This window comes from Castor canadensis, chromosome 13 (assembly GCF_047511655.1).
Source record: "Castor canadensis chromosome 13, mCasCan1.hap1v2, whole genome shotgun sequence".
Classification (NCBI taxonomy): domain Eukaryota; kingdom Metazoa; phylum Chordata; class Mammalia; order Rodentia; family Castoridae; genus Castor; species Castor canadensis.
In genome coordinates, this window is record NC_133398.1 from 39,690,636 (window position 1) to 39,834,283 (window position 143,648).

Consider the following 143,648-nt stretch of genomic DNA (forward strand, 5'->3'; position numbering starts at 1 on the left):
CTTTCAAACATCTGGTTTGCTGATCATCTCCTACTGAGCTCAGCAGGCTGTAGAGTACCCAGGGGACCTGAGCAAGAAGCACAGGGATAGAGGCAGGTGGCTGAGCCTGTACTCAGTTTCTGGGAGGAGATAGGATTAAGAATAGGGAAGGAACAACCTCGGCACTCAGCTGGACCGTCTGCCTTGTGACATAATTGTACAAAGCACAATGATGTGCACCCATTAGGATAACTATTAGTAACAGAAATGAAATTAACATTGGAAAAAAAAAGAAATTAATGTTGGTAAGTATTGCAGTAATTGGAGTCCTTGTGCATTGTTGGTGGCAATGAAAAATGTTGTAGTCACTATGGAATACGGTATGGCAGTTCCTTAGAAAATTAATCCTAGAATTGTTATGTGATCCAACAATTCCACTTCTACACACCTACCCCAAAGGAACAAAAGCAGGGACTTGAGCAGGTATTTGTTCACAGTGGCCTTATTCACAATAGTCAGAAAGAAACATCCTAAATGTCCATGGATGGGTGATTGGATAAAGTATCTATATATACAATGGGATATTATTCAGCCTGAAAAAGGAACTTGTGACACACATCACAACATGGATGAACAATGAGGATATTATGCTAAGTGAAGTATATCAGCCACAAAAGGACAAGTATAGACAGGCCTGGTGGTTCATGTCTATAATCTCAGCAGTTTAAGAGACTGACGCAGGAAGATTGAGAATTGGAAGCCTATCTGGGCTACATATCAAATGCCAGGCCAGCCTGGGCTGTGTGGTAAGACCTGTCACAAACAAAAAAAGCCAAAAGGGGCAAGTGCTATATGATTCCATTGATATGCATTACATAAGACAGTTAAATTCATAGAGACAGAGGGTAGAATGGTAGTTGCCAGAGACCCAAGGGAGAGGAGGATGGAGAATTAGTATTAAATGAATGCAGAGTTTTAGTTGGGGAAAGGATTCTGGAGATGGATGGTGATGATGGTAGCATGCAATAGGAATGTACTTATGCCACAGAATTACAGGTCCTAAACATGGCTAAATTTATGTAGAGTATATTTCACCACAGTTTTTTTTAAATCTAATAAATTTCCCTGTGGACAAGGTTTTACCTCATCTGCTGTTCTGTGGAGGTGGCTGAATATGATAGTTAGGCCCAGCATTCATCAGGATATTTGCAGGAGAGGTGAGCTGGCCACATGGGACATGCCACCTGAGGACTGACAAATCATGAGGACTCAGCTTGGTTGCTGAATCCAGCTTGGCAGAGGCCCCAGAGGACTGGCTTTTCAGTTGCTATGCTTTCCCCAAGGAAAACATCTTCCCTGGGGAGGTTAGGTTGTGTAAAGCTATGACATAGGTACAACCAGCCCACTTAACCAGGTGGCATTTGGGTGGAGAGGGTGGTCCTGGGACTCAGGCAGGACCTGACAGCAAGATGGCAGAGTATCCTCTTGGTTCCCATTTATTGTTGGCAAAAACTAAGGATTGGACTGGAGACAGGAAGAAGTGACAAGTAGGGGCCAGATTATACCTGGGGGTGAAAACAGGAAGGATCTAGACAGAGTCTGTTTAGATAAGAGGGGAACCATGATGTCAAAGGGAGAGCCTGAGTTCTGTGTCAGACTCTGAAGTTTGCAAGGTGGAAAAATGTCACTATAACTTGGTGTTGGCAAGAGGGCTGACACATGGGTACAACCTTTCTGGGAGTGGATGGACTGTTGAGACATAAATCTTAAAAGTGGGCCAGGTAGTCAGTGGTTCACACCTGATCAGGCAGAGATCAGTAGGATCACAGTTTGAAGCCAGCCAGGGCAAATAGTTTGCGAGACCCTATCTCAACCCATCACAATAAAAGGGCTGATGGAGTGGCTCAAGTGGTAGAGTGCCAAAAAAAAAAAGAAGAAGAAGAAATGGACCTATCCTCTGACCCCACAATTTGGCTGCTAGGAATTTTGTTTGAAAACAATCCATTCCCTGCCCCAAGATGTGTGTGTAGCAGGGATTACCCTAGAGGTACCCTAGGGGGCTGTGCTAAGTAAAATGAGGGACGTTCAAGTAATGCACAGCCATTGAGAATGAAGTAGATCTCTATTCATTGGGTGGAAATAGGTGTCAGGTAAAAAGCAATCTTCGGAATGGTGTTTCCATACACGGCAGAGAAGTGTGTGAATAATTTAGTGCAGAAATTACTCTGTAATTATTTGTGGGAGTAGATGCATGAGCCAAAATCTGGAAATGATTTTGCCTTCTCTTCAGGCTCTTGTTCTGGGTGCCTCATGAAGGGGTCACAACCTTCAATGTTTTAGGGGCTCCCTGTGGGCTAAGATCTTTATTAAGTGTTGGCCCCGTTGAGAGAACAAACTGAGGGCTAGGGGTGTAGCACAATGTCAGATGTGCTCAAGGCCTGGGTTCTGTCCTGTAGCACCACAAACAAAAAACAAATGAGTGAGAAAGAGAGAACAAGCTGTTGACCCCTGGGGAGCTGCAAGTCTCCCCAGATTTGGAAGGGAGAGGGAGGCTTTCTCCCATAGGGGACTGGTAGAGGCCTGACCCCTGTTCACAAGTGATGGAATGTGGCCCTGACACCTGGATTTTGAGCCTGGAGCTGTTGGAGGAGACTCATTTCCGGGCAAGCTGTGAATGCCAGACAATTGGCCTGTTCTTCTGGACTTGGTCCCTGCCTGGGAGATATGTGGCAGGCCATGATCAGCTAGAGCACATGCCTTTATCCTTAGGTCCTATCTGGTGGGGTGTGGGACTTTGTGGCCAGCCCTGCCCCACCCTGCTCAGTTCCACGGAGCCTGGAAGCTGGAGTTCCCTGAACTGAGATCCTTAGGGTAAGCCACTGTAGAGTATTCAGTCAGGGCCAGTGGGTCATTAGAAGGGCCTTCAAGATGTTCTCTGCCTCGCTTTGGTCTCCCCTCATGACTGCAGCGCAACTCCAAGATTCTAGTTCCCAACTTCACCAAAGGCAAGGGTAGATCAGAGAACTGCTGGGCAATTATATTTCACCTGCTCTGTGCTGCTTATTCCAATAAGCCTCTTCGCTGGAAATTTAGCCTCAGGAAGGTCCTATGACTTGCACAGGGTCACACAGAGTTAGTGTCTGATCCAGATCTCCTGAGTCCCAGCCCAGGGCTCTGGCCACTGGACCAGCTCCTCACCAGCCTCAGAAGCTCTCTCCATGGCCCAGTGAGAGTGCTGGAGCTGGAGGCTGAGCAGTACCTACCTTGTCTCAGGCATCACACAGAGCCTAGCCTCAGCAGCACTGTTGAGGGAAGTGCTAGCTCCAAGATCATCTCTCTGGTGAGAGTGCATTTTGTTTTGTTTTCCCTTTACAGTTTTAGAGGACTGGGAAACCCGGTAAGCTTGGCCAAGACAACTACCTATATTGGGGCCTTAGTGTTGCCTCTGCCTAAGAAGTATGTGGGAGTGGTTAACATTGAAACTGTGTATGAGGATGCAAGATCTGAGGCATGGGGATGAGGGAGGAAGGAAGTCCCCTGGGGACTGAGGACACATGTTGACCTAAACAAATGGACTTTCTGCTTCTGGAAGCATCACTGTGGGCAGCAACACTGGTCCCTGGTTCATGGACAACATAGCTCCTTCATCTTCCTGGACTGTCTCTGCCCTGGGCCAGCACCTGGTATCCAGGAGGACCCAGTACAGTATCTGCTCCAAGGCTTCAGGTGCCCAGAGGGACAGGTAGAGAGACAGGCAGCATTGCTGGGGTCTGGATCCCCGCTCAGCGCTCCTTTTCCTGCTGAGCAGCTCGTCTCTTCCAAAGGAGGGCAATTGCCACATTCTTCCCAAACCCCCACAAATACCCAGCCAAAGGCAGTTTCCTGAGTAAAGCCACATGCTATGGTTTATTTTGATGATTCTTGGTTTAGGCTGAACCAAGATCTCTAAAGAGCAGGTTGAGTGGGTTTAACCTCATCAACTCCAGACATTAATGATTTGTATTCCATGTAGTTTGCTCTGGCTAGATGTTTACTTAGCCACAATGAGACTGGAATGAGGAGAGAAGGGTTGCTTGCTGAGGACAGGAGGAATCTCCCTCATGACAAATTTCTCTATTGGACAGGGTATCTCAGATGCCAGTCTGGGCCATTCTTACTCTAATGTTAGCACAACGTCTACCTTGTCCTTGCATCTAGCAAGAGAAGAATTCAGGCAAAACATGAACGAGCAAAGTTTATTAGAAAAGAAATGCACTTTCAATAAGCTGAAGGCAGATCATCTCTAGAGTGACAATGACAGTGTCAGCATTTGGAGCTGGAATATTTATTGAGGAATTCTCAGCCCTAGGTCCATCTGATCCCTAGGATGCAGCCAGGGCTTGGGTCTTTGTTTTGCTAAATTAAAGAGATCACCTGTGTGAAATTCCCAGCCCCAGGTCCCTGATGCTTAGGATGCAGTTTACTCTTAAGTAAAGAAAGTATTAATCTTTAGGTGAGTGGTGGACTTAAAAACATCCTGTGATGCTTTGAAGTAGCCCTGTGGGTTACTTTAATCTTAAGAGACTGTTAAGAGTTGGAAGTTCCATCTAATTACAATGTTTTCCTCAGACTCTGAAAAATACTGCATTTTAGGTTGCCTTTGCATATCCCCATTACTCATGGCTAGCTGCTACCTAACATTGCCAGCTCTGAATGCTGTGCGATGTTGATGCGCTGTGTCTCCTGAAGGCCCTGAGTTTGGCCCTTGTGAGTTTGGTTGATGGAGGCTGGCTCTGTTGGCTCCCAGCATCTATGGACCCTCTGTCTTGTGTCTGCTGTATCGTGCAGGTTCACTGCCCACAGCCTCCAGGAGACTGTTCCAGGACTTTTCTTCAGAGAAACAAGGCCGGCCAAGCCCTCCCTTGGCCCCTCTCCACATCTGAGGCAATGACACATCCTAGCACACTGCCAGGGCTGCCTCATTTTGGGAGGGTACAGGCCATAGAGGAAGCAGAGAAAGCCCTAGATGAGGAGACCAGGGTTGACTCCTGAGTGACCAAGGCCAGAACATCTCTGTCTGATCCTCATCCAGAAATAGGGTTGAGGGCTAGAAGTGTGACTCAGTCATAGAACACTTCCATAGCATTTATGAAGGCCTAGGAATTCCTAGCACCAAGAAAAAAAAATCATTTACCTGGGCATGGTGGTGCATACCTGTAATCCCAGGACTCAGGAGACTGAGACAAGATCAAGAGTTCAAGATCAGTCTGCATTGCATGGTGGAACCCTGTAGAGAGAGAGAGAGAGACACTGGGTGGAGAGACTATGAATGACCTTCAGAGCTGCCAGCTATGGTTCTAAGAAAACTCTGGGGTGTTTTTTGGGTTTTCTTCCCTCTTTTTCTTTTCTTCTTCTTCTTCTTTTTTTTTTTTTTTTAATTTCTGGAGTGTTTTTGATCTTTATTCCTCTAGCCCTCCAGTCAGTTCAAGGTTGTTGCTGGAAGCCTGAAACAGGACTCCCAGCCTCTTCTAAGGTCTCAAGGCTCAAAACAAAGGTCCACTTTGTCACTCCAGGAAATAAGGGAGGGGAGGGAGGAAAGGGCAGCCCCTGGCGGTTCTGAGGAACTCCAAGGGCATGGCATAGAGTCCAAAGGGAACTAGGCCTTTGTGCAAGTTTCCCCGGAAGGGCCTGTTACTTTTCCTTCTTCAGTCTTCTACACCTCCTGGGCTGAAGCTGCAGAAACACAAAGTTCGGCTTACAAAGTAAGATACCAACCTTGTCCTGAAATGTTTGGTGACTAAGCTCCTGCTTTCTCCCAACACTGCCTGAAGCAGACCCCAAGGGGACCTCAGAGCATCAGCCCTTCACTGTACTGTGGGACTTTATCCCTGAGCACCTGGGTTGAACGATCAGCCTTCTGCTGTTGTCCTTTCCCCACTTTTCTGCAGTGCCATTATCATAAAACAAGTGTCCACACCAGTGAGGGGCTGTTTCTGGATTCTATTCTAGTTCTTTCTCTATGTATGTGTCCTTGAGCAACTACCAAACTCTTAATTAGTATAGTAGCTTCTTCTTTGACAGGATCTTACTATGTAGCCCAGGTTGGCTCCTGCCTCAGCCTTTTTATGTATGGCAAGATTTATTTGGTTAATCTATTATTTAGGACTTTTTTGTAGTGAAAGTGATAATAAAGTTTATTAGGAAAGGAATACACTTTCAACAGATGGAAAGCTGGCCATCTCTAGAGAAAGAATGAGAATTTTTTATATCGGTTTTCATGAGTGAGATTGGCAGATAATTTTCTTCCTCATGATATCCTCCCAGAATTTCAACTTTCTGAAGGAGTTCTTTTTCCTTTTTGTTCCACTCTCCTAAATCTGTTCAGAGATAAAGGTTTTAAGCAGGATGCTGGTGGCTCATGCCTGTAATCCTAGCTACTCAGGAGGCAGAGATCAGGAGGATAGCGGTTTGAAGCCAGCCCAGGCAAATAGTTCACAAGACTCTACCCCAAAAACAACCCTTCATAAAAAAGAGATGGTGGAGTGGTTCAAGGTGTAGGCTCAGAGTTCAAACCCCAGTACTGAAAAAAAGAAAAAGGGTGTCGTTTTGATTCTACTGTATTTCATTAATCTCTGATCTAATTCCCATGATTTCCTTCTTTCTACCTTATTTTGGTTTGGTTTTCTTCTTCCAATCCCTTGAGATGAAAGCTTAGCTCTTAATATATACTGAAATATGTTCATTTAAAGGTATAGCTTTTCCTCTAAGAACAACTTTAGCTATTTCACAATTTTGTTTTTGGTTTGAACATGGGGTTTTGCACTTGCAAAGCAGGTACTCTACTACTTGAGCCACACCTCCAGTCCACTTTGCTCTGGTTATTTTGGAGATGGGATCTCTCACACTATTTTCCCAGGCTGGCCTCAAACCATGACCATCAACATCCCAAGTAACTAGGATTACAGGCATAAACCATGGGTGGGGGTCTGGCTTTTTAGAATGGAAAGCTTCAAGCAGAAGTAAAGAGACTAGTATAATGAACATCTGTAACCATCATCTAACTCCCATAATTATCAGCACCTCTCCAACGTTTTTCATTCCACCCAGTCCACACCCAGTCCTACATTATTTTGAAGCAGATCACTGGCATCATATTTCATTTGAAAACATAAACATAGTACTCTTCTTAAACACACGTTAATTTAACTCAGGACCTCACGATTGGTAGGCAGGCACTCTACTACTTGAGCCACTGTACCAACCATTTAAACACACGTTAATTTAAAATAAGCAATGAAATTCCTTAATTCCAAATATTTAGTCACCATTCAAAATCTTCCAATTGTTCCTTATGTTTTATATTTTCTTTTATTATTTTGCAGTACTGGGGTTTGAACTCAAGGCCTTGTGCTCTTAGGTACTCTATCCCTTTTGCTTTCATTATTTGGAGATAGGGTCTCATGTTTACTCTTGAGCCTGCCTGGGCTGCCATCTTCCTACTTACACTTTCCAACATAGCTGGGATGACAGATGCACATCACCGTGCCCTACTTACTGGTTGAAATGGGGTCTCACTAACTTTTGCCTGGGTTGGCTTGGAACTTTGATCTCTGCCTCTGAGTAGCTAGAATTATGTGAGCCACCATGCTTGGCTTATTCATGGTTTTTAAAAACCAGAATCCTAGCCTCTTCTCAAAAAATATTTTCACTGGGTATAGAGCTTAAATTTTGCATTTTTTTCCAGTGCTGGGGATCAAACCCAGGGTCTCATACATGCCATGTAAGTACTCTTACACTGAGCTACAACCCCAGCCCAAATTTTGCAGTTATTTTTCTTTTCATACTTCAAAAATATAATTTCAATATCTATTGGCTTCTATTATTTCTGACGAGAAGTCATGTGTCACTTTAATTGCAACTTTTTTAAAAGGTAATGCATCTTTTTCTCTTCTGGTTGCTTTTTTGGAAAAAAAAATCTATAGTTTTATTAAGACAAACACAGACAGTGTGGTATGAAGCTAACAAATATACAAAATTTTCTCTGACATCTAACACATGCCTGAAGTAATCTTACAATGTAGCTCTAGATGTAGTGCTAGATGTTATCAAGAACTGATGGATCTCATGATTCAAGACACAGCATTGGGGTATCAGTTAATTCTTAAGATTTTGTTTGTTTTGTGTTTTCAAGTGAACCACTGCCCCAATATGAAAGTTAATCTCCTGAGACCAGGGCTTTTGAAATCATTCAGCCTTTGGATTGACTCCATGAGATTTGTACTGCCACTAATGGTTTCAGAGTTCAAAGTTCAAAAACAGAGGCTCCAAGAGTTTCCACTGTAAGAGCTTTCCTGTTTCCCTCCTCTTCAATCTCCTAAACCCTCCTTAGCTCATTTGGCAATAAATACTTCAGCCAGTGGGCTTGGATGAACAAACATATTTATAACTTTCACAAAAGGGTCTTTTGTCTATCAACTAGTACCTCTAATATAGAATAGTCTGCCTGTGTTTATTCTCCAATAGAAGACTTTCCCTCCTCAGTTTCCATCTCCAAAATGGCAACTTTGGTAACTTATGAGCTGGTTTAGTACTCAGTGAACAACATTAAGCTCAGATAGGGAATACCTTGGTTTATAGGTTTCAGAAATTCACAACTTTTAAGCAGTTTGTACAGTCCTCATTTATGGTGCCAGTGAAATTTGTTGAAAAGGTAGAATATTCTGGATGTAGAACCAAGTAATTAGTTAATTGCTCTTTCCATTGTTTCACCATTTCCCCAGACAGGCCCCAAATTGTAACCAAAATGATCCTACCCATCTCCCTTCCTCCAACCCCCCCAATAATGCACCAGAAATAACCAAAAACTATAAACCCGCTATGAGGTAAAAATGCAGAGTTAACACTATTGGGAAAGAGGGCTGTAAGTTGTGGACATGCTCTTTGAAGATCAATATCTTTTTGCTCTAGCACATACCCAATTCTGCAAGTTTTGTCCTTCATAGCAGGCCCTTTGCTTTTCTCAGCAAAGGGAAGAAGAATGGGTTCTTTTAAACACCTCTTTTCCCTCCACTGGGATGGGTTTGCAAAATAAACAGTTTGGAATGGCTTGAAAGCACCTACACTCCTGCAGGGCACAGAAACTATACTGGGTCTTTAAAGAACATCATCTCAAGCCACCTTCATGGTGTAAAGACAAGGAGAACTCCTTCTGTGAGACTGGTACTCAGGCGGAGTTAATTCTTATCTTTTTTTTGGTAAGTCTCATAGAAGGATATGACAGCCTGTGCACACTTGCCATTGTCTTCCTTGGCAGGGACCAGGTCAGCTTCATCAGGGTTATTCCATTTCATCAGAAACATGAACTCTTCACTGGAGTCTGTAGCCCCAATAATCTGCTCTGACTTCAAACTCCCAGCAAAGCCTCAGTTACTTTTCTGACTCTTCTTTCTTCTTGTTTGCTCTCCTTTCCCTTATCTTCAGATTGGAATCAGCTTTGCTGATCACGTGCTGTTCTGTGACAGCAATCTAGGTTCCTGCTTGGCTCCTATGTGTTGTCCTCACCTAAGAAACCCTTCCACTTTATTTATTTATTTATTTCCGGTCCTGGGTTTGAACTCAGGGCCTACACCTTGAGTCACTCCACCAGCCCTTTTTTGTGAAGGGTTTTTTCAAGATAGGGTCTCTCAGACTATTTGCCCCGGCTGGCTTCCAACAGAGATCCTCCTGATCTCTGCCTCCTGAGTAGCTAAGATTATAGGTGTAAGCCAACGGCACCCATCTGAAACTCTTCCACTTTAACAGGTAACTCCACTCTGCCCTTTCCTCTTACTCTTTTTCTACACCTCCTCAACTTCTTGTTTTGTTTTTCTCCCATAGTGCCTACCCGCCAGTGCCTATGATTAGGAGAGAAATCAGTGAAAGGTACTGGCCCACAGCTCAGGTGGGAGGGGTGGTGGGGAGGAGTGGCACTCAGGAAAGCCACTTTGCTGAAGCAGCTTTTGCAGGAGCCATCAATAATGGCCCTCCGCCCACTCACACAAAAGAGCCTCTGGCTGCTTTAAGACTTTGTCACTGGTTTTAAGCAGCTTTACTATGATATGGTCAGGTATAGACTTCTTCCTATTTATCCTAGTTGGATTTCTAGAATCTGTGGCTTGATGTCTTTTTTCTGTTTTGGAATGTTCTCAGCCATTAACCCTTCAAGTTTTGTTTCTATTCCATTCTCTCTCTCTCTCTTCTGTCTTATTGGAACTTGAATTATGCATGTGTTTGAACTTCTCATCACACCCCTTATACATCATTTCCTCTCTTCTGTATTTTCCATACTTTTGTCTCTGTGCACCTATTTCTGATTAATTTTCCAATTCATGAATTCTCTCTTTAGCTTGTCAAATGAACTGGTAAACCTAGATGTGATTTCTTATTAAAGATTATTAAATTTTTAGTTCTTGACTTTCCATTTAAATCTTTTTTATTGTTTCCAAACCTGTTGAAGCTTTTTTTTTTTTTTTTTTTTTGTGGGACTGGGGTTTGAACTCAGGGCTTCACACTTGCAAAGCAGGTGCTCTACCACTTTATACCTCCAGTCCATTTTGCTCTGGTTATTTTGGAGATGGGAGTCTCATGAACTATTTTCCCAAGCTGGCCTCGAGCCACAATTCTCCCAAACTCAGCCTCTCAAGTAGCTAGGATTATAGGTGTGAGCCACTGGTGCCAGTCCTCTTTTGAAATTCTTAATCTTGCTTTTGAACATGATAAACATAGCTCCTTTTTTTTTTTGGCAGTACTGGGGTTTCAACTCTGGGTCTTATGCTTGCTAGGCAAGCACTCTACCACTTGAGTCACACCACCAGCCCTGTTTAGTGCTGGGGTTTTCTTGAGATAGGGTCTCTTGAACTATTTGCCTGAACTGGTTTTAAATTGTGATCCTCCTGACCTCTGTCTCCTGACTAGCTAGGATTACAGGCATGAGCCACCTGCTCCCTGCTCAGCCTTTATTATCTAACCGCTACTCACTTCTGTTTATTTCTCTTTTCATTCCTAAATCATCCTTGACCCTAGACCAAGGCCCTATCTTCTTTTACCTTTTTTGATGCTCCTGAGTGAACTTCCTGCCACCAAGGCTACCAGCTTCCTGCCCCTTCTACATGAAGCTACCAGAGTCATTTCAGATTAATTATGTGCCAGGTACTATTCTAGGAGTGAGGGACCCTAAAATGGAAATTTAAAAATGTCACTCTCCCACTCAGTAACACCTCTCAGCTCCCTCATTTTTCTCTGGGCTTAGTTTCTAGTCTGAAACTCCACTGTCACTTCCCCCCTCGTTTCCCTTCCCAGGCAGGCTGAGATAAGGCTGTGGGGTAAGGGTGACTTGTTTGGGAAAGAGATGCTTGGGTTGGGAAAAGAGGAACCTCTGGGTGTCACACATTATCTACTCAGACCAGGCCAGCTGTCTTAGTGGCACTCTGGGCTGAGGGAAGGTTCTGTTTCCCTTGACTGAGGGCCCTTGGGGCAGCCAGACGCCAGTTCCAGGGAGACAAAGGTAGGAGCAGCCATCAGCATTGGGCTGTGCCAGGACCTTTGTTTCAAACTTGGGAGAGGCTTCAGATTTCATCCTTTTTTTCTGAGAACTGTGAATATGCCACGTGGGCACCACAGTGGCCAGAGTCAACAAGAAAAACAAAACCCGGCGGAGGAGGGGGCAACCTAACTACCTTAAGTCACGGGACTGTGGTGTGTGTGCGTCAAAGTTTCTGTCACATGATTGTATGTTTCTGTATATGTGTTTCTTATCTGCTCAGGTGAATGCCCCTATATCCCTGTGTGTGCACCTCTCCATATTGTGTGCTCTGAAGGAGAAGAGAGGACAGTCTGCACTGTGTCCAATATCCATGAATTTCTGTATGCCTGCCTGTGCTGTGTGTCTGTATATCTGCATCTCTGTTTGCCTTCTGTATCTAGATATATCTGATGTGTTTTTGTGTGTATGTGTGTCTATGCTTATATATTTATGTTATTTGCCTCTAAATTCCATGATTTCCTCCCTGTCATGTCTTGAATCATGTCATTAGTAATAAAGGCTCTATCTCAGAAGTCTCAAAGTCCAGTGTTTTGGGCTCTGAAATACACTTATCTTCAGTTCTTTCACACTCGGACTCACCAAACCTGTCTTCTACCTTACTGAGGTCTCCAGCCCTCACAGCCCAGCAGTTCTCTCCTTGGCACCCTTATCAATGTCCTAACCTCCTCCTATCACTGTGCTCTCCTCCTACTGCACCCACTTAAGATTTAGAGCCTGCAGCCACAGCTGGGTATTCCTCAACCTGATCAAACCGAGTTCCTTTTCCTATTTATACTATTCCTTTATCCAGCTGCACCATCTTTCCCCACCCCAAGTGCTATAGTCTGAACACAAAGACCTCACCTCATACCACCTCAGAGAAAAAACCCTGAGGTTTATGGGTGCGGACTTCCTCTGTTTCCTGTCCCCTCCTACCTACCACTATGACTATAGTGGCACCTATTCTCACCTCCTTTCCTGCATTGTGGTATTCTTCCTCACATTGAAGTCTATATACTCCAGAAAAACCCCATCTCAGCCTGGGAATGTGACTCAAAGGTAGAGTACTTGCCTAACATGTACAAGGCCCTGGGTTTGATCCCTGGCACTGAAAAAAAAAACCCATCTCAGATCTTTTTCATAAGTACCCCCTTGATTAAAAAAAAAAAGTTTGACAGAATAGCCAAGTGCAGTAGCACATACCTGTAATTCCAAGACTTGGGAGGCTGAGGCAGGAGAATTGAGTTAGAGGCCAGCCTGGGCTACAGAGTGAGACCTTGTCTCAAAAAAAAAAAAAAAAAAAAAAAAGAAAACCAAAAAAAAGACAGAATCCCAATCCTTTGTTTGAGACATGAAAGAATCCTTTACCACCCAACGTTGTACCCTTTTTAGAAACAGCTAGATTGAGTTAGATCATATGATGTGCTTGTCCTGTATCTCAGTTCTGTGTCTCTCTTTCCTCATCTGCAAACTCGTCCCTGCCATGTAGAATTTTTGTGAGGAAGAAAAGTAGTGAGAAGCCCAGAGAGCATCCTGGTGGCTTTTTTGCTTTTTACAGCTGTTTTCATTATTTTCTCTGCAGCTTGGCTTTCTCTACTTCCCAGTCATGTAACAGAAAGTGACAACTCACAACTCTTTAGCATTTCAAGCTGTTTAGAAATAGAATATTTTGGCTCCACTTTTTTTTTTTTTGTTGCAGTACTGGGTGGGGCTTGAACTCAAGGCCTACAACTTGAGTTATTCCACCCGACCCCCTCCTTTTTTTGTGATGGGTTTTTTCGAGATGGGGTCTTACAAACTATTTGCCTAGGCTGGCTTCGAACCGAGATCCTCCTGATCTCTGCCTGAGTATCTAGGATTACAGGTGAGAGCCACCAGTGCCCAGCTTGGCTCTACTTCTTAATATCCAGAAGAGAGAATCCAATCAGCTTACCTTAACTCAGTGTCCACCGACAGGCCATTCAGACAGCTGGCAAAACATGATTTTTGGTGACCCACTCCTGGGGTAGATAGAGCACCACAGGGAGAAAGGGGAATCGTGAGCTTACCAGACACCCCCAAAACTGTTCATTTTGATTGCCATTAGAGAAATGGAGCACTCCTTGCTGTTCTAAGTGAGGAATAATATGGGGAATAAGAGTGGAACCTTCACCTCAATTTAGTTAAAAGGAAGGCCAGGCACTCCAGATATATAAGTTTAGATCTTATTCTGTGCCCCAGAGTCCCTGGACATTCTAGGAAAATAATCTGTCAGGCAAAAAGACAATCATACTGGGAAATCCCTATAGGGAAAGTACAGGAAGCTGCTGGGGCAAATTGTGACCCAATCCTGCAGATTCTGTTTGCATAGGTCCCAGATCAAAGGTGTGCTAAGGGAAGCCTCTGGAAACCACAAGTGCTAACAAGACATAGTATGGGGAATTCACCTCCTGTCTGAGCCCCAGCCTTGTGGCAAGAACCCTTTGTGTGTAAATAAAGGAAGTGCTGGCCATATGCTCCATTGTGGCTTTGTGACACAGAGGCCAAATTGGGATTCCAGGGGTCAAGACAAAGTGGAAGACCACAGGAGGACCAGCCCTGGCAGCACTTGAGTAGGGAAAGAAAAGAGTACTCCCTCACTCCAAAACTGACTGACTAATAGTACTTATTTTCTCCTTGTGTTAAGAAATATAAATAACAAGCCAGGTGTTGGTGGCTCACGCCTGTAATCTTAGCTACTCAGGAGGCAGAGACCAGGAGGATCATGGTTCAAAGCCAACCCGGGGAAATAGTTCCTCAAGACCCTATCTCGAAAAACCCATCACACACACACAAAAAGGGCTGGTGGAGTGGTTTAAGGTGTAGGCCCTGAGTTCAAGCCCCAGTACTGCAAAAAAAAAAAAAAGGAAAGAAATATAAATAATAGAAGGGCTTTGATGTCTTAATAAATAATAATGATAGCAGACTTTTATTTAGTGCTTACTATACATTAGACACTGTTCTAAGTGTTTTATTAATTTATTTAATCTTTATAAATAAAATACTATCATAAGCCTTATTTTACAAACAAGGGGACCAAGGCACAGAGAAGTTAAGCAATTTGCCTAAAGTTACAGGGCCGGTAGGTGGTATAGATGTAATTCCAATCCAGGTAATTTGTGATCTTAACCACTCTCAATACTGCTGTTCTAACTTCACTGGTATTATTTAGGCTCTTTTGAGAGGAGAAAATAGAACCTCCTACAAGCTACTTCAAGAGAAGCAGGGTAGAAGTGGGGCTAAAGGTGGAAGCTATGTAAATCTAAAAACAGGCCCCACAGAGCAGCCTGGCATTAGGAGCCTGGAAATGAAAGTTCTCTGGGACTCAAAGGTCACTCCAGAATCCTCAGCAACAAGGTGGAGGCAAGGCTCCCCTTTCCAGTGTGCCTCTACTAACACCATTCACTTATTTCATGTTCCCCTTGTATACGTACTCACTGCTTTTCCTTCCCGCAGCTCAGTATCTTTTCTCTCTCAGCTAAAGCTGTCCTCTGCTTCTTTCCTACACATCTTTAGCCTCTGGGCTCCCCCCTCAGGACATTTTAGCACCTGTTCCTGAATGCTTGGTCTCCTCCCATTTTCAAGGTTATTCTGATGCAGAGAGAATAACTGAGTGGCTCAACTCATCTTTTTGAGCCAGTGCAGTCATAAGATGTCGGTCAGCCTATAGTTCATCTGCTCTTGGGTCTGGTATCTACCTCTAGTCTATCTGCTGGGACTAGTGGGGGGATTGAAGTCACACAGTATAAAACTTGGTGACCTACAGTAGCCCTCTGAGGCTGTGCTGTGGGTGAGGTGGTTTTCGTAGAAGGAGCATTAAACAGACATGTGTCATACAGCTCCTATCCCAGGCTAAAACTATTCTCTATGCCTGGTGACATCAGTTCCATGCCCTTGCCTTCCTAGGAGGGCTTCTCCCTTCTGCTTCCTTCTACTTCCATAGGCCTGGGAACCTTCTTGCTTGCCTAGTCCAGCGAGGACAGTATCTGTAGCCATTGGTATGGACATTGATTGAAGAAGGAAGGAAGACACAGGACTCAGCAGAACTGATATTTTTCAAGTTTAAGACTCCCTTACTGTGATTTGGTTGTGGCCTTTCAGTTCCTCTGCTCTACTTTCCAGTCTATGATAGTACTCTTCAGTGTCCCCTACCAGCCTCACAGAACAGACTATGAAGACAAACATTCCACCTTCTCCATCTCCTCTTTCTTGCCAGATGATCTGCTGTGTATGGATGCTTAGGAAAATGGTCCCTTCCACATCCTAGAGGGTGCAGGTACTGTCAGGCTAACTATGGTAATTCTGTGCTCATCAGTGATGGCTTCAACTTGACAAAGCCCATATGAGGCTGCCTTGGCTAATGTATCAGCAGAAGTGGAGGGACTTCTGGGAAAGGTTTTTGTCCCTGACAGAAATTATCCCATGACTCTGGGGTCAGGGACACATTGCAATCTCTAAAGGGAACAGGCTTGTTCTTTGGGAGTTAGAAGAAAACATATTGTTTCAGATTGGAACAGGTGGCTTTCTCCATGTAGGTATATAAAAAAGATGAGGGTCCTTTGTCATGTGGGAAGTGTCATGTCCTGCCATGGTAGACTTTTTTTTTTTTTTTGGTGGTACTAGGGTTTGAACTCAGGGCCTGGCACTTTGCTAGGCAGGTGCTCTACCACTTGAGCCACTCCACTAGCCCCATGGTAGACTTGTGTGATGATTTTTCTCTAGATTTTTGCCTTACCATATTAGGTGATAAGGAGGTAAAGCCAACCTTTCATCCCTACTTTGACACTCAACTATTGACTCTGCCTTCTACTTCCTTTGTCCATGGAATCAAGGATTTCTCTCCCCTTCTTAACCAGATAAGACCTCTGAAGACTTGGCTTAGGTAGTTTTTCTGTGGCTGTCCTGCCATCTGCTGGATTAAGGAGATGGAAGATGAACTTCTGATATGTGAACTTCTGGAAGAGGCAACTTTCTGGAAAGGGACTGTGATCAGGAAACCAAATTTCCTTCAGGGATCATTCTTAGGCATTTTTTCTGTAGAAATCATGTCTAGGAAGCTATAACCCAGCCTCTGAGTATGGTATGGGAAGATTTCTGGGAAATATAACTCTCTGGTTTAGAGGTTAGAAGTTGTGTGTATGTGTGTATGCTTGTTTGACTTTCTTTTCTTTTTTCCAAGACCGGGTCTCCCTTTGTAGCCCAGGCTGGCTTGGAATTCCCAATCCTCCTTTCTCAGCTTCCTAACTGCTGGGATAACAGATGTTCACCACCCAGTCAAGTCTGAGTTTCTTTATCCATATATGGATGCAAAGATGTAAAAGAGAGACCTCATTTATCTAGTGTTAAAATTTTCCTAGACAAATTGATCTTTAACAATTGACAGCTTATCAACTTGCTAACAAGGGATGAACAAAGAGACAAAAGCTTCTGCTTTTGGATACTGAAACGGCAAGGAAATTCATGAATTATATAGTTAGGTTACTTACATAAGCAACTAGTTGAGGGGGAAAAAATCCCTTCATATCCAGGTAAAGATTGGTTTTAGGACAGGGATATACCTCACCTGCTTAGTATATGTGAGGCCCTGGATTCAATCTCTAGTACCAGCCCTCCCCCACAATTTTTTTTTTGCAGTTTCATTACATATGGTAACAAATGTCATAATCCACTCTGTTATTATAGAGAAACAAGGATGAGGAAGGCAGGGGCACTGGCTGTCAATCAAGAGATTAAAAGTCCAATACATCTCTTAAACATATTACATTTCTTAGATTGTAAGCAAAGAATGAGGAGACAGCTGTGGCTGCCAATGATAGCAATAAAGTTTCATTTCTCAAGGTGGTGTCTGTGATCTGATTGACATAGATTAATAAACCACAGGCACAGAGGCAGATAACAAATTCTGACGACAGCAAGTGGTGCAGACAGAATAGTTCCTGTCCCCCTATTTCATATCCTCACTTTCTCTTTTCTTTTGTTAGAGGCAATTTTTTTCTCTGAAATTAGAAGAGTGGTTGGTGGGGATTGAATTTTTTTTAACTTTTTTTTTTTTTTTTTGCAATACAGGGGTTTGAACTCAAGGCCTCACATTTGCTAGACAGGCTGTCTTACTACTTGAGCCACTCCACTAGCACTTTTTTTGTGATGGGTTTTTTCAAGATAGAATCTCATAAACTACTTCAGAGCTGGCTGTGAACTTTGATCTTTCTGATCTCTGCCTTCTGAGTAGTTAGGTTTGGGGACTGAATTTTTGCACATAAAATTTTGCACCTTTAAGCTCTGTAACCTTACTTGTGGAAGGTTCTTTTTTTGATGATGGGGGTTGAACTTGGGGCTTGCACATGCTAAACCCTCACTGTGCTGCTGAGCTGTATCTCTAAGTCCTTCAAATTTTTTTTTAAAATTAATTTTTACATGCTTATGAAAAAAGTTTGGATGATGCAGAAAAATAAAGAGAATAAATATTAGCCCAAATCCTATTATCTAGATAGTATTTGGTGAACATTATTCCAAATAGCCCTTATGGATACATACAAGTAGGAGATTAGATGGATAGGTAGATAGATGGATCGGGTTCATAATACTTTTTCTGAAAATCTTGAGGTCAGGTATGTTTTAGAATTTGGAATATTTTATATTTTGGAGTGTTAATAAGTAGGTATATATATTATGTATCATATAATATCTCCCAGCAGTATCTAGGGCATACTCCGTAATCAAATATACTAACATTTTTGCATATGAACATTCACACTAAGAGTTATTTGAAAGCACACAGGGACTGGGATGTAAATCAGTGGTAGAGCACTTGCCTAGTACGTGCTGCAAGGCCTCAGGGTCTACCCTGAGTTCTGGAAAAAAACAAACCCAAAACCAAAAACCAGAAACAAAGCCCCCCAAACAAAAACAAAAGAGTAAAATGACTTCATTGTTTTTCCCTTTCTTATGTGCTGGGGATTTAACCCAGAGCCACATGTATGTTCTATCACTGAGCTATACCTCGAACCCCGAATAGCCTCACTTAAGTTCAGGGCAGATGTTGCTTTCAAATACTTTATAAAATGACTTTGATTTCACAGCTTTTTAGATTTCAGGATTACAGGCAAGGAATTGTGGACCTGCATTTTCATAAAATAGGATCATGTAATACATACTGTTTTAAAGAGAAAAAATAATTATTTTAATAATACCTATAATTGACTGAATAAAAGTAATTGATGTGAAACCACACAAATTGCTGAATTTTACATGACGTTTTTTAAAATTTATTTTTTTAATAGCATATATTCATTGTACAGGGGTGATTCACTGCAACAATTCCAAATAGCCTTACATTGTATAGTGATTAGATGGCCCCCACCATTTCTTCCCTTCAACCCCCTCTCCATCCCATTTAAAACAGCTGGAAAAGGCTTCATCGTTCTATTTCATATATATGCTAAGCCCATCAACCATATTCACTCACTTTCATCTCCTCCATTCACTCTCCCCACTCCATTTTTTTTTTTTTTTTGGTGGTTGTACTGAAGTTTGAACTCAGGGCCTCACACTTGCTCAGCAGGTACTCTACCACTTGGGTCACTCCACCAGCCCTTTTTTGTGCTAGCTATTTTTGAGATAGGGTCTCACAAACTATTTGCCTGGGTTGGCTTCAAACCAAGATCCTCCTGATCTCTGCCTCCTGAGTAGCTAGGATTATAAGCGTGAGCCATGGGCACCTGGCTATTTGTTTTTGTGGTTTTTATTTCATTTATTTATTTTTTGAGACAGGGTCTCACTATGCAGCCCAGGCTAGCCTCAAACTCTTAATCCTCCTGTCTCCTGAGTGCTGGGATTACAATACAAGCATGTACCACCATGCGTGGTATGTCTTTTTCTTTTTTTAAAACATGGAATGATTCACAAATTTGCGTATCATCCTTGTGCAGGGATCATGCTAGTCTCTGTATCGTTCCGATTTTAGTATATGTGCTGTCAAAGCGAGCACTGTATATTTCTTTATTACAAGAGATTTTATTTTAAAAAGATCTTTCCAAGGTTAAAAAAAGAGTAATAAACTTTATTCTTCATACTTTTCAATATTTTAATCAAAGTAATAAATATTATTTTCAGAAAGAGAAAAATAAGAGTGATAAAAATATTATAAGTTTGGAGTGTTGAAACCATTTCTTTTAGGGATCTACTCAATATTTTCTTAGTACTACTAGTCTCAAGGCCCTCCAAATATTTTCTACCATTCCTTTTAATATCCTGAAATTTTTAGGGACTATAATCTACTTATGCAGATAGTGGAAAAAAATCAATACAGTTAACATACAGGAAAAAATTTCAAAAATAATTTGTTATGACATACAGCAATACACATTTCAATATTGAAATCCTTATGCATTACTACTAGAGACATAATGAAGTAATGAGTTGTTTACATCTATATATAATAAACAAATTTGAACTTAGTATGAATCATAGAAGAGAAGCCATTCCATTCAGTGAAATCAATGGTGTGGCAGACAGTAGAATAAAACCTGGTGCTAAGTAATCATAGACAAGATTTATTTTTATAGGCGAAATTAAGAGCAACATGACAAGTATTTTTAAGTAGTGAAAATGAGGACATATGAACCAGGTCTTTTTTAAGGAAGTTGTTATTTCTTTTTCTCTCTCTCTTTTTTTTTTTTTTTTTTGTTGTTGTTGCTGGGGACCGAACACAGGGCCTTCTACAAGCTAAGCACAGGCTCTACCACTGAACTATACCCACAACTCCACATATTTTTTTTTCCTTGTGGTAGTGAGATTGAACCCAAGGTCTGCACATGCTGGGCAAGGGCTGTACCACTGAGCTACATCCTAGCCTGTTTTTTTCAGGCTGGTCTAACCCAGTTAGGTTTTCTATGTTGTGTCAAAGGATGGGATAGTGAAGGAATATCTTAGAAATCATATAACCCAGCTGGCTAGCTCACTATGTATCTAGGCAAACATTTAGACTCCAAAATCTTTGAAGCTTCGGAGACCATGTCCTTCAGAACCCAGGGTTCTGGGTTCTGTCCCCTGCACTGAAAAACAAAAAAAACAAAAAAACCAGGTTAAGTTATGTGGTAGACATTTGAGCCAGTATTAGATAAATGTGAAAGCCAGTATTATTTATCATTGCGTTGTAACTATTTAAAAATGTTGTAGCAAGAAAGGGGACGCCAGAAAAGAAATAGGCTGTGTTCTGACGAAGAGCCAGGGGGAAGGGATGGCAAAGCAGAGAGATAAAACTTAAAGAACTGATCCTATTATTGCTTATACACTCTCTTCAACAAAATTAGAGATAAAGGCAAAATAGTTTCTGCCGGGTATCCAGGGGGTGGCGGGGAGAGGGAGGGGGCGGAGTGGGTGGTAAGGGAGGGGGTGGGGGCAGGGGGGAGAAATGACCCAAGCCTTGTATGCACATATGAATAATAAAACAATAATAATAAAAAAACTTAAAGAACTCAAACATGAAGGTCACATAGCACTGTGGAAATGAAATAGCCAATGAAGTCACATGCAGCCATATGTGGGTTGAGCTTTGTTTTTTGCTTCTGCAATCTGCTTGCAAGGGTACATAAGGTGAGACCCCCTTGTTCTTGGGGCTCAGCCTTTGGACACGAGTCCGCCGGGTCTGTGCCGGCACAATAAAGCATTGCCTCCTGCTAAACTGCCTCAGAGACTCCCATCTCAGCTCATAATTTCCCGCAACAATGTACATGTCAATAACATTTAAAAAGTACTTATGAAATTCATTGACATCTCCACAGCTTATTCATCACTACTAAAGAATGATTTAAAGTCTATAAAAGGAGTCTCAAATCTCCTTTTACACATTTGCCTTTGGTTTCATTGCTTTCCCAGTAACCGCACCACTCCAATGAAACCCTTTTCAACTTAATACTTAGTTGGAAATGCTATTAGTAATTCTGCTCTTTCCAACAAGTGGGTGTGCAAATACTAATCGTGTCCCCAACAATTCATAGATAGGATGATGAAGCTGTGCCTTGACTTCAAGGTCTAATTTAAAAACAGAATTCAACTCTTCCTAGAAACGTTGGCTAGTGTTAAATTGGCTTATTAATCTCCTAACCAAGTATTCTAAATTCATTCCAATCTTTAAATCTAATCAGCTAACTTTATCAAATGAAGGCAAAATTCCCAAACCAGCATGTCAAAGCAGACGTCTTCTTCAGACTGCAGAATTTTTCTCCGGCGCTGGCGAATAGACGCCGACCTTCCACAACCCTCGAGGCCACGCCTCCACGCACTCCCCGCCGCTTCTTTGCCAACACGCTGCCTGCAGGGCGGGCCGCCTACGCCGAGCGGAAGTGACGGCAGACGGCCGCCGGAAGTGTCGTTAGTGTATTGCGCTACTGGCCTTGAGGGAAGAGTCGGCCGTCTGCCTGGAGAGATACTGCGATGTCGATCGAAATCGAGTCCTCCGAGTGAGTCCTGTGGTGGCGGATGTTTTCAGTGTGGTGTGGAGGGGTAGCGGAGAGGGTCCTCAAGAAAAGGCGTCCGAGGAGCTAGGGACTGGAAGGGTATTTTCTCACCCACGAAGAAGCTTCCGACTAATGGGCCCACAAGAAAGTAGCCACTGTGCAACGTGAAGCCCAGAACCCCTGGGTGCGGTGCGGAGTCGGGGAAAGACGCACTTTGCAGAGTCGACTTCTGGCTGTCCTTTCACACACACACACAGCCCCCCCCCTCGGTTACTGTTTAGGGACGGCCAGCTTTTTACCAGGTCCAATCTGGCGCTGACTCTTCGTTTTCTGGAGCTCGGAGACTGCGAGCTTCAAAATCTGGATATTGAGCCAAAAAATGATAGTTGGGGAGGGCCTGAAGAAGGTCCTTAGTGGACTTCTTTAGGACCCCACCCTCCACCTGTCCTTACCAACACTTCACAACTAAATCAGCAAACGTTTGCGTCCCGAGGGCGAGGATCTGATCTGAAGCCTTGCCAGGCAGAAGGGGAGGTCTATTCACTCAACAAATAGGGCGCCTACTCTGCTCTGTTCAAGACGCTGGTGATTGAGCAGACAAAAAGCCCTGCCCTGGTAGAGTTCATTGGGGGAGGGCAAACAATGGACGAGAATGATCACTAAAGTATGAGAGCTGTAACATATTGTGAAGAAAAATGAACCAAAGGAAGATAAGAAGTGCTGCAGGTTAAGATAATTAAAGTCAGGGCAACTGGAAAAGATTGCATGATCGATCTATTTTAACAGTAGCCTTGAGTATCCTACTGTCCTATTATCAATAATAGGTACTATTTATTAAGTACTTTCTGTGCTACACGTGCTGTAAGTTGTATAGTCAGTTCTTTTACCAACTCTCCGGAGTAGGTTTTTTTTTTTTTTCTTAAACTTTTTCTCAACATGAATGAATAAATGTACAAGTCTGGGTCCCTGAAGAACTAGATTTTGCTCATTACTTGACAAAACGTGTCAGATGAGACGTGAATTGAAGTACACAAAATGTGTAAGTTGATAGTATTTACTTTGTAGTTTTCTGTTTCACATCATCCTGTGTAGAGGGAAACTCATTTAGGTGTTTTGTTTTAAATATCCTTTTTTTTTTTTTTTTTCAGTACTGGTGTTTGAACTCAGGACCTCACACCTGGTAGGCGAGTGCTCTACCACTTGAGCCATGTCCCCAGCCCTAACTGTGTCCTTTTTTTTCTTTTTGGCAGAACTAGGGTTTGAACTCAGGGGTTCATGCTTGCAAAACAGGCACTATATCACTTAAGCCACGTCTCCAGTCTGTTTTGTTCTAGTTATTTTTGAAGAGGGGGGTCTCAGGAGCTATTTGCCCCAGGTTGGCCTCGAACACCAATCCTTCTGATCTCACCCTACCAAGTAGCTAAGATTACAGATGTGAGCCACCGGTGCCTGGCCTTACTTCTTGAATGTACCAAGAAATAAGGGGCTGGGAACATGGCTCAACTGATAAGTGCAAGGCCCCAAGTTCAAACCCCAGTACTGCCAAAAAAAAAAGGAAGGGAGAAAAAAAAGAAATGAAAGCAGGCATTGGGGGATAACTCAATGGTAAAGGGTACTTAGCATGTGTGAGGCCCTGGATCCAATCTCCAGCCCCCCTCCCACCCCCCAAAAAATAGAAGAAAAAGAAGATCAAGCAAGTCACTTGTATGGGTAGTAAATTTGGGTTTGCAGCCTGTAGCCACTGCTCTAGGAGATAATTGATAACCTACAAAATACAATTTTAATTCTGTATGTGAGGGAAAAAAAGAAAATAATGTATTATATAGCATTGTGTGTTTATAATATTATGTTTTGTGCTGTAGATGAAATAACAGTGATAGAGATGGAGCTTGAAGAGGGGCAAATGATATTTTTATTAAAGGCTATGTCAAACTTCACTAATAAGGTAACATTTAGCAGAAGTTTACAGATGATAAAACACTTGAGATAGAGCAGTCAAGCACAAAAAGTTGCCACTCCCCAAAAAACGTGGCATCCATGTGTGGAACAGAATTGGATATTGGGTATATCCCAATATCTGCACCAGGTGCAGATAGAGGAGTTTGGGTCATCTTTATAATTCAAGGCTGACACCAGGCTGCCTTCTGTGGTGGGCAGACAGGATACTTGAGCTGATAGAGAGACTCTTGGACTGTGGATCTGGTTGGCATTTTTCTTAGCAGATGAGAAACCAAGTACAGAGGTGTTAACTGACTTGACCTTGGTCACATTTAACCATGACAGAACTTTGATTCAAATTGCAACTTATCTCCAAAACTTTTAGCTCTTTATTACATTGTTTGAGGGTAGTGAATTTGATTTTGGCAATGGTAGATATGAAGTCTTTTGGGGAAGAGGTGTCTCATTTGAGGAATCCAAAGTGGAAGTCAGTGGAATCTATGGAAGTATGCTAAGGGAGATGGTCCCATACTAGAATTTTGGAGGCCTGGGCCTGCGTACCTTGGAAAAGGGTCATGAGACAAAAGGATTGCTGCAGGTAGTAGGACTTGGTTCCCTTTTGCAGGAGTTTTTAAGAGTGGGGTGTTTGTTTTCACATGACATGTAACATGCTGTAGAACCACACTGCCAGTTTGAATCCTCCTTTTACCATTTATTATCTTTCTTATTTTGTCAATCCTAACTGTAAGTTGGGGATAATAGTAATACCTACCTCCTAGGGTTGTTTTGAGGAGTAAGTGAATCAATATATCTGAATTTCTTAGAAAAGTACTTGCACAGGGTGCTGGTGGCTCACATCTGTAATCACAGCTACTCAGGAAGAAGACATCAAAAGGATGTCAGTTCGAAGCCAGCCCAGGGCAAATAGTTTGCTAGACCCTATCTCAAAAAACCCATCACAAAAAAGGGCTGGTAGAGTTCCTGCCTAGCAAGTGTGAGGCCCTGAGATCAAACCCTATTGTCTCCAAAAAATATATAAATATAAATAAATAAAAGAGTACTTGTTATATAGTAAATATATAATTTTGGTTATTGTTTTATTGGTTACTATTTCTTCTTGGAAAGGGAATTAGCTAAATTCCAGTCTGAAGTCCCTTACATTCAGGATATTCTTGCCTTCTATATACTAGTGCAATGTAATAGAAATACAGTGAGAGCTACATATACACTTTACTGAAAGTGAAGGAAAACAAAGTATCACAACAACACTATCCAGTGAATTCAGTCTGTTTAAACAGATTCTTTATCAGACTTGATATTAAACCCAAGATCAAGAAGTTTTAGCTATAAGTAACTATATTTAATGTACAAATAAATATAAAACAATTATAAGTGAGTTTCCTGTCATATGTTGACAGTTGTTGCTTATTCTCTTAATATGTGGAAATTTGGGTCCTCTTTTCCTTGGAAAATTGAGTCCACAGTGTTTTTATTTCAGTTGCCCTGAAAATTTGGTAATGTGGTGGATGCTATTTTGCAAGTGAGGTATAAAATTTGGTAATAAAAACAGGTGTTATTTTTGTAGGAGGTATAGTTTTGCTTGCTTTTACATGCAGGATAGCTCTACTTAAATTTGTGTTCAACAAATCCTCATTAAGATAATCTCAATTCATGTTTTCTGGTTGTAATTTTAAAAAAGGGACCAGATCCTACGATCATTTAGAGGGTTCTATTTCATTGACTAGCATAGGTTTAAAATGTTTCACTAAAGTGTGCAACAGTTCAATGATAAGAATAAGAAACTGGGCTGTGGCCTAGAAACAATTGGTACCAGCTACCTTTCTGACTGTGAGACATTGGGCAAATGAGTTTCCCTCTCTGAATCCCAATTCTCCCATCTCTGAGATGGGGTTCCTTTGGAGCTTGAACTTAAGGTTTTGGGGGAAGTTTTACTCTCATAACAAAATGGGAACTAGGTGGTAAAAGGAGAATGATTGAGTAGGAGAATTTAGCTGGGGTGGGTTTTAAGTTGAGTGAGGGTCCTTGAGCTAAATAACATTCTGTCTTTCAGTGTGATCCGTCTTATCATGCAGTACCTGAAGGAGAACAGTTTACATCGGGCATTGGCTACCTTACAGGAGGAGACTACTGTGTCTCTGAATACTGTGGACAGCATCGAGAGTTTTGTGGCTGATATTAATAGTGGCCATTGGGATACTGTTTTACAGGCTATACAGTCTCTGAAATTGCCAGACAAAACCCTTATTGACCTCTATGAACAGGTAAGAGTGGTAGTGATGCTGATGCCCATGGATGGGTTTATTGTGTGCCTCCTGACTGGGAAGTAGAGTGAGCATTCCTATAAGCACTCTAGGGGTATGACTTCCTGTAAAACTTACACTGTCAGAGTCTGACAACATTTTTTTTTTTCTTTTTGGAAAATCCAAAAAGATTTTTCGCAGGTAAAACCATTTATTTTCTTTTTATTTTTTCTTTTATTACTCATATGTGCATACAAGGCTTGGGTCATTTCTCCCCCCTTCCCCCACCCCCTCCCTTACCACCCACTCTGCTCCCTTCCTCTCCCCGCCCCCCAATACCCAGCAGAAACTATTTTGCCCTTATTTCTAATTTTGTTGTAGAGAGAGTATAAGCAATAACAGGAAGGAGCAAGGGTTTTTGCTGGTTGAGATAAGGATAGCTATATAGGGAGTTGACTCACATTAATTTCCTGTGCGTGCGTGTTACCTTCTAGGTTAATTCTTTTTGATCTCACCTTTTCTCTAGTTCCTGGTCCCCTTTTCCTATTGGCCTCAGTTGCTTTTAAGGTATCTGCTTTAGTTTCTCTGTGTTAAGGGCAACAAACGCTAGCTAATTTTTTAGGTGTCGTACCTATCCTCACCCCTTCCTTGTGTGCTCTCGCTTTTATCATGTGCTGAAAGTCCAATCCCCTTGTTGTGTTTGCCCTTGATCTAATATCCACATATGAGGGAGAACATAGGATTTTTGGTCTTTTGGGCCAGGCTAACCTCACTCAGAATGATGTTCTCAGAATGATGTTCTCCAGTTCCATCCATTTACCAGCGAATGATAACATTTCGTTCTTCTTCATGGCTGCATAAAATTCCATTGTGTATAGATACCACATTTTCTTAATCCATTCGTCAGTGGTGGGGCATCTTGGCTGTTTCCATAACTTGGCTATTGTGAATAGTGCCACAATAAACATGGGTATGCAGGTGCCTCTGGAGTAACCTGTGTCACAGTCTTTTGGGTATATCCCCAAGAGTGGTATTGCTGGATCAAATGGTAGATCAATGTCTAGCTTTTTAAGTAGCCTCCAAATTTTTTTTCAGAGTGGTTGTACTAGTTTACATTCCCACCAACAGTGTAAGAGGGTTCCTTTTTCCCCCGCATCCTCGCCAACACCTATTGTTGGTGGTGTTGCTAATGATGGCTATTCTAACAGGGGTGAGGTGGAATCTTCATGTGGTTTTAATTTGCATTTCCTCATGTGTTTTTTGGCCATTTGAATTTCTTCTTTTGAGAAAGTTCTGTTTAGTTCACTTGCCCATTTCGTTATTGGTTCATTAGTTTTGGGAGAATTTAGTCTTTTAAGTTCCCTATATATTCTGGTTATCAGTCCTTTGTCTGATGTATAGCTGGCAAATATTTTCTCCCATTCTGTGGGTGTTCTCTTCAGTTTAGAGACCATTTCTTTTGATGAACAGAAGCTTTTTAGCTTTATGAGGTCCCATTTATCTATACTATCTCTTAGTTGCTGTGCTGCTGGGGTTTTGTTGAGAAAGTTCTTACCTATACCTACTAACTCCAGAGTATTTCCTGCTCTTTCCTGTATCAACTTTAGAGTTTGGGGTCTGATATTAAGATCCATGATCCATTTTGAGTTAATCTTGGTATAGGGTGATATACATGGATCTAGTTTCAGTTTTTTGCAGACTGCTAACCAGTTTTCCCAGCAGTTTTTGTTGAAGAAGCTGCTATTTCTCCATCGTATATTTTTAGCTCCTTTGTCAAAGACAAGTTGGCTATAGTTGTGTGGCTTCATATCTGGGTCCTCTATTCTGTTCCACTGGTCTTCATGTCTGTTTTTGTGCCAGTACCATGGTGTTTTTATTGTTATTGCTTTGTAATATAGTTTGAAGTCATGTATCGTGATACCTCCAGCGTTGTTCTTTTGACTGAGTATTGCCTTGGCTATTCGTGGCCTCTTGTGTTTCCATATGAATTTAACGGTAGATTTTTCAATCTTTTTAATGAATGTCATTGGAATTTTGATGGGAATTGCATTAAACATGTAGATTACTTTTGGGAGTATCGACATTTTTACTATGTTGATTCTACCAATCCATGAGCATGGGAGATCTCTCCACTTTCTATAGTCTTCCTCAGTCTCTTTCTTCAGAAGTGTATAGTTTTCCTTGTAGAGGTCTTTCACATCTTTTGTTAGGTTTACACCTAGGTATTTGATTTTTTTTGAGGCTATTGTAAATGGAATTGTTTTCATACATTCTTTTTCCGTTTGCTCATTGTTAATGTATAGAAATGCTAATGATTTTTCTATGTTGATTTTATATCCTGCTACCTTGCTATAGCTATTGATGATGCCTAGAAGCTTCTGAGTAGAGTTTTTTGGGTCTTTAAGGTATAGGATCATGTCGTCTGCAAATAGGGATATTTTGACAGTTTCTTTACCTATTTGTATTCCTTTTATTCCTTCTTCTTGCCTAATTGCTCTGGCTAGGAATTCCAGTACTATGTTGAATAGGAGTGGAGATAGTGGGCATCCTTGTCTGGTTCCTGATTTTAGAGGGAATGGTTTCAGTTTTTCTCCATTAAGTATAATGCTGGCTGTAGGTTTGTCATATATAGCTTTTATAATGTTGAGGTACTTTCCTTCTATTCCTAGTTTTCTTAGCGCTTTTATCATGAAATGATGTTGGATCTTATCAAAGGCTTTTTCTGCATCTATTGAGATGATCAAGTGGTTTTTGTCTTTGCTTCTGTTAATGTGGTTTATTACGTTTATTGATTTTCGTATGTTGAACCACCTCTGCATCCCTGGGATGAACCCTACTTGGTTGTGGTGAATAATCTTTTTGATGTGTTGTTGAATTCTGTTTGCCATTATTTTGTTGAGGATTTTTGCATCAATGTTCATTAAGGAGATTGGCCTATAGTTCTCCTTTTTGGCGGTGTCTTTGCCTGGTTTTGGAATAAGTGTAATACTGGCTTCATAAAATGTGTTTGGCAGTTTTCCTTCCCTTTCTATTTCGTGGAACAGTTTAAGGAGGGTTGGTATCAGTTCTTCTTTAAAGGTCTGATAGAATTCAGCAGAGAATCCATCAATCCTGGACTTTTCTTTTTGGGGAGATTCTTGATTGCTGCTTCAATTTCATTTTGTGTTATAGGTCTATTCAGGTGATTAATTTCCTCTTGGTTCAGTTTTGGATGATCATATGTATCTAGAAATCTGTCCATTTCTTTAAGATTTTCAAATTTATTTGAATATAGGTTCTCAAAGTAGTCCCTGATGATTTCCTGGACTTCCATGGTGTTTGTTGTTATCTCCCCTTTTGCATTCCTGATTCTACTAATTTGGGTTTTTTCTCTCCTCATTTTAGTCAGGTTTGCCAGGGGTCTGTCGATCTTGTTTATTTTTTCAAAGACCCAACTTTTTGTTTCATTAATTCTTTGTATGGTTTTTTTGGTTTCTATTTCGTTGATTTCAGCTCTCGTTTTTATTATTTCTCTCCTTCTATTTGTTTTGGGATTTGTTTGTTCTTGTTTTTCTAGGAGTTTGAGATGTATCATTAGGTCATTGATTTGGGATCTTTCGGTCTTTTTAATATATGCACTCATGGCTATAAACTTTCCTCTCAGGACTGCCTTATCTGTGTCCCATAGGTTCCGGAAGCTTGTGTTTTCATTTTCATTGACTTCCAGGAACTTTTTAATTTCCTCTTTTATTGCATCGATGATCCATTCTTCATTAAGTAATGAGTTATTTAGTTTCCAGCTGTTTGCATGTTTTTTGTCTTTACTTTTGTTGTTGAGTTCTACTTCTACTGCATTGTGATCAGATAGTATGCACAGTATAATTTCTATTTTCTTATATTTGCTGAGACTTGCTTTGTGCCGTAGGATATGATCTATTTTGGAGAAGGTTCCATGGGCTGCTGAGAAGAATGTATATTGTGTAGAAGTTGGATGAAATGTTCTGTAGACATCAACTAGGTCCATTTGATCTATTGCATATTTAAATCTTGGATTTCTTTATTGATTTTTTGTTTGCATGACCTATCTATTGATGATAATGGGGTGTTAAAGTCTCCCACAACCACTGTGTTGGCGTTTATATATGCTTTTAGGTCTTTCAGGGTATGTTTGATGAAATTGGGTGCGTTGATGTTGGGTGCATATAGGTTGATAATTATTATTTCCTTTTGGTCTATTTCCCCTTTTATTAGTATGGAATGTCCTTCTTTATCTCGTTTGATCAATGTAGGTTTGAAGTCTACTTTGTCAGAGATAAGTATTGCTACTCCTGCCTGTTTTCGGGGGCCATTGGCTTGGTAAATATTCTTGCAGCCTTTCATCCTAAGCCTATGCTTATTTCTGTCAGTGAGATGGGTCTCCTGTAAGCAACAAATTGTTGGATCTTCCTTTTTAATCCATTTCATCAAGCGATGCCTTTTGATGGGTGAATTAAGTCCGTTAACATTAAGCGTTAGTACTGATAGGTATGTGGTGATTCCTGTCATTTAGTTGTCTTAGTTGTTTGAAGGTTTGATTGTGTGTACCTAAATTGAGGTTACTCTCTACTGTCTTGCTTTTTCTTTTCCTGTGGTTTGGTGCTGCCTGTCTTTTCATGGTTAAGTTGGGTTTCACTTTCTGTGTGCAGAATCTTTTGTAGTGGTGGCTTTGTGGTCACATATTGTTTTAGTTTCTGCTTATCATGGAAGACTTTTATTGCTCCATCTCTTTTGAATGATAGTTTTGCTGGGTAGAGTATCCTGGGGTTGAAGTTATTTTCATTCAGTGCCCGGAAGATCTCACCCCATGCTCTTCTTGCTTTTAATGTTTCTGTTGAGAAGTCTGCTGTGATTTTGATGGGTTTACCTTTGTATGTTACTTGTTTTTTCTCTCTTACAGCCTTCAATATTCTTTCCTTAGTTTCTGAACTTGTTGTTTTAATGATGATATGTTGTGGGGTAGTTCTATTTTGATCTGGTCTGTTTGGTGTCCTGGAGGCCTCTTGCATCTGTATGGGAATATCTTTCTCTAGATTTGGGAAATTTTCCATTATTTTGTTGAATATATTACGCATTCCCTTCGCTTGTACCTCTTTTCCTTCTTCGATGCTTATGATTCTCACGTTTGGTCTTTTGATGGAGTTGGTGACTTCTTGCATTTTCTTTTCACAGGTCTTGAGTTGTTTAATTAATAGTTCTTTGGTTTTTCCTTTAATTACCATTTCATCTTCAAGTTCTGAGATTCTGTCTTCTGTTTGTTCTGTTCTGCTGGATTGGCCTTCTGTTTTGTTTTGCAATTCTGTTTCGTTCTTTTTTCTGAGGTTTTCCATATCCTGGGTGGTTTCCTCTTTAATGTTGTCTATTTTTATCCTGAGTTCATTTATCTGTTTATTCATCGTGTTCTCTGTTTCACTTTGGTGTTTATACAGTGCTTCTGTGGTTTCCTTTATTTCTTCTTTTCCTTTTTCAAATTCTCTATTTTTGTTGTCTTGGAATTTCTTGAGTGTCTCCTGTACATTTTGGTTGACCCTATCCAGTATCATCTCTATAAAATTCTCATTGAGTACCTGTAGTATGTCTTCTTTTAAATTATTCTTTTGGGCTTCATTGGGTCCTTTGGCATAGTTTATCTTCATTTTGTTGGAGTCTGGTTCTGAGTATCTGTTTTCTTCATTCTCCTCTGGTTCCTGTACTAATTTTTTGCTATGGGGAAACTGGTTTCCCTGTTTTTTCTGTCTTCCCGTCATTGTCTTTGGTGTTGTTACTGTCCCTGTACTGTGTGCAATTAAGTATTTTCTAGCTTGTAATCATAACAATGGTAATATTAGAATGGAAGGTTGAGCTGAGATGGAAAGCAAGAAGTTAAAGAAAAGGGGAAAACAAATACACAGACAAGAGGGAGAAAGCAGAACAAGGTTTCAGACAAGAAAGTTTCAAAGGTATAAACAGGGAGTGTTAGTGTACTAATCGACAGTAAGCTGAACAGACATTAGAGAGACAGAGGACTGAAAATCAAAAATAAAAAAAATAAAGATAAGAATAAAAATAAAAAATAAGTAAATGAAAGAAATAGCTATATATAAAAATGAATTAAAACAAAATGGAAAATAGAAAATTAAAAAAAAAAAAACCTCCAAGTTTAAATGCAGTGAAGTTTCAGTCTTAATAATTTGGGTGTCCGTCTCAGTCTCCAGTCCTGGAGATGGTGCCTCAAATGTTGTTCTGTAGTTGTCTCATCAAAGGGGACGCATAAAGTAGAACAAAACTACACACACACACACACACACACACACACACACAAAACCCCCACCAAGTGTCCCAAGTTCAAATGCAATACAGTTTCAGTAAGTTTTTCAGCTTGCAAGTGTAATTCGGTTATTCTCTCATCAAAGGTAGGGAGAAAAAGAAAAAAACAGAGTCTGGAGACAGTTCTGAGAATGGTTTCTGCAGCTGTGGCTTGCCTGCCCGCTGCTGTCAGCCTGCTGTTGCTGGCGGCGTTATTTATGCAGATCTCTGGGGTGAGCTTAGCACTCACCTGGCCCCGAAGGCTTTGTTTGCTCAGAATTCTCCTGTGTGGGAGCCTCTGCTACAAGCTTTCCCCTTTCCAAGTACACTGGGAAAGGTGACACTGCACCGGCGTTGTCAGGCCTGAGTGTTTATTTACAGTTCATATGGGAAGTGGGTCTTCCCCCCTCTCCTGTAGAGTTTTCCTCCCACTGCCACTTTCACAAGCTTTCCTGCTCCTGATTACTGGGTAGTGCTGTTGCTCCTGCCAGCCGTCATGTTTGTTTATAGTTCACGTGGGAAGTGGGTCTTCCCTCCTCTCCTGTGGAGTTTTCCTCTGCTCCTGGTTGCTGGGTGCTTGCCCCCCCCCCCCCCCCCCGCTCCCTCCAGAGCCTCTCCAGCCCGCCCGGCTTGTTTATTTACAGTCCCGGGAAGGATTCCCTTACCCCAGTCTTTGGTGCTCAGGGCGCCCCACCCTCTTTCCCGCGTGTCTTTATTTTTCTTATTGCTTATTAGTCAGTTTCTCTTTTTTCTGTGGGTGGAGGTCAGTCTGTCCAGGGGGCTATGCTGCTGTGGCCCAGCAACCAGAGTTGCTGGTCTGTGGGAGTACCGAGGTAAGGCGAAGCTCACTTGGTCCGCGTCTTCCCAAGCCGTCTGGGCACGGGAGACTGGCAGCCCGGGAGGCCCTCCTGGTTTCTCCGTTTAACGTGAAGTGGAGATTCTCTGCGCCGGCTGGAGATGTGGAGGAGTCAAAGTTATACCTTTTCTCAGTGATTATGCCTGCAAAGTGTGTCTCCAGCATCTCTCCAAGATTTCACTCTAGGAGGCTCGCTTTCTGCTTCCTTCCTCTAGCCGCCATCTTGGAATCTCACCATTTCTTTTTTGTAGTGTTAGAAATAAAACTCAGGAAAATTGGAAAAAAAAATTCTTTTTGTTCTTGGGGTCTTGTGCTCTACCACTTGAACAACACTCAGCCCTTTCATTACTTTGGTTATTTTTTAGTTTTTTTTTCCAGGACAGGCCATGGACTGATCCTTCTTCCTATGGCCTCCTGTGTAGCTGGGATTAAGGCATAGCATAGTTTATCTTAGATTATAATGTGCATCACCATGTCAGTTTATTAGCCGAGACGGAGTCTCGCTAACTTTTTGACCAGGAACCGCAATCCTCCTGATCTCTTGCCTCTCAAGTAGTTGGGATTACAGAAATGTACCATGCCCAGCCCTAAAATTATTTCTTCAGTGATCATTAATGAAATATTCTAATTCTAGCTGGTGTACTGTGATTCAGCTCTGGCATTAGCCACCTGGAATCCAACAGACCCTACAAGTTAAATGCTTAGTCCACCACAAAATTGCCCTTATTTTATTTCTGTTTTTTTTTTGGGGGGGTTTGTTTTGCTTGCCCTTATTTTTTAGATACTGGTGCAATTTAGGGGTCTCCAGGCCATTTATACTTTTGGCCAACTAGCCACAAATTTTGGGGTTCTTACAACCTATTCAGGTTTGATAGTTCTCTAGAATGACTCAAAATTTAGAGAAACTCTGTACTTAACAATTATTATCATCAAGGATCCAGATAAGGACCAGCCAAATGAAGAGACATGAACAGGCAAAAGTATGAGAAGGTACTGAATGTACTGTGAGATTGGTTTGTGCTACTTACTGGTATGGCAGTGTGTTCACCAACCAGGAAGCTTCATTGAAATTTATGTTGGGTTTCATTACGTAGGCATGATTGATAGCTCAGTCTCCAGCTTCAGTCACAATCAATACTTAGTCTTTCTGGTAACCATTCTCTATTTTAAGCCATCTCTTTAGCACAAACTTAAGTGTGGTTCATGGGGCTCGTAAGTAGCACAGGTACTCCTTTTACTGGCAAAATTCTAAGAATTTTAGAAGCTGCAAACCAAGATCCTAGGACAAAGATGAAATTATTTATTTTTTTGTTTGTTTATTTATTTATTGTGATACTGGGGCTTGAACTCAGGGCATACACCTTGAGCCACTCACTCCACCAGTCCTTTTCTGTAATGGGTTTTTCAAGATAGGGTCTCCTGAACTAAATGCCCAGGCTGGCTTTGAACCCAATCCTCTTGATCTCTGCCTCCTGAGTAGCTAGGATTATAGATGTGAGTCACTGCCATGTGGCTCAAATTATTTATTATTAAAAAGATATTAAGGGGAAGGGGGGAGAAATGACCCAAATATTGTATGCACATATGAATAAAAGAAATTTAAAAAATGTAAAAAAAAAAAGATATTAAAAAACAAGAAACAGGACTGGTAGAGTGGCTCAAGTGGTAAGAATGCTTGCCTGTCAAACATGAGGCCCTGTGTTAAAACCCTAGTGCTGCAAAAAAACAAAAAAAAACAAGAAAAAAAATAACCTTACAAAATAAGAATTGACATAAAGGGAATGACCATTAAAAAGAGAGAGAAAGACAACAGAACTGAGTGATATTTATAGAAAAAAGATTGTATTGTTGTTTGAAGTAAAAGTAGGGAAGTTGGTTTGTTTATTAATAATCCACATAAAGTTTGGTAATTCCCTGTAGAAAATTTTGATAATTGGAAAAAGGTTTCTCTGTAGTCCATGGAGCTATTCCTACTTTCAGTTTTCTTTAGCATTTGTATTCTGAACAAGAGGTCTGAGGAGGAGAGACTGATAGATAAAAATGAAAGATGAAGAGTTGTGAGGCAGAGGCAGGAGAAGGTCAGCCTGCTGGGCTCTATAGAAAGGCCGTCTCGAAAAAAAAAAGAATTGAAGTTGTTTATAGTTTTTTAAGTTGTTCACTTAAAAAATTGCTAGTAAAAAGGAAAAGCAACATTTCAAGGTATGAGAAAGCACTTTGGCAGGCCATGTCAGTGTCAGAATTTTACCAAAAAAGACAGAGAATGTGTTGAATCATCCATTTTCTTTCCAGGTTGTTCTGGAATTGATAGAGCTACGTGAATTGGGTGCTGCCAGGTCACTTCTGAGACAGACTGACCCCATGATCATGTTAAAACAAACACAACCAGAGCGGTATATTCATCTGGAGAACCTCTTGGCCAGGTCTTACTTTGATCCTCGTGAGGTATGACTGTGGTAATGAAAAGAAACTTATTAACTGTAAATATTCAGTAATGTGGTCTTTTTTTTTTTAAAGCCATTTTATTGGACACTTGTGATTTTGATTTAATTTTTGAGAATGGTGCTTTTCTTTTTATATATGTTAGCTAAAATTTGCTATGTTAAATAGTGTTTTCTGAGTATTTGAAGGTCTTTTCTCCTACACACACCCCCATTTTTGAGGATTGTGTGTTAGTTAGTAAAGAAGTTAGACCCAGGTGTGGTGGTGCTGTAATTCGAGCACTTGGGAGATTGAGACAGAAGGATGGAGAGTTTGAGGCCAGCCTGGGCTACGTAGCAAAACCCTATTTTCAGAAAAAAGAAAGAAATTTTATTCTGATGTCACCTTCACATTAGCTCACATCCTTACCTGTCTCTGAAGTGCTGCCGGATTGCTGGTATGAGAGCTTTTGTGTCCCTTCCCCTGACAATTGTAGTTTCTTTTTACCCCTTTCTGTCCCCAGAAGCTTGTGCTTTTGCTTGTGCTTACAAGTAGAGCATGGTGATTGATATTCTTTAATTCTTCCAAAATCTTAGTATTATGTATATACATGTACATATATATACATGTATGTATTTTTAAAAAGTAGTATGAACTGGGTAATGGAAGGTAAAATAAATTTACACCTGGGTTCTAGCTACTTGGGAAGCTGAGATCAGGAGGATTGTGGTTCTAGGCCATTCCCAGCAAATAGTTCATGGCATCCTGTTTCCAAAATACCAGAGCAAAATGGACTGGAGGTGTGGCTCAAGTAGTACAGCACCTGCAAGCTTGAAGCGTTGAGTTCAAACACAACCCCAGTCCCACCTAAATAAATAAGTAAGTAAGTAAGTAAGTTACAAAAACTGATGATGAAAGAAGTTTAGATTACCAGAACAGAATTTAAGTTAGAGGTGGTAAAGCACTTTTGGGCTGGGTGTCTTTGATTGAAAGACATTTCTAAAGAATATAAAAGTTGTTGCCTCTGCAAATTTTTTAGAATCTGAAAATACTTTTCTGGCTTTGATGTGGCTTACTTGGACTCTGCAGAAATAGCAGGGTGGTTGACTGACACTAGTTCTCTCTCAGCTTATACTTTTAAAATGCAAATGGGCAAAATTGGAAAAGTATTTTTCAAAACAAAATTGGTTTAATTAATCCTGTTTAACTGTGTAGTTTCCTTTCATCTTTTCCTCTGTGTCTTTTGCTTATTTGTTTGCATTAAATAAGCACACTCATACCTTGTTGCTTCTTAGAAATAATGCTACCTTTCTCTCCTTTTTCAGGCATATCCAGATGGAAGTAGCAAAGAGAAAAGAAGAGCTGCAATTGCCCAGGCCTTAGCTGGGGAAGTCAGTGTGGTACCTCCATCTCGCCTCATGGCATTGTTGGGGCAGGTAATTAAATGTCTGTAGAACCGAAATTACCCTGAAATATTTCCTATGTGTAAACTATAAATATTAGCTAAAGAAATTAGATACCCTACAAATTGGAGTCTACCGATGAAGCTGCTTGTACCAGCAGCTGTGCCATGTCACCTTTCCTCTTTCCTGGGAGAGACAATGCAGACTAGTGGTTATCTACATAAGCTATAGCATCAGTTAAAATGAGGATAGCCATAGAATTTATTATCATTCTGTCTGGGATATCTTGGAGAGTTCTCTTGATTACAATGCCAGGATACCAGGTGCAAATGGAACTGTCCTGGGGAAGTTGGAACAAATGTTGGTTACCCTAGGTAGAATCCATGCTGTCTTACCTATCAGCTATATGATCTTGGCAAGTTAACTTTTCTGATTATTCATTACAGTGTTGCACTAAAGATTAAGTGAGATAATCCTCATAAAGAGTATTAAGGCAACACATACTGCATGTGTTGCCTAGTACCTTATAAACAGTAGCTGCTGGTGATATGGGGGGGTGTGTGTCTGTGTGTGTGTGTGTGTGTGTGTGTGTGTGTATGTGTGTGTGTGTTGCTGAGGTTTGATGAGGTTTGAACTTGGGGCCTACACCTTGAGCCACCTACCAGCCCTTTTTTGTGATGGGTATTTTTCTTTTTATTATTTTATTATTCATATGTGCATACAAGGCTTGGGTCATTTCTCCCCCCTGCCCCCACCCCCTACCTTACCACCCACTCTGTCCCCTCCCTTCCCCCCCACCCCCTCAATACCCAGCAGAAACTATTTTGCCCTTATTTCTAATTTTGTTGTAGAGAGAGTATAAGCAATAATAGGAAGGAACAAGGGTTTTTGCTGGCTGAGATAAGGATAGCTATACAGGGAGTTGACTCACATTAATTTCCTGTGCGTGTGTGTTAACTTCTAGGTTAATTCTTTTTGATCTAACCTTTTTTCTAGTTCCTGGTCCCCTTTTCCTATTGGCCTCAGTTGCTTTTAAGGTATCTGCTTTAGTTTCTCTGCGTTAAGGGCAACAAATGCAATTTTTTAGGTGTCTTACCTATCCTCAGCCCTCCCTTGTGTGCTCTCGCTTTTATCATGTGCTCAAAGTCCAATCCCCTTGTGTTTGCCCTTGATCTAATGTCCACATATGAGGGAGAATATATGATTTTTAGTCTTTTTGGGTCAGGCTAACCTCACTCAGAATGATGTTCTCCAATTTGTGATGGGTATTTTTGGGATAGGGTCTTACAGACTTACTTTCCCAGGCTGGCTTTGAACCTCCATCCTCCTGATAGCTGCCTCCTGAGTAGCTTAGGATTACAGGCATGAGCCACCACTGCTTTAGTTTTTCTTTTGCCTAGTTTTCTGTGTCGTCTGATAATTCAGCATGAATCTTCCTACCAGAATTGTAAAAAAAAAAAAAATCCTTTTTTCCTTTTTGTTCATCCTGTTCCTGAAGCCCCTCTCGTTTTGTTTCCTTAAGAATTAGTTGTCTTGGATTGCTACACAAGTACTGTTTGTTTTCATACAGAGAATTTTTGCCCTCTTGTCATATTTTATAGATCTTTATTTCCTTCCTTTTGTAGTTTAAACTCATTTTCTTGGCAGTACTCGGTTTTAAACTCAACCTCATGTTTGCTAGGTGGGCATTCTACCACATGAGCTACTCTGCCAGCCCTAGATCCTTTTTTTTTGGTGGGCCTGGAGTTTGAACTTGGGGCTTCATGCTTATAAAGCAGGTGCTCTACCCCTTTAGCCACACCTCCAATCCATTTTGCTGTGGTTATTTTGGAGATGGGGTTTCATGAACTGTTTGCCTTGGCTGTCCTTGAACCTCAATCTTCCCAATCTCAGAGCCTCCACTGGTGCCTGGCTAGACTCTCATTTTGATGGAGTATTAAGAAAAAGGTGCATAGAAGTAACTTATTTTTTGGTACCAGAAGTAAATTTTTGAGATTTTATTTGTATTTATAATTTGTTGTATCTCTCTTTATTCAGTTTTTTATTGTTGTTGTTTGTCTTGTTTGCTTTTGTTGGGGATCAGACCCTAGGGCTGTGCACATGCTAGCAAGTGTTCTACTGGGCTACACCCCCAGGGCTGTTCCTCCCTGCATTGTCTTTATATTGTTCCTTTTTTTCTAAGTCCCACTTGTCTTTTTGTTTTGCTACCTGTATGTAGAAGCCCTCTGCAAATACTTAGTGATCCCTAGCTGTTGGTTCATATTTAAGAGAGGAACACTAAAAAGCTGTTAGGAAACTATGTGTTGGGTTGAAGTGGAAGGAGAAGTCTGGAATGATGAGATGAGGATCTTCAGGTATTGTCTGTAGAAATATTCTCTTGGTTGTCTAACTTTTCCATAGAATACTCTTGTTCCTGCCTGGGGCAGATAAAAGCTATAACCTAGGAGAAAGAGTTGGGAGGATAATGATGGGCATGGAGGTCAGAGAAGTCTTACTATTTGATATCCCAGTTTGCACTGAATTACCCCGGTTTTTTTTATGGCTTCTCACTCATGTCTTGCCCTTAGCTTACTGACTTTTCCAGAGCCCAGGACCTCAACTTTTCTAGAAGATAAGCTACCTGGTTTCTCTTGAGATTAAGGTATAGTAGTGACCTTTTACCTAAGGTTAAGAGTGGTCCTGGGGGGCTAATTGCTTCTTAAACAGATTTTATTGTTGCCCTTTTTAAGCCTTATGGCACACCTTGTCCTTAAAGGGTATATGATTCTTCTAATTCCTAAGCCATTTTGGAGTTTAGAATTTTCGAATTTGGCTTGCTTCTTCTGGCTTCCCCATCTATACCTTGAATACCTAAGTTTTCAATTTTCCCAGTTCTTCTTGCTTGTCATTAGTCCTTTCAGTTTTTGAAATTTAGCACATCTTTTCTGCTTATTTCTTATCCCATTCTCGTAGTTTTGGATATGTGCCTTTAAAATTTTTTTTTAAGAATTACTTTTTAATTAATTTTTTTGGTGGCACAGGGGTTTGAACTCAGGGCCTTGTGGTTGTACTTGCTAGGCAAGTGTTCCACCACATTTGAGCCATGCCTGTAGCGCCCAAGTGCTCATATTACAGGCATGTACCAACAGGCCTTGCTAGATATGTGCCTTTTTTCATCTGTTGTCATCACTTTCTTGCATTTTCTAGAAAAAGTGGAAATAAACTCATGTGTTCTTCAACATTTAATTGGTTAGATGTGAGGAGCAAATGAGGCTTTGGCTTTAGGTTGCTATTTAGATGTTTGGCTTGAGTGACTTTAGAGCAGATTTGTTGGGGTTGATGTTAAGAGACGGGATAGGGAAAATGGCTTATTTTTTTTTGTGTTGATTTTGAAGTTCCTATAGGATATACAAGTGGAAACCTCTACAATAGGCATTTGGATTTGTGATTCTGAGATGTAACTGAGAGATTTTGGGTAAGATTGACAGTTGATGTAATTTCTCAGATCTAAAGCAATTATAGTAAAGATCACAGATTAGAACTGTTTCACAAAAGAATTTTAGTGTTTACCAGAAAAGTAAACTTTTTTTTTTCTTTTCAATTGTTATCTTTATTTTGGTGCTAAATTATTGTCTTAATTTCAAGTGCGATCACTGCCTCTTTATATCCCTTCATAGAGCACACAGAGAGCAAAATATTTACATGCTGTATATATGTATATATACACATATATAACAAATATGTAACATATATTTAACCTATACATTTTTTCAGGTCTTATACATATGGATATGGATATGGATACATATATATTGGCTATATAATCTCCATGTTTCTCAGGAGCTAAGAGTTTGGAAGATGTACAATTTATGCATGTAGTCATAATGAAAAGTAAACTTTAAAGTATGTTTATCAGGACTGAGGTTGGCAGAGCATTTGCCTAGCAAACATGAACCCCTGCATTCAATTCCCAGTGCTGTCTCACCCCCTCCCAAAAAAGTATATTTATCAAAGCGATTTTGAAAAGGAAAATGGATGAGAGCATGATAGTCATGGAAATGTAGACACGTTTAATAAAAAGTACATAATTTGAATCAAACATTCTTGGCACAAGAATGTTTATTGTAATCAGTGCAACAGTAGAGTAAAAAATTTATCCTGGGGCTGGGAGTATAGCTTAGTGGTAGATCACTTGCTCAGCGTGTATGAGACCATGGGTTCAGTCCCCAGCAAGAAAAAAGAAAATCATTCTAGCCTAGAGAATGGCATGTGGGTCAGAGAGCTGAGTAGGAAGAGCTTCCCTGCATTAAATCTGCACCATCCTGTAGGCTAGGGCCTACATGGAACAAAAAAGCAGCAAGAGGAGAAGCTTGTGGTTCCTTAACCCTTTTTGAGTAGATGTGTTTGATCCTTTTGAGCCAGGTGTACTTTTCTTCTGTTGTCACCTATATACATCAGATTCCAAATTCTTCTCCCTTTGAATTGAAATCTGTACTAGTGACTCTCCAGGGGATTTTTTTCAGGCCTTTGACCTTGGAGTGGGGTTGTACTTCTCTATTTCTGGGGTTTCTGGCATCTTGGACCAAACAGGTACTGGTTTCTCTGGCTGTTCAGCCAATAGATGACCATTGTGGGAATATTTAGCCTCTGATAAGTGTGAGCTAATTTATAATTAGTACATTCTTATAATTAGTACATTCTAGTTGTTAGTGTTTCTTTGGCAAACCCTGACTAATGGAGAAGGCAAAATGACATAGTTGGCAAATGAACTATCCTAGGACCATCTGTCTCCAAAGTCCATGATTTTTCCACCCTTCATAATACAGTTTTGAAAACTGTTGTGATTACAACTTTTTTAGAAAACTGCCTTTTTTAGAAAAGTTTGGCATTAATAGTCTTTGTACTAGGGGTTTGAGACTGGGCCTTATGCTTGAAAGAAAGGTGCTCTGTCACTTCAGCCATTCTTCAGTCCTTTTCCTCTTTTAGTTATTTTTTTGAATAGGGTCTTACATTTTTGCCCAGGGCTAGTCTTGGACCATGGTCCTCCTACTTGTGCCTTCCACATAGCTGGGATTACAGGCACATGCCTCACACCCAGCTTGTTTGTCAAGATGGAGTCTTACTAACTTTTAGCTGGCCTTGAATTTCTCCCTGTCTGCCCCCTGAGTAGCTGGGATTACAGGCATGTGCCAGCACATCTGGCTCTATATTAAGTGTTAACCATTTATGTTTGTTTTGGATTCAGTAGTTTTTCTCTAGGGATAAACTGTTGGGGAAGAATATCCCCTAAAAAGAAAAAGTCTTATGGACAGGTGTGGTGGTGCATGTCTATAATTTGGGCAGTCAGGAGGCTGAGGCGGAAGGACCTTGAGTTCAAGGCCAGTCTGAGCTACATAGGAAGAGTTCTCCAAAAGAAAAGAGAAAAGGAAAAGAAAAACCTTTATGTCCATACATACTCTGCATTGTTTGGATGAGTAAAAAGTTGGAAGCAGTGTAAATGTTCACTAATAAATTAAGTAAAGTGAAACATCCAGTAGATAAGGGTATGTTTTGTAACCATTAAAATGATAGTTATGTCATAATGTAATGTGATAGAAGGTAAAGAGAGTAGTATAAAATTTTACATATAGTATAATTACTATTAGGGCAATTAAACACATTAATGTAAGGGGAAAATACTTATGTAAAGTGTTAATAGTAACTGTTTTTGAGTATTTGAATTATGGGAAATTTATTTCCCAAATTTTATTTATAATAAAGGAGCCACACTTATAAGGAAAACAGGTGAAGTATAGATGTGTGGACTGTCCTCCCACCTTGAGTCTCTTCCCATTCAGATCAGCTTGTATTCTTGGTCACAGGGAGAAGCACAGATTATGTTATGCTTGTATAGCCAAAGATGGTTGGGGTCTAGAAGACTCAGTTTCCTCTAGACCTCATCCTTTCGGGCTTGGTTTTGTCTGAGTAATTATGGCCAGAGCTTAAAAGCACCTCGGCAGATTGCTGTACTTTCTTTTTTCCATAGGCACTAAAGTGGCAGCAGCACCAGGGGTTGCTTCCTCCTGGTATGACCATAGATTTGTTTCGAGGCAAAGCAGCTGTTAAAGATGTGGAAGAAGAAAAGTTTCCTACACAACTCAGCAGACATATTAAGGTAGGATCTCTAGATACTCAGCCAGTTGATAATCATTTGTTGTGAACTCATCACAGGCTGAGCCAGGACCTGTGTAAGGAACTTGGGTACTAGAGAGTAGATCTCATTCCGTAGCTCTGATAACTCTTATGGTGTCCACTGGGGTACTGTTGTGGCCTGATAGTGGCATACCTTAAATGTATAGCTAAGTGGATATACACTTGACACCAGCCCCATCATCTACCATTACTTTTCCTTCCAAGAAGTCCACATTTGAAAGAATTGCTAACTCTTTGAGTAAACCTGGGACTATGAACTTTCTACACAGTGTCCTGTTAAACATTGATGTTTTTGCCTTTTGCATGTCATGAATTGTAAGGTTGGCTTCTGTAATGTTTGAGGAAAATGATTTTTATCATCTTAGTGCTGATTCTTTTCTTTTCTTCTTTTGTAGTTCTGGGAATCGACCCAGGGACCTCACATATAGCAAGTTTCTCTATCACTGAATTATATTCCCAACCCTTGTTTTTTATTTTAGTCTAGACTTTTCTAGGAAAAAGCACAAATGAAGTAATTGCTGTAGTTCCCAGAATTAGAAGTATACTTCCTACTTTAGCATCTCCTGTATATTACAATTTGTCTCTGGGTTTGTGCTCTAATTAACTTCATGGATTTAAAGGTATTTCATATTCCTCAACTCTTTGACTTTGTTTAGCTTTTTGGATTTATCTTTTCTAGATGATATGTTCTAACTTGCAAGAAGTGATATTTTTGGGCAGCACTTTTATTTACCCTACCTGAAGCATTGAGACATAGAAACTCATTATAATTACGCTACGGGGATAAGATTTTTCTGACATAAGCACTTTTCATTTTTGGCATTGTAAAAGAAATCTGCTTTAGAACTTCTCTCTGTTTTTCTCATTTGTGTAAGGTCCTATAGTTTTCCCATATTACCATCCCACATTCTGAGCATTTACTAGGCTATTAAGTTTAATTAGTTGTCCTAGATTTTATGAGCCACACATTATCACAGATTAAGTAAAGATCATAAACCTTATTATAATGGAAAGCTTATTTAAAAAATAGTGTAGGAAGACATACTTTTTTTTTTTTTAACTATTCCCCTAGATAGGAAACAAGAACACATTAGGCTATGTTGAGTATGAAAGTCATGCTAATAATAGTTGAGTCTAGCAAAAACTTAACAGTTTGAGCTAACACGATTATTTGTTCTAAATTCCATTTTAAAATAGTTTCCCCCTTTGTCTTTGGGAAATTCAGTCTCATAGTCAAAAACCTATCTTCATCTAAACATAAACTGGTCATAGCAAACATCCATTATCTCCCCATGTCCAGGTATAGAAATACCTCAGTACTCCATAGTATGGGCCAGCTATGACTTTCTGTAAGGTTAGGGTTTCTCAAAAGGTTAAAATGAGAATTTTTTTAAGGGTGTTAGATAAAAAGTAATCATTTCATTGTTTCATTTGAAACAGTTTGGTCAGAAATCACATGTGGAGTGTGCTAGATTTTCTCCAGATGGTCAGTATCTGGTCACTGGGTCTGTTGATGGGTTCATTGAAGTATGGAACTTTACTACTGGAAAAATAAGGAAGGTAAAGTATTTTAAATATATCACCTTTTCTAGTGGAAGAATTACTGACTTTGAATTAATTGTCTATTGCTTTTATAGTTTTAATTTAAAATTATTTTAAATTTGAATTCTGAGTTTATTAACAAAGGGAGGACTTTATTATGTATACTTCTGTATTTTAATAATTTTATAGAAACTGAAAAAAATATTTTACATAAACATATATATATATATAAATAGGTGTTTTGACGTTTTAGCAAAGATTTATTTTTGAATAACAGGATAAAGGAGGAAGAAGTGAGGGAAGGGAGGGGGAGAAAGGAAGAGAAACATTTCCTGTTCCTCATGCAGGAAATGGGAGCAAAGACTCCAAAGGTTTATATTTTGAATGGGATATATATATATGTATGTATATATATATATATACACATTCAAAAGGTGGCAGAAGGTAGTCAAGTAAAGAGTTTGGGGCTGAAAGTGGCTCAAGCTGTAGAGTGCCTACTTTGCAAGCTCAGAGCCATGAGTTCAAAAAGTTCCATTTAAAAAAAAAAAAAAGAAAATCTGACTTTCTGCCATGTCCTTCTGCCAGTCACTTCTCTTCCTTGGACTGTCAGGGCTACTCTTGTCTTATTTAACCTTCCTAGAATATTGTGTGTGTGCTTACAAGCAGTTACTTTTTTTTTTTTTTTTGATGTCATTGGGCTTGAACTCAGGGCCTCACACTTACTAGGCAGGTGTTCTCACCACTTGAGCCACTCTGCCAGCCTTATGGCTTTGTGTTGTAAAGCAGGTGCTTGCAAAGCAGGTGCTCTAATGCTTGGGCCACACCTGCAGTCCATTTGCTCTGGTTATTTTGGAGATCAGGGCTTTCAAACTCTGCCCAGGCTGGCCTCAAACCATGATCCTCTTGATCTCAGCCTTCCAAGTAACTAGGATTAGAGGTGTGATCCAGTGGCACCTGTTTCAAAAAATTTTTTTTTAAAATACAGATGGTAATATATATAGTGTTTTGCTCCTTTACTCTTTGTTTTGGAGATAATTGCTCTAATATATTCCATTGCATGCATTGAATCATGATACATGTAGCTGGCCGCTTTAAGATTGTTTCCAGTCTAACCTAATTATAATACTGATTGTATTTCTCTTAGGAAGTTTATATGTGAAAACCCACCAATATTTTCCTATTCTGTACAGTTCATCGATATCCTTTGTCCATTTTTCTATTGAATTTTTTTTGAAAGTGCTCTTTATGTTTTGAGGAAGTCAAAATATACATTGCAAATATTTTTCAGTTTTGACTTATCTTCTGACTTTACTTATGGTTTTGTTTTACTTAAATTATTTTGTATCATTTATTCACATTTTTCCATAATTTCTTCTCATACTTTTATGTTTAATAAAGTTTTGGGGTATTTTTTTGGCATTACTGGGGTTTGAACTCATGGCCTCACGCTTGCTAGAAAGGTGCTGAACACTTGAGTCACTCCCCCAGCCTTGTTTTGTGTTGGGTATTTTCAAGATAGGGTCTCTCAGACTATTTGCCCAGGTTGGCCTTGAACTGTGATCCTCCTGATCTTTGCCTTTCGAGTAGGTAGGATTACAGACTTGAGCCACCAGCATCTGTGATGATAAAGTTGGTATAGCTTCAACTTAATTTTTTTCTCAAATAGCTATTTATTATCTTTTATCTACTGACTTAAAATGTAATCACTATCACAGAGTACTAAATTCCACTCCTTGTGTAATGTGTTTGTGAATGATTTTCACTTTCTACTTTATATATTTTTGCATAGTTTGCCTTTCTTTTTAAACCATCAATCAGTCTCACTTTACAGTTTCACTAGTAAAGATACTTTCATTTGAACAATAGTGGATGATGAAAGAAGTATTAATAGATTTGTCAATAAATGGTTTTAGGAAAATTAGCTGACAATTGAAAAAAATCCCCTCAAATAAGTAAATTCATAGTTATTAATGATGTAAAATATGAACCTGTAGAGAAATTTTGCCTAGAAAATGCCAGTAAGCAAAAGTTCTAGATTATTATGTTGGCTTTTCATCTTGGTATTACTATTTTTTAAGTAGATAGGGTCTTACTATGTTGCTGAGACTGGCCCCAAACTCTTGGGCTCAAGTGGTGCTCCCGCCTGGCCTCTTGAATAATACACACTAACATGCTGGGTTATATTAATTTGAGTTTTGCAGAATTATTTTTAGCAATATCAGTTCATTAGGAATGTGTGCTTGGCACTACTAAACAGTAGTGAGATTTAGAGTAGGCACAATCTGTTATCTTGCTTTTAATGAGGTTCTAGAGTTATGGGGCCAGTGGTCTTTGATTTTTTTTAATAAATGCTAACCATCATTTCCTTTAGGATCTTAAGTACCAGGCCCAGGATAACTTCATGATGATGGATGATGCTGTGCTCTGCATGTGTTTCAGCAGAGATACAGAAATGTTAGCAACTGGGGCCCAAGATGGAAAAATCAAGGTATGGATTAGTGGCACAAGTTCTTGCATGTAGACATTTTGAGAATTCTGTAATCATATAGTGTCCTATGTGTGATATTCAGCATGATTAGCTATAGTTTATTGAGCATCATCTTTATGCAGATGACTTTATTTTTTCTTGTTTAGTCCTAATAATAACTACCTTGGATGGTCCAATAACATGTTTAAAGTCACACAGCTGGTAAATGATAGATCTGGGACTTTGGTCTAAAATCTTCCTATGCTTGTTTCTGTTCTGGCTCACTGTATGTGATGTATTCTACTTTGATTTTTTTATTGGGGGTGGGTGGGTGGTGTACAGCTGATTATTGATTATTCCATGGGCTAGACAAAATAAAGAGATGTTCTTGGAGTCTGAATTTTTGTTTTAAATGTGGTGCTGTTGAACCCAGGGCCTTGTGCATGTTAGGCAAAATACTCTTACCACTGAGTTTTATTTCCAGCCCTGAATTTTTGTTTTAATAATTTACAAGGAAAGCGTTTTAAGTTTCAAAGGATTCAGCTGTCATTGTTCTCCATGAACCAGACATATCATATTCAGCTATTAGCATGCATTTTTAATGCTGTTTTGGCCCATTGGTGAGCACTGCATATTGCATGGCTCTGTGGGCTGCAGTGAAACACTCTACTTACAAATTTTTATTGTTCTTTTTTTAATAAAGGTGTGGAAGATTCAGAGTGGACAGTGTTTAAGGAGATTTGAAAGGGCACACAGTAAAGGTGTCACCTGTCTAAGCTTTTCCAAAGATAGCAGTCAGATTCTTAGTGCCTCTTTTGACCAGACAATTAGGTAAGTGAGAATCTCAAAACTACCTTCACTTTGGTTTGATAAATTGAAGCCCAAAGGGAGAAGGTACCAGTGCTTCTTTACATGCCTTCACCTGGATGGGGTGATATGAAATGTGAGGGTATGTGAGACTTTGTTTTCCCAAATTACATTTGACACATTGCTGTTCTTCTGACCATTTGAGTCTTTATCCAGAAGAGAAATTTGAAAGAGAGTATTGCAGTATTTCATGTTTCTTAAAGTGTGGGCTATGGATTCAACTGTCATAATCACTTTAGAGTGTCTGTCACTGATAGATGCCTGGGACTCAGTGATCTGGGTTCAATGATTCTCAATCTCTTATTTACTAGTATTTTAGAGGTTCAGTCTTGGACAGAAGGTTGTGGTATTGATGACATTTTTTTCCAGTCTTTTTCTATGCAATTTGCTTTTGGTTTTGTTTCATTGTTTAACATAGTGAAGATGGTACTGCATACATGATGGCAGAGCCCTTTTTCTTTACTTAATATTATGAAACAAACTTCTGTAATTCATCTGAAATGTACTCAACACTTGGCCCTAACAATAATATAGCAAATATTAATTGTTCTTTTCCTTTGCTTTCATTGTGATAGAATTCATGGTTTAAAATCTGGGAAAACCCTGAAGGAATTTCGTGGCCATTCCTCCTTTGTTAATGAAGCAACATTTACACAAGATGGACATTATATTATCAGTGCGTCCTCTGATGGCACTGTAAAGGTTAAGTATTTGCTACTGGTTAATTTAGGATGTCTGTTTTACCTTTATTCTTTGACAAGTTGCAGTTGTGGTAATGGTGATGACTGTGGTGGAGTAAACATCTTACCATCTATTTTAACTATAACTGAAGTGAGTCTGAGACAAAAGTAATACTCTGTGGGTAGTCCCTATTGGTTTAGGGACTCCAAATCTCAGACCTATATAATGCAATCCAAAGAAGCTTGTATCGTTTAGAAAAAGAGGAAAGGTGTGGAGTCCTACTTTTAAATGATCTATTCACATATAACACACAGTGGTTAAATCTATCTTGCTATAAATAAGGCCCACCCCTAACAGTCAAATTCACAAAAGGTTCAGTGGCCAAATAAATAGATCTCTTTTTTGTTGCATAGCCTCATCCCACCCCTAACCCCTAAATTTAGGACTTTTCTTTTAGCATTTATAAAGGAATAGGAGTAGAACTAAGCTCTCTCTCAGATACTTACTCGCTTTCCTCAAGTCTCAGCTGAAAGTAATGGGTCTTTAGTACCTTAAACAATTTAGTTATTTAAAAAGAGGGTCTTGTTTCCTGGAAAAGACCTGAGAAACTCAAGTAGGAAATTGATCTCTTTGAGATAACTCCTCCTTTACATTCTGGACTTGCTTCTTTTAAATTGCTTTATGTAAGCAAGTGCTTTGATGGGGAGTTTTTAACATAAACACTTAAATGCCAGACCACCGTCTGAAATTGTTTGATCTTAGGCATTGAACTACAAACCTGAGAGCAATTGGAATGGATGGGGAAATAAATATACAGAGCTCTTAATACTTCAGTCATGGGATTTGCCCTGTATGCTATACGTGTGAGCCTTACAACTTATAAATGCCATTGGGAGGTGGCTTGTCTAGTTTTGTTTTGTTGTCTTTCCTCATAGTTCTGCAGTGAGTGGGGTAAAGCATCTCTTTGACTTTTGAACAAAACACTAAAAGCCTTAGAACTCTTGATCCCTGAAATGTTCATTTTTTTTCTTGGCAACTGGTATTCAGAACAAGACTGGAGCAGGTGATAAATGTTTTTACTAGGCAACTCGTGGACAACTGTTCCCTTCTATTTATGGACATTTATTAAAACATCTGTATTATGCCAAGCTCTGTGTTAGTCAGAGAAAGTGGGACAGAGGTTTATTAAGTGAGTTATATCTGGAGAGTGCCATGCAATGCTTAGTCCATGTCTTCTCTAAGCACATCTCAGATTTTTGGGCTGACTGATATAACTCCTTCACTTCATAAGAACCTAGGACAGAAAAACTAAGAAAGGTAATGCAAGTGGCCAAGTGGATTCTGCTTCATGAATCCTCATGTATATGCCAACATTGTGACTTAGGTGTGGTCATTTTCAGTATAAGCTATACATTAGAATCACTTGTGAAACTAAAAAAATGCCTGTGCCTATTACTCACCTCAGACCTACTAAATCGGAATTTTTAGGATAGGGTTCTAAGCTAAGAAGTACCCATTTAGTTTGATTTCTAGACAAGAGTGGTATTTTTTGTTGTTTGTTTGATTACACTGAGGTTTGAACTTAGGGCTTTGAGATTGCAAAACAGATGCTCTACTGCCTAAGCCACACCTCTAGTCCATTTTGCTCTGGTTATTTTGAAGATGGGGTCTTGTGAACTGTTTGCCTGGGCTGGCCTCAAACAGAGATTCTCCTGATATCTGCCTTCCAAGTTGCTAGGATTAAAGGTGTGAACTCGGCACCTGGCTGTTTTGTTGTTTTTTTTGAGTCAGGGTCTCACTATGTAGCCCAGGCTGGTGTTGAACTCACCATCATTCTTCTTCCTCAGCCTCTTGGCTGCTGGAATTAATAGCCATTATACCTGACTTCTGGTTTTGATAGTAGTAACATTGACACATAGCTAATTTCAAAGACAGGTAGATCTGTTAGGTAAGGAAGAATACATAACAGGGTTGGGGGCATGGCTCAAGTGGTAGACTGCCTGTCTAGCAAGACTAAAGTCCTGAGTTCAAACTCCATACCCTCCCCCCAACCAAAAAAAGTGTGTGTGTGTAGTATGTATCTGTGTGTGTGTGTGTGTATACATGAAAAAAATCATAGACTTTAAAAAGGGTTTTATTGTTTATCTTTTGACTTTCATTTTGTTTATGCCAGTTAATCAACAAATCAGTGTTGAGTGCTTACTATATACATGGTAATGTTGGGTAGTTGATTTTAAAATCAACTAAGCTCTTTTTGAATCTATTTTACTTTTTTAGTAACCTAATTCTTAATTTTTTAAGCCCTAAAACTTTAGTCGTTCTTATACTCAAATGTTTATGCTTAAAATTTTTGTGTGGTAGATCTGGAATATGAAGACAACAGAATGTTCAAATACCTTTAAGTCTCTGGGCAGCACTGCAGGGACAGATATTACTGTCAACAGTGTGATCCTGCTTCCTAAAAACCCAGAGCACTTTGTGGTGTGTAACAGATCAAATACAGTGGTCATCATGAACATGCAAGGACAGGTAAGTGCTCAGAAAAGGGCCTTTGCACTGTACCTGGTCCTGGCCTTCCCTACAACCAAATAAAGGTGTACTACTTTATGAGTTGTATTTGTTTTTTAGACATTTACTTAAACTATAGCTCTACAAAACATCTCTTTGGTGTTTCAGTCCTAACTCCCAGCAGCCACTGATCTATTTTCCATTATTATAATTTTGTCATTAAGAAAATGGTCGGTGGCTCATGCTGTAATCCTAGCTGCTCAGGAGGCAGAGGTCAGGAGGATTCAGTTTGAGGCTAGCACTGGGCAAATAATTCATGAGACCCTATCTTGAAAATACCCAACACAAAAAAGGGCTGATGGAGTGACTCAAGTGGTAGTGTGTGCCTAGCAAGCATGAGGCCCCTGAGTTCAAACCTTAGTACCGCTAGAAAAAAAAAAATCTTTGATTTTGGGAGTTTTAGGTTCATAACAAAATCGAGCAGAAGGTACAGACATTTCCCATATGGCACTGACCCCATATGTGCATAGCCTCCTCCATTATTAACAACCCCCACCAGAGCGGTACATTTGTTACAGTTGATGAGCCTACATTGGCACCTCTTTATCACTAAAGGCTATAGTTTACATTAGGGTTTATTCTCAGTGTTGAGCATTTTTTTTTTTTTTTTTTTGCAGTGCTCACATTTGAACTCAGGGCCTACACCTTGAGCCACTCCACCAGCCCTTTTTTGTGTTTTGTGTTTTTTCAAGATGGAGTCTTGTGAACTATTTACCCAGGCTGACTTTGAACTGTGACCCTCCTGATCTCTACCTCCTGAGTAGCTAAGATTATAGGCATGAGCCACCAGTGCCCAGTAGTGTTGAATATTCTGTGGGTTTAGACAAATGTATAATGGCAGGTATCCTCATTACAGTATCATACAGGGTTGTTTCACTGCTCATACAGTCCTTGAAGTTCTGCTTATTCATCTTTCCTTCCCCTCTAGCTCTGGCCATAACCCACCTTTTTTTTTGCCTTTCTCCAGAAAGTCATAATGGTTGCATGCAGCCTTTTCAAAGATTGACTTCTTTGTTTGGTCCTTGTTTTTCATGACTTGGTGGTTTTTTTGTTTTGTTTTGTTTTTTTGGCTGGTACTAGGGTTTGAACCAGGGCTTTATACTTGTAAAGCAGGCACTCTACCGCTTGAGCCACACCTCCAATCCATCTTGCTCTGGATATTTTGGAGTTGGGTCTCCTTGAAACATTTGCCTGAACTGGCCTCAAAGTATGATCCTCGTGATTTCAGTCTTCCAGGTGGCTACGATTACAGGTGTGAGCAACTGGCATCCAGTTAATAGCTCATTTCTTTTTAGTGCTGAGTATCCTTTGTCTGAATGTCCCACAGACAGGTACTTCAGGTACTGAAGAACATCTTGGTTGCTTTCAAGTTTTGATATTTAAGAATAAAGCTGCTATAAACCTCTGTCGGTAGGTTTTTGTGTGAACATACGTTTTCAGTTCTTTTAGGTAAATAGGTAGTGTGATTAATTACTGGATTGTATGGTGAAGTATATCTAGTTTTGTAAGAAACTGTGAAGACTCCTTTTCAAAGTGGCCATATCATTTTGTATTCCCACCAGTAATGAGTGAGAGTTCTTATTGCTTCTCATCCTTGCTTCCATTGGATGTTGTGTATTTTGGATTTTGGCCATTTTAATAGATGTGTAATAGGATCTCATTGTTTTCATTTGCCTTTTCGTAATGACCTGTGATATGTGCAACATTTTTTTCATATGCTTGTCATTTGTATACCTTTGGTAAAATGTCAAAATCTTTGACCTATTTTTCAATTGTTTTCTTATTGTTGGGTTTTAAGAGTTCTTTTTATATTATAGGTAATAGTCCTTTACCAGTATGATCCTCGTGGTTATTTTTCTGCCAGGCTGTGACTTGTCTTTTTTAATCCTCTTGACAGTGGCTCTCACAGGGCAGAAATTTTTAAATTTTAAAATTTAATTAAGTCTAGCTTATCAGTTCTTTGTCAATGGATTATACCTTTGTTATTCTATCTAGAAAGTTATAACCAAACTCAAGATCATCTAGATTTTTCTCCTGTGTTATCTTCTAGGAGTTTTATAGTTTTGAGTTTTGCATTTACGACTAACCCATTTTGAGTTTTGTGAAGAGTTATTAGATGTGTCTAGATTCATGTTTTTGCTTGTGGGTGTCTTATCTAGTTCTGGAGCCACTTGTTGAAAAAGGCTATCTTTCTTTTGCTCCTTTGTGAAAGATCAGTTGGCTATGGCTACAATACATAAATATATATGTATTTTTTATTTGATTTATTTATTTATTTATTTTTCTCTTGTGGAACTGCGGTATGAACTTAGGACTGTGCACTCTACATCTTGAGCCATACCTCCAGTAATACTGTTCTGGTTATTTTGGAGATGGGGGGGTCTCTCAAATGAACTATTTGCCCAGGCTGTTCTTGAACAGTCTGTATCAATCTCCCAAATAGCTAGAATTACAGATGTGACCCACCAGCACCTGGATGACTATTTTTTTGAGTCTATTTTTGGGTTCTCTGTTCTATTCCATTGATTAGTTTGTTCTTTTGCTAGCAGCATAGTCTTGATTACTGTAGCTGTATAATAAATCTCCAAGTCTACCAGTGTCAGTCCTTCAACTTTGTCCTCTTTCTTTAATACTGAGTTGGCTGTTCTGAGTCTTTTGCCTTTCCTTTAGAATCAGTTTGTCAATCTCCACAAAACAGCTTGCTTGGATCTAATTGAGATTGCATTGAATAGACAGATCAAATTGGGAAGATGTCTTGACCATATTGAGCCTTTGTATCCATGAACATGGAATATCTCTTTGAATATCTCTTTAATTCATTGATATCTTTTATCAGACTTCTGTAGTTTTAGTAATATAAATCTTTTGCATATTGTATTATATTTACCCCAAAGTATTTCACTTTTTCTGGTGCTAATACCAATGATATTTTTAAATTTCAAATCAATTTTCAATCCCTAGCTTCTGGAAGCTATTGCTATTTTCCATTATTATAATCTTGTCAGTTTGAGAACAGTGTATAGATAAACTCATTCAATTTGCAACTTTTAAGCTGCTCCCTTGCCCCTCTCCAGGGTCTTGATATGTAGCCCAGTCTGGCCTCAAATTCACTATCACCCTGCCTCAGCCTTTCAAATGGGATTATGTAGATGTGTCCTTACAGCCTTTTGAGATTGATTTTTCTCTCAGCTTGATTCATGATGATTTTAATGTCATAAAATAGAACAAGCAAAGTCTTAGAGACCATTCCATCCTGCATGGAAAGAGCATTTCATCTATTAGAAAGAGGAAACTGGCAAACATAAGTCCATAAAGCATTGAAAACTAACAGTTTGCTAGTGTATGCATGCCTATAGTTCTAGCACTGGGAAGGAGGATTGCAAATTGGAGGCCAGTCTGGACTCCATAGCAAGACACTGTCACAGTAACAAAAAGAGAACTAGTGGTATCCTGATTTAGAAAATTATGTGATAATGAATTTGCTTCATAGTAATATGGACAGTACTCTAAGGAGCAGGATCGATGACTCGTGTAAATTTGAAATTTGTCTGCTACTTACTTTAGGTAGCTTACCCATTGAATATTTTCTAGGCAAGAAGACTTAGCACATGATGAACAGAATTGGAGATAGTAACCAAAGTGTAAAATAACAATGTAAAATTGTCATTTAAAAAATGTTGGACCTAGGGGTACAGCTCAGTGGTAGCTTTGAATGTATGAGGCCCTGGTCTCTTAGCACCAAAAATAACTCAAAATAGATAAAGGTGATGGTATATGGTTGATGGACTTCACATACCTATATGAAACAGAACTAAAAAACCTCTTGCAGTTGCTCTAAGTGGAGTGGGAAGGGGGTTGAGGGGGAGAGACAATGGGGCACTGTAAATAATGTGCAATATAAGACTGATAGGAAATTAAGTGAATCACACACACACCCCCCCTCCCCCCCGGGTATAATGAATATATCCTAATTAAAAAAAATAAAATGCTGCCTGTGGTTGAGCTCCTGTTAATCTGATACTTTCCTTTTGTCCTGGGGTGTGGTGTGCACTAGATTGTCAGAAGCTTCAGCTCTGGTAAAAGAGAAGGTGGTGACTTTGTTTGTTGCGCCCTCTCTCCCCGTGGTGAATGGATCTATTGTGTGGGGGAAGACTTTGTGCTCTACTGCTTCAGCACAGTCACTGGCAAACTGGAGAGAACTTTGACAGTGAGTATTATTAAGATCATCTGAAGGAATTATGGTAATACTTCTGTGTTTCTGAAGTACATACCTTTTTCAAACTGCTATTAATGTGTGACCCTCAGTATAAAAAAATGTAATGGAGGCATTTTACCACGAAGTAAAATTAAGGATCTGTGAGTGTGTGAAATTGCCTTCTTTACCAGGAAAAGTCATCCCTCAGTAACCCCCTCAGCTTCAGGTGGATAGGATAAGTATACACAAAGCAGAGAAGAAAGGGAACATACCTGTCTAGCCAGGTAGATTAGACAGTATGATACAGGTATTTTTTTCCACATCCTTTTGAGGGCAAAATACTTACACATTATCCTGGCAAAATGATTTTTGAAACTTTGAGCTCTGTGATACTAAGCTTAGTATAAGGAGTAATTAATACCAGCTGTTGTAACAAATAGTTCCAAGATCTCAGAGGCTTAAAAGAGTTATTTCTTATGTCACATGTGATGTGAGTTGGATAACCCTCCTCTATCTTTTTAGCTGTGCCATTTGGAGTATGTGAACTCTCAAGATCTCTTCCACTCAGCTCCGGAAGCCTCTTTGGTGTGTGGTATGGCTTGCTAAGACCTATACACACTGACTTTGTGTTTTCCCTGTTCCAGGTTCATGAAAAGGATGTGATTGGTATTGCACATCACCCTCATCAGAACCTGATTGCTACTTACAGTGAAGACGGACTCCTAAAACTCTGGAAACCATAATTCAACTTATAAAAAACTAGCTTGAAAGCATGTACTTAAATGAAGACTTAAATGTGTTGGTTTTTTTTCAAGTCAGCTTTTCTAAGCAAAGATATTGTATGAATTAGCTACAAGAATAATTTTGTGAAAATTCACATTTAAGTAACAGTTACCATTTCAGAAATATATTTCTAAATGCTAGTTTTTCTGTTTCTAACTGTGGCATTTGCTTAATGTTCCCATGAGTCTTCTACCTGGAGATTTGAAATACTGATATTTCTAGAAAAAACTGTATTCCTTTGCTTGTTTGAAATGCTGATTATAATGTTCCTCCCATAAAACTTGTAAATAAGTACCCCATATTCTGTAGCTGTTTTTTTTTTAAAACGATGTTAATAAACTTTACACATTTCTGGAGACTTGTTTGTAAACAAATGTTCATCTGGTTAACCTGTTTACTTATAATCAAATGGGAAGGAATCATCCTTGAATCTCAAATTTAGCAGGAAGTCAATTCCTGAACTGGTGGGATAGACATGAAAAAGGCCAAGTGATGCATAGGATCTTATTTCACTGCCCTGTGCTCATTCTGAGCTGTGCCTTCTCACATACACAGGCCCAACTTCAGGGAATATAGTCCCCATCTTCTGTTTGAAACTAGCTACAGGATACTGAGATTGAGTTTTGGCATCTCTTCTTTCATATGGTGGAAAGTTTGGCATTGAAAATGTTGCAGGTAAGTGCTCTACCACTTGAGCTATGCCCACACCCTAATGTGTTGTTCTGAAGAAAAACTAAAAAATGACCTGAGATTTAGAAGTCTCTTTCACTGTGCATAATTATCCAAGAAAAAAATTTAATAGTCATTAGAGCTCTTCAAGATACTATGCTAAACACTATTTCAAGAAAGATTGTGTTTCTGTAGGCTTTTTATGCCTCCCTTTAATATTAGCATGTAAGTACAAACTAGTGGGAAGAAGTTTTTAAAAAGTCTGACATTACTCTGTGAGACTTGAAATGTAGTCTCATCCTGTGCTTGGTACACTATAATGCTCACTACTGTCTTAATTTATTCTGTGTAGCACTAAGAAATCCTTTTCTAGTCATATTCTGTAATTTCCCTTTGCCACAAAACCTTTTCACAGATAATGCAATTTGCTGACATTTTGATGTTTTGGGGAGTTGAACATAGCCATTAGTTTAGAATTCATGGGAATGTGATTAGCCCAGCTTAAAGATTCTTTGAACTACGTTTATTGGGAAGAGAAAGGTGTATGCTAAAATTACACTCCTCCCAGCCTTATGCTAAAATTCCTCGAAGGTTACCAGAGGCAGGAAGATCAGGAGTTTGAGGCTGGGCTACACAGACCCCCCCCTTTTTTTTTTAAACCAAACCACAACAAGCTACAAATCTAAAGGGATGGGGGAGTGTGTGTGAGGGGGAAGGTGGCACAATGTATATGAATGTAAGTAAATCTAAAAATGATGAGAAAAAAAAAATCTTAAGTTAGCAGAGGGAACCTTACCCGAACTCCAGTGTGGCTTAGCAATGCAGTGTGGTGGACACATTGGTAGTGTCTGAAAGACCAGGCTAGTCTAATTTTTTTCAGTAAAATGTGCTTGTTGTATTGAACACAAATTTGAAACTGAATCTCATCTTTTGTTGATCTTCCAATTTCACTTGGTATAAACCTAAGACAATGTTTTTGCTCAGAAGTGGGAACTTTTCCTATTACCCTATGTCTAGTTTTTCTCCTTAAACCTCAGGTCGTCATTCCTCTGGGGCTGAAGGTGGGGAGAAATCTGGGACCCTTCTGAATTGCAACAGCAGTGTGCCTTCCAAGACACCTGTGTCAGTCTTGGGTATCCTGCTGAGCAGGGAAGATACCTTATCAGCAGAGGGAGTATGACGCCAGAGCCTTGGCACTACCGGGCTGTTTTCCTTTGCGAAACTGGCCATCTGGATAGTGTTAAGGACTGGTGGCAGAGTGACGGGAGCTGGGTGCTAGGAATAAGGTGCACTCTCTTGAAATTCACACGTGGTCAGGTTCCTGGGAGGTACACTGCTTTGGCTCCCACTTAAGTAGCTGTAAAACTGAAACCTGTCATTAAAAGTTAACTCCATCAGCACAAGAACATTTGTCCTATGTCCCACTTAGTTGTTAATTATGACTGGAACACATGGAATGAACCCCAGCAAAGATATTTCAGGGCAGTTTTTCAACAGCAATGAAAAAATGATGTAAAATATCTTCATGTGTTTTTCAACTTGTATGATAGAACCAACCCTTCATTACTATGCAGGCAGCCTTGTTTTTCAGAACCACTGTATGAGATCTGATTAAAACTCCCTACCCCCAAACACCAAGAAATGGGTTTCCACACATTACTGACACAACTTGCATGGAGCTCACATTGAAAATCAGGGGATTCCGAAGGTTCATTTCTTTACTGCCTGCCTCTCTGAATCTTGCTGTGAAGTTTCTTCTTAATCTTTAGGATTTGTGCTGAGGCAAAGAATTATTTCCCCACTTTCTATTAAGACATTTTTCTAAGCAAACTTCGGATAATGAAATAACTGAATAACACTGAATTAAAAATTGAATTCCAGCCATCTTGTTTACTCAAACTAGAACATGGGCAACCTATTTGAAGGTCAAATTCTCAGGTCTTACCCCTACACATGGTGGTGGTGGGACCCAGCAAGCATTTTCCAAACTTGAGAGCCAGTAGACTAGTAGTTTCCTCATAAAGTAGGTGATTTATATAACCTTTTAAAATACGTGTTTTAAATCTTGTTATCAGTCTCATAGGCTGGAGAAATAGCCAGGTTTTTATTGCAGTTTGCTAACATTTTCACTATGCTTCTTAGAGCTTCATTTCCCACTATTCCAATAGGAAAGTCCCTATGAAGCAGTTTTCCTGTTCTGGGCTTGTTTAAAACTCACAATAGCAAGGCCTGCTATTATTTGACCTTCTAACAGCAGTTCTAATAGTGGTAACTGCCTCATGTGATTAATACAGGTACTATCCCTTTGTTGTTTTCAAACTCAGTTGCATGTGGTAATCTTAATGGTTAGCCCAATCACAACAAAATCCCTAGGGGGCGGAACTTGATCAGTTTTTGTTTCCTAGGTAATTCCACTTGTAGTTAAGGCTGAGAATCAGCACTAAAGAAATGCTGAACGTTTGGGAAATTTTTTTTGAACAGCAACTTTTGGGTTTTGCTTTGTAACACAAGTGTACTCCGTGACGGGAACAAAAACTTCAGGCCACTTCCAAGTTGGAATTTAAGATTCTTGATTACAGGAGAGACAGTCCATATGGACAGAAAATTCGCTGTGTACCCAGTGGTCAGTCTTTTAACTCTCCTTTTGATTTAGATCTGGTCTCCACTTTTATCCCTAACCATGTTTAATTGTAATTGAGTATTTTCATGTTATTAACTTTAAGTAAAACAAAGTTATATATAAAACATGTATGTTTTGATGCTCAGAAAAAAAAGCCTGTAGTGACACATTGGAAATGCTTTGTAATCAATATATTGAGGAGACATTCATACATTTCAAGAATTGCTTAAATTCTGATACCCAGACTTAAGCTTGTGAACATGACTTTAAACATACAATTAACACTATTCATCATAATTTGCTATACTACCAACATTGAATTACAGTTACTTTGGAGCATAAGTCAAATGGTTTAAAGTAAGCCTGTACCATACCTAAGGAACACCTTCCTACATTATACATGCAAATTACTTTTCAACATACAGGTCTCTTCACTTTTATTTCTAAGTTATCCAGATCTGGAAGACACTCTAGGGCTTATCATGGTCCAAAGAGAAGGGAAAAGAATGTACCATGACTGGTCAACAGTTTATTTTATATATTTTTATATATATATATAACTATTTTAAAAAGATGGCACAGAAGGGAATGCAATTCTAGAAGTGCAAGCCCTTAAGCAGCAGCATATGATAAACCTCTTCTTTAGAAAGGTATCATTTCTATTGATGATAACACAGGCTAAATTATGTATTATGCCACCTTCAAGTAATAGTTGAGGCAATATAATGCAGAGGCATCACAATGAGTCCATTAATACAAGTAACTAGACAGACCAACAGTTCTCTACAAATTAACTTTTGTTTTTGGATTGCCAGTTAAATACAAGAGTTTTAATTTCATAGCTTAACAATGAAGTGTCATACACTAACATCAACACAGAACCTAGCATTTCAGTCTAAGCTTGTTCATGTACACAGAGGAATCACAAGTATGGCCTAACAGATGGCTAGGGGAACTTTTTAAAAGTAGTTTTTACAGGTATTAAAACTTCACCTTGTACACTGAAGTCATCGTACATACAGGGCAAAGTCAGAGCTTTTATATTTGCTTTTATTCTTCATTTAACTTTCAAAACACTACTATAGTTGAATATTAAAACAAAAACAATAGCAAGTAGTGAGCATATGATGATCAATAGTCCTTCACTCATTCACTACCGCATATAAAATGCTAGCAGTGAGTGTTATTCACTGGCCCCATTAAGAGGTTTGACACTGAACACCACCTCTGGGATGATGTTCATCATCCTCATAAGCTTCTCCATTATAATGGCGCCGTCTTTCCTGATTTGGATCAAAGTCCACCAGTTCTACTTGATCCATTTCATCAGTCTCTTCTACTTCCTTCCTCTCAGGAAGGAGTTTTTCCAGCAAAGAAAGTTTATCAGGAGAGAGAAAGCCATTTTCAGGAAAGTTTACCTACAAAAAAAAAAAATTTCTATTAAATTAAAGAATTAATGATGGAATCCAAGTATTATCAATCTGTTTTCCCCAGAAAAACAAACATAACCACATATAATCTTTACGTGAATCTACCATTTCCAGGTTAGGACACATGTTCTAAAAGGTATACTGCCTCATACTCTAAATTATGACAAGTCAGGTCTTTCTGACTCACAAAGGTCATCCCTTACCCAAAGACATTTTAATTAATGTTATATATTCCACCTGTCTTACGAACTATCCTAGTAACAAACCAAGCATTACAGAATTTTCCCAAGAAACCTGTAATATTCATGAAGTGTTTCAAACACTAGTTACAGCCCCCCTCTTCTCGCAGTGCTGATGATCAAACCCAGAGCCACACATATAACAAGTACTCCGAGCTGGACCTCCAGCCCCAGTTACAGCCTTTCATTAGTAAAATACTTGCCATGTATCGCTCTCCCACCTATCTTAGAAAACAATGAACAATGCAAATAACCCCATCCCCAACTTATTAACAAGCAATATTCCAACACAACAGAAGTAGCTTAAGATCATGAGATCTAGGTATTTCTTTCTGGACATGGTGCAATATAAATGAAGTTGCTTGGCACCCAGAAATACTGAAGCTAACCATTCTCAAATATTCTTCAGTAGTAGAGTTTACCTTAAACTCAATGATTAGGCGTCCCTTTTCATATGGTCGACGATAAATTGGCATGCCTTCATTTAGCACACATTTGATATCGCCATGCTTGACAATCTGACCTAAAAACATTAAAGCCAAGTTCTTCCTTAAAAGTATGGTCACATTTTTACCAGGCAAGGAAAAACAAAGAACAGGGGAAACATCCTAGCTAACTGATAGGAGCAAATTTATGTGGAAAAACAATCCCGCTACCTTCCGTTTATGGATTCTCCAGGGGCTGAAAGAAGTCAACACTTTATGACTTCATCTCAGCCCAGGGAAGGAATATAACCAAGAAATAATTTCATAGGAAACAAAGAAAACATCAGGATAGAAAGAAGCTCATCTAGTTATCATACCTGGATGAGAAGTGATGACTATGGTTCTGTTGTCAAGAGTGGATATTGGCTTTTGGAAGCCACACAATGCTTCAACCAACTGTATGTCCATACACATGAAAAGGTCCTCTCCTCGTCTGTGTCAGTGCAAATATGGCACACATTTACAAATTTCAAATCACCAATGATTAAAAGCACAATTATGTTTTCTTCTTCTAACAGCAAATTATTTGTAATCTGCCAGCCCTGTTTCCTCGACAAGGGTTCAAAATCTGTCCACACATTCTAGGCAACCTTTTCCATCTACTATTCCAGAGTTGGTTCATTACCCAATTTTAAATCTGGTTTAGAGGGGGAAAAAAAAAAATCCCACAAGAATAATCTTAAAATAAAGCAAACACACATTAGGGCTGGAAGACATTACAGTGTAATCAGAATAGACTTGGGCCAGGTCCTGGATTATTTATGCTCTGTGAAATTAAATAATGTAGACATATCAATTTCAAGGGATAGTAAGATTTTTTTTTTTTTGGGGGGGTTTGAACTTGGCCTTTCTTGCTAGGCAGGTGCTCTGCCACTTGAGCTAATCTGCCAGCACTATTGGGCTGGGCATTTTTGAGATAGGGTCTCACTTTTTTTTGGCCTGGGCTGGCTTCAAACCATGATTCTCCTGATCTCTGTCTCCTAAGTAGGATTACAGGAGTGAGCCACCAGTGCCTGGCAGTAAGAACTTTTATACTGACATATGTGTATTTAATATCATGCATAATATACTTAGTGAATTATAATCTTTTATAATGTAATAGCTCACCTTCCCTCATGCTTACAACTTTCTTCTTTTCCAATCTATATTAATTTAACATGTTTTACAAGGAAGATCACACTTCCCAGAGGGGAAAATGTTTGATCACCTCAAAATGATTCCATCGTACCAGAGAAAGACAGCATTTCCCATTATCTGAGGTATTTGTGAAATACCTCATACAATAATGAATTCTAACTAGTTCAAGATGCCCCTAACCCTGTTCCAACAATTATTTTGAAATTGCCCATGGATATATTTGAAACATTCACTCTTGAACATCAACTCTGTGCTTCAGTTTTAAGTTCATCATAAGCTCAGTACTAAGTATTTCATAACAAACCTGAATTTACACATACTTAATAATATATTAATATAGAATCCAAATTTCAGTTTCTTGAGATGTTTTTTGGTATTTGCATCTAAAAGAATTCAATTTATCACAAACTTCGGATTGAAAAATTGGTGAGACCTTTATGGCATTTACCTTGAATTTAACTATTATACAAAGGTTGAGGACAAGATTTTATCTGGGGACCCCCACTACCTGTTTATGCTCATACAAAACATCTAACTAAAGTATACTTTCAATCCCACATTAAATAACAACTTGAAACAGAAAACTGTAATTTGTTTTCAGTCTCTTATGACTGAAACACAGTGAATGAACTTTTATAAGTTAAATCATATGGCGGGGGGGGGGGTCAGTGGCTCACACTTGTAATCCTAGCTACTCAGGAGGCAGAGATCAGGAGGAGAGTGGTTCAAAGCCAGGCTGGACAAATAGTTCAGAGACTATTTCTATCTCGAGAATACCCATTACAAAAAGGGCTGTCAGAGTGGCTCAAGGTGAAGGTCCTGAGTTCAAGCCTCAGTACCAAGGGAAAAAAAACCCAAAAAAACAAAACCAAAAAACCAAAAAATAAAGATGCATCATATGTAGCCTAGCTCTCTTGCTATTCTTTTCAAGGTATTTCCAGAAACTATGTTGTAAGAGAAATGGAAAGCTTATTTAAACTAAAACAAACAAAAACAACCAAATAAGCAGTTTGTATGGTTAGATTTAAGTCTTTACCGAGTAAAAACAGCATGGTCCTTCTGATCTAATACAATGATAATATCTCCTGGCTCCAGTCCTGGTTCTTGGTCTCCTTCACCATGGAATGTAATCTTCTGGCCATCTTTCATGCCTAAAAACATAAGATTAATTTTCTACTTTTAGTGGATACACCCTACATTAAGGCCAGGATCACAAGATCTAAAACACACAAGGTATGTATTGTGGGTACATGAAAAATAAAATGATGACTCTTTGGTGGATGATAAATATCACAGTCTTAAGCCCCAAGACCTCTGAATGTGGCCATATTTGGAGATTTTTGTTTTTCTGGAAGTACTGGGGGTTTGAATTCAGGGCCTTGCTCTTATTAGGTAGGTAGTCTACCACTTTAGTCATGCCCCCAGCCCTTGGAAATGACTTAGAAGTTCAACTAATTAGCTTGGTCTAGTTTGAAGAAAGCTTACCACACACTTGAGAATGCAAATTCTACAAGTAAACAGAGAAAGCTTCAAATCTCAGAGCTACTGGATTACCCAGGGGGGACTCAAGTTGTATAACCTTCCAAACTCTCAAGTTTCCCAGAGACCTACACTCATTAAAGCTGTTGAGGACTAAAAATGTCTATGCTGGCACAAAATTAGTGACTGGCAAACATTACAACACTAAATGTTATCTATTTCAACTGTACTACTTCTAACAATCTACATCAAATTACTTTCATTGCAGTATAAATACATTCTACTAGCAGTATTTTAACAAGAAACCTAGATACATATAAACTACAAAAAAATAAAAAAGCTATAATCTGGGATGGAGATGTACCTCAGTGGTACAAGTGACTGTGTAGCATGCAGAAGGCCCTGGGTTCAATCCCCAGCACTGAAAGGGGTGTGTGGGGGGGAAGTTTAGTATTGAATATTCCCTCAGCCCATGTGATCAATGTCAGAAATGCAGGGAGAAGTATTTTTCAACAGGCAAACATTTTTAAAAGGTCAGTATGTATGCTTCCCCTCTTTTTTAGAACTGAGACTTCTTGTGGCTCTTAATTCTGCTCCATATATTTTAGTTCAGCAAATCTTAAATAAGAAAGCCCCATGTTTGCAACATTTTCCAGTTATTTCTTGACCCTATCATCACTGAGGTCACCTAATATAAGCAATTATGTTTCACTTTTTAGTACGGAAAATATTTAAGCCTATATAAATGTAGCCAGTAATATAATGAACTCAATAGAGAAGATGAGTCAATTTGGGTTATAATACATATAATACATAGAAATGTCACAAATAGATTCCCTGTGTAGCTATTTAAAAATGTCATTTTCTCCCCTTCACAAAATCAAAGAACAGAAGGATGGAACAGGTCCTGCAGGCGGGGGGGAAAAGGAAAAGTGATACCAGTGGGAGGAGGAAGGGAAACTGTGGGAGGGTGAATATAATGCAAATACTGTGCACACACGTTATATAAATGGAAAAATGATACCTGTTCAAACTATTCCAGGAATGGGGGGGGGTAGTAAAAGGAGAATGATGAAGGAAGTGAATTATTCAAGTATGTATGATGTATTGTAAAAACTTTTCTAAATGCCACAATATACCCCCCACCCAGCACAATAAAAAAAAACCCCAACTCCAACACATTTACCTAGACTCAGTGGTTAACTCATGATTAAAATTTTGTTATACTTTCATCCACATTGTCTCCATTTTGAAACAAAACCCAAAATTTATCCACTAATCCAGCAGATTTCAGTGCAGATTAAAAATACAGGACCAGCCAGTATCATTTACTGACAAAATTTAGGTCTTTAAATTGTGTTATGACGCAGAGAAACTAAAGCAGATACCTTAAAAGCAACTGAAGCCAATAGGAAAAGGAACTAGAGAAAAGGTTAGCTCAAAAAGAATTAACCTAGAAGGTAACACACACGCACAGGAAATCAATGTGAGTCAATGCCCTGTATAGCTATCCTTATCTCAACCAGCAAAAACCCTGTTCTTTCTTATTATTGCTTATACTCTCTCTACAACAAAATCAGAAACAAGGGCAAAATAGTTTCTGCTGGGTATTGGGGGGGGGGAGAGGGAGAGGGCGGAGTGGGTGGTAAGGGAGGGGGTGGGGGCAGGGGGAGAAATGACCCAAGCCTTGTATGCACATATGAATTAAAAAAAAAATTGTGTTATGAGGCAAAATAACTGTCTTGTTATACTAGTTATTAAACTCAGGTTCTCCAATTACTGCACATTACTGTAAAGAGAACAGTATATAAATGTCTTCATTTTTAACTGATATGTACTAAATACATGATGCTGTTGGCAAGAGAGGGCATCTTACTAGAGGGAAAAACTCAGAAATACAATCTGACTAATCATGGGCCAATTAAGGGAAAAATACAAATTTGTAAAAATCAATTGATCATAGGGCTGGAGGCCCTAGATTGCAAAAAGAAAGGCCAATGGGGCCGATAATTTTTTAAATAAAAACTTTGATAGGCTAGTGGAGTGGTTCCAGTGCAGACCATCTGCCTAGCAAGCATGAGGCCCTGACTTCAAATCCCGATACCGATAAAAACAACAAAAAATCTGGTATTTGGCATTGGGGGAGGACAGTATCATGATTAACAAAGTAGAATATGGTCATCTTTTGATATCAGCAGGAGAACAGTCCCAGGATCTGCCCCAAATACCAAACTCTGAGGATGCTGAAGTCCCTTAGCATTTCCATATAACCTGTGCACATCTCCCCACATACTTTAAATCCCTCTAGATTTTTTTTGGTGGACTAGGGTTTGAACTCAGGACTTTGAACGTACAAAGCATGTGCTCTACTGCTTGAGTTATATCTCCAGTCCATTTTGCTCTGGTTATTTTGGAGATGAGGTCTCATGAACTATTTGCCTTGTGCTGGCTTCATTAACTGTGAGCCTCCAGATCTCAGCCTCCCAAGTAGGTAAGATTACAGACGTGAGGCACCACAGTCTGGTCTTTAGATTTTTGTAATACCCAAACAACACAGATGCTAAATAGTTAAAATGCTCTATTATTCAGGAAATACCTAGGTTTTAAAAGTTTGTACATGTTCAGTACAACTTTCTTCCCCAAATATTTTCACACTGCATTTGTCTGCAGATGTGTAGCACCTGGATATAGAGGACCAACTTCACTAGTGTATTTGCTTAAATTTACACACATTTCTACAATCAGCATACACTGTACACTTCAAAAATCAAATTGACAAAATAACCAAATCCCAATATAAAAATAAAAAAAGTCACGAATACTCTGACATATAGCATAAATTTTTTTTTAGGGAAGAAAAATAGAACACAAGTAATCTAAGTTGTTACAAGTCAGTTAGAAACAGGCTACCTCAAGAAACTAAAGCAAGAGGACTGTTTGAGTTGAGTACTTCTAGGCCAGCCTGGGCAATGCACCAAGACCCCATGCATCCCCTCCCCCCAAAATTTAAGGTGCAGATGTCTCGCACCTATAATCCCAGCTACTCAGGAGGCAGAGATCAGGAGGCTTTGAAGCCAGCCCCAAACAGTTCATGAGACCCTATCTTGAAAACATCCAACATGAAAAGGAGCTGGGAATGGCTCAAGAGAAATAGAACATTTTAATACAACAGGTAGAAGAAGCAATAAAAACAATCAGACCAAGAGCTGGAGAAAGCACGTGTGGCTTAAATGGTAGAGATTGCCTAGCAATCACAAGGCCAAAATTCAAACTCCAATACCATCCAACCCCAACGAAGACCAGTCAGAATATTTAAACATGTTCATTAAAGAAGAGAAATAGGCAGGCATGGTGGTGCAAACCTGTATTCCCAGCACCCAGGAGGCTGAGGCAGGAGGGTCAAACAGTTCAAAGCTAACTTGGACTTCATAGCAAGAACTTGTTCTCCCCCGCCTCACACCTCCCCCTCCCCCAAAAATGGGCAAGGCCCTGAGTGCAATTCCTAATATCACCAAACACAAAGAGAAAAGTCAATGAAGACATACATTTTAAAGAGATCATTCTTCACGTAAATCACCCCATTCGCTCCCCATCCCCACAAATTCTTGAAAGTATGCACATTTAACAGGAGAGAATGGATGAAACTTTACCATTTATAGTGTCGCTTAGCCAGAAAGATAATTCTCTTACATTAAGTGAAAAAATTTAGGCTCATACCTCTAACTCAATACGAATAGTTTAAAAGAAATTATAGTATTAATAAACTTGCCATGGCACTTCAGGAAGTGGGTTAGAACTGACCTTTATCAATATGAACTTCTAGAATCTTCTTCTCTCGAACGATTTTCCTTCCATTGCAGCTTTTACATCTATCTTTAGGACTGATCCTTTCTCCATGGCCCTGACACTCCATACACACAGACTGAATTTGCTGAACCATTCCAGGTCCTATCTGATGAATTCTTATTTGCATTCCAGTACCTCGGCAGTTGGGACAGCACTCCACTGCCCCTTTCTTACCACCTCGGCCTGAGTTTAAAAGAAAATCATGTAAGAATTTAGTAGCAAATACAGTAATGAAATTTTAGTGTTCAACCGTTTTCAAGGCTTGATAAGATGCTGCCCTGAGAATGAACAATTTAGACTTTGGCAAGGAAAAATTACAGAGTATTGAATTTTAAACATATGCTCCCAACAACACAATTCTAAAGACCACTTTATCTATGAAAGGAAACCATTTTAATTACTTTATTCTTTTATGAGATTCTGTATTTTCAACAGATAATCTGTATTTATTGCCAAAATTAGTTTGATCCTAACTGCATTTACAACAGAAAAAAAGTAGCTGGGTGTGGCAGTGCAAGCCTGTCATTCCAGCAGTCAGGAACTCAGGAGGCTGAGGAACTGGGGAGCTAAGGGCAGGAAGCTTGGGAATTTGAGCCAGCCAGGGTTACAATCTACCTACATTCCAGGTTAATCCTGGGCTTCATAGGGAGACCCTATCTGAAAAAATTAAAAATGCAATTTTGCTAACAGTTCTCTAGGTGGTAGGTTCAGCTATTTTTTTTCCATACGTGTACAAGTTTTAGGTGTGTACGTTTCACATTTTACCTATCCAGTCTTCATCTCTGATTTCAGTTATGGAAATGTTAGAAGATTGTACCTTCACATTTGTCACAAATCACATTCTTTTGCAGAGCCAGTTTTCTTGTTGCACCATTATATAAATCTTCTAAGGTTACCGAGAGCTGATGCACAACATTTTTACCTACAACAGAATGTTGCTTATTAAAAATCCACATAAAATGGTTTATTTTTGGAGACACTATATAAAATGGCAAAGGATAAAGGAAGATGACCCCTGCATATTTGACACAAGTCTCAGACTGTGGTGTAAATTAGATTGGGAAAATTAGGCCAGAGGTTAAGTAACCTAAGTACATGATGTAGACAACTTAGAAATACAGCAATACTACCTCCAAAATCATTCAATGTTATCCAACTAGGCACATTTCACAATGTACAACACAAACATGCAGTTCTTTGAAGCTTTCAGTCAGTATGACATTAAGCAATATGGCCAGTTACTTCATCCAAACTTTGTTTAGTGCAGTAAATTCCTACTAATCAAGATTGGCTGGGGAAGCCAATGAGACACCACTGACATAATTCCTACTTCTTTCTGATTTGGTAGCACCAGAGCATTTATTATTATGCTAGCACTGGTGGTTTTTACAGAATGAATTTCTCATACCCTTATAACAGCATTGTCTAATGGGAAGTTTGGGTAGCCACTAGTCACATGTGGTTATTGGGCACATTAAAAGTGTGGTGGCTACTCAAACTAAAGAATTTTTTTTTCTTTTTGCTCTGAACTAATCTAAATTTAAAGATATCATGTGGCCAGGTGCTACAAAGAAATACTACACATCTTACATATTAGAACAGAAGTGGAAGGCTGAGATCACCTAAGGATAGATAGGGAGGCTACAGAAATTAAGTCAATGGTTAGTTAATAAGTTCCTGACTAGTGCTCCTTCCAAAAGGACTTTATCCACCACAAAATAGTACTTACTGCCTTGGGTCTAACTGAAACGTTCTCCAACTCCTTTCTGTACAGTATACCTAATGAACATTTACCTTCATTATCATTAATTATCATTAACCATATCCTTCTGCTCCTAGCTTTGCCTTTGTGTTCTATATCAGAAAAAGTTTATGTAGGTGGTTCTGGCATGCCCTTCTCCCTGTAACTTTATGTACAACAGAAAAAGAAAAATAAAGCCTCTGGAGTTTGGTCAAGTGCATTAAAAAAAAAAAGTCAATTCTTTATTTAGAAAAAGATATAGAAAACCCACAACTTTTCTGTAGGACCCACCATCTTAAGATTTACTAAGCCAAGTTTGGGTTGCAGATTTTTAGAAAATTCTTAATAAAACACAATCCTTTCCTTGAAGAATTTTGAAAGTATTTCTAAACCTTCAAAAGCTCAATGTGAAATTTAATTGATTCTCGTACCAGTCTTCTCAGCGGTCATTGTTTGTATAACTATACTGGGAACAAAGTGAGACTAGCTTCTCAACTAGAATATTAAAAGCCTACGAACAGTACTTGTAAAGCCTGTACACTTTTTTTTTTCCTCTAAATATTAAATGCATACATGTTGAGACTGAAAAAATGCCCCTGTACTTGCCACTGGGTTCCAACAGCAAGAGGAATCAGGCAAAATACATAAAAGGGCTTTGAAAATTATGTTCTCTTAATTAATGGTTGGTAATTTATGAAATTGGACATATCCAAAGGCTTTACAAGCACTCATTTATTAACTTAATTGGCTTAGCTATTTTTAGTTACATCTAAAAATGACAGAAGAAATCAAACATAAGCAGTTCATGGTCAGTGCACATTATCCCAACATGTAAACAAACATTTAAAATATATAAATCTCAAAAACTTGCTTTGACCAACAACAGCTACTTTAATTTGCTGCATGTCGACTAGATTTTTTCATACCTCGCCTTTCTCTTTGCATCCTTCCTCCTCCTCCAAAAAACATATCAAAGATGTCCATGGGGGAGCCAAAACCACCACCTGCTCCACCCTCCTTAATTGCCTGTTCTCCTCCTTTGTCATATAATTCCCTTTTCTTGGCATCAGAGAGAACTTCATAAGCTTGAGAAATCTGTTTAAACTGTTCAGGAAAAGAATAAATTCCATTAAAAAAAAGTAACAAACCGTATCCACTATGTTAGACACAATTTCAGGTACTACACTATACACACGGAAAAGAACTAGGCAGGTAAGATTAGGAATATATACTTGCCTTTTCTCCTTCATTTGGATTCTTATCAGGGTGGTACTTTAAGGCCAGTTTCCTGTAAGCCTTTTTCAATTCTTCCTGCGTGGCATTGGGTTTGACCCCCAAAACATCATAGTAAGTGGTTTCTTTCACCATTTTCTACTGCCTGAAATAAGATGATGGAATTTTAACCAGCTTTCAACTGGTATAGCTTTCCTAAGTCAGAGGTAAGGCAATCTGTTCTTTCCCAAATCTGATTTTTAAGAACAGCGCCTTCTGTAAAGATAACAATTCCTGTGATAATTCATCTGTAAATCCTAACAAACTAAATATTAGATAAGTTATCAGGGAATTCAAAAGCCTTCCAGCAGCTGGTTCCAGCTCCCCCACAGTAACCCTTCCATACTAACACAACTGTAACATGGATTCTTCCGGTTCCCCCTCCGCACAGGTTGTGACAACAGCACCCCAAAGAAGCACTAATAGGTTCTGTCCATTGGTTATTACATTATCACGGTCTTTGGCTTATCTGATAATCACCATACACGCCCCAGAAAGACACACTGGGTCACAAGGGGGCTAGGGAGTGGTTTATGAAACTGGCTCCAGAGAACAGTCTCCCTAAGCCCCATCTTTTAGGATTATTTTTCAGTCCCACTGCTTACAACTTACCCACTTTCACCACCTGGCGTAGCTGACACGTCCTTAGGTCCACCCTCCCCCCTCGCCCCGCACTTGGTGCCGACCGTTAAGGTTTCCTTCCTTCCTCCCTCCCACCCTGGATCGAAGGGGAGGAAGGGGAAGCCCAGCCTTCAACAAAGAGAGGGAGGGGAGTCAGGAGAAGTGAAAGCCGCAGCTTCCGCCCGGCTCCTCCCGCAGCCCCTCACCCCGGCCTGTCTCCGCGCGTGCGCGCAGGCTGCCCACCCCGAGCGAGCGCGGGCGGCGAGGAGTGGGGGCGCGCACGGAGGGGAAGCTGGAGGCGGCACTCCTTGGAGAGCTCAGGCTGGGTGGGGGAGGTCCAAGAAAGGTTTCGGGCCCAATTCACCGCGTGCCAGAAACGGGATGCCAGAGTACCATGCTTGCCTGTCCTCCAAAAAGGGGAGTCGTGGATCTAGGAACCCACACCCCTCCTGCCCACGCGGAGCCAACCGCCTCTCGACTGCGGCTCCATCCGGCTTCCTGGCGCCAATGGCGCAAACTACGGGGTCGAGGGGGATCGCGAGGGCAGAAACTCACCGGTGAGCGGGCCGAGGCCGGTGTGGAAGCGAGAAGGAGCGCCTATCTGTGCGCAGCTCGAGCAGCCTCTGCCCCTTCGCCTCACACCGAGCGTTCTGGAAAGTTCCGCCCGGCCCGCCGCAGTCGTCGTCTTTTGTAGTCAAGCTTTGGCACGTCACTCGCCGGAAGTCCCGCCCCTCCGGCCGCTGCCACCGCCCCGTGGTTGTCTAAGCAACGGCGCGGGGGCGTTTGGACTGGGAATGGAGTTGGGGGAGGCTGTGCCGAAAGGGCTTGTGGGAGTTCGCACAAGTGCGGTTTCCTGAGGCTTGTGGAAGGTTCTGGAGCGCTCTTTTTTTCCACCCAGAGGGTGGAGCGTGTGTAGGTGTTCGGCAGGACCGGCCATAGTCCGGGTGTGAATCCGTGGCGACTCGGGGGTTCCCATATCAGTGGGGCAGCCGTCGCCGCTTGGGAGAACAGGGAGGGATTGGGTCTGCCCTGGGCGGGAGCTCTGTGCGCCAGGGGAAACTTGCGAACAAAGGCCTGCACCCCGCCCTGGCCACTGATCGCCTCTGTGGGCTTCTCACTGCTTTAGGTCTGAACCTGCTGGCCTAGCCCCTCCTTCCAAGCCAATCTCGAAGCCCTTTAGTTCACGGGATTGCAAAATTGGAGCTTTATGCGCAAGTCCAGGCACCCGAGCTCACGGTTATCTGCCCCAGCCTTAGTGGGCCCCTGTGTGTTGACCCCAGGGAGCCTGGGGCTAAGCTCAACAGGGAAAATATCGCAAAGCACTGACGCAAACCGAGGGACTCTTCTGGGTCAGGCTTCCAGCTAGAACGCTGCTACATAGCAGTGAGAAGGACTAACATCATTTTAATTATTAAACTTATTTTCAAGTCCCACCAATGAACAGGGATCCACAGTCTACAAAGGGAGCCCTTGGGCTTTCAAACGTTAAATGGAGTCTGTCTTCCTTATTTAGTATTATCAAGCATGTTAGTGTCTACCGCCAAAGAAGCAAAATTGGAAAAGCGGAGTTCACATGATTTAGACTTTAGTGGGAGTCAAATAAGTCATTGAACTACAAAGAGGAACCACAACATACGAGGGCAACACAGAAGCTTGTATTAACCTGATGGGTCATGAAAAGTTTCCCTGTGAAAGTGTCAGGCGTTTGAAGGCAGAGAGCAATGGACAAAACAGAAGTCTAGGGTGTGGAATACAATGCTTCTAGGAAAATGCAAGTAATTGGATGTAGCCAGAGCTAAGGGAGCTGGAATGGCTGGAGGTGGTGCTTTAAAGCAAGGGGGTGAAGAGCGATGGGACGACGACAGTTTAACTCCTTGTGTATTTTACTAAGCTAAGGACTTTCAGCCTTATGCTGAAGCATCCCCATGCCACCTCTTCAGTCTTACATTTTCATTAAACTGCGTTCAAGTCACACACTACTATCTTCAGTTTCCCAAATGAACTTTTTCACTGCTCTGTGCTTTTGGTTGACAAACATCTAATTTTTCCTATCTTAGGTATATAACCATTGGTATAACTTCTTGTTGTTTTAGAACAACACTTTTAAGTAAAAGTCTGCCAGGCAGTATACTTAGGATTTGATAATATGAAAATTCTGTAAGTCATGGGCTCTGCCTTCAAGGAACTCAGCACATAACAAAGAACAAGTAATGTGATAAATGCTAATAAGGACTATGAGGTGCCCAGTAGGGGAAACTTGTGACACCCAGAAAAGTATATCAGGCAGAGAGACCAATAAGTGTGAAAGCATAAATAATGAATAAATAAATAAGCATAGTTCATGGACTTGCAGTCCTAAAGTCCCTACTGTAATCTGAGCTGTACATATGTGCATCTAACGTTGCTTAAGTATGTAATTTTCACCAGGAGTTTTCACAATAAGACAACCATGCCTATGTTTCTTAAATATTGCCATATTTAGTGTTTGTTTCTGCCTCCGGAACACAGTTGAAATTCCCACAACTTTGAGAAAGATGAAAGTGTGATACCAGTATGATAATACCTCCTTGAGACTGCAAACATAAGATTATGAAATCTGATATGAAAATACTTTGAAGTGCTTAAGATCATGTATTAAGTGAGCTTAATTCTTCATTGGATAGTAAAAATAAAAGTCATAAAAGTTGGCTTTTAAAAAAGGGAAAATATGCACTTACTGCTTATTTATACTATAGATGCATAGAGTATTTCTGAAGGTCACAGAAATGTGCCACTGTGTACCTAATACCACAAAAGGTACTAGGCAGACAAAGAGTAGTATTTTCTTTAAGGCTCAGCATTGATGGGAAAAAAAAAATCTGGGGTTTGAATTCAGGGCTTTGTACTTGTTCCTCATCATTGTATATGTTCTGTTTGACATTGTTTTCTTCATAGAAACCTATTTCAATGTTGAAAATACATCCTGATGAATATTCTGGTGTTTCAGTAACAGAGGTTAACACTTAAGAAGAGGGTTGAGTTGGGGCTCTGACTCAAGTGGTAGAGCACCTGCCTAGCAAATGTGAGGCCCTGAGTTCAAACCCCAGTAGTGTCCCTCCCTTGCAAAAAAGAAGCATTCTTATTTATATAAAATACAGAAATATTAGCAACAACTTTGTATATAATCTTTTTTTATAGAGAAATTGGATCATATTATACGTGCTGTTTACAACTTGCCCTTCTCACTTTGTCAAGATAAATAGATCTACCTTGTTTAATTAATTTAAGGACTTCATAGTATATAGTATGACTGGATCCCTACTGATGAATATGTCAGCAATTTCCAATGTTTTTACAAGTAGTGCTGCAAATTTTCAAATACAGCTTAGGGGTACTCACGCACATATTTTGTTAGGATGTGTACTTAGAATTGAAACTCCTGGGTCAATGTGAATGTAGACTTAAAATGGCAGTAACTTTCCATATTGGAATATACTGCTACTCAGAAGTGTGTGAGTGGGCCTTTCAAATATTGGGGAGTCTGTCTTTTTTTCTTATTTGTTAAATATTTGCTATCTTAGAGATAAAAAGTTACATCTTATTGTTTTAGTCCCTTCCCCCGCCCCTGCCGTGTGTCTGTGTCTTTCTTTCTTTCTGTTTGAGACAGGGTCTTGTCAGCCTAGGCTGACTTTGAACTTGAGATTCTATTGCCTCAGCCTCCTAAGTTGGGAGTACAAGCATGAGACTCCACTCCTAGGGCTTAAGCTTCTTTAACAGTGAAGTTAACCATCTTTTAAATGTTTGCTGACTTTTCCATCAACTGTCAAAAGAAAAATGATCAAATAATATGAATATAAGTCCACTGTTTTAATGGTATATAATAGCATTTTTATACTAAGGATAGTAAATATTAGTCCATCATGTAATTATTCTCTTTGGTGTGTTGTTAGCTTTTCACTTAGTGTTACATCTATCTATCTATCTATCTATCTATCTATCTATCTATCTATCTATCTTACCATATAAAGGTTTTGGCCAAATGCCATATTTCAGTGGGTTACTTCATAACTCTCATAACTATATGGAGGTAGCTGGAGATGGTTGTAGGCATGGCAGGAGTCAAGACATAAGGACGTGGGCACTCTGCTATGAAGTTTGGATTTTATTTTGAAAGCTCTGGAGGAGTTTATGGATAGTGTGATAGAACTTCTAACAATTTTTTTTTCTTGTGGTACTAGGGGTTGAACCCAGGGCCTCAAGTAAGTATAGTAGGCAAGCATTCTACAACTTTCCAGGCTAAGATACCTTTTTTAAAATTGTGAAAAAAAAAAAAAGATGAGGGATGGGGTTGAGGGTGTAACTCAGTGGTAGAGTGTGTGCTTAGCATGGTCATGCCCTGGGTTAAACCGCTATCACAAAAGGGGAGTGGTGGTAGTAAAAAGAGTAATGCACTCTTGATTAGTCTAAGTTAAAAGTGTATCATTTTCCCCAATGCAGAAGAGTAGTAGTATTTTCTTTATGGCTCAGGATTGATAGAAAAGAAAAAAGAAAAACGCTGGGATTTGAATTCAGGGCTTCACTCTTGCTCGGCAGGCACTCTACAGCTTGAGCCACACCTCCAGCCCAATTTCATTTATTTTTGGAGACGGTGTCTCATTATGCTACCCAGGTTGTCCTTAAACTTCTGAACTCAAGTGATCTTTCTGGTTTTGCCTCCCAAGTAGCCGATGTGGTGAATGCCACCACCGTACCTGGCTTCCTCTTTAAAAAAAAAAAACCTGAATGGAGATGATTGTAATTTTTCATACCATTGAATTAAAATAAAGAATGTGCAGTATACAGGTCTTTTTGGAAATTGTAAAATGCTTCATTTATGAGATCCTGATCTATTTCATAAAGTCCTCTGCAGTTTGTTGATATGAATTTTTACATTGTTAAAACTTTTTTAAGAAAAAGAGGGAAAAAAAGGAGTTTAAATTGAGTGTATTTAGTGGTTATCTGCTGATTCAGCACACTTCAGATGATGTGTCAGCAAATATTCTTTCTCTTCCTGCTTTCACACAATCAATCCATCAAGGGAGACTTGAAGGCTGGGGATATACCTGTAAGGTGGAATGAGGAATTAAGGAGGAATACTGCTGCATAGATATGAAACTGAACAAAATGACTTAATATCCCTTCCAAATCATAGACTCTTAATCTACATAGCTTAAAATTCTAAATCCCATTGGATTTTTTTTTTTTACTTTTATTATTTTTTGAGACTGGGTCTCAGTATGTAGCTTAGGCTGGCCTCAGACTCACAATCCTCCAGCCTCAGCCTCTCAAGTGCTGAGATTACTGGTGATGCCTTGTGGCATCATTTATTTGAATAATTTAGTTGGTAGTGTTATTTGCGGATATGTATCTTCTACACAATTATTTTAGCTTTCCACCTCACCTCACTATCAAGTATCTTCTAGCTTAAGTTTGATATTCCATCTGGATTTCCTTCTTTATACAAATTCTGGTGCAGATATGAATTGTTTTGCCCCATAATCTTTTTTTTTTGTGGTACTGGGGTTTGAATTTAGAACTTCACACCTGCTAGGCAGGCACTCTACCGCTTGAGCCATGCCTCCAGCCCCCATAATCTTTTTAGCAGAAAAACAACTGGGGAAAGGAAACGTAGAGATAGCTTCAATTTGTTGTAAACAATTTCTATAGTGTCCCCTAAACCCATAATATGACACTAAAATCTACTTTGCAAAAATGTTTTTGACATCTTCTTATACTTGGCAGGAACTTAATTTTGTCTGAAGATTGATGTACTATGTATAAATTCTTCAACATCCTTAAGTGAAATAAAAAACAAAATAACTCAAATAACAACTACAATTCAAGGACTTTTTTTTTTTTTTTGGTGGTGGTGGTGGTGGGTACTGAGGTCTTAGAACCTTTGACTGACTTAAGCCCTGTCATATTCCCATAGCACCCTGTGGCCACATGTCTATCATTGCATTTATGCATATGTGTGCTCTATAGTATAAACAATGAAGGCGACAAAAATGCTTTCTTCCAGAAGTCTTCATAGGCTTTGTGTCCATAGTCCAAGTACACAAAAAAACAAAACCAAACCAACACATACACTCTAAGATGCCAAAAATTTTAAATGCAGAGAAAAGGAAATTTAAAAATCATTGGTAAAGATAAAATGGAACTAGAGCCAAATTTTTAGCCAAAGCTAAAACTAGGAATGATCTTTGTATTTACTACAGCTGAGCCATGAATTTATCTCTAAGTTGGCATCCTTATTGGTCCCATATTTCATGGTGTCTGAAGATTTAAAAATAAAACAACAACAAAAAAACTTGTTACTCTGAAGAAGTGAAACTATTCCTGAAAGTGAGATCAGATTGGAATGTCTCTCAGGGATGCTTAAGCACATTGAGTGAGGCCCTAAATTCAACCCCCAGTATCACCTCCCCTCAAAAAAAAAGCACATTATGTCATATGAAGAGCTCTCTTTGATAACATCCCTGACTAGGTGACCAGTTCAGATGGATGCTTCTTAATGCCTGATGGCAGCACAACAAAAGGCAGTTCACTGGGATAAGCAATGCTTCTGAGGTGGAGGACTATCATGACTTAATGTTTTATCTCCAGCAGCTAGCACAGTAATTGGCAGATAGCAGGTGTCAAGAAGTGTTTGTTGTGTGAATATCTAATAGAGAGGACCCAGTTCAAAGATGCCCTGTAGAAAGGCTCCCTTGTTACCAAGACCTGAAGTCCTGTTCCCTTCATGTACATCCTTTTTGTAGTTATTAAGCAGAACAGTTATGGAATATTTCTTCTACTGATGAGTTAAACTTCCATTTAAATATTGAATGCTTCTGGGTGCTGGTGGCTCATGCCTGTAATCCTAGCTACTCAGGAGGCAGAGATCAAAAGGATCGCAGTTTGAAGCCCGAAAATAGTTGGAAAGACCCTATCATGAAAAAAGAAAAAAAAAAAAAAGAGAAACCCATCACAAAATAGGGCTGGTGGAATGGCTCAGGTGTAAGCATGGAGTTCAAACCCCAGTACTGCAAAATAAATAAATAAATACATAAATAAAATACTGAATACTAAAATTTTTGTCTTCTCCAAATATAGAAGTGAGGCCAGGAGTTTGTGTGTGTGTGTACCCACACTATTGGCGGTGGTAGTGGTAGGAAGTACCTTACCTAACCGAGTGGTCATTCCAAAGGTGACCTTGTAATACTGTTGGTTTAGATCTAGATTCCTGAATTTAGGCTTTCCCTCAGAACACAGGCAGGGCTGGCAATGGTGTCAAGGTGGGGCTTTGCCATCAGTCTCTGTGCAGAGACTAAGACATTGACTGAGTGCTTCCTATGTGCCAGGGTCTTTTCTAGGTGAATGAAACAATGTTGACCATGACAAATACAGCTATTTCCCTCATGAGCTTAAGATCACTGGAGGGGCACAGACATTAAGCTGATACTTACACAAGTATATAGACAGTTCTCCTATTAGGGAAGTTGGGGCTTGACTCAAATTTCACTTTTAAAAATTCCAGCAAATAGTTGGAACACAGTTATAGTGTTGCCTTTTTTTTTTTCTTTTGGCAGTACCAAGGTTTGAATTCAGGGCCTTGCACCTGCTAGGCAGGCATTCTGCCTCTTAAGTCACATTCCCATTCCTTTTTGCTTGTTATTTTTCATATAAGGTCTCCCTTTTTTGGTGGGGATGCTCTTAGATTGCAATCCTCCCTTGAAGCTGGGATAACAGATGTGTGCCACCATAGTGCTTTTTTTTTTTTTTTAAGAGCACATTCTGGTTATTTAATACTGTTTATCACACTGCCTCCAAAATTGGTGAAATAAAATAACATTTGCTCAAAAGTCTGAAACTGGGGTATGGGCTTATCTGGGACAACCCATTTCTGTTCCATGTGGCAACTGTTGAGATGGCTCACCTGGGGATAGATCATTTGTATACTGGCTGTTGGCCAGGAGCTTAGTTGGGGTCTTGGTTCTGTTTTATGTGTCTAATTTTGGATTCTCATAGCATGGCAACTGGGTTCTGAACAGGAGCACCCTGAGAGGTTAGCCACATAGGCCACAATGTGCAAGTACTTATCAGAGCTCTGTTTATATTGTGTTTGCTGATGTTCCACTGGCCCAAAGCAATCACTTGGCCAAGTCCAGAATTGATGTGGGAGGGGAATTACATGGGGGTGAGAATTGTGAGAGGTGAGAATCAATGGATCTTCTAAAGCAATAGACTGCCTTAGGAAGAAAAGCTAATTTTCAAAAATAAACTATTTTTGAAAATTTTATGTTCTTTTTGCTTCTCAATCACATATATCCTTTATTTCTAAAATATCCGGGGAAGGGCAAGATATGCAGCTTAATGGCATAATGCTTGCCTAACATGCATGCATGAGGCCCTGGGTTTGATTCCCAGCACACACACACACACACACACACACACACACACACACACAAAATCCTTGATATTTTTATTCCTGGACTTGAGCCAAGAATTCAAGGCTATTGGGAAACACAGTGAGATTCTGTCTCAAAAAAGAAAAAAAGGTCAGGTGGGCACTAGTGGCTGATGCCTGTAATGATAGCTATTTGGGAGGCTGAGATCAGGAGGACTGGAGTTTGAGGCCAGCCCAGGCAAATAGTTTGTGAGACCCTATCTCCAAAATAACCAGAGAAAAATGGACTAAAGGTGTGGCTCAAGGGTAGAGCCCTTGCTTTGCAAGCACAAAGTCCTGAATTTAAACCCTAGTCTAACCAAAAAAAGAGTCATTCTTCTGATGAAAATTCTGTGATTTTTTTTTTCCATTTCACTCAGGTATCCACATTGATTACTTCTTTCAGGTTTCTTCAAAAGAAACCTTCCACAATACACAAAAATATCATTATCACATATCCTGCTTCATTTTTCTTTATAGCATGTATCCTTACATGGTCTATGTATTTCTTTGTTTATGGTCTGCTTCTCCCCTCTAGACTGTATGCTCTTGAAAGCAGTAATTTTGTTTTGTTCACTGTAATAGCTCTAGCTCCTAGAACAATGCCAGGTGTGTAAAAGGTGTTCAAAGTTGAATGACTGAATAAATGTACCAGGCTATAGAAAGTTAGAGCTGTTTTGATTTCAATGAGCCCAAGACACTTGAGAGTGTGAGATGCAGGTGCCCCTATGGGCTCCTATAGCCATATGCCTCCCACTAGACCAGCAGGAGGAGCTGATTATAATGCCCCAGATTCTTCTCTCTGGGAATTACTGTTGTCTATCTGTGATTGTGAGTTTGAGGACCTGGACCATACAGGATTTATATGGTTTGGGGATGGTACAGAGGGCAGCCCCATCAATCTTAAAGGTAGAGAAGTTTTCCAAGTTCCAACTGAAGAAACTTGACTGAGTGGTTTAAAAAAAAATTGAAAGAAAACCCTTTTTTAGGGTGTGTTTATAGAAAGGAGAGAGTGGCAGATGGAATTGGAGAGATGGATGAGAACTTCTATAGAACCCACACTAAACAAGGAGTCTACAGTAGTCTTAACTTGAGATGTGGTGGAGATCCATGAAAGAATTTAAGCAGGGTGGTGTTGATGGTGGTAACATGATCAGATTTGTGTTTTGAACCATTTCCTTTAGCTGCGGTGTGAATAGAGTGGAGGAGGCAAGTGTGAATTAGAAAAGAATGAAAAACATTCTAGGGGTGATAAGATGAACATTGAGGAATTCATAGACTGATGTATCAGGGTGGGTGGAAAGGGTAGGAAGTTCAGTGTTGCTGGTACAAATCTGGGAATGAAGAGATAGAGGAAGGCAAAGCAGAATAAGTTAGAAGGACTCCTGTGTCTTATTTTTTTCCTGTGTTTTTCTTCTTAACGTTTATAAGAAATTCTAGGATAGATCACCATAACACATGTGATTTTTTACAAATAAGCATTGCTGAATTGAAATAAAAGTTCTGACATGGTTTATCAATGGTGGGATATTAGTACTTGGGATTATAGTGACTATCCCCTAAACTCTTGGAAATTAGATCCTCTCGAGTGCTAAGCTATGAAAGCACAGTGGGAGAAGTTCACTAGTCCTAAATGCAGGAGTCAAAAATAATAAAGTGCAAATTATAGGGAGATATACATCATCATGTTTATAGGACAGACCTCTACTGGTATGCTAATTATAGGTATGACTACCAAGAATTTGAAAATATCATCATTAAAAGATGTTAATCAGAAATTGTATAGCTAATTCATCATGAAACTTAATGTCATAAAGATTATATTATCAGTTTCTTAAGTTTCTCATAAAAGTTTAAAAGTACTTTATTTGGCTATCTAGCCAAATCAATATTATTTTCTTAAGTACCACCCATTTTATTTATTTATTTTTATGTGGTGCTGGGGATCAAACCCAGGGTCATGTGAATGCTAGTCAAGTGCTCTGCTACTGAGCTATTCTTCCGGCCCCCAAATATTGTTTTTAAATCTTTGTTATAATTATAAAGAAAATGTAAGGATTTTTTTTCATCAAATTCTTCACAGGCTTCCTCAAATCACCTTGTTCTGCAAATATTACATTGTTTTTGATACCCCTGGGGTTTGAACTCAGGGATTTACACTGGCAAAGCTTCAGCCATACCTCTAGTCCATTTGGCTCTGGTTATTTTGGATATGGGGTCTTGTGAACTATTGGCCTCAAATCTTGATCCTCCTGATCTCAGCTTCCCAAGAAACCAGGATTACAGGCATGAGCCACAGATGCCTGGCCAAATATTACATTTTTATCTTTGTTCTATACCATAAAAAAGGTGAGAAGTGAGTTGGGCATGGTGGTACACACCTGTAATCCCAGAACTTGGGAAGCTAAGGCAGAAGGAGTTTGAGGCCAGCCTGGGCTACATAGTGAGTTTGAGTCCAGCCTACGTTGTGTAGCAAGACTCTGTCTCAAAAAAGCTGAGAAGCAATAGGAATTATTATCTAAAAGATAAAATAATATCCTTGGAAAATGGTCAGGAGGAGTGCCTTAGGTTGGATTTCCCCAAAAGCAGACACTGACACAAGGATTTTGTTTAGAGATGATCTGAAGAAGTATGAGGTGGTTGGGAAGGAAGCAGTACACAGTGGGTTAATATGCAGGTTACCTCTCTGGGCAGCTGGAGCTTAGTCTGAGTGGAGAGCCTCTGGGACAGTATACTACTTGCTTCAAAATTTTTTCATCAGAGGTGAGGTCCACTTCTGTATGTCATTTTCATTACTGCTTCCAGGGGTATAAATCCCTGTGATTCCAGCCTGTGTGTGGTAAGAGAAGGCTCCCGGAACTAGAGGAAAATCACAGTGGGCAACATCACAGTTCTTACAGTAAGAAGTTTTTGGTATGGATCCAGGTCTTGGGGAAGGGTGGCAGGTGCCATATCTGGGTGCCAAGCAGACCCTGCAACAACCCAAGAATCAGGCTAAGAAGATGGATGAGAAAGATAAGGCTTTCAAGCAGAAGCAAAAAGAGGAGCAAAAGAAACTCAAGGAGCTAAAAGTGAAGGCCTCTGGGAAGGACCCTCTGGCCACGCGTAGAATTAAGAAATCTGGGGAAAAGTAAGCTGTTCCTTGTGCTGGAGATGCTGGCGACCCTGATTCCTATTCCTATTTAAACATCTGGATTCCCTGCCATTCTTTCGCCACCAACAGCTAGAATAAAGTGTTGTCTTGAAGTCTGTTGCACATTTAAGAGTAAGGAATTTATAATATAGTGGTTCTTGTGTCTGGTTTGTCAGCCACGATTTCAGTCATTTGTACCTCAGTTGTGAATTTAAAGTTAAACCCAATCTTGAATCCTGCTACACTCTGTTCTTTGTACTCTGAATTCTGTATTACCTTGAATTAAATCAACTCATTTAAAAAAAAAAGAAAATTTTGATATACTAAACACGCAACTAAATTTATATTTTAGTAGATTTTGGTCCTATTGCTACTAAGTGACTTCTATGATCTGACCTAGGTCTACCTGCAGAGAGGAATATGTCTTGTCTTGTCCAATTGATGCTGCCTATAAAAATCTCTCCAGTCAGTTCACTTCTCTCCCTTTGTTCATGGTGCCAACATCCTTTGTACTAACTGTTCTCAGCCTTTCAGATCTTGCCTTCCCCTCTAATCCATTCTTTCTCACAGTGATCTTTGTAAAATGAAAAGCAAATTATGTCACCTCCTAGCTGACTCCTCAGGGGCTTTTTCATTGAATGAGCTCACATACAGTTCCAAAATGGTTTACTATCTGGCCCTTTTTTCAGATCTCACCATTTTCCTTTTATAACCAATTCCATTGGACTTTCAGCTCCATTGGACTTTGGTCATGCCTGAAAGAATATGCTAATGGCCCTGCTGTAGGGGTTTTGTAGTTGCGCCCACAGTTTGTATCATAGATCTAGAATATTCTTCCATCCGGTATTTATTTGTCTACTTCCTTTCCATCTTTCTGGATCAGTTCAATTACCCTTCCCTCAGAAAGCCCTCTCTCTTTTCTTTTTGCAGTGCTTGGGATGTAACCCAGGGACTGACTTGCACATGCTAGGTAAGCACTCTGCTTACCTAGATCACCAGCTCTTGTTTTTTGTTTGCTTTTTTTTCCTTTATAGTGGTTCTGGTGTTTGAACTTAGCCTATTAGGCAGGTGCTTTACCACTTGAGCCACCCTATCAGCCCTTAATCTCCCCCCTCCCTCGGGGGGGTTTTTGTGGTACTGGGGTTTGAACTTGAGCCACTCCCACTCTGCCAGCCCTATTGTTGTGAAGGGTTTTTTGAGAGGCTCTCTCAAACTATTTGCCCAGGCTGGCTTTGCATCATGATCTTAGTGATCTCAGACTCCTGAGTTTTGGCATTCTATGCATGAGCTTCCATGCCCAGCAACAGATAAGTCTTTTTTGATTCCCCTTCCAACCCTCTTCTACTCTATTGTTTCTTTGGAGAACCGTAATATAGCTTTCACAAATATAAAAACAAAATATGGTTTCCCAGCTATACTTTCTCCTGGAACTCTGTACTTTCCTTTTGAGCAATTCTCTAGACCAGACCACCAAAGCCTCTGGGTCCAGCTGCATTTTTCTTAGCCTAGGAGTCTCAAAGTCTCAAAGAATGAAGACTTCGGGGGTCACGTTTATATGAGTGAATGGGGACAGACAGTGGCAAACTGGAGAGCACATGCCAGCGATTCACAATTCTATTTGTTGTCAGTTTGCTCAATTTATTGATTTTTTTCCAAGAGACTGACTAATAATTCTAATTTCACATGAGACTTAATTTCTGACTGTTAGAATTTTAAAAAATCCAGAGCAGAACAGCCAAAAACAGTTTGAAAAGGAAGAACAACATTGGAGATCTCATCCTTCCTGATTCCAAAAATTATTTAAAAGCTATTAATAATCAAAACAGTGTAATACTGGCATAAAAACAGATCAATCAACTAGAACAGAAAAATACTAGAAATAAACCCTAGCATATATGATCAAATGATTTTCAGCAAGCATGACAAGACCAAAAAGGACAGAGCAGTCTACTCAACAGATGGTGTTGGGGAAACTGGATATCCACATGCAAACAATGAAGCTGGACCCTTACCCTACACAGTATACAAAACAAACTCAAAAATAATCAGACATAAATGTAAGGTCTAAAACTATAAACTTCTAAGAAGAAAACATAGAGGAAAAGCTTCACAACAGATTCGGCAATGATTTCTTGGATATGAACAACAGGCAGCAAAATTATAGGTAAATTGGACATCAAAATAAATTTCTGTGCTTCTAAGTATACAATCAACACAGTGAAAAGCCAACCTGAAAAATGGAAGAAAATATTTACAAATCTTGTATTTGATCAGATGTACAAAGAACTTCTACAACACAACAAAAACTACAAATAACCTTTAAAAATGGGCAAAGGACTTGAACAGATATTTCAAATGGAAAAGAAGTATATAACATGTAAATCACTAATCATTAGGGAAATATAAATCAAAACAACAGAGAGATGTCACCTCATTGTGGGTATATATGGCTGTTATAAAAAGAAAAACAAAAAAACAACCCAGAGCCAGATGCCGGTGGCGCACGCCTGTAATCCTAGCTTCTTAGGAGACAGAGATTGGTTGATCGCGGTTCAAAGTCAGTCTGGGCAAATGGTTTGCGAGGCCCTATCTTGAAAAAAGTCTTCACAAAAAAGGGCTGGTATAGCCTCTGAGTTTAAGTCCCAGTACCACAAAAAACAAAACAACAACAAAAAAAAACACCAAAAAACAAAACACAAACCAGGACTAGGAGCATGGCTGTAGTAGTAGAGTGCTTGCCTAGCAAGCATAAATCCTGAGTTCAGTCCCCAGTACTAACAAAACAAAAACCAAAAAACAAAGTAACAAGTATTGACAAGTATGTGGAGAAACTGGAACCATGGTGCACTATTAGGATATAAAATGTTGCAGCAGCTATGGAAAACACATTATGATAATTCCTTAAAGTATTAAAAATAGAATTACACCAAGTGCCAGTGGCTCACACTTGTAATCTTAGCTACTTGGGAGGCTGAGATTGGCAGGATTGCTATTTGAGGCCAGCCTGGGCAAATAGTTCATGAGTCTCCATCTCTAAAATAACCAGAGCAAAATGGACTGGTGGTGCTCAAGTGGTATAACACCTGCTTTGCAAGTGTGCGTTCCTAAGTTCAAACCCCAGTCTTGCCAAAAAAAAAAAAAAAAAAAATTACCATATGATTTAGTAATCCCACTTCTGTGAATATATCCAAAACAATGGAAAGTAGGATCTTGAAGAGATTCATACATCCATGTTCACAGCATTATTCAGTATAGCCAAAAGGTAAAAGCAACGTGTTATAGTCAATCTTGATTGTCAACTTCACACCTAGGAGATTAGTAAAGCACACCTCTGGGGTGTCTGTGAGGGCCTTTCCAGAGGCAACTAGATCATGAGAGCTCTGACTTAATGAATGGTTTCATCCATTGATGGATTCAGACTATTGAATTCTTTGAATAGACTACTGGGAAATGGTGAACTGTGGAAGGTGGGGCCTGCTTGGAGGAAGTAGGTCACCGGGGTGTGTTCTTGGGGACTGTATCTTTGCCTTGGCCCTTCTGGTTAAAGTTTGGCTCTGCTTCCTGTTTGCCATGAGGTTAAACAGCTTCCTCCTCCATACATGCTCTCACTGTCATGATACTCTGCCCAAGTATGTGGGTCAAGCAACCATGGACTGAGCCTTGGAAACTGCAAGCCAAAATAAATTCTTCTTCCTTTGAGTTGTTTTAGACAGGTATTTAGTCACAGTGACATGAAAAGTAACTAACAACCCGAATGTCCCTCAATGGATAAATGTATTAACTGTGGTGTAGATGCAATGGAGTACTTAGCCTTAAAAGGAAGTTCTCTACAACTTTTTTTTGGTGGTACTGGGGTTTGAACTCAGGGCCTCTCACACTTGCTAGGCATGCACTCTTTCCCCTTGAGCTACTCCTCCAGCCCTAGGAACTCCTGATATGCTACAATGTAGATGAAATTTACTGACATTATACTAAGTGAAATAAGCCAGTCACAAAATACTATATGATTTCACTTAGATGAGGCATTTAGAGTGATCAAACCCCTGGAAGCTGAAAGTAGAACAGGGACTTGTGAGGGAGGGGAAGATTCGGAGTTACTTAATTGAGTTTTAGTTCTGCAAGATGAAAAAGTGCTGGAGATTAATTGCACAACAATGTGAAGTAGGTGAAAGTCTTAAGTGCCTGCTATGCCCTCAGCCATGCACTGTTACAATGACTTGCTTTTCTGGCCACCACACTATGAATAATGGGCTAGACCTAAAAAGTTGGGCATGGAAAATTTGCCCATTTATACATTATGTGGTGAATAACTCAACTAGAATGATCCAATTCAATTTTTAGCTGTAAAGCACACAAAAAGCAGGTCAAGTAGAACCAGAGGCTTTTGAAGGAACAACAAAACTGGTTAGGTCACCACAGCTACCTTTTTTATTTTTCTTTATCTCCAGCTGCTGCAAGCTACCTTCCTCAGTTTGAATCTGAGATGCCCCCTGTGCCTCCCACATCCTGGTGTGATTTTAATATAAGTCTGTATCTTCTCTGCTGACAAATGCGAACCTCCCACCCTCTGTTTTGAGTGCTCAGATATCTCCATCATATAGTGGAGTCTGAGTCTCTGCTTTCACATGGAAGGAAACATTGATCAAGAAATGGGACTCCTAAAACTGGGTGTTGGTGGTGCACTCCTGTAATCCCAGCACTAGGAAGGCAGAGGCAGAAGGATTGAGTGGTGACTTAGTGAGACCCTGCCAGAAAGTTAAAAAAAAAAAAAGAGAAAAAGAGAAAGAAATGGGATTCTTTAAGACCGTTTCCATTGCATTTGAGAAGTTTCTAAACAAGTAATAGGAATTTTTGGACTGGGGGATGTGGCTCAAATGGTAGAGAGCCTGCTTTGCAAGTCCAAAGCCGTGAATTCAAACCCCAGTCGCATCAAAACTAAAACAACAACAAAAACCAAGGAATTCTTTCATCTATCAAGATGCCTTTGAATAATCTGCAACACTTGACTTTTATGTAAGATTTTGGGTTGCTATAAAAATCAGTACACACATCTCATCTGGGCCGCCTGCTTTTCTCCTCCCTGATTCTTCCTCAGTTTATTTAATGAAAACAGCAATAAAAAAATCTTAAGAGGCTTCCCTGTGCCCATCTCCTTTCCACTCATTTCCCCCCACCTCCCAAGGGAGAAGGCAGATTGTAGTTTAGAAGGTGGTGGCAAGGCTACAGCGGGTCCCGGTTTTCTTTGGTGGGACTGGGGTTTGAACTTACGGCTTTACCCTTGCAAAGCTTGCACTGTACCGCGTGAGCCACACCTCCAGTCCATTTTACTTTGGTTCTTTTGGAGATGGGCGGGCTGAAGGAGTAGCTCAAGCGGTAAGAGGGCCTGCCTAGCAACCGTGAGGCCTTGAGTTCAAACCCTAGTGCCACCAAAACAAAAAACTACCAAATATTCTGGAAATGGGATCTCGCAAACTATCAGCCTCCCAAGTAGCTAGGATTGCAGCGTGAGCCACCGGCGCCGGCTAGTGAGCTGCTTCTTCCGAAGAAAGTGTCAAGAGACTGAACGGCTGTGTAGAAGGGCTACAGAGGAGACTGTTACCTGAAGTCTCTACCAGCTGCACTAAGGTAGATTCGCTGATAGATGTTCGCAACAATGCATAGTCCCTCGACGAAACAGCGTGGGGAGGGACCAGCACTTCTCCATCCGGGCATTGGACGAGCCCCTTTTATCCAATCCGGGGAGAGGTGCTGGTGGCGTCACTAGTTGCTTTTCTGCCCTCTTGTGATGTCATCCAGAAGCGCCGGAAGCGGTGAGGCATAGATGGAGTAACGTGAGCCCATCGGTCTGTGTCATCTGGAGGTAAGGCAGTGGTCGGCCTACCTTGTTGCTGGCTGGCTGGGTTGAAGGCGGTGTGGGCATTAGGCCCGAGGTGACTAACCTTGAGTGATGTGCCTTGAATGACACTCTCACGGCTTGTTTCTCCATGGTCGTTGCTCCATCCTTTTCTCCTCGCGTGGGCGTGTTTCGGGGCGCTCACGTTGGTCTGCGCTCCTTTTCGCGTTCGTTCACATGTGCCCCCGACACTTGTACTTAGTTGGTCGGAACACAGCAGATAACGATTAGAGTGGCCAATGTCCATCCCAGGGAGACGGCGCGGCCTGTAGAGGAAGGCAGTGTTTCCGCCAAAAACGCCCTCTGAGAGGTACGCCCCTCCACCGCGTCCTCAACAGGCCTGTCTCGTACAGACCGATACTAGCGGTTCAACGAAGCAGGGTATTTGTTTTTTTTTTTTTTTTTTTCAAATTTTGAATTATCTTTTTTATTTTTTTATTATTTTTTTTTTCATTTTTCTTTTATTATTCATATGTGCATACAAGGCTTGGTTCATTTCTCCCCCCTGCCCCCACCCCCTCCCTTACCACCCACTCCACCCCCTCCCGCTCCCCCCCTCAATACCCAGCAGAAACTATTTTGCCCTTATCTCTAATTTTGTTGTAGAGAGAGTATAAGCAATAATAGGAAGGAACAAGGGGTTTTGCTGGTTGAGATAAGGATAGCTATACAGGGCATTGACTCACATTGATTTCCTGTGTGTGGGTGTTACCTTCTAGGTTAATTCTTTTTGATCTAACCTTTTCTCTAGTTCCTGGTCCCCTTTTCCTATTGGCCTCAGTTGAAGCAGGGTATTTGGATGGGACTAATGTGGTCCAGGTTTAGACCTTTTGGGGAATTTGACTTTCACTGGGAATTTTGTAGAACTTTTGAGACAGGATTGTTCATGTGGGGAGACAATACAGCTCCGTCCCCTTTCACCTTAGTTGCACAGTCATTAGTTTTGAAGGATCTTTTTATATGTCTGCAGCTCCTGCTTTAATCCTATCTTCACTATTAACAGGAATAATAATAATGTTGAGTTTAAATAATTTTCCTTAGGTCACACAGTGAGTAGATGGTGGAGCCAAGATTGAACTCAAGCAGTCCATGTTCAGAGGTCTCAGTGTTCATTGTTATTCCATATTGATCTTCAACAGTTAACAAAATTCCCGAACACTTCACTCTGTTGTTTCCTATTATTTATGGAGAAAATTAAGACCACTAGACATGCTTTCCTTCAAATTTCTGCCTTTGCTTTTCTTCTTAACAAACTCATCTAGATTTACACTCATTTTTATATTTCATTTAGTCTCACAAGGTGAGTTGATTGATCAAAGCAAATCTATTTTTGCTTCTGACCGTTTTTCTTTCTTTATGAGATCTGTTTTCATTAGTCATTTCTGCCCCTTTTGTCTGTGTTCCACTTGTGAATAAATAAGGTCAGGTTTCTGAGTTCTTTTCTGATACTTCCCCCAACCAAAAAAAAGTTTTATTATTATTATGATTATTATTTTTTTGTTATCCATCCTCCTTTTACTGTCATCTAGTAAACCTTTTTTTCCCATTGTCATCCTTCTGGGAGTATTCTAAGTTTTGTCTCCATTCCCTATGCAGTCTAGCTTTCCCTTGAAATTTCACCCTAAATTTACCAGTAATTGATTATTAAATCAGATAAGAATTTTTCAGTCATTATTGGATCCTTTCACTACTTTTGGGACTTGCTCATACCTCTTACAACTACTCCTTTGCTTTCCAGGACCGTATGCTCATCCAATTTATTCAAGTATTTTTTCTGATACGCAGGGGAGCAAGACAGAAATAGTACCTTAAAGAACTGACATTCTAGTTTTTTCTCCATGTGCCTTTCTTGCCAGTCATTTTTCCTGTAGATAGTCTTTTTCCACCTCCCATAAAATATTGAATTGGTTTCCAGTGCTTATAACTTTGGCCCACTGCTCTTTTCATTCTGTACACACTATCTGAATGAGCACGTCAAGTAACTTGGTTTAAACAAGCTACTACATGCTCCCAAAAGGAAATCATCAGCTTAGATGTATTTTTTGACTTTCACATCTGACTACCCTGATGGACATTTCTCCCTCCAAGTCCCAAAAACATTTGAAATTCAGAGGCTTGAAAGTGAAGTCAATATCTTCCCTGTACTTAACTCATCATATCCAGCAGTAAGTTCTGATAATTTTGCCACCTAAATAGTTATCAAATCTGTGCACTTTTATTTGACCTTACTACAGTAGTCCCCTTTTCCCTTATCTGTGAGGGATACATTCCAGTGGATGGCTGAACCCTCAGAACTAATAATCTATAGATACGTGCTTTTTTCCACATACATGCCTGTCTATCTCTCTGGTAAAATTTAATTTATAAATTAGATGCTGTAAGAGATTAACAACAACTAATAAAACGATTTTACTGTAACAAGAAGTTATTTAAAACATGAATTGCTTATTTTTGGAATTTTATATTTAATATTTTTAAACCATAGTTGACCATGGGTAACTGAAACCAAAGAAAGTGGAACTGTGAATAAGGGAATGACTGTGTTGTCCTATGTCAGGCCTCATTCTTCTAGTTGACTTCTCTGCTTCTAGTCCTTTTGTCCACATACCTGCTTTCCATACTACCCCGCCAAATGGTCGTTAGAAACAAATCTTTGTAAGATTCCTGTTTCATCTTTAAAATTTGTCTGTTCATATATCTGTTCTTCTCTATCATTCATTCAGCAATCATTTGTTGTCTATTACAGAACCCGCTGGAACTTCCAAAGTTTGAGCTTCTCAGTCAGTCACCCAGGTCTCTGCCTCCTACTTTAGGTTCCAGAAACACTGAATTTCTTCTTTGTGCACACTGTATTATTATTTTTTTCCTTTTTTTTTAATGAGACTGGAGTTGAACTCAGGGCTTTGTCCATACAAAGCAGGTACTTTACCACTTGAGCTGCATCTCCAGTCCATTTTTCTCTGTTTATTTTGGAGATAAAGTCTCATGAACTATTTGCCCAGGCTGGCCTTGAATCCAAATCCTTCTGATCTCAGCCTCCCAACTAGCTAGGATTATAGGCATAAACCACCAGCGCCTGGCTCACACTGTGTTATTTGTTCTTTGTACATTTTCCCTGGCTGTTCCCTTGACCTGGAATCTTCACCCTAATTCCTTTTTCTACCTCTTAAACCTTACTTAATTAGCCTGTCCACTTTTGCCATAACCCAGTTTATAGATAACACTCAGTTTAGGTCAGTGTCCTCCAGGAAACTTTCCTTTCCCCTAGTATATGTTGGGTACTCCAGCTTTGTCTTTCCATAATACCTTTGTACAGACCAATCATACTTATCACCCTTATTTGGTTTTTTATTTTGTGTGTGTGTCTCTTTCTTCTATGATGCTCTGAACCTTTTGAAGGTAGAGCTCCTGTATTAGATCCTAATTCCTAGTGCTAGAATTGTACAAGGCACATAATAGCGTGCATTAAGTTGAATGAGTGAAGCCAAAAAGTATATGGTACAGTGGTTAAGAACCCATTCTTTGGAATGAATTCAATTCTAGCTCTGGCACACATTGGCTATGTAGTGACTTGTCATATTATTTATCTAATCCTTAATGTTCTCATCCTCATAATGAAAGTTGTGAATATTAAAATGAGATAGTATAAATGAGACATTTAACACTAGGGATCCTGGAGTATAAGACCAGGCCTAGCCCAGGGCATTGATATCCAGAGACCCTTCTTTCATGTTTCTTGATTGGATAGGCAGTGATGCAGTTTGTTCCCAAGGAGATATAATCTCATTTGGAGAGTAGAATTACATCCACTTTATGTATTCAGTGAAGGTAGTTCTTCCACATCCAATAACAGGTTGTACAGAAGAGAAGATGATTCAAGAAGGCCTTAGAGGAGGTGGGGCTTGAAAGTTGACTGGGATTTGGGTTTTTAGAAAGGAGGAAAGAGTATAAATCAATATCAGGAGACCAAGTTAATGACTTATTTAGGAGACATGTTCAGTACATTATACCTGAAGGATGTATGTGCATGCAAAGGTACATGTATGTGCATCTGGGGGAAGGGAAAAGAAGATGGACATGTGGAGCTAGTTCTGTGAAAAGTAGTGGGAAGTGAAATAAGCAAACAAAGAGGAGTTGGAGTCTGGGTCTTCACTTCAAGCCTGAGGGATTTGGGAGTTGATCAAGACTGGGTGAGTTTCTAGGGCTGTACTGGACATTATGGTAGCCCCCAGCCACATGTAATTACAGAACTTTAAGTGAAAAAAGATTCAGTTCCTTGTTGCATTGGCTATATTTCAGATGCTTGATTGTCACATGGTAGCTAACTGATTGTATTGGGCAGGTTTAGAACATTTCCATTATCAGAAAATTCTATTGGACAGTAGTGCTCCAAGATAGCAGATTTCTGGCTTTATGTGGCCTATTCGATCACTTGGCTTTCAAGACTTTTTTTTTTTTCCCCAGTTGTACTAGGGGTTTGAACTCAGGGCCTCACACTTGCTAGGCAGGCACTCTACCACTTAAGCCATTCCACTAGCTCACAATCACTTGGGTTCTTTAAGAAATAATCAGAATTTCTTTCTGATCAATTCCCACAACTCTGCAATGAAAGGCATGGAGTTTAAAAATAGAGGATGGAGGGCTGGAGGTATGGCTCAAGCAGTAGAGAGCCTGCCTAGCAAACATTAAGCCCTGTGTTCAAATCCTAGTATTAAAAAAAAAAGAGGATGGAGTTTAAAAATAGAGGATGGTAGCATGCTCTGCTCTTCTCTTTTGACATTCTACCATAAGAACAGGAGCCAGAGAAGGAGGAGAAAAGAAGGAAAACCTGTATAGAAAGGGTTATTATGTAATATTCACTTGTAAATATTTATTGTATGCTTGCAGTATGCCACGTGTTGTATTAAATGCTGGAGATATATCTACATATCTATAGATATGGCTATCTAGATATATGGCTATACATCTATATATCATATATATCTATATCTGGAGTTGGGTCTGGAGGCTAAAATGGGCTAAAATACTGTCTTAGTTTAGTTGTATGAGCATTGTCACTGTGTCAGCTTCTCAGAGTGTAGTAAATAGGAACATCATAACTTCAGAACTCTGGGGGAATAAAGAATATGAGGGCAGGAGGGATAGTTCCCTTTATCCTGCAACAGTCAGCCCTGGTCCCAGCTTCCATTGATTCCTCCCTGTCTCTGCTCTCAAACTGTGCTCTCTTTTATTGTCAGCATGAGTTGTCAGTCACCACATGAATTGATTCTTAATGCCCAATGAAGACATACTTCACTTCTCAGTCCATTACCTGCTCATTCATCAGTTTCTACTAAGAGGAAACAGAAACAGATGCCCCTCAGAGCACATAGCATTTCAAAATTAGACCTGCTGCACCATTATCAATGAGGGGTCCAGATTTAGGATTTTAGATTTACAGCTGACTCTTCATGCTTTTGCATCAATGCTTTCCCAGAATGCCTTTTGGAGCTCTCTGGACTACATTATATTAACATTATATTAATGTGTGCTTACTCACAACTGTTGACAAAGTGTTCTTTGACTTCTGTTGTTTCTTCTTACTTTAAAGCTCAAACCTGGCAGTTGTCTCTCATTAATTATGTTAAATCTAAATTTTCTATGCTACTGTTCTTCAGTATCTCTATTTTCGTGTGTGTGCATAACAGGTCCTTTGGCTCATCCAACTAAGTCTGCTTTCTCTCCATGACCCATGAGTTGCCATTGCTGAAATCTGTTCTGTCACTTGTGCTTTTCAGAGTGAAATGACCTCTCCTAGTCCTTTCCTTATCAGTCCCCTTGGCCCCTAGTCTTCTCTAACTGAGTGGTTTCTGGAGGCCTTTCCTAACTAATACAGGACTTTGGATCTCCTTAGCTAGCCTGTATATTTTTACACTAACCCAATTTCTATGGATTTGCACCTCCTCGGCTCTCATTTATTCGCTCTGCCTTGCATTATCTTATCTTTGCATATATATTGAAACGCTTAGAAATTCTGGTTTTGGGGTTGGGGTGTGGCTCACGTGGTAGAGCACCTGCCTATTAAGTGCAAGGCCCTGAGTTCAAACTCCGGTAACCTCAACAAAAACATCTGGTTTCTGTTTTCTTTGTTTATGAACACGAAGCTTGTATACAAGGTATAAGTGCTGCTTTGACTTCAGGCAGTGTTTCCCCAATGTTAGAGGTGTTAGAGGCTTGAGCATTGATTAGGTTCTAGAGTGTAGGGAGGCATCCCAAAGGTCTAGTCCTGGCCTTGCCCATGAGTCCCTTTTCTTATTCCACCTTCTTGGGTTAAATTTTAAAATAAGATTTTAACAATAAAAAAATATTTCTTGGGGTGGGGATGTAGCTTAGGGTAGTAGAACATGTGCTTAGAATTCACTAGGCTTGGGTTTAAGTCACTTCACCAAAAAAAGAAAAAAAAAAAAGAAGAAGAAAAAGATATTTCTTTAAATGAAGTAGTATAAGCTAGCAATTCCACTTTTTTTTTGGTGGGACTAGAGTTTGAACTCAGGGCTTCACTCTTATAAAACAGGCACTCTACTGTTTGAACCCCACCTCTAGTCCATTTTTGTTCTGTTTATTTTGGAGATGGAGTCTTGAGAACTATTTGCCTGGGCTGGCCTCAAACCAAGATCCTCCCAATCTCAGCCTCCCAAGTAGTTAGGATTGTAGGTGTGAGCCACCAGTGCCCTGCAATTTTATTTATTTATTTTTTTTGGTGGTACTAGGGATTCAGTTTAGGACCTTGAGCTTTACCCCTTGAGACATGCTCCAGTCCTTTGGCTTTTAGTTTGTTTTTCACATAGGATCTCAAGCTAACTGCCTGGACTGACCTGTCTCTGCCTCACAGGTGTATACTATCCCACCCAGCATTAATCTTAATTGTCAGTCTGATTGGATCAAGAAATAAGAGCTTAGTAAAGTACATTTCTGGGAGTCAGTGAGGGTGTTTCCTGAGACAGTTATATCATGGACCTAATGTATGGTTTAATTCATTGATGGATTTAAACTTTGACTAGACTAGTGAAAAATGGTGAACTGTGGAAGGTGGGCCTGGTTGGAGGAAGTAGGTCACTGTGGTGTGTTCTTGGAGCTGTATCTTGCCCTGGCCCTGGTCCTGTTACCTCTGCTCTACTTTCTGTCCACCATGATGTGAGTTGCTCTGCTGGGCTTCGAGTCTACCATGGTGTGAGATTCCTTGCCTTACCCTTTCCTCCATAAAGGACCGAACTCTGAAGCCATAAGCAAAATAAATAATTTCTTTCTTTTGTTGCTTCTGTCAGGTATTTGGCTAAGAGGTGATGAAATTTAACACATTGGGTAATCTCATCCTCTCTTTGCCTCACCTTCTATGACATGTTGATGCCTCTCAAATACATATGCTCAGTTTGTTCCTCTCTCCTGAGCTTCATACTAGTATATCCCAGCTTGACTTTTGGGTCTTCCAGAGGCCATGAAAACTGTTTGTCTTCCAGTATGAAATTGCTACACCTTCACCTTCAACATCTTCCCCTAAATAATGTCTTTCTGTATGTTCCTTTTTTGTTAATTGGAAATTTATTTTTTTTTAAGTGGTGCATGGTTTTGAACTTAGGGACTCATGCTTTCTCTACAACTTGAGATACACCCTTAGCCCTTTTTTCCTTTACTTATTTCTTAGGCAGAGTCTTACGTTTTTACCTGGAGCCAGCCTCAGATTGTGATCCTCCCTTGAGGAGGTCTCTCAAGGCTGGGATCACAGATATGTACCACTGCTCTGGCTTATTAATTGAAATGGGGGTCTCACTTTTTGTGCAGGCTGGACTCAAACTGAAATCCTTCCAATCTCCATCTCCTGAATAGCTGGGATTACATGTGTGAGTGCCTAGTCAAATTAAATATCTTTGTTTGGTATCTCCCTTTACTCCTTTGTCACTTCTCAAATGTCATAAGAAATTAAGTCTGTCTTCCAGGTTTCTCCTGACTCTCTTCCTCTCCACTCTCTTTACTTCTGCTTTTGTTCAGGCCTCATATTACCTCTGAATTTCTTATTTCTCTTCTGATAGTCTACATGTCCATAAAGGTTATTTTTTCAAAAGAATATCAATATCTCCACTGTTGTATATTGCACAAAGGTGCCATATTCACACTTTAGAAATTGTAGATTTGTGTATTTATTATGGCAGATTGGAGTAAAATGTTCTTGTAACAGCAGTATATTATTTCAGTTAAGAAAGAGAAACCTAATACACAGACACATTAGAACTGAAGGACATTGTCATTCTTATCTTCTTAGTTCTCTGGCTGACAAACTCCTTCCCATCCTTTAAAACCCTGCCTAAATATCCCTTCCTCATGAAACCATTTTTAGTACTCCCCTGGAGTCATTCAGTCCTCTCACTAGGCTAATGTCATATTTGGTTTCTCTCTTATAGTGCTTGTCATATTATATTGCAATAATTGGTATGTGAGTCTGTCTGCCTCATTCTATTCCAGGCTCCATGTCTTATTTACCTTTGAGAGATCCTCAGCATGTAGCATGATGTCTAGCACATAGAGAATATCAGTAAATGTGTAACAAATATATTAGCTTAGTGTGACTCAGGCAGGGAGGTAAATACCCCATTATCTCATTTAATCCTCACAGTAGCCTCTTGAGTCCTGTCATCATCACCGATTTATAGGTGAGGAGATTGAGTCTGGGGAAGTGAAGTCACCTGCTTTGATTAACAGCTGGCATATCATGTGTATGGTGTCGCTGGGGTGTGACCCTGTGGGACTCATGCTAGTAAATTTGTTTTTCTAGTGTTTCTCTTATTTTGTCTCTTAGAGTGATGATGCGAGTCTGCTGGTTGGTGAGACAGGATAGCCGGCATCAGCGAATTAAACTTCCACATTTGGAAGCAGTTGTGATTGGGCGCAGCCCAGAGACCAAGATCACAGATAAGAAATGTTCTCGACAGCAAGGTAACTGATCATTCTTAGTAATGTGGAGATTACATGTTTGCTTCCAGAAGATAATGATAACTAGAGATGCACATTTCTTGGGTGCTCCTGATGGAAAACTTACTGTATCCAAAAGACAAAACTCAGGAACTGAGTTCTTTTAGCCAACACCAGAGTCCCATTCATTTCTGATTCTGCCCTTCCAATGTGGTGACATTCAAGGTAGGGTTGAGAGAAGGCAGGTTCCACAGAATGGTGGATTTGAGTTCTGCATTCTGCTTTGCCCAGGGAGATTGTACATTGGGCAACAAGACAGATACATTCTGGAGTCTCCAGGATGAAACCTTGTCTGAGAAGCAATGGGGTGGTGCCATCCTTTACACAGAGGGTAGTATCTTTATGAGACTCTTGTCTTTTATAGGTTTATGCTCTTAAGAAAAAGGCTTACCAAGTATTTCTTTTTCTTTCCTGTAAACTTTGGGCATGTGCACTGTTGGGTCTGGACTTACAGAGTTTGAATTTACAGCACTGATTGTTGACTTTTCTATGTGAGTTAGTTTATAGGGAGGGAAGAAGAACTGTGCTTGAGCTGGCTAGGCCTAAGGTACAGAAGCAGCCACTGTTTTTATCTATCCCCCTCCTCACAGTAGCAATTATAGGGGTGTGTGTGTGTGTGTGTGTGTGTGTGTGTGTGTGTGTGTGTGTGACAGTACTCTCCCTGTCCTTCCTGGTGAGCAGCAGTGGTGTGTCATCTTGTTCTTTGTCTTAGTTCTAGATAACTTATTCACTTATCTGAACATGTGTGCTTAATGTTACCTATTCTCATGCATGCTCACACTGTTCCATCCTGGAAATCTTGTCTCTGGGACATTCTTTCCATTCCTTCTATCCAAGGCCAGCTGAACTGCTTTCCATGAACATCTCTTTTGCTTCTTTTTCTGATGAAAGTACTTGATACAGTACCTGTGGTGCTAGTTCTGGGTATCAAACTCAGGACCTTGTACATACTACTCAAGCACTCTATGACTGAGCTATGTCCTTAGCCCTTGATTATTATTATTTTTTTTTTTGAAATAGTGGAAGCTTAATCTAATCCTGCTAAGAACTTAGACTTTTCTCCTGTTGGCAGAATGTGTGATTCCAAGCAGGCCAGGGGTTCTGGCATAAGAAAGCTTATAGGGATTCATTGACTCTGCCTCATAGGATATTAGCAATAGCTAAGAGTACGTATACTGGCAGACATTTTATGGAAGTAGTTGAAGCTCTCAGAAATCAGTGGGATTTGGAGGTCCAGACACCTGTAGATCAGGTAGCTGCTCCTCTGTCAGGATACCTTATGTAGGAAGGCTTCATTGTCCTCTGGGGGAAACAGGAGCAAGTGCATGACATTTGTGTTTAACTTTTTTTAATCTCTTTCAGTACAGTTGAAAGCAGAGTGTAACAAGGGATATGTCAAGGTAAAGCAGGTATGTGTTTGTAACTTGGATTTCAGTTTTATACTTGATGTTTTTCTTACACTTGTCTTTAGGAAACCTGTGCCAGCCAATGAAGGCTTTTCTGTCATGTGTGGAAGTGACTGAGTAATATAGGTAAACATTAAGTAGGGTGACTGGCACATAGTAAGTAGTTATCATAGCAGTGGCTGTATTGTTAATGTGTTATTGCTATTGTGTTTATTTTTTGATTATTTATTCCATAGGTAGGGGTCAATCCCACCAGCATTGACTCAGTCATAATTGGGAAGGACCAAGAGATGAAGCTGCAGCCTGGCCAGGTTCTCTATATGGTGAATGAACTTTATCCATATATTGTAGAGTTTGAGGAAGAGGCAATGAGCCATGGCCTAGAAACACACAGGAAGAGAAAGAGGTCAGGCAACAGTGATTCTACAGAAGGGGACACTGCCCAGGAAGCTGAGCCTGGGACAGAGCAGGAACCTGGGAGTGGCCCCAGCCAATGCTCTGTGCCTCCAAAGAAGGGAAAAGATACATCTACCAAAAAGGTGAGGGTAGGTGATTGATAGATGTTTGGAAGTTCAATGAGATGTAATGGCTGTATAATTGTTTTGTATACTGTAAAGCCTAGACACGTGTGAGGGGTTATTAACTATAATGAGGGTTATTAGCCATGATGAAAGAGTTACTTGTTTGTGGCATGAAAATCACTTGGGTGAATGTCCCTTTATATGCTTTTCTCTTAAATTCCTAAGGTAAGCCACATAAAGGAAGGTAGGGCAGTAATAGATGTATATTTAATACTGAACACTAAAATGAGTCAGTTTTTTAATCTATATAGCATTGGAACACTTTTTACAGATCATGTAATTCATGTACTAATGTCAGAGTAGAAATTTTTACAGGTGGTAGTTGAAGTGTGAGAAGGCAAAGATAGGATTCATGCCCCGTTGTTTCTGGCCTCCATTCAGACACTCAATTCTGACTACAGGGAGATAGTAGGGATGGCTTATGGTCCTAAAAACCAATAGATTGAAGAAGTCTAGTTTAATTCTCAAGATCTAACCTTACTTCCAAGTTTGGTTGGACCTTGCTAAGATACATTATTAATGTATCTTAATACATTAATGTATTAAGTTAATGCCAAATTTAATTATTGACATTTTCAATTTATAGTGTCCTTTTTTTGTTTAGGAATCACTGGGCCACTGGAGTCAAGGCTTGAAGATTTCTATGCAGGATCCCAAAATGCAGGTCAGAATAAAATTATGGAATGTAAGTGCATTTCATGTTGTACACAATCATTTTATAGAGGCCATTATTGCAAATAAAATCAAAGGTACCAACCCTTACAAGTTTTACTGGGCTATTCGGTGAGAACAAATGGCTTTTCCCTTTGGCAAAAACAACTGGAGTTCTTTGGATAAAAGCTAAGTTATTTAAACAAGTATTCTTTCTGCCTTGTTCCTTTTAAACTTCTGGGTACTATTAAGAGACATTCATTGTATTAACTTTAGCATGGACCCTTTCAAAGGAACATTAGGTAGTATATTTTGACTGTAGTATTGTACCTCTTAGGATTAGTAGCCATCATCCTTAGAGGAGGCTTTGAGGTCTGCTTTAGTTACATGCTAGTTAACAAGTAGCCAGGTCTGTTAGTGGTCCTCGGAACCCATGCACATGTGTCACATGGTCTGCTCTGTGAGAGTGGATGCATTTGAATTGATGCCTGCAGAGATTTTTAACATCAGGTCCTTGGAAACTATCTTCTGTGTATTTTCTATAGCATGGTGATTGAAAAATGGACACTGGAGTCCATGTGGTATGGCTTGGAATCCTAGATTTTCCACTTTGTAACTATGTGACTTGTGTGAGACTATCTGAGTCTCAGTGCTCTCACTTTTTAAAATTGAGATGCTAAAATCTTTTTATTTTTTTTTTTTGCTAAAATCTTTTGTATGAGATTTTCATGGGAATTAAGTGACTTAATGACTATGACAGTATGTGGCACACAGAAGATTCTCAGGGGATGTCTGATTCCTTCTCTTGTGCCCCTTGCTTAGGTTTACAAAGATGAGCATGTGGTGGTGATTAAGGATAAATACCCTAAAGCCCGTCATCATTGGCTGGTCTTACCATGGGCCTCCATTTCCAGTCTAAAGGCTGTGACCAGTGAACACCTTGAACTCCTTAAACATATGCACACTGTGGGGGAAAAGGTAATTGCAGATTTTGCCGGATCCAGCAAACTCCGCTTCCGATTGGGCTACCATGCCATTCCTAGCATGAGGTAAGCCTTATGGGTAGTGCTGGTGCCTCCTGGTTCTGTCTAGGTGATCAGCTTCGGCTTGTTAAGTGTTCAGATAGACCAAAGCCCGGACAGTAGGGTAGGATGTTTCCAAGGCAGGTGGGTTGAAGTTTCTACTTCTTTGTCTGACTTGCCTGTGAGCTTTGAGTTGCTACTTTTGCCTATGATTCAATCCTGTGTTTTTTGTTCCTCTCAAAATTTAAAACTTTGAGGACCTAACATATGAACTAGATGAAGCAACTCCATTACCCTCAGATGAGGAATTGTAGTTAGTGGCTTTTATTAGATTTTTCTTTTTTTTTGGTTTTTTTATTAGCATATAATAGTTATACAGGGGGTAGGGTTTACATTGTGACATTTACCTATGTGCCTATAACATATCTTAATTAGATTAAGTCCTTCCATCATTCTTCCTCATCCTCTTTCCCCCTTCTTAGAGCAATTTCAGCAGGTTTCGTTGTTCTATTTTCATACATGAATGCAAAATATATCCACCATATTTTCCCTCCTTCACCCTCTCTTTTTGCCCTCCTCTCCTCCCACTGGTATTCAACTCTGGACAGGACCTGTTTTTCCTGTCTTTCATTTTTTTAACTGTATATTGATTGATATAGGGGGTTTCAGCTTGGTACTTCAGGCCTGTATACATCACTCTTTAATCAGATTAACTTGTTCTATTAATGGTTTTTCTTTTTTTTTATTTTTATTTTTATTTTATTTTTTTATTTTTTTTCTTTTATTATTCATATGTGCATACAAGGCTTGGTTCATTTCTCCCCCCTGCCCCCACCCCCTCCCTTACCACCCACTCCACCCCCTCCCGCTCCCCCCCCCTCAATACCCAGCAGAAACTATTTTCCCCTTATCTCTAATTTTGTTGTAGAGACAGTATAAGCATTAATAGGAAGGAACAAGGGGTTTTGCTGGTTGAGATAAGGATAGCTATACAGGGCATTGACTCACATTGATTTCCTGTGTGTGGGTGTTACCTTCTAGGTTAATTCTTTTTGATCTAACCTTTTCTCTAGTACCTGTTCCCCTTTTCCTATTGGCCTCAGTTGCTTTTAAGGTATCTGCTTTAGTTTCTCTGCATTAAGGGCAACAAATGCTAGCTAGTTTTTTAGGTGTTTTACCTATCCTCACCCCTCCCTTGTGTGCTCTCGCGTTTATCATGTGCTCATAGTCCAATCCACTTGTTGTGTTTGCCCTTGATCTAATGTCCACATATGAGGGAGAACATACGATTTTTGGTCTTTTGGGCCAGGCTAACCTCACTCAGAATGATGTTCTCCAGTTCCATCCATTTACCAGCGAATGATAACATTTCGTTCTTCTTCATGGCTGCATAGAATTCCATTGTGTATAGATACCACATTTTCTTAATCCATTCGTCTGTGCTGGGGCATCTTGGCTGTTTCCATAACTTGGCTATTGTGAATAGTGCCGCAATAAACATGGATGTGCAGGTGCCTCTGGAGTAACAGTCTTTTGGGTATATCCCCAAGAGTGGTATTACTGGATCAAATGGTAGGTCGATGTCCAGCTTTTTAAGTAGCCTCCAAATTTTTTTCCAGAGTGGTTGTACTAGTTTACATTCCCACCAACAGTGTAAGAGGGTTCCTTTTTCCCCGCATCCTCGCCAACACCTGTTGTTGGCGGTGTTGCTGATGATGGCTATTCTAACAGGGGTGAGGTGGAATCTTAGCGTGGTTTTAATTTGCATTTCCTTTATTGCTAGAGATGGTGAGCATTTTTTTCATGTGTTTTCTGGCCATTTGAATTTCTTCTTTTGAGAACTTGTTCTATTAATGGTTTTTCAAAATCACCTGTAACTCAAAATTGTTAAAGATCTTTTCTTTGAAGGAAACAAACATGATAGACTTGTGTCATGACATCTTAGTACATGTAAAATTTAAAATAAAATGACAGAAAAGTGTGGAGACTTTTTCTTTTGGTTTATACCCAGAATATTTTGGAAAGAAATGATTGATTCTTTCCAAAGAAAGCAAGCAAGGCTAAGCAATATGATAATGAAATTAGATTTCAGAATTTTTAGGATTTTTTTTGTATGTGTCAGGAATTGAATTCAGGGCCTTGTGCATGCGAAACATGTGCTGTACTATTAACCTACCCTCCCATCTTCAGCTTTAAAAAAAATTGTTGTAAAATAAACTTAACACAAAATTTCCATATTAACCTATTTTATAATAAATTTTATTTATGTTTTGAGATGAGGTCTTGTTATGTTGCCCAGGCTGTTCTCAAACTCCTGGACTCAAGTGATCCTCCCACCTCAGCCTCCCAAGTGCTGGTACTACAAGCACATATCAGTGAACTTAACTATTTGTAACTGCACAGCTCATTGTCATTAAGTATGTTCACATTGTGCAACCATTGCCATCATCCATCTCCATCATAACTTTTCATCTTCCCAAACTGAAACTTTATACCCATTAAATAATAATTCCCCATTCCTCCTTTCTCCAGCCCTCGGCTACCACTGTTCTACTTTCTGTATCTGTGAATTTGAGTATTATAGGTACCCCATAGAAGTGGAATTATATAGTTCCTATCCTTTTATGACTGGCTTTTTCCACTTAGTATAATGTTTTCAAAGTTCATCCATGTTGTAACATGTGACAGAATTTCCTCCAACACTTACGTTTTACTAGGTGGGTAATAAATATTAGGTAGGTGACTTAGAATACTGGCTACTTTAACCAAATGAAACCTTTATGCCACATTCCCCTTCCATTAATACTCTCCCTTTTAAATTGCATCAAAATTTTCATATAGTAAAATGTATACTGACATATATAATTTTATCAGTTTTGACATATGTGCAGTCATGTCACTATCACTCTGACATGAACATGTCACAAACATGTTTATCTTCTCCCAGAGTTCTCATGTGTCTCTTTCTAAATAATCCTTCCTTTACCACCAGCACTTTTCTAATTTCCTTTAGCATAGGTGATTTTGCTTGTTCAACAGCTTCATAAATGAATTCATACAATGCATACTCTTTTTTTTGTCTGGCTTTTTCTGGTCAATGTAATGATTTTGAGATTCATGTATGTCATTGTATATATTACAGATATACTTTTTTTTTCTCTTTTGGGTAAATACTTAGAAGTGGAATTGTGCCAGGCACTGGTGGCTCACACCTGTAATCCTAGCTGCTTGTCAGGCTGAGATCAGGAGGATCATGGTTTAAGGCCATCCTGGGCAAATAGTTCACAAGACCCCCATCTGCAAAATAACCAGAGCAAAATGGAGTGGAGGTGTGGCTCAAGTGGTAGAGTGCCTGCTTTGCAAGCGTGAAGTCCTGAATTCAAATCCCAGTCCCACCCCCCCAAAAAAAAAACCCAACAAAAAAAACCAAAAAGTGGAATTGCTACGTCATGTCTACCTCACTTAAAGAAATATCTTTCTTTTCTTTTTTTTTTGGTGAAGGGGATTGAACTCATGCCTAGTGCATTCTGAGCACATATTCTACCCTAAGCTACACTCCTAGCCACAAGAAATAAATTTTTCTATCTTTATTGTTAAAATCTTACTTAGAAATTCAGGTGAAACCAGATACCAGTGGCTACACCTATAATCCTAGCTACTCAGGAGGCAGAGATCAGAAGGATTTCGATTTGAGGCCAGCCCAGGCAAATAGTTTGAGAGACCCTATCTCAGAAACACCCAACATAAAAAAGGTCTGGTGGAGTGCCTCAAGTGGGAGAGTGCCTGCCTAGCAAGCATGAGGCCCTGAGTTCAAACTCCATTGCTGCAAAAACAAAACAAAACAAAAAAGATGGAAAAGTCACCCATAGTCCCATATCCATAATGCAGCAGAGCCCATGACTAATAGAGGCCTTAACACTGAGCTAAGGAAGGAAAGTTTATGGTCAGTCTTCTTCATGATATAATTTTTGAGTAAATAAGCATGATAGAACTGGGTGTCTGTGGCTCATGCCTATAATCCAGCTACTCAGGAGGCAGAAATCAGGAGGATCTCAGCTTGAAGCAGCCTGGGCAAATAGTTTGTAAGCCCCTCTCAAAAAAATTCCATCAAAAAAAAAGGGTTGGTGGTATGGCTCAAGGTATAGGCCCTGAGTTCAAATCCCAGTACCACAAAACAAACAAACAAACAAAAACACATGATAGAAAGGAAAAGGTTATGAATAATTTTTTTCCTAATGGGTCTGCTTGTTTCCCACCTTATATTCCTGTTAATTTTTTCCCCACATAACAGCCAAAGTGGTAATTTAAAAGTAAAATCAGATAATAGCACTCCTCTGCTTAAAATTGTCCATTGAAGGGGTTTGAATAAAATGCAAACTCCTTGTTCACCTTTAAGACTCTTTATGATCTGGCTTCTGCCTAATCTCTGCTCCTTGGCTCTAATAGTTCTAGTCATACGTTCTGGCCATATTAACTTCCTTCTGGTCCTTGGATGACCCAACCTATCCTGAGTGCTTGCACCTCCCAATCCCTGAGACACTCCTGCCTAAGACCTGGCTTTGCCTGGCAAGTCACTGCCTGGTAGAATCCTTTCCTGAACATTAACTAGTTAAAAAGGCAACTTCTACTCCTGGGTACTATCCCATTTTCCTTTTTATTTTTCTTAGCAATTTTAGATATTTATTTGCTTATTATTTATCTTTTCTCATTAGAATGTAATTTCCATAAGGACAAAGTCTTTTCCCATTTTGTTCACTACTGAATTCCCAGTGCCTAGAACAGTGCTTGTCTCTATTGGGTACTTCTTGAGCATTAACTGTTGTTAAGTAAAACTGCATTAAATGAACATACTGTTAATACTTTATAGCCATACTTTGTTGTCATTTTGATTAAGCCATAATTTTTAATGAATTTAATGGTCTTTTTTTTTTTTAAACTTTTAACTAGCCATGTACATCTTCATGTGATCAGCCAGGATTTTGATTCTCCTTGCCTTAAAAACAAAAAACATTGGAATTCTTTCAATACTGAATACTTCCTAGAATCACAAGGTAACAGTATTCTTTGTTTTTCACATTTGTTTCATTTTCTCAGCTGTTCTTATACTTAATTCAGTTGTTTGCCTAAATAAGAACCCGGCCTCAAAAACCCACATGCAACTTTTTGTTTCTTATTAAAACAACAGTACCATTGAAAGAAACGAGAATATTTGGATTATAATCAAATTTCCTTTGCTCTGTGCAGCCTTCTTGAGGGATCTAGTAAGATGTATCACAAGGTCAAAAAGTATTTTTATTTTAGCAGTAAGGGGACTTAGGAGAATTACTGAGTTTGTGTTATTCAGGCTTTTGTCACTGTGATAAAATACCTCATATAAACAACTTAAGGGAGGAAAGATGTTTTGGCTCAGTTTCAGAGGTTTAAGTTCATGGTTGGTCAGCTCTATTTCTGATATTTCTGAGCTGTCGTAAGGCAGAACATCATGGCAAGGAGGATGCAGAGGAGCAAAGTTGGTTACCTCATGGTGGCCATGGATACCATTAAACTCATTAAAGAGAGAATGGTGGATGGAGAAGGCCCGGGATACGATATAACCCAAAGAACCCCCTTCTCCCAGGAATCGACTTCCTCTAGCTAGGCCTCACCTCCTAAAGTTTCTTTTTATTTTTTTTTTTTTTTGTTTTTTTTTTGTTTTTTTTTTTGGTGCCGAAACCCGGGAACGAACCCTAAAGTTTCTTTTTAAATGAATTTTTATTACGATGTATTCATGATACAGAGGGGGTTTCATAGTGATAATTCCGACATTAGTTATGTTGTCCCCATCATCTCTCCCCCTCAGTTCCCTACCCACCCCACTTAAAGCAATTGCAAGAAGTTTTCTAGTTCTGTTTCATATAGATATTTGAAGTCCATCTATCGTATACCATCACCTTAACCTCCTTCCTTCACGCTCCCTGCTCCTGATATTATACCTACCCCCACCCCCACACACGTTGTGTCTATTTTACAGCCCTGTTTTTCATAATTAATATTTGAGTTGACGTTCTAAGGGGTGTCTTATTGTATGCCCTCTGTGGGTGTGTTTTACTTTGGTGTGTTCAATCCTTTTGATTACTCTCCCTTACCCCTTTACTTCCCACCCCCCCCCCCATTTTTCAACATCTTTCAATACACATACTTATTTCCTCTAGATAGGCCTTACCTCCTAAGGTTTCTATTTCCTCATAAAATAGTGCCACTAGCTGGGGATTAAGGCTTCAGTGTTTTGGGGAATCAGTTCATATACAAACCACAACAGAGTTCATGGATAAGAAAGGTCTGAACAGTTCTTTGTCTCTTCTCCAATCAGTTGGGTAGGAGCTTGGGGGCTGGCTACCTCATGTTAGGAGTGGATAATGAACAGAGGAAGGCTGTACGTATTTAGAGGAAGCAATTTCCAGTGTGTATACTGTGGAACTTCAGTTTTACTGAGATGTTAATGAAAGCTACTATTTACCAAAGGCCAACTGTGGATAAAGCACTGTGATAAGTCTTTGACATTTTAACATGGAATGTGTCTTAAGGACTACATTATCTCAAAGCTAGGTTGTTCAAATTTAGAATCTGATTAAGCACAGTTTTCCAGTATGACATCTAACCTCAAGCTTATTAGCTTTACAATAACCTGACATTTTGATCAGAGTCATGTTTTCTTCTTTTGGTATCTTTTTGGCTTTCCAGAGTAAACTTTTCTTCCTTGCTTGCAGCTGTAATCAAGATGGTACAAGAGGCCGGCCAAGTGACTGTCCATGATGGGACATCTGAACTTTTGAAGTTGCCTCTTCGTTGTCATGAGTGCCAGCAGCTTCTGCCTTCTATTCCCCAGCTGAAAGAGCATCTTAGGAAGCACTGGACAGAGTGATTCTGTAGAGCCTAAACTTTTGATGCAAGTGTGGCCAATTGGAGCGAACTGCTAGCGTTTATTTTGGATTGTTTGAGACTGTCTGCTCATTTCTTGAATTAAAACACACAGCTGTTTTACAAAGCTTATTTTATTCTTGAGTGACCATAATTTAGGGTGACTCAAAATAGTTTAGGAATTAGGAATTTGGGTTTGTCATGGATAGATATGTTCTCTAGTGAGGGTGACTGGAACAAGCCTAAGCACCATATCCAGAACTTTTGTCAGGTCTAATGGGAGGATAGCCACATTCAGATATAGGATATAGAAGCAGAGGGCTTGTTAAATATTTTTGTTCTTTACATTTATTTCCCCTTCTCTGGAGGCACGTAGCATCTTTTTATTTCACCAAAGTGGCTAGAGTGGACTCTTGTTGATCCTGAAGACTCTGAGGAATCTAGTTCTCTGACCTTAATGTGTTCTGTAATAGTCTTCTTCCTTCCATGGGGAGGCTTAGTTTATTCTGTCCCTTCCACTCCCTTCTATCCAAGGTCACCTAAATGCTCTTCTCTTAGGAAGTCTGTCTCATCAGTTCTTCACTGTGAACAATGGGTTAGATGACTGTGAAGTTTTCTTCTAGTATTAGGGGTGGTGAGGACACACTGAGCCATGTTTATCACAGTTCAACAGTCAAGTCTTCTCACTGGTCTGCTTGGATCTGTTGTCTGAAATTAAAGTCTTATTGTTTGAGGCATCTCTGTTAAGTGGGTGAAAATGATTAGAAGTTCAGCTGACAATCCACAAACCAATTGGTTGGTTTCTAATGCATGCAAAGGTTGCACAGAACCACAGCTTTATTTTTCCCTGAGAACAAATTTGGATGGAACAATTGTATGAAGTTGGATTTTGGATAATATTAAAACTAAAGGGAAAAAATACAAATTGTTTTTGATCAAATTGCTATATAGTTGGGGATGACTTTTCTTCATTTTTGAGTTGTTTAAAAAAAAAAAAAACCTTGAAAAAAAAGATGTTTTCTCTGGAGAGAAGAACCTTGATCCATAGAGACCACATTTGACCTCATTGTTTGTTACAAATAAATAAAATACCACACAGGTTGCTTGTTGAGTGTGGGTACGGTAGTAATTAGTAGTACTTAATGATATAGAGCTACCATTTTTCAACTCCTATGTATTCAGCATTATGCTAAGCACTTTAGTTAAATTATCTCATTGGATTCTCACTGTACATGTCTATGAGTTAGGTATTATTGTTTTATCCCTTTAGTGAATGAGTATATAATATTCTATAAAGGGGTCATGGGCTCCAAAATTGGTTTTGGTATTTGATGTATCGAACTCATTGTTTTTCCTGTCAGTTGAAAAGTACAAATGCAGGAATAGCCATCAGGGACCAAAGAACCCAGGGCCTGTGGGCTCATGTTGATCAAAAGCCTTCTATGGCGTTTCATTGATTTCCCTGAAGTCATCTGGTTTCTTTAAAGTCTCTTTTTGTTCATCTCTCATTATCCACCATCTTTCATCTCTGTCTTCTGTTGCTATTGTGCTCTAGGAATATAATTCTTACCTTGCCAGCCCATCTGTCCTTCTGCTTGGCTTCAACCTGGACCTTTGAGCCTGCCTGTTTATCTACTTCCTCTTTTGCAGTGGTTGTCCACTTACTCTCTGGTCTGTGGTTTTCTTCACCAACCTAGCTGTAGTAGAAGAAATGTGACTTCATAGCTTCCCCTTTACTGTCATCAGGTACTCTTCAAAATCGGTAGTAGATTACTAAGAACAAACCTGGATTTTGACCTGGGTCCCAATTCGGGCTCTGCTACTCTGCTGAGGAATCTTGGGCAAGTTTCCTATTTTCATTGAACTTTAGTATTCATGCACAAATGGGTACAACAGGGTTGGGTTACAAGGATCAGACAAAATAATCCAGGTAGGGTTTAGCAGTATCTAGTACAGGGAAAGGCTCTATTAATGGTAACTGGAAGCCTCTTCTTTTATCATGGTAGGGGTTGGGGTCACCTGATCTTTCCACATCTAATACCTTAGGGCCCTAGAAGCATTCTAAAAATGATGTACTCCATGGACTCATAAGATCAGAATTATTGGGCTCTACCCTAGAACTGCTGAGTGACAATTCTGAGGGCATAGGAATATGCATTTTAAAACATTGAAGGTGATCTTTAGTCAGTTAAGGTTTGAGAACCATGATATAAATGAACCTTTGGCTTCAAAGAATCTTCTGAAATGTCTAGGTTTGGCTGTGCCCTGCCAGGATGTACATACCATTTTGTGATTGGCTGTCTGGGTCATTGCAGGCTTTTCTTTCCTCCTGCAGGGTCGAGTTTATTTCAGAATTTGGGAGGCCTCAGGAATTAGGTGAGGGAGAGTGCCTGTCTATGAGGATCAGTTCTTTTCTGCGGGAGCTACAGGGAGACCCTTTGGTCCCAGGCTCTTAGGGGCCAGATCTGGAAGAAGGAATGGTCAATCCAGTAGCTTGTCTGAGAGCTGTGATGAACACTGCCAGCCTTAGGCTTAGAGTTTAAGCATTTTTTACCTTCTGGGTCTATCTCTGAGATATCCAGGTATAAATGGTCCTTGCAGGAATCAGATCATACTTGAGATGGTCATTAAGGATTTCTGTAATTTCAGAGACATTTCCTTGAGCATCTGGTATTCAGTCACACACACTGAATATGACTGGAAATCAGAGATTCAGGACTCCTTTGTAGAGTTGTCCTAACTACTTCCCTCTGCTCCCAACAACTATATGGACATTTTCATAGAGCTCTGAAGATTTTTACCATAGACTTAAGTTAAAAAAAATGTGCGTGCTGGCACAGTGGCTCAAGTGGTAGAGCACCTGCCTAGCAAGTGTGAGGCCCTGAGTTCAAACCCCAGGACCACCAAAGGGGAAAAAAAAAACGTGCTGAAAGCCATGAAGCCCATTCTCCAAAATAATGTGTATGTACACATTTTGTATATGTTATCCAGGAGTTTGTTGAGTCATAGAAGTGCTTCCATAGACCTCAATTTAAGAATCTCTAGAAAAAAGGGTCATCTTTCATCTGGGTTATTTAGAAATCTGGGGTTACTATGGAGGACTAGACTTGACCTTCAGGATGTTTCAGGAGTTTTTCAAGCCCAGGGACTGCTGGCTCCAGTTTAGCCACCACACTCAGGCACTTCGGAAAATTTTCAGTAGTTTTGAGGGTTCGGATACTGTGGATGACACTCTTCAGAAGCTATCTAAAAGGCATTCAGTATACTTTAGTAGGGTGAATGTCTAGGGGAACACAGTAAATGTTACCTGCACAGATTGATCAGTTGCACTGGGACTATCCCAGGACAATGGAGTGGCAGTATTTGGATACGGTATGTTAACAGAAGTTTGTAGCAATGTGTACTGTTAGTCTAAGGTAGAGATTTTACTGAGATCCCAATGCTCTTAAGAATTACATAACATTTAACCAAGCTTCAGATAAAGTTATCCTGGTATGCCTTTTAAAAACATATTACAAGAGCATTAATTTAATTTCTATCTAATTAACAAAGCTATATAGTATATCAATATTAAAATAAAAATATTTTATTAGGAACTCCAACCAAGAGGAGAATGTTATCAATGTGGTATGTGAAATGTTCTGAAGGAAAATTTGGAAGAGTGAGGTGATTACTGCCACTTTCTTTGTTCAGCCAAGTTAACTTGAAAACAGATCTTTTAACAGAAAAAAAATGTAAACAATGTCTTGGACCAGAAAAAGGACATGAGATATTGAAGCATACATAGCCCATGACCCCCCTACTTTTCCCAGGTAGGTTATTTGTTGTCATTAGAAAAAAATGAGCTTTTCTGATATTGGAATACAACTGGGTGAAGTCTTTCGAGGGTATAGGGAGTACTGGCATGAAAATGTAGACCAGAAGCAAATAAATCATATTCGTGATGCCAAGGCATAGTGTTTCATTCATTAGGGGGTTTTCTTTTACCTTGGCCCCTTCATAGCCATGTAAGTGAGCGGTTTTAAAATAAAGCAGTTAAGGCTGGGCATGGTGGCTCATGCTTACAGCGTGGGCTAGAGAAGAGATGGGAGATGGGAGGATCATGGAGCCCAGCCTGGGCAAAAAGCTAGTGAGGCCCCATCTCAACTGATAGCTGGTGTACTGGTATGTGCTTGTAATCCAAGTTTACATGGGAAACTTAAAATAGGAGAATTATGGTCCAGGCCAGTTCAGGCAAAAATGTGAAACCTAATCCCAAAAATAACCAAAGCGAAAAGGGCTTGGAGGCATGACTCAAATGGTAAAGTGCCTGCATAGCAAGTGGTAACGCCCTTAGTTCAAACCCTATTATTGCCAAAAATAAAAATAAGTGAATAAAGCAGTTGAATATGGATGAACACTTAAATCTACCCAAGAAAGCAAATGTATAACCCAGCTCTTCTGTTGCTGTAAGAAGGCAGATGTGACAAAGCTGGACTGGAAACCTGAAACTGAGAAAGTGCGTTTCTTATAGGAGAGTATGAAAAGTAGATCTGGGCTCTTAAAGTGCCTTAGGCTCTAAAATGGAGCAATCCAGTACCTGTATCTTTATGTGCTAATGTTTTAGAAAGCAAACTAACAGCAAGATGTAGCCTTTGAGTTTTAAATTCTAATGATTAGGTTATTATGGTTTGAATATGAAGTGTGATCCCAAAAAACCCATGTATTGAAGGCTTGGTTCCCAGCTTGGGGCACTATTTTGGGAGGTGGTGGAACTTTAGGAGGTGGGGCCTAACTGGAGGAAGACACTTGAGGAGGCATGTTTTTGGGGGTGTATGTCTTGTCCTGCTCCACTACCCCCAGTTTTCTGTCTGCCATGAGGCAAACAGCCTCCTCTCTACATGCTCCTGCCACCACGATATTCTTCACCATGGCCCAGAATTATTGGAGCCAAGGATTAAGGACTGAAACTTTTGAAATTGTGAGCCAAAATATACCTTTCCTCCCTTGGGTTATTTATGTCAGGTATTTTGTCACAGAAATGGAAGTCTGACTAATAAAATCGGTACTAGGGAAGTGGGGTCATTGCTGAGACTAAACCTGATCATGGGATTCTTAAGCCTTTGGAACTGGTTTCTGGAAGAGTTTGGAGATGTGGGCTAGAGCAGCCCTAGAGTGTTGTAAGCAGAGCTTAATGGTTGATTTTGGGGCTCAGAAGACCAGAATACTAATAGAAATGTGGACATAAAGACTGTGCTCATATTTCAGGTAACAATGAAGATTATATTGGGAATTGGAGTAGAGGCCATTAGTGATACATTCAGGCCAAGAATTTGTCTACATTTTATCTCTGTCCTGAGACTGGGGGAGTTTTGAGTTTAAAGGTGATAGATTAATTAATCTGACAGAGAAAATTTCAAGATAGCCCAGCATTCAGGCTGTGGCAATGATTATTGCTGGCTGCTTTCAGCCAAGTTTATTGGGAGAAAGAAGCAGAGTAGAAAGATTTGAAAAACATGCCGTTTGTTCAGAAAAGGAACATGCTTAAAGTTGGGGCCAAGGAAGGTGTGTGTGTGTGTGTGTGTGTGTGTGTGTGTGTGTGTGTGTGTGTGTGTGTGTGTGTGTGTTTGGTGGGACTGGGGTTTGAACTCAGGACTTTGCGCTTGCAAAGAAGGTGCTCTATTACTTGAGCAGTGCCTCCAGTCCATTTTGCTCTGGTAATTTTGGAGTTGGGAGATCTCACAAACTATTTGCCCAGACTGACCTCAAACTGCAGTCCTCCCAGCTTCAGCCTCCTGAATAACTAGGATTGTAGATGTGAGCCACCAGCTCACACCCATACCAGGGCTAAAGGTGTGGTTGTTAAAGAGACTAGGGCCGTTAAAAAAAAAAAAAAGCCAAAGTGTCACAGCTCTTTTAGACTTTGTCCAGCAGGTTTTCTGGCTTATGCTGGAAAACCCCCTCAGTAAAAAAAAAAAAAAAAAAAAAAAAGCCAGGTAGTTTGCATCAGGATAGTAGGAAAGCTGCCTTGAGGACATCTCAGAATTGACCAGACCACACCCATCACACATAGCCTCACAGGTGTGAAAATTTAAATTCATTTAAAAAACTTTTGACCCAAGCATTGTATGCACATATGAATAATAAAAAAATTTTAAAAATAAATAAAAAATTGCCTTAGAAGAGAATGCTTCAAGTATGTCCTGCTTACACAGGGCTGCCTAGAAAGCTGTTTCCCCAGGATTTATCTCACTATGCCTTGCTCTCCCAGGTTCTCAGAGACCAATGCTGAGAGGCCTTGGCTACCACTTGAACTGGTGGCAGACCTTAGCATTATCCATGTGATGCTTGTTTGGTAGGCATGCAAAGTGCAAGAGTTGCAAACTCATGGAGGTTTCCTCCAAGATTTCAAAGGAATGCCTGGGAGGCCAGGCAATGTGTGACAGTGACAGAGTACCTGCACGCAGCCCCTCAGAAGGCAATGTATGAAGATGTGAGGGTGAAGCCTAAGCTTCAGTGAAGAATCCAGGATATTGGAATGTGGAGAGAGGACTATGAGAAGCCTATGAGAACTTGACATAAGCACAGCTATACCCAATAATCTGCAGGCTGAGTTTGGCATGGCCCCAGCTGCAGAAGAGGGCAATGTCACTCCTCCCCGAGAACTGTTGCTCCACCTCCTTGTTTGTGACTGTATATAAAAGACTCTCTGAAGGAGGATGTGATTGGCTGGCTGCTGGCTGCTTGTGAGGTATGGATGCTGCAGATGCTGCTGGCAGTGGCTGCTGTTCTGTGTCTGTGAGTCTAAGGACTGACACTTTAGGAGTTATGCTAGAGATTAGAGGAAACATGGGACAGTGCAAGTCTGAGGACCGAGACTTTAAAGAATAAAAAAGAAGAAAGGCTTTAAAGAATAGAGAAAAGAAGCAAAGTACAAGAAGAGAAGTAAAAAGGAGGAAATGAGGCTGTTGTGTGTCTCCATCTGAGCACCCAGCACACCTGACCCCAGCTTTGTGCATGTTTGTCTTCTATCGTTTGTCCTTTCTGCATCTCCAGTCAACCCCTAGTTAGGTTCGTAGGACAGGAGCTCACACAGGTTGTGAGATTGAAGATGTGCCAGGAACAGGAGACATCTGCCAAGAAAATCCACAGGCAATGAGTGGGAACCAGCCTAGGAGACAGGCCATGTGGGCTGCAAACAGGGCCCTTGGAATGGAGCTGACCAAGGCTGTTGGAGCTCATATCATGACACCAAACGCCACAAATGCCAGAAATGAAACTATAGCATTTAGTGTTTGCACTCCTGAGTCTCATTCTTGCTTTGGTACCATCCTTCCTTGCTATTTCTCTTCTTTGGAATAGGAATTTTTACTCTGTGCCATTGTATCTTGGAAGTATGTAAGTTCCCTTTTGATTTTTACAGGGGCTCATACCTAAAAGTTTGCCTTGAATCTCAGAGGAGACTTTGAACTTGGACTTTTGAACAGTATTGAAATTGTTAAGATATGGGGGCTCTTAAAGATGGACCAAATACATTTGACATTATGGGATGGACATGAGCCTTTTAGGGGCCAAAGAAAAATTATGGTTTGGATATGGTTTTGGATAAGGTTTGCCGCAAAGGGCTTATGTATTGAAGGCTTAGTCCCCATCTGGTGGTACTATTTTGGGAGATGGTGGAAACTTTAGGAATTGGGGCCTAGCTGGAGGAAGTAGGTCACTAAGGAGATGTGTCCTTGGGGCTGTATTTTGTTTCAGTCCTATCCTTGAGGAACAGTCTCCTCCATATATTCTTGCCACCATGATGTGCTGCCTCATCACAGGCCCAGAATTAATAGAGCTAAGTACTCTGAACTGAAACTTCTGAAACAGTGAGCAAAAAATATCCTCTCAAGTTGTTTATGCCAGGTATTTTGTCACAAAGTCTGACTAATACATAGGGTTCTGATTCATCTGACTCAAAAAGGAGCTGGTGAGCATTATGTAGGCAATTGTAAATGAGTTATTAAGTTAGTGACATATGAGAATGCATGAGAGTTTAGCTTCAGGGAAAGGAATAGCTTGGGTGTGGGAGAATGGGAAAGGATTTTAGACCTCCAAGCTTCTACTCAACTTTTTTTTTGCCTGTTTCATATTACAGATTTATTTTAAGACTGTTTTAGCTTCCTAAATTTTGGGAAGACGTCTGAGACTTGAAGGTTCAAAGGGCTCATTCAAACCAGATCTCTGCCTTTTTGAATTCCTTTCCTTGACTATTCCCAAGGGGCTATCAAAGTACTGATGTCTCATCTGAGAAAAGATTGGCTCATGGCTAAGTCCCACGCACTTCTAGCTTCATAATATTTTCATCTAAAGGGAGCACAGAAAAAATAAAGAATTTAGACTTGTATTGAGTTCAGTTCTGTCATGTGTTAGCTCTGGTCAGAGAAGAGACTCAAGAGAGAGGTTCTAGCAGGTGCACCTATCTGAATTTGCCCCTGAGAATCTGACAGGCCATATGTCTCTTTTACATGAACGAGAAAAAGGTGCCTTTTAGCTCATGCCCACTTAAGGCTGAGGCCCAAAGAGGGCACAACTGCATGACTTTACAGGGAGGGACCCTATTTCTTATGAGGTTCTTTGTCATCTACCCAATGAAATTCAGAATATATGGAACATAGCAGGACCCAAATTAAATTTTAGTGAGTGAATGAAACCTTGCATCATATGCTTTGAAAACAGAAAATGGAACTCTTTCTGTCACAGTGGAATTTAACTGTCAAGTGTCAGGAGACACTTTCCTGTCATTGTTTATAGGAAAACTATCTCTCATGGAACATAAGCGGAATAATCAGGAACATAAGCAGGTTAGTATTTTTCCATATAATGTTTCAAATTATCAGTCTGCTCTCAAACCAGGTGATTAGGATAATTTTCCTGTGCAGTCAATGGTCTCATTTCAGGGTTTGCCACCTTTGGCCACCAGGTGGCAGCATGTGACAATAAATTATTAATCATCTACTCTCCAAAGCTTTTTTGGAAGACGTTTCATATAATTCTTTTACGTTTCAGAATCAATGTTTCAAAATAAAAAATATAATGGGGTTTAACTTTTTATTAATGCATATTAATTGTACAAAATAATGGCTTCATTATAATTTTTTTATACACGTATATAATGTACTTTGATTATATTCACTCCCTAGAAGGGGTTTTAAAAAATAAGGCTGATGTGGTTTACCTGGTCTACTGATTAAGATAGAAGTTTGAAGGAATGCTTTAATTAGAATATAAAGCATACATGATTGATAGGGAAGGCCATTTGGCTCTGAGGTGAAGTAGAGTTTAAAGGTGACTGGATAGAGCCAGGGTTAAGTTCTGATGGTCTTTGGGCATGTCAAATGCTGGAAGCCATTGAAATATGCTGGCTCATTGCCTCCCATTACTTAATTTGACCCCAAGTTAGTGACTTGTTTCCCTCACAAGAATACTTACTGGGGAGCATGTTTTTGAACATGGGGCATGTTTTTTTTTCTTTTATTATTCATATGTGCATACAAGGCTTGGGTCATTTCACCCCCCTGCCCCCTCCCCCTCCCTTACCACCCACTCTGCCCCCTGCCTCTCCCCCCCACCCCCTCAATACCCAGCAGAAACTATTTTGCCCTTATTTCTAATTTTGTTGTAGAGAGAGTATAAGCAATAATAGGAAGGAACAAGGGTTTTTGCTGGTTGAGATAAGGATAGCTATACAGGGCATTAACTCACATTGATTTCCTGTGCGTGGGTGTTACCTTCTAGGTTAATTCTTTTTGATCTAACCTTTTCTCTAGTTCCTGTTCCCCTTTTCCTATTGGCCTCAGTTGCTTTTAAGGTATCGGCTTTAGTTTCTCTGCATTAAGGGCAACAAATGCCAGCTAATTTTTTAGGTGTCTTACCTATCCTCACCCCTCCCTTGTGTGCTCTCGCTTTTATCATGTGCTCATAGTCCAATCCCATTGTTGTGTTTGCCCTTGATCTAATGTCCACATATGAAGGAGAACATACGATTTTTGGTCTTTTGGGCCAAGCTAACCTCACTCAGAATGATGTTCTACAATTCCAACCATTTACCAGCGAATGATAACATTTTGTTCTTCTTCATGGCTGCATAAAATTCCATTGTGTATAGATACCACATTTTCTTAATCCATTTATCAGTGGTGGGGCATCTTGGCTGTTTCCATAACTTGGCTATTGTGAATAGTGCCGCAATAAACATGGGTGTGCAGGTGCCTCTGGAGTAACCTGTGTCACATTCTTTTGGGTATATCCCCAAGAGTGGTATTGCTGGATCAAATGGTAGATCAATGTCTAGCTTTTTAAGTAGCCTCCAGATTTTTTGAAAAGGAGCATTACTTTTAAGTAGACATAATTGTTAAGTTGCTGGTAGTCAGATATTGAGAGGAAGTACTGTCAAAGCATGACAGATGATACACAAAGAAGGTAAGGGGCTGTGTCTATGTTTTTCATGGGCCAGGTCCCCCCCAAACCTCCTTTTGATAGAAGAATTTAGCTTCTCCTCTGTCATCTTTTCTTCATTTCTTTCCTCTTCCCTCCCTTTCTCTCTCCTCCTTTTCTCCCTCCCTCCCTTTCTTCCTTCCATGTAGCTATGTAGCACAGGCTGGCCTCAAACTTGCAATTCTCCTGCCTTCACCTCCCATGTGCTGGGATTACAGGCATGTATCACCATGCTTGGCTCCTCTAACTCCTTCAAGCCTTCTATTTTTGAGGCAGTCAGAATAAATGCCCTGATCTTACACAGTACCAGAATATTAAAGTGGGAAAGGGTTTTATATACCAGGGCTACTGATATTTTGAGGGAGTCATAGATCTTGAGGATTTGGTGCAAGCTGTGGACCCTTTCCCGATATTTTTGCAGGTAATTTTAAGGGAAGCTTCACCCCATTCCCAAATCATCCATTGATTTCTTAGGGCAAATTCTCAACTAGTGTGTGTATGTGGTGTATATGCATGTACACACTCGTGTGTATGTGTGTATGTGTGTGTGTGTGTGTGTGTGTGTGTGTGTGTGCATTCCATAGACCCTGATTATTTTGAACCAATTAGTAGGGCTGTGTTCTAAATCACACAAAGAAAATCACTCTTCTACCAATGGGAGGGCATCTAATCCCTTTTGTACCCTTGTGCTTTGGAACAGATATGTTTAATCTCTTGTCTGTAGAATATGTCAAATTCTAATCCAGTAGCAACTGATGTTCCATTTAAGGTTTGGGGACATAGAAGTGATCATTACAACATCAGTAACAAACTTACGTCTCCATTAAACATCAAATGGGTTTACATTCCCAAACCCATGCTGGAAGGAAAGATCCCAAAATATTAATTAATGGACTTCTCTAGATAGTGAGAATGTGAGTACATTAAATTTTGTCATGTTGTGTGTATTTCTAAGTTAGCTATAGTGAATATGTATTTGGGAGTATCAAAAAAATCCCAGATTTTAAGAAAATCAATAGGCTACAAAGCAATGCAATTAGCATCCAGCTATTTAATAGCTGATAAAACAAAAATGGGTATGTCAGATTCATTCAAGTGCTCTCCAGCTCTCCAGAGACAAGCAGGCATCCTGCAAAGCCAACCAAGGCCAAATTTAATTAAGCCTGAAATTAATTATGAAAACAAATCATGTCTGGATCTGATTTCCAGATCTAGAAAAGTAGATTTTTCGGTTTTCCCTAACCTCAATCTCTGCGTCTTTTTTAGAAGTATGAACTACATTTTAGGTATTTAAAATTGTCCATAGAAACTTGCTATTTGTAGTTACAAATGCATTGCAGCACCTGTTTGTTGAGATTACATGATTTTCCTTGTGTGTTATGTTGATTTGATGTGTTGCATTAGGTTTCTAAATATTGAAACATCCTTGAATTCTGGGGATGAGTCCTTTTGGTTTCTTAGGCTTATTCTTTCAATGTTGACTTTGACTCTCTGAAACACTTGTGGTGGGGTAGAGGTGAGGGCTAAGATTTGTAGGTTGGTTTATATATGAGGCACTTATTTATTTAATTTTACTTAAAATTGATACATAAAATTACACATTTGTGGGACGCATTGTGTAATGTTCAAGTCAGAGTAAGAATATCTACCTTCTCAAACATTCATTATTTCTTTGTGGTAAAAACATTCAAAATCCTCTCTTTAGCTCTTTTGAAATATACAGGACATTATTATTAGCTATAGTTCTGCTACTATGCAATAGAACTCTAGAACTTATTTCTCCTATGTAATTGTAACTTAATATTCATTGACCAAACTTTCCACATCCTTCCTCCCTTCTCTACTCTCCCCAGCCTCAGGGAACCACTAATTATACTCTCAGCTTCTATGAGATCAACATTTTTAGATTTCACATGGGTGAGATTATGTATTTGTCTTTCCATGCCTGGCTTATTTCACTTAGCATAATTTCTTCCAGTTCTATCCATGTTGTTACACATGATAGAATTTTATCTTTTCTTATGGTACAATGGTATTCTCTTGTGCATATGTACCACATTTTTTGTATTCATTCATCAGTTGATGGACACTTAGGTTGATTCTGACTCTTGGCTATTTTGAATAGTGCTGCAGTCAACATAGCAGGTGTCTCTTTGGCATATGGCTTTCATTTCCTTTGGGTATATACTCAGTAGTGGGATTGCTGGATCATATGGTAGTTTTATCTTTAATTTTTTGAGGAACCTCCATACAATTTTCCATAATGGTTGTACTAATTTACATTCCCACAAACAGTGGCAAGAATTCTCTTTTTCCCCACATCCTTTCCAGCCCTTGTTAGTTTTTGACTCTGATATTATACTAACATGTGTAGGGTGATATCTCATTGTAGTTTTATTTTGCATCTCCTTGATCATCAGCAGTTTTGAGCATTTTTTCATATGCCTATTGCCCAATCAATGTCTTCTATTATGAAATGTTCATTTAGGTCCCTTGCTCATTTTAAAATCAGCTTTTTTTTTGTTGTGGTACCGGGTCTTGAGCTCAGGGCCTACACCTTGAGTTACTCTGCCAGCCCATTTTTGTGATGGGTTTTTTCAAGATAGGGTCTCTTGAACTGTTTGTCTGGGCTGGCTTCAAACCGTGATCCTTCTCATCTTTGCTTCCCGAATAGCGGATTATAGGCTGAGCCAGTGGCCCCCTGCTTAAAATCAGCTTTTTTCCCCCCCACTATTGAGTTGTTTGAGTTCCTTTCATTGGTCTAGATTTTAATCTCTTGTCAGAAGAATAGTTTGTACATACTTCCTCCTGTTCAATAGATTGTTTTTTCATTCTGTTGTTTTCCATGCAGAAGCTTTTTAGCTCGATGTAATTCCATTTGTCTCTCTCTGATGTTGTTGCCTGTGCTTTTGCGGTCTTATGCAAAATGTCCTTACTCATTCCAAAGTCCAGAAACATTTTCCCTGTTTTCTTCTAGTTAGTTTCAGGCCTCACTTTATTTAATCCATTTTAAACTTTTTTTTTTGAAGATAGTCCCCAGGTTTTGACATGAAGTATCAGAACATGAGGAAGAACAGTTGGAGCTTGGAAATCAGAAGACTGGTTAGAATTTTGGCTTGCTGGATCAGGTTCCAGGATGTCCTTTGTGATAGAGAAATCAAGTAATGGGAGAAGTGGAAGGGAAGCAAAAAGAAGTCATAGAAGCTAGGCCAAATACATAATGAATAGGGAAGGAGGACAAAGACTTAAAAAGATACAAGAGATTAATATTTTGCAGGGGAGACTTGGGAACATCTGTTCAATGGGAGGTGTACAGTGCTGCAAGAGATTTGGGGAAGAGAAGAAGGAGTTTTAGAGAAGGGTTGCTCAAGTGCGTATGACTGAAGTCTCCTTTAATATTTTTCTTGAGAGAAGCAAGCAAAGATTACTTCATTTTTGGAGGAGAATTTGATGTTTGTTGCTCTGATTCTGTTTCTCGTTTGTTGTATTTTGTGTTTCTGTTTTTCTTTCTTTTCTTTAAACTTGGACTTGTGGGTAGGTAGGCATATTACCATTTGAGCCACTCTGCCAGTTCTCTTTTTCTCTGGATTACATACACTAGATATTTGCCTAAAAGATGTTATTTTTCAGAAATCTATTTATTGGACTTACTACTTTCATGAATGTCTTTCTAATTCTTTTACTTTGCCTTTATTTCTATTCTCTTGCTTTATTTTTTTTTCCAGGTATTTGAGCCAAATATTAAGTTAATATATTTTAATACTGAGTTCTCTTTTATTTCTATTACTAAGTGAATTTTAAAAAATAGTGAAAATATTTAAGGCTAAAAATTGAATGCTGGGTTGGATGTGAGGCTTTCAGAGAATGCCTTGTCTATAGATAGCAAGGAAATATTTACTCTGCTTTCAAGATCTGAACTATCAAGTTTTCTTGTGTCCATGAGAGAAATAACATGTCAAGATGCTAAAGCAGCTTGTTTTTCCTAGGATAAGCCTTTCTGTTTATGCCTATGCCAGCCTGGACTGTCATCCTATTTACACTATCTGCCTAACTGGGCTTTTTATTGTTGAAATGGAGTCTCACTAACTTTTTTCCCAGACTGGCCTCTAACCTTGATTTTCCCAATCCTTGTTTCCTGAGTAGCTAGGATTATAGGTGTGCCTGTAAAAAAAATTAAAAAAAAATTTTTTTAAGATGCTTAAAAATTTTTTAAGATGGAGTCTTTTGCTGTACACACCCAAGCTGGCCTCAAGCTTGAAAGCTTCCCACCTCAGCCTCCCAAGTAGTTGGGATTATAGGCATGTACCACCTAGCACATCTTTTGTGAAAAGGTGTAAGATCTATGTCTAGATGAATTTTTTTTGTTTTGTTTCATTTGTTTCTGTGCTCGTTTGAGAGGGTCTTGCTATGTATCCCCGGCTGGTCTGGAACTCCTGATCCTCCTGCTTTAGCCTTCAACCTACTGGGAATATAGGCATGTACTGCCATACCTGGTTACAGATTCATTTTTGTGAATGTCTGGTTAAAGGAGTTTTAAAATTTGGGTAAAAAACATTTATTTTTAAATTTTTGATTAATATGTATTAATTGTACATATTAATGAGGTTTACTGTGATATTTAAGGAAAGCCAGTGAGAAGATATATTTCTACACATGCATACAGTGTACACTCATCAAACCAACTCAAAATATATGAAAGAAATATATTTGGAGTGAGATAGTTTTCTCTGGCACATTTGAAATCTGAAACATATAAAGCAGAGTTGATGACCTGAAAGGAAGAAGCAAGAGAGAGAGAGAGAGAGAGAGAGAGAAAGAGAGAGAGAGAGAGAAAGAATCTGTGACCATTGCAAGCAGCAGGTCTTTGTAGGGAGAGGAGACCTGAGAGGGACCCTCGGCCATCAGAGTAACACTCTGAGAGGGGCGAGAGCATGGTTCTTTTATAGGCTGGGGTTTTTAAGCATCCTGTGGTGGGAAAAGGGAGGTTGGAGGGGGATTGGCATTAGAAAAAATGATTGCAAAGGGAGAATGGGGGGAGGGTGCTAGACATTATCAGGAAGGTCATTGGGATTGGGCAGCCAGCCATACATGTTGTTTTTCTTTGGCTCTTTTATCAAAGGTAGCCATGTTTGCATTGTTTTAGTGTTTCCCAATATTTCAGCATTCCAGGCTTTTTATTATATATGTGTGTGTGTGTGTGTGTGTGTGTGTGTGTGTGTGTGTGTGAGATAAGGGGTGTCACTGGTCTTCTGTCTACTTCCTGCTGGCCAGGGATGATGTGGGGGGTTGTTGAACCTGGAGAGTTTGTAGAAGCATGATGGCTTTAAATTGCTTCCCTGAGGTAGCCCGAGAAATGGCAGTAATACGCTCCTGGAAAAAATCTTTGGAGGATATTAATAAGACATGGTAGAAACATTAAAGCCAGACAAACAAGGATGAGAGGAACTGCCAATGGAATGAGCCATGGGTACAAGGAGAAAAGGATATTAGTAGGCTGTGAGGATGTTAGCTGTTGTGCCTTATCTCTAACTATGCCAGATTTATTGGTAAAGAAATAACAATCTTCCCCTAAGAGAGGCATAGCCCACCTTTTTCAGCTGTGACTTCTCACTCCTCTAATCCCCTCCTATTTTGTAGGACCACCACCGCTAACGAGTCGATCTGATCTTGGATTGCAGAAATCTGTAAGGCAATGTTATTAAGGCTTTCTTTTACATCTGTGGATAGTTTTTGGAATTGGCTGAATGACACCCCTAATCTGGTCGTCCTGTCCCAATCCTGGATGAATGGCTCAGTCTCACTACTAGATGGGTGAGGCTGATATCTGTTTTTGTGCATATAAAGCTGATAATGGAGACAGGAATGATTTCTGAGTCAATAGTGTAGGAGACGGGGAATCAGAAAAACAAGTGTACAAACTCCCATCCAGTTAGTAGGTAGACATGTGTATGTGTCGGACCCACACAGAAAGAAGTTTCCTGTGGAGGGGGAGAGGCATCCCATTAATTCGAAAGAGAGGAGGGATTCTAGCTAGTCTGTGTTTTGTTCTTTTTCATGTGAGCAAAAGGAGTGAGGAAAGCCATTAAGAGGGATTGTAAGAGAGGGGAAGAAGCACTAGTGGGTGTGGGGGACTCCATGATAAGTCGGTGGGTTGGTGGATAGAGGAAAAGCCGGGAGAGAGGTATGAATAACAGTTTGCAGTCACTTTTGGAGAAGGGATTTGGGTAGAGTCCTGGTATGTTAAAGATAGAATAGCATTGGGGAGGAGTCTTCCATTAAAGTCTGACAAGGCTGTAGTGAGTAGCTAGATGAAATTTCATTGTCCTTTTCCTATCTACCTGTCTATCAAAAGGCAGGAATGTTGGGGTTAACACTGAGGACAGCCATGTTAGGACCAGACCCTATACCCCCTTGTGGGTGGCTTACTGGAAACTCCCCACCCAACCCCAAAGACTAACAAAGGGACAGTTGCTAACCTTTATCTCCCCGGATGGGTGCCAAGGACAGTTGAGCAGAGAGTAACCTAACTACAATTTATTTTTCTTGGTTGCCCAGCAACAGTATTTCTTTATGACCTTTTTGGTACTTTTTCATTAGCCCCCTATATTTATCCCAAGCTTGTGTGTGGCAGTGGGCTCTAGCTCTCTTGTTGGTAGTGGGGAAAGCTTTGATCTATCCTGTTAAGGTGTTAATGAAAACTAGAAGATATCTGATGCACTTAATGGGGGGGCATATTAGTAAAATTCACTTGCCAGTCTGACCTGGATAAGTGACCTCTTGCCTGATGGGTGGGAAAGGTGGGGGAGCAGATGTTTGATTGGGGGTTAGTTTTAGAGCATATGTTGCAAGAGAATGATATTTCCTTTAGTGTTTTGTGGAAGTTAGGATTAGGAGCAATATGAGTTTTAATAAAAATGGAGTAAAGACAGAGGGTTAGAGTGGAAGACTTAATGGAAGGCAGTTAGTATGGATTTAATTTGTTGTTCTGGTAGAACAAGGGTATTATTAAGAAATCAGTATCCTTTGTGTTGGCTAGCCCCCTGAGTTTAATAGTTCTATCTCTTTTGGTGTGTAACTATAATGAATTGGTAGAATGGCCTGGGGGGCATTTGTTGGGCTGCCTATTTACCTGTGGTATCTGTCAGATTATGGCTAACAGATATGAAGGTGTCATTCTTTTGATGTCCCTTGCAGTGAAGGATGGCAGCTTTGTGAGGGAAGAGTGGCCACTTGTAAAAGGGCCATAAGATGTTTTGCATTGGTAATTGGGGATCCCTTAGTTGTTAAGAAGTCCTGTTCTTTCCATATTTGGCTATTAGAATGGATGATATGGTATGTGTATTTTTAATCTGTGTACATGTTAACTCTCTTGTCTTTTGCCCTTTGTAATGCTTGTGTAAGAGCATACAGTTCTGCCTGTTGGGAGGTAGTTGTAGAAGGAAGGCTATTTGTTTCTATTATAGTATATGTATTATTATTTGGGTGTCCCTCAACTATTGCATATTCTGCTGTAGCTGTAGAGGTAGTGGAGGCCTTTGTAGGTCTGCCATCTATAACCCAGGTGAGGGCGTCAGGTATGGGGGTGTCTAGGATGTGATGAAAAGTTGTGAGTCATCAAGTACCTGAATACCATCATGAGCTGGGGGATCTGGGTTAGGGGGGATGTTTGAGGGTGAGAAGGTAGCAGGATTTAGTCACTGACATCACTGGAAAGTTAGATCAGATTGTAAGAGAAATGAGTGTAAGTAATCTGAACATGTGATGGGGAGATGGAGTTAAGAGCTTTGTGGCTAATTAAGTCTTGAATGTTGTGAGATGACCAGACTGTCATAGATAAATTGCAAATTATTTCTTGAGCTTCTGGTATTAAGAGAGCTGCTGTGGCCAACACTTTTAGGCAGGCTGGTCAACAGCTGTAAATGGGGTCTAATTATTTTGAGAGGTAGGCTATAGGAGCGATTGAATCTTCTGCACTTTGGACTACTAGGCCCAAAGCTTGGCCTTTGTCTGAGTGTAGTATAGATGAATAATTTTATTAGGGTTTGGGATGGAGGTGCCCTTGATAACGGGTCAGAAGGGCCCTGGGGCAAGGTAAAGGCTCATCTAGGTCCCCTCTAGCAGACTTACATAGTGGTTTGGCTATTATTGAATAATTAGGAATCCAGATTCTAAAATGCCCAGTTAGTCCTAGAAAAGAAAGGATGTCTCTTTTTGTCTTAGGGGAAGGAATTTGGAGTATGTTGATTTTTCTGTTTTTGAGGTATTTGACAATATCCCAGAGTTAATAAGAGTCCCATGAGTGAGACTAAAGTTGAGATAAGTTGGGCCTTATTTTTTGATACCCGATATGTCAATAATGTGTGTAATGAATTAAGGAAAATAATGGTGTGGGTTTTACATAAGGATTTTGAGGGTTTGCATAGAAGGAGGTCATCTACATATTGGATGAGCTTGCTTGGGAAAAGATTGAGGGAATTGAGATCATTCTGTAGGGCTTGGCCAAAAAGATGAGGGGTGTCCCTGAATCTCTGGGGGAGAACTGTCCAGGTTAATTGTTGGGTGTGATGAGTAATGGGATCTGTTCACATGAAGGCAAATAAGGGTTGGGAGGAGGGATGTAAAGGAATTATAAAGAAGGCATCCTTGAGATCTAGGACTGAAAAGAAAGAGGTTTGGGGAGGAATCTGGGAGAGAAGAGTATATGGGTTAGGAACCCTAGGATGAATAGGGTTAATGGCAGTATTGATTTTTTTTTTTTTTTTTGAGGTCTTGGACTAGCCATTGGGTTTTTTTATTTTTAACTGGGAGGATGGGAGTCTTATAAGGGGAATTAACAGGGATTAAGAGATGAGAAGTTTTTAGTTGATCTATAATTTTAATCCCATATGTCTCTCCCTGCCCAAGGGATATTATGGGATGACGATGTGGGTGGAGGGGTCTTTAAGAGTAATCTTAACAGAAGTATGATGTGAAGCTATAGAGGGGTGGGATGTACCCCAAACTTGGGGACTGACTTCCTGTAAGAGGTGGGGAGAGGTTTTGGGCTGTGGAAGGTCTTGTATAGGGAGAATAAATTGTATGGGCTGGCCAGAATTAATGGACAGAATAAAAATGGTGGTTTTGAGTATATGGAGTATATGTTGTCTTAATATTGGAAAGGGACAAGCTGGAATAACCAGGAAGGGTTGTGTAAAGGACTTAGATCCAAAGGTACAATGGAGAGGGGGTGTTAGCTGGGTGTGTTTGGTATGCCGTCTACTCCAACAATAGGGAAGGAGGCCTTTTTAAGGGAGCACGCATATTTGGTTAAAGCTGATCTGGATGTCCCAGTATCAAGGAAGAAAGAAATATGTTTTCCCAATACTGTCCCAGTTACCCATGGATCAATGGATTCACCAGTGGTGGGGGCTTTATATCTGCGTCTTGTCAGTCTCCTAGTGGAAACATTGGTATTGGATCCTTACTTGGGGGGGCTATTAGGAATTTGAGGCTGTTTGTGAGGAAAAAGCTGTTTTCCCTGCCATCCTCCAGTGTCCCCTTTGTCCGCATTGTGGGCAAGGCCTTGTTGGTGGACATGGGTTAAGACAAGATTTTGCCCAGTGTCCCTTGTTTCCACATCAGAAGCAGGCCTCAGAGGGCTATTTGCCAGGTCCCTTGGATGGGTTTTTTGAGGCAGTATGGGGTGTCTGGTTTTGGTTTTGGAGGATGGAGGTCAGCATTTGATGTTTTGTGCAGGTATTTTTGTCCCTTAATTGTTTGTCTTCCTCACCCCTATTGTTAAAAACTTTAAAGGCTGTGTTTATTAACATTTGTTGGGGAGTCTGGGGACCCTTTTTAAGGGGCCTCTTTTGGAGTTTTCTTTAGATGTCTGGAGCTGACTGATAAAATGGAGATGTAAGAAAATAATGGCTCTCTTGGGAGGCAGGGTTTAAATTAGTGTATTTAATCATTGCCTCCATGAGGCAATTAAGAAAGAGGGCGAGGTTTTCATCTTGATAGCTCTATTGAGGCTCAGTCTTAGGTACTGCCTCAGCGGCAGGGGGATGTCTATTGGGATGCTGTTCATGGAGTTGGTTAGTGTGTTGTTCTGCTGCCTTCCATATTCTCTCCTTTTCATCCTCTATGAGGATGTCATTAATAATGTTATAAATGTCACCCCGTTGAGGGCATAGGCCCAAATAAGATGGAGGAATTCCTTATGGTATCTTGTTAGATTGTCTGAAAAGGAGCCCAATTATTGTTCAATTTGGGAGATATCTAGCATAGAAAAGGGGACATAGACTCTGACTGTTTCTTCCACTGCTGTCACCTCTCATAGAAGGAGAATGGGGGCTAGAGGGGGATGTACAGATGTGGATAGTTGTAGGAGTATGGGAGTGTGCATTCGGGATTGGGTGTGAGGAGGAGACAAAGGAAGGAAAGGGGCCGTGATTGAGAAAGGGTTTTCTAAGGAATGGAGGACAGCTAGTCTTCCTGAGAGGAGAGGGGGCTTGGAGGAATTGGGTTGGGGGGAAAGGGGGACCAATAAGGAGGTGGTTTATTGGCAGGATCTGGATCAAAAGTTGATGGGTGGGGATTAGGAGCAGGAGCTGAGGGGGAGGGGTGAGAATCAAGAAGAAGGACTTGGAGGGGGCTGCAGTTTGAACAAATTGATGGTCAGGACTTGAGATAAAAGAAAACCTGAAGATAAGGGGCCCCTTGCCATTTGCCGTTTCTCACAATAAAATTGTCAAGATCTTGGAGAATATTGGGATCAAAAGTGCCAAATTTAGGTCACTTTAAGAGTTATCTAATCTATATTGTGGCCAAATTTGTGTGGAAAAATGGATGAAATTTTTTGTTTTAAATCACCCTTTAGGCCTAATTTTGTGAGGTTATGTAGGAGACACCCAGGGGTGAGTCAGAGGAAATTTTAGACTGGGTATTGCCCATGGCTGGGGTTAGGAAGTCTAGGGTGTCTCCCAGAGAAAGCTTACAAAACCAGAAAAAAGAACCTGGGGCAGTAGATAGACGTCTCTAACCTACATAGCCAGGGGCCAGACTCACTGGGGGGCCAAATGGCCAGAGGGTAAGAGGGAAGGGGAGAGATAGGAACAGTGAAGGTGAGAATGGCTGGAGTCTGATATACCGAAGCACCATGGAGTACCAGATGGAGAGGCCAGGTCTTACCCGTCCCTGTAGAAATTGGAGTTGGTGTTGAGTGTGCGGACTGGAATCGAAGGGCCCTGCAGGAGGTCACAGAGAAATGGAAAGTTAGGGGCTTATGTATGACCAAAAGGTCAGGCCCCAGAGCAGAGTGGCTATTAGGTAGAAAAAGCCTACTAACAGTAACTTTTGGGTTCGAGTCCAGCAGAAGGGGCAGTTGCTCCTAACCCTATGCCCAAAAGAACTGTCAGTATGATGGGGAGGTTTAGCAGAAAGTATGATAGTGATAGCATCATATAGAAGATAGTGAGGAGGGAGAGAAGGGAGAGAAAGAGAGTTTTGGACAGAGGTCAGGCAGTTTGGGGATGGAGTTGGGCACTGGCTGTGTCCCTCTTGGGGTCTTAGGCACCTCTTGGCCCTAGTGCATCTGTATAAGCCCTGGATCAGAGATCCCATGGGAGTGTACCATTGATCGTATGAGGATTGCCATGGAATCACAGTAGCCTGAGAAGGGCATTCCCCCCACTCAAAATTCTCTCCCGGGTTTTGGCACCAAATGAAAGGAAAATAAAGAAACAAGAGAGAGACTGAGAAAGAATCTGTGACCATTGCAAGCAACAGGTCTTTATTAGGGAGAGGAGACCTGAGAGGGACCCTCGGCCATCAGAGTAACACTCTGAGAGGGGTGAGAGCATGCCTCTGGAGTTTTTAAGCATCCTGTGGTGGGAAAAGGGAGGTTGGAGGGGAATGGACATTAGAAAAAATGACTGCGAAGAGGGCATGGGGGAAAGTGGTGGACATTATTGGGAAGGTCACTGGGGTTGGGCAGCCAGCCATACATGTTGTTTTTCTCTGGCTCTTTTATCAAAGGTAGCCATGTTTGCATTATTTTAGTGTTTCTCGATATTCTAGCATGACCCATTATACCAGTCTCTCATCCCATAAATAGGTCAGTTAGGACAATGGAGTCTCATTTCCAGAAGTGGTACTGTAGGTGCATTGTGATTGAAGTTAGGTCTCTCAAATGATGCAAAGAGACAGGTGTTTAGTAAGAGACATTTCTCATTGCACAGCAGATGCAGGTGTCTCCCTGAAGGTGGGTGCTAAGGAGTGAAGGTCTTTCCTCAGTCGACTCCCAACTCTCACACCCTTGAGACTGTGCTGTGTCAGGAAAGGTGGGTGCACATGACCTCTGTGGCCATGGCAACCACCAGGACGCTGGCAATCCAAAGGTACATACTTGCCCCTAAAGTGGAGGAACCCTCAGGCATCTGCATAGAAGTCATTGGATGCTAAGAGGCAGGCAGTGTAGCAGCATTCTTTTAAAAATCCTTGAACACCAAGGTCTGCTGAGTGGACCTTGGCTCTGGACACCATTAAAAGATTTTTAAGAATTTTCTGCTGGGGAAATTTATATATGAAGTGTTTCCTCCTCTCCCAATGTCTGTGAGTTTGGGATGTTCCAGATGTTTCCTTAGTCCTTGGATACAGCATCTAAGATTAGGATGCTGCTCCAAATGTGACAGAAGGACCACATAGCAAAAGAACCAGAAGAATAGATAGCAGAAAATGATTTTTTTTAGTAGGGCATAAATACACCTTGAGATATGAGACAGGAGAGTTAGATAAGGCCAACTGCCTGAAATAGGGGCATAGTATCTCAAAAGGTTGAGGCAGGAGGTTTGATAAGAGCAAATGTGCATGGATGCTGTCAGGGATTGGGGTTTTGTCTGAAAGGGTGGGGTTACTTAATGGCACAAACTGAGATCTTCCCTCAAATAGTTTGGTAGCTGCCCAGGTGTGTAAAGGCATATACCTGCACATTCCAACCTTTTTGTCCTTTTAGTTTAACCTTGATATGGGGAGTGGGCTTTGTAAGGAGGATACTGGACCATTATCTTAATCATTGATCCCTGATGTGGGTTATGTTAATTATTGGTTCAGGGGTGGTTAATTGTTGGTCCAGGTATAGATTTTTATGATTCTGCCCCCTCAAGGGAAGAAGCCCCCCCCCCTTCCTGTTCCTGTCTATGCTAATAGTACTTCTCTGATATTGAGAATCTACCATTAAGGAGAAGACTTTCAAGGGAAAAGATCACAATTGTTAGCAGAAAGGAATGCACATTAGAGAGGCTGGAAAATGAGACCTCTACCCTTCCTCCAGCTGTTTTTCTTCCTCTGACAGCTAGTAGTGAAGGCAGCCCCTGTCTTCTCAGGACTGTATGTGTCAAATGATTTCTAACTCCAAGCTAAGCTAACTGTTATGTTTTAGATAGGAGGGCCCCATTAAAAGTTTAGTCCCTAGCTCGTGGCACTAGTGGGAAGTTGTGGCCACTACTATTAAGAGGTGGGGCCTACTGGGAAGAAAGTCTGGTCACTGAAGGCATGTCTTTAAAGGGAATTTTGGGGCCCTGGGCCTTCACTTCTTTTTTTGCTCTCCAGCTGCCATAAGGTGAACAACTTTGCTCTACCACATGCTCTTGCCATGATGTGTTTCCTTGCCACAGGTCCAAAGACAACAGGGTCAAGCACATATATATTGAAACTTCTGCAACTGTGAGCCAAAGTAAATGTTTCTTTTTTATAAGCTGATTTAGCTCAGGTATTTCTTATAGTAGCAGAAAGCTGACCAACATAGTAACCATAAGCAGAAGCCCCTCACCTCCTGCCTGTGCCTGTCTCCAGTACACAGCCATGGAATGGGAGCAGTGTTCAAAGAACTGTGCATTCTCTCTGGTAGATTGATCCCAAACCCACTTCAAAATTTGGGGGAAAATGAGCAAGAGCAGCTACCACTGATGGAAGGCATGATTGAATTGTGACAATTTGGAAAGAACTTGTCACAGTGTGTGATCTGCCCAGAGGCACTCTCCCAAATACCAAAAATCCTCCAGCAAACTTTTCATCTTATTTCCATGAGCCAGGCTGACCTGCTGAGCATAGTGCTCTATAAGCAGAGTTTGTTTTTCAGGTAAAGGTGGTAGGAGGAATACCAGACTGGTGTCTGTATTTGGAGAATGGGATGGGAACTTATTTCTGAGAGAGAGAGATGATAGAAAGCAGGAGGCTGCCCAAACATTTGGACGAGCAGTGGGAACAGGGAGTCTTTGGGGACAAAAATAATTTCCATGTTAGGTTTGCTAAGACAAATAGAAAACTGCCCCTTCAAGATAAGATTCCCCATTTTTGTAGGGACCTGAAATATGGTCTGCTGGGTATGGAGACACTAAATCCATAGTACGGAAGCTTTCTTTGTGCCAGTCAACCAACCCTGCAGCAAGGCCAAATTACCTCTCTTTGAGCAATTTACACCTCAGTGGTTATGTCATATGCCAAGGTAGAAGGTGGAGGATGTGTCAGTAAGAAGATAGGATGCCTTGCACACGCCAAGGTGCCTCCTCCTGTATCCCAACATAGCATTTCCCTTAATAATAAAAATAAAGTATCAAAAGTACCTAGCACAAAGGTCTGGCCCAGTGGGTCTTGATTTTCGTCATCTGTCCTGGGTGATGGAAGCAGTGATGAGGCAAAGTGGAGTGGGCAAGCCTGCGGGGAGAAGGTGTTGGCAAGTATAGATGGTGCCCTGGGGGTGAAGAAGATGCCCCAATCCTTCCAAGCAGCCTGGAGATGAGGTTCCTGCTAGCTGGGAAGCTCTGGCCCATCTCTTGCCTCCTAATCCCTCCCTGGAAACTGTCAGCAGAGCAGGGTGGGCTGCTTTGAGTGGGGTGAAGAAGCTGAAGGAGCCATGAACTGGCAGGCTCCTCACACCACCCTGAAGCTCTTGGAGCTCCCAGCCTTTTTGGTAGCGGAGGGAAAGAGGACCTGAGAAGTACTGATTGGAGGTAGTCCTGGGTCCCTGATAACTGGAGATAGAAGAGGCTAATCCTCAGGTCCTGCCCCAGGTGCTTCCAGGAGACTTGAGTCCCTCTGGATACCGCAGGCAGAGCTGGATATGAGGGCTGTGGGTGTGGAGATCTTCCTGCAGACACTGTGTACCCTGGCCAGGCAGGATTTGGACAATAGTGACTCCTGCCTGTAGCTTGCTGGGCCCAGGAGGAGAGAAATAAGCTGGATTTTGGGGGTGAGTGCAGCCACAGGCACATGGGTGGACAGGTGCCTGCCCTCCTTGACTTCTCCTTAAGAGGTAGGCTTGGATTCTAGGCTTGGATTATGAGGAAGGCCCATAATTTCCTCCAGGCTCCAGAGCAGTCAGCCTAAAAGTGGGTTTTCCATTGCTTTGTGGCAAAGTATCTATTTTTAGTGACCAACCTTGAATTTCCATAGTCTCTTTGGTCATTAACCAAAACGACCCACATCTTAAGCTTCAGAGTCACTTGGTTTGAATCCCACACCTACCACTTAGCAGCTGTGTGACACTGAGCAAGCTGTTTAACTTTTCTGATCCTCAAATTTCTCAATGGTACAACAGACAACTGTAATATCTGCCTGTAGGATTACTGTGAACATTAAAGGGATAAAGCACCAGTAGATGGTCACCAAGTAAACATGATTTGTGGCAATGAGTTTTTCAAAGGAAGCTTTCCTGTGAAATTGATTCATTCTATTTATTCCTCCAGATTCTTGGTATCTTTTCCATCCTAAGGAACTGTCACTGGAGGATGGATGGGGAAGCTCCCACAGCTTCCATGTTTCCACACAAAATCACAGATCCTTGAGATCCACAAGCATGAAAAGCATTTCAAGGTGTCTTATAATAAGGAGTTTCACAAGGTGAAAGTTTTAGTAAGACTTTATTTTAATATAACAGGATAAGGTATAGATGGGGAGGGGTAGAGACAGAGAAACATTTTCTGTTCTCCACACAGGAAATGGGAGCCAAAGACTCAAGATGGTGGTCCCCAACTCTTAGTTTTATAATGGGAATGCTGAGGGAATACACGTGGTCAAAGATAATGGGTCTGGTTAGCTGATACAAATCACACCCTAAATCAGAGACAATAGGGTGCTTTAGAACTTCCCTTAGAAGTTCTTAGACATGATTATTTCTCCACCCATCCAAAGATCCTTGCATCTACTTAACATCTCAAAAAGGAAAGCAGAAGCAGGTAGCTCTTCTTTGTCTCCCTGTTCTTATAACTTGGCATCTAAAAGATGGGGAGGGGCCAGCTGCTCTGGCTTTCATTTTGCCAGTGTCAGAGTCTGGCCCTTTAAATATTGATTAAAATATTATTTTCCTGTATCCTCATTTATCTCTCCTGCCTCATTTTCCCGCTAAATAACTTTGGTCCCTTTTAATCTTAAAAGGTTGCAGAGGGGTAACAGTCCAAATCTTCTATAGCTGCTTCTGGCTGCTATCTAGAAAGGAAACCAAAAAGTCATTTTCCTATCTTAAATTTAGGAGGTGACAAGGGAAATTCAGTAGGCAGAAAATTTAGTTGAAGGACATCAGGACCAGGAGACATTAAGTTATTTTTTTCACTGATGCACGGATGACACGCGCAGGAATTTCAGATGCTCAGGGTTCTTGAGCCTGCTCTGAGAATGAAAGCACAGGCAGACTCCAACAGCAGAGGTCAGAAAGATTTTATTTATAGAGAATTTAGGTGGAGAAAAGAGAAGAGAAAGACTGCATATTGGAGAATGCAGGGGGACCTGGAAACCGGTGATCCCATCGGTCAGGGTGGGGAGTGGGTTTTATAGCCTAGTTTGCATTGCCTGAGGGTGGAGATGCCTTTCAAATGCAAATAGGCATTTCCTAGGGAGGAGAAGTGTCTCCTTGACCACTTATCGCCCTTTTGGGACCTCCCACAGTCTGTCCTTCAGTCCTTCATCACTAAAAGAGAAATTAGTGAAAAACCATCTTTTAAAGTAAAAAAACAAAACAAAACAAAACAAACCAGCCTTTTCATGTGGATAAAGCTAATAGGAACTTTAAGAAGACTCATAATGACATTAAGGAAATGTATAAAATATATAGCTTTAACATAAAAATACCTGTCCACCATACGGTATAGTAGATCAATGGCTTTTTAAAGATGGCAACCAATATCCTCCTATTGTCTATTTTAGATAGTAATGGTTAAGTCAAGTGGTAAGTTGTTATGAAAAATCTTGATATGATTTTTGTTGGGGGGGACTGGATTGAGTAATTTACATTAGACCCTAGGTCATACTTAATTACATGTGGAGTCACTTGGTATTCCCCTGTAAGGATAAAGTTGTTTACAGTACCCACTGCAGTAATGATATGTTCAGAAGCAAAGATTATATTGTAAAAAGTTACCATACTAGCCTAACAAAATATAAGAAACTTTCACTTTTATTTTAAACAAATGATGCTTCTTGAACTATGGCTCCCCTAAAAACTTTGACTTACAGCTGAGATAACCTTGTAGCCTTCAGGGTTTGGTAGGAAGGCAGGGAGGGGGAAGGCAGATAACGAGAGACAATGAGGGAAATAAATGAGGGAGATAATGAGAGATAATGGATGCAACAGTGAAACAAACAAACAAAATAACAGATTTGAGGAATGTTAAGTAGCATCTGGGGCAAGACCAGAGAAGGGTCACATTGCCCAGGGGTTAAAATAGTCAATGAAATAATACATGACCATGTATGGGACAAGCTGAATCCCCCCATTTCTGTAACCTGCTCTAAATGATATATAAGGAAAGCCCCCTTTGTTCTCAGGGCTTTTGACTCAAGTCTGCTAAGTCACTGCCAGCCTGCTTAATAAACTTGCTTCCTGAAAACTTTGATGCCCCATCTCTCTGTCTGAGCCATCCTACAACATTTATGGCCACTTGTCTGGGATTCAGAGGGTAGTGTTTTCACCTTCTTGTTGCTGGCTCAGTGTCCCTGGCCTGCTGGGAGAGCTGTCCCTGCCAGGCACCACTGGACATGTTGATTGAGGGGAGGGAGCCTCTCTCCCAGCAAACTAAGGAGGTGAGTTTTGGTTGCACAAAGGAACCCAGAAAGGCTGGGGAACCAACTTGGGAGTCCTACTCATCAGACTGGTAAGAACCTGGGTTTGAATTCAGGCCTGATTTGGGAGGCAGAAGGGGAGTCTGATCAACTCCTAGAGACAGAGATACCTGAGTAACTGCCTTTTGGGATGAAACCATGTCTCTCAGGTTTGGGGAGTGGGGTGGAAGTACTGTGCTGTGTGAGAGTGTGTGAAAGTGCAAGCCTGAGATGCAGCCCAGCTGTGAAGAGAATGTGTAGTCCCCATCTTGGGTCCTTGGTGAACTCATGGTCCAGGGTGAACCCTAATAGGGCCTCCAGTCCAGGGTTTATATAGACTCATTATGGCTAAGAGATGCCTAAATCCCTGTGAGGGGAGCAGCTGGACACAGATGAAATGAGTGGTGTTGTTTTCCCTTGTGTGCTGGAGAGGAGACCTCTTACCTCTTCTCCACAGCACCCACCCCTTCTGTCTGTATCTCTGTCTTGACATCTGGTAATGGGAGGAATGGGAGGAGGTCAGAGTAATAACACCCCCCTAGAGCGCATGCTTAAGAATTTTAAAAGGGGATTTATTGGAGATTACAGAGTCAAGCTGACTCCTGACAGGCTTGGGACCTTCTGTGGAATAGACTGGCCTGCTTTTGGTGTAGGATGGCCCTTGGAGGGGTCCTTAGGTAAGGTCATAATCAATTGAAATGGTTGTAGTGGAGCCTGGACACCCAGATCAGTTTCCTTATATTGATTGCTGGTAGTCAGCCACATGGCTAACTGCCCTCCCCCGCCCCCCAGAGAAAGCATGTAGAGTCATGGTAACCAGGGTGGCAGCAGCTTCCAAGTATAGGGAAAAATGTAAAAAGCCAGGGAAACCCATATTAGTGGGGTACCCTGAGGAGACCCCACCTTCTTATGTGCTACTGTACCCAGTGCATTCTGCCCCTTTGCCTCCACCCTTGGAAGGGGAAGCAGCATCAGATGGGGAAGCCCTGACAGCAAATTTGCCTACAAGGCTGGGCCCAGGAGTCCTTGAAACTGCAACAACCCCACCTTCCTGAGGCCTCATGCTTAATCCAAGCCCACCAGTCCTCACTCTGCAGCTCCCTGTGAGACTGGTTGCTAGGTTTAGCCAGGAACTTTTAAAACAGTCCCAATATAGGCCTAGCTTCTCCCCCAGGATCCACCACCCTGCAGATACCCCTGAGAGAGGTCCAGGGCCCAATATATTATGACCAACATAGTCAGATCCAAGGAAGAAGACAGGCATTCATCTACCAGCCTTTTACCACCACAGACCTCCTAAATTGGAAGCACCATACCCCCTCCTTCACAAAAAAGCCTCAGGCTTTGATTGATCTAAGGCAGTCCATCATCCAAACTCATAAGCCCACGTGGACAGACTACCAACAGCTTCTTCTGACTCTATTGACTACTGAGAAGCAACACTATATAATCTTGGTGGCAAAGTGAATGGAAGCACTTTAAATGCCCAAGCCTATGCTCAGGGCCAGTTCCCTAAGGAGGACCCCTGTTGGGGACCTAGTGATGACCGAGATTACCAGTGGCTAGAACAGTATCAGGAGGCATTATTAGGAGGCATGAAGGAAGGAGGAAAGAAGGCCATAAACATGAGTAAAACATCAGAAGTCCTCCAAGGCCAGATGAGAGCCCCTGCCAGTTTTATGAGCAGCTATGTGAGGCCTTCTGTCTGTACACACCTTTTGCCCAGAGGTGGCTGAAAACCAGAGCCACCAGAGTCATTAGGATGACTAATGCAGCATTTGTCAGCCAGGCCTAGGGGGAAATAAGGCAAAAATTACAAAAGCTTGAGGGGTTTGCTAGTATGAATGCTAGCCAGCTTCTGGAGGTGGCCACAAAAGTCTTTGTCAATTGAGATCAGGAGGCCACAAAAGACCAAAAACCATATGTTCTCCCTCATATGTGGACATTAGATCAAGGGCAAACACAACAATGGGATTGGACTTTGAGCACATGATAAAAGCGAGAGCACACAAGGGAGGGGTGAGGATAGGTAAGACACCTAAAAAATTAGCTAGCATTTGTTGCCCTTAATGCAGAGAAACTAAAGCAGATACCTTAAAAGCAACTGAGGCCAATAGGAAAAGGGGACCAGGAACTAGAGAAAAGGTTAGATCAAAAAGAATTAACCTAGAAGGTAACACCCACGCACAGGAAATCAATGTGAGTCAATGCCCTGTATAGCTATCCTTATCTCAACTAGCAAAAACCCTTGTTCCTTCCTATTATTGCTTATACTCTCTCTACAACAAAATTAGAAATAAGGGCAAAATAGTTTCTGCTGACTATTGAGGGGGTGGGGGGGAGAGGGAAGGGGTGGAGTGGGTGGCAAGGGAGGTGGTGGGGGCAGGGGGGAGAAATGACCCAAGCCTTGTATGCACATATGAATAATAAAAGAAAAAAAAAAGAGATCAGGAGGCCAAATAGGAGGCTGATAGAAAGATGAAAATGAAGATGGATCTCCTTGCTGCAGCTCTAGCCAAACAGTTTGATTGGCCTAGGTGTGCAGGCCATGGCAGAGGAAGAGGCAATCCCTGTGGACAGTGGTCAGTGCCCCCAGAACAACCTCACCCTAGAGAGGAACTAAGGAAAGACCAGTGTGCCTACTGTTGTCAGGAAGGACACTGGAAAAATGAATGTCCCCACTGGCCTAGGTGGAGCGAGCTTTTTCTCTTACTCCTGTTTCTACTGAACCTAACTGGGAGATACAGAAAGGACAATGATAGACAGAAAGACAAAGTTGGGGCCAGGTGTATTGGGCGCTCTGATGGAGATGAACAACACTCAATTATTTTCTTCATTTACTTGGCTTCTTTATCTTTAAGGCCTTACTCCTTTACCAGGAGTAAGTTCTTTAAAACCTGGTTTCTAAAGTCTATCTTCTTTCTATTCTTTAAAACCTCAGTTGTAAAGTCTTCTTTTCTGATCTTTAAAGTCTCTTTCCTTAGACTCAAACTGTCCCATGTTTTCTCTTAACTGTTCTTTAGCATAATCTCTCTTAAAGTCTTTGCCCCCAGACTTGCACAGTCCCATATTCTCTCTTTAGCTTTCTTAAAGCCTTGGTGCTCAGACTTGCAAACAACAACATCCATGCCTAAAAACTGCATTAGCATAACTCTTAAAATCTCAGTCGTTAGACTTGCACTGTCCCATATTCTCTTTAGCTTCTGTTTAGCTTAGCTTTTCTAAAGCCTATATATAAAGTTCTCGGTGCAGACTTGCACTGTCCCATGTTCTCTTTAGCTGTTCTTTTTTTTTTAATCATTAGTTTTTTTTTTATTCATATATGCATACAATGTTTGGGTCATTTCTCTCCCCTTCCCCGTGCATAGCTTTTCTTTAGCTTAGCTTTTCTAAACTCTATGTATAAAGTTCTTGGTGCTGACTTTCTGTCAACCTCTCTTTAGTAATTCCCCTTTAGCAATTATCCTTTTGCAATCCTTTTCCCTTCAGCAATCTTTTTTCCTTCCAAAGCCTCCCACATCAAAAAGCCTCCCTTTATCCAAAAGCCAAAAGCCTTCCCCATCAAAAAGTCAAAAGCCAAAAGCCAAAAAGCCAAAAGCCCAAAAGCCAAAAGCTAAAAACCTCATGTCCTCCTTCATTGAATCTTTTATACTCAGTGGTAAACAAGGAGGTGGAGCAACAGCTCTCAGGGAGGGGCGTGACATTGTAACAATAGAAACCTGTGATCTACCTCTCTGAACAGAAACAATTTAGGAAAATCAACTGTTTTGCATTTTCCTCTTCTATGGCTGTGGCTGTGCCAATCTCAGCCTACAGATAAATATCTTAGGAAAAGCAGCTGCTCTGCATCTTATTCTTGCCTTATTCTGTGCCAAACTCAGCCTACAGAACATTGGGTACAGCTGTGCTAATGTCCAGTTCCCATAGGCTTCTCATAATCCACTCTCCACACCTAGGGACTCCCAGAAGGCCCCTCAAAGCAGAGGCAGAGGCTGAGTTGTTGAAGGAAAGTATTGGCCTGCTTAGGGGAGAAGTGGCCCCTGGGAGGAAGACATCATTGGGCTGGCCCCTTTTGAGGATTATGAGGAGGACTAGGATGGACTGGGCTCCATTCTACTGGGCCCCCAGGATCCTATGGTCCAAATGAAGAAAGGGGGCCATCCCATTGACCTACTGGGCACTGGCATGACCTACTTGGTTATAATCCAACCTGTGGGCCCACTCTCACAGAGACATGTGACCATTGTTGGGGCTGCAGGAGATTAGACTTGCTACCCCTTCCTAGTATCCAGAAAATGCAATCTTGGGAAGCATGAAATAAGGCATGAGTTACTCCACCTTCCTGATTGCCCTGTGGCCTTAATGGGCAGAGACTTGTGCAAACTAAGGGCACAGATAACTTTTGACTCTGATGGCATGGCAGCCTTAAAGCTGAGAGTGCCTGAAGCCAAGATTCTAACTCTGTGGTTGTGCAGGAGGAGGAATGGTGACTCTGTGCCTCTAAGAAAGAGATTCTTGAGATGCCTGAGCTTCCCTTTAAGATTCCAGAAGTATGGGCTGAGGAAGTATGTTCCAGACTGGCTTGGAACATACCTCCAGTGGTGGTAGAATTAAAGCTGGGAGCCATTCCTGTTAGCCAAAGGCAATACTACATTCCTCACAAGGTCCAAATTGGGATCCAAAAGCATCTTGACAGACTCCTAAAGTATGGGATTCTTTGACCTTGTCAGTCTCCCTAGAACACCCCCTTGCTTCCTGTCCAAAAATCAGGGACTGAAGTCTTTAGGCCAGTCCAGGACCTCTGTGCAGTCAACTCAGCAACTGTCACTTTACACCCTATAGTCCCAAACCCATACATGCTTTTGGGTCTTATCCCAGCTGAAGCTAAGTTCTTTACCTGCCTGGACAGTAAGGACACATTTTTCTGCATCTACCTGGCTCCACAGAGCCAACCCATCTTTGCTTTCCAATGGGAAAGTCCTAGTACAGGAGAGAAGGGACAATTGACTTGGACTTTGTTGCCACACGGCTTCAAAAACTCTCCCACTATCTTTGGGACTGCTCTGGTGTCCAACCTAAAGACTTCCTTAGCTGACCAGTGTGGCTGCAAACTCCTCCAGTATGTAGATGACCTTCTGTTGGCTGGACCAACTTAGGAGTATTGTATGGAAGAAACTCGCCTCCTTCTCTCCCTTTTGTGGAAGGCAGGATATAATATTTCCTGAAAGAAAGCCCAGATTTTCCAGGATGTTGTCAAATACCTCGGATTTCACCTGTCACAAGGACAATGTAGACTGGGCCCCAAGAGAAAACAGGCCATCTGTTCCATTCTGGCCCCAAAGACCCATTGACAGATTAGAGAATTTCTAGGAGCAGCAGGTTTCTGCCAGATCTGGATCCCCAATTACTCTCTCTTGGCAAAACCCTTTTATGAAGCCACAAAAGGGTGAGAACAGGAACCCATGATATGGGGAGAGGAACAAGAAAAGGCCTTTAAAGAAATTAAGAGGGCACTCACAAACACCCCTGCTCTAGGCTTGCCAGATGTGATGAAGCCCTTCTTCCTCTATGTACATAAGAGACTGGGACAGCTGTAAGAGTCTTGACCCACTACTAGGTTCCTGGCACCAGCTGGTGGCCTATTTATCAAAGCAACTTGATGCATTTTCCTGAAACTGGCCACCCTGCCTGTGTGCCTTGGCAGTCAGTGCTGTCCTTAGTGGCTGAAGCAGATAAACTTACTTTGGGACAAGGACTCACAGTCTGAGTTCCCCAATCTTTTTTTTTTTAAATTTCTTTTATTCATATGTGCACACAATGTTTGGGTCATTTCTCCCCCCTCCCCCTCACCCCCTCCCTTTCTGTCTGCCTCCTTCCTCTCTTCTTCATGGCTGCATAAAATTCCATTGTGTATAAACACCACTTTTTCTTAATCCATTCGTCAGTAGTGGAGCATCTTGGCTGTTTCCATAACTTGGCTATTGTGAATAGTGCTGCAATAAACATGGGTGTGCAAGTGCCTCTGGAGTAACCTGTGTCACATTCTTTTGGGTATATCCCCAAATTCCCACTCTGTTTTGACTGTTATGGAATATAAAGGAAATTAT

General features: G+C 40.4%; 3 protein-coding genes, 1 long non-coding RNA gene and 2 other non-coding genes across 16 annotated transcripts; 3 read left to right on the forward strand and 3 right to left on the reverse strand.

Moving 5' to 3' along the window:
- Positions 1 to 19,419: 19,419 nt before the first annotated feature.
- On the reverse strand, positions 19,420 to 19,523 carry LOC141415912 (U6 spliceosomal RNA). The gene has a single exon (XR_012440864.1). It is a non-coding gene; the product is annotated as a U6 spliceosomal RNA (small nuclear RNA).
- Positions 19,524 to 20,140: 617 nt separating this feature from the next.
- LOC141415412 (uncharacterized) lies at positions 20,141 to 21,956 on the reverse strand. 2 transcript variants are annotated; one of them, XR_012440403.1, is made up of 2 exons: positions 21,716 to 21,956; positions 20,141 to 20,589 (listed from the first exon to the last, which is right to left on the reverse strand). It is a non-coding gene; the product is annotated as an uncharacterized lncRNA (long non-coding RNA). The 2 variants fall into 2 exon arrangements; XR_012440402.1 differs by having other exon boundaries at positions 21,687 to 21,956.
- Smu1 (SMU1 DNA replication regulator and spliceosomal factor) lies at positions 21,862 to 56,801 on the forward strand. 2 transcript variants are annotated; one of them, XM_074051610.1, is made up of 12 exons: positions 21,862 to 21,996; positions 26,003 to 26,213; positions 35,638 to 35,790; positions 37,092 to 37,202; positions 43,174 to 43,302; positions 44,781 to 44,900; positions 47,254 to 47,370; positions 48,053 to 48,180; positions 48,792 to 48,918; positions 51,259 to 51,426; positions 55,520 to 55,672; positions 56,305 to 56,801. In XM_074051610.1, the coding sequence occupies exons 1-12, from the start codon at positions 21,971 to 21,973 to the stop codon at positions 56,401 to 56,403; spliced, it is 1,542 nt and encodes a 513-aa protein (XP_073907711.1). In that variant the 5' UTR covers positions 21,862 to 21,970; the 3' UTR covers positions 56,404 to 56,801. The 2 variants fall into 2 exon arrangements, with proteins under 2 accessions (XP_073907711.1, XP_020011762.2); XM_020156173.2 differs by lacking the exon at positions 26,003 to 26,213 and having other exon boundaries at positions 21,899 to 21,996.
- A 3,342-nt stretch (positions 56,802 to 60,143) lies between these two features.
- Dnaja1 (DnaJ heat shock protein family (Hsp40) member A1) lies at positions 60,144 to 89,283 on the reverse strand. Of its 3 annotated transcripts, none has more exons than XM_074051613.1 (9): positions 89,161 to 89,283; positions 71,326 to 71,467; positions 71,016 to 71,193; positions 69,166 to 69,270; positions 68,304 to 68,531; positions 64,060 to 64,174; positions 62,204 to 62,319; positions 61,824 to 61,924; positions 60,144 to 61,150 (listed from the first exon to the last, which is right to left on the reverse strand). In XM_074051613.1, the coding sequence occupies exons 2-9, from the start codon at positions 71,455 to 71,457 to the stop codon at positions 60,932 to 60,934; spliced, it is 1,194 nt and encodes a 397-aa protein (XP_073907714.1). In that variant the 5' UTR covers positions 71,458 to 71,467; positions 89,161 to 89,283; the 3' UTR covers positions 60,144 to 60,931. The 3 variants fall into 3 exon arrangements, with proteins under 3 accessions (XP_073907714.1, XP_020011763.1, XP_073907713.1); XM_020156174.2 differs by lacking the exon at positions 89,161 to 89,283 and adding an exon at positions 72,538 to 72,692; XM_074051612.1 differs by lacking the exon at positions 89,161 to 89,283 and adding an exon at positions 71,974 to 72,132.
- Positions 89,269 to 110,051, forward strand: Aptx (aprataxin). 7 transcript variants are annotated; one of them, XM_074051614.1, is made up of 9 exons: positions 89,352 to 89,421; positions 97,273 to 97,331; positions 98,285 to 98,421; positions 99,820 to 99,866; positions 100,100 to 100,402; positions 101,049 to 101,108; positions 101,918 to 102,144; positions 107,065 to 107,168; positions 108,864 to 110,051. In XM_074051614.1, exons 3-9 carry the CDS (start codon positions 98,289 to 98,291, stop codon positions 109,016 to 109,018), a joined length of 1,029 nt encoding a protein of 342 aa, XP_073907715.1. In that variant the 5' UTR covers positions 89,352 to 89,421; positions 97,273 to 97,331; positions 98,285 to 98,288; the 3' UTR covers positions 109,019 to 110,051. The 7 variants fall into 7 exon arrangements, with proteins under 7 accessions (XP_020011759.1, XP_073907717.1, XP_073907716.1 ...); XM_020156170.2 differs by lacking the exon at positions 97,273 to 97,331 and having other exon boundaries at positions 89,269 to 89,421; XM_074051616.1 differs by lacking the exon at positions 97,273 to 97,331 and having other exon boundaries at positions 89,269 to 89,421; positions 100,100 to 100,186.
- Positions 110,052 to 114,893: 4,842 nt separating this feature from the next.
- On the forward strand, positions 114,894 to 114,955 carry LOC141415955 (U7 small nuclear RNA). The gene has a single exon (XR_012440897.1). It is a non-coding gene; the product is annotated as a U7 small nuclear RNA (small nuclear RNA).
- Positions 114,956 to 143,648: the final 28,693 nt, after the last annotated feature.

Coding starts and splice junctions, on each gene's coding strand:
- Smu1 (XM_074051610.1), top strand. CDS start 21,971: ATGTCGATCGAAATCGAGTCCTCCGA. Junction 48,181..48,791: donor TCTTTTGACCAGACAATTAG/GTAAGTGAGAAT, acceptor TCATTGTGATAG/AATTCATGGTTTAAAATCTG. Junction 55,673..56,304: donor AACTGGAGAGAACTTTGACA/GTGAGTATTATT, acceptor TCCCTGTTCCAG/GTTCATGAAAAGGATGTGAT.
- Dnaja1 (XM_074051613.1), bottom strand. CDS start 71,457: ATGGTGAAAGAAACCACTTACTATGATGTTTTGGGGGTCAAACCCAAT. Junction 71,194..71,325: donor ATCCAAATGAAGGAGAAAAG/GCAAGTATATAT, acceptor TTTCCTGAACAG/TTTAAACAGATTTCTCAAGC. Junction 69,271..71,015: donor GATGCAAAGAGAAAGGCGAG/GTATGAAAAAAT, acceptor ATTCTGTTGTAG/GTAAAAATGTTGTGCATCAG.
- Aptx (XM_020156170.2), top strand. CDS start 98,289: ATGATGCGAGTCTGCTGGTTGGTGAGACAGGATAGCCGGCATCAGCGA. Junction 100,403..101,048: donor AAGATACATCTACCAAAAAG/GTGAGGGTAGGT, acceptor TTTTTTGTTTAG/GAATCACTGGGCCACTGGAG. Junction 102,145..107,064: donor CATGCCATTCCTAGCATGAG/GTAAGCCTTATG, acceptor ACTTTTAACTAG/CCATGTACATCTTCATGTGA.